At 41.7% G+C, this 110987-nt stretch overlaps 3 protein-coding genes across 3 annotated transcripts; all 3 read right to left on the bottom strand.

Moving 5' to 3' along the window:
* Positions 1-5084: 5084 nt before the first annotated feature.
* Positions 5085-65083, bottom strand: slc16a10 (solute carrier family 16 member 10). Its single transcript, XM_078275294.1, has 6 exons — positions 64400-65083; positions 25190-25334; positions 21766-22195; positions 15851-15994; positions 13403-13631; positions 5085-9045 (listed from the first exon to the last, which is right to left on the bottom strand). Exons 1-6 carry the CDS (start codon positions 64725-64727, stop codon positions 8810-8812), a joined length of 1512 nt encoding a protein of 503 aa, XP_078131420.1. The 5' UTR covers positions 64728-65083; the 3' UTR covers positions 5085-8809.
* A 2838-nt stretch (positions 65084-67921) lies between these two features.
* On the bottom strand, positions 67922-82043 carry rpf2 (ribosome production factor 2 homolog). Its single transcript, XM_078275295.1, has 10 exons — positions 81929-82043; positions 79031-79163; positions 75784-75821; positions 73989-74028; positions 72964-73045; positions 72434-72510; positions 70134-70233; positions 69917-70019; positions 68667-68811; positions 67922-68308 (listed from the first exon to the last, which is right to left on the bottom strand). The coding sequence occupies exons 1-10, from the start codon at positions 81949-81951 to the stop codon at positions 68123-68125; spliced, it is 927 nt and encodes a 308-aa protein (XP_078131421.1). The 5' UTR covers positions 81952-82043; the 3' UTR covers positions 67922-68122.
* Positions 82044-96468: 14425 nt separating this feature from the next.
* amd1 (adenosylmethionine decarboxylase 1) lies at positions 96469-110090 on the bottom strand. The gene is made up of 9 exons (XM_078274987.1): positions 109760-110090; positions 105731-105817; positions 103138-103264; positions 102908-103010; positions 101784-101826; positions 99951-100095; positions 97923-98015; positions 97687-97842; positions 96469-97583 (listed from the first exon to the last, which is right to left on the bottom strand). Exons 1-9 carry the CDS (start codon positions 109870-109872, stop codon positions 97440-97442), a joined length of 1011 nt encoding a protein of 336 aa, XP_078131113.1. The 5' UTR covers positions 109873-110090; the 3' UTR covers positions 96469-97439.
* Positions 110091-110987: the final 897 nt, after the last annotated feature.

Raw genomic sequence — 110987 nt, 5'->3', positions numbered from 1 at the left:
TGCGTGCGCACATTTGAATAATGTCGGGCTGTAAACGGGTTGGGGCTTTTTTGTTGCAGGACTAAAACTACTTTTGAACGTACACATGTTCCACCAAAACAAGTTCCTTCCAGAGGCTATTCTGCAGAGGCACCGTGGCTCCGTCCAGCGCTTAGTGCCGCCCACGATGATTGTGATTGGTTTAAAGAAATGCCAATAAACCAGAGCACGTTTTTCTCCCATCCAGGAATGCTGTGTGGACTAGCAGGATCTTCCTACACAGCGCTGTGGAGGAAGGTCTGGCAATGCAAAACTACTTCTGTTGTGACGCTACAGTAATAAAGTTGAAATTGAAAACCTAGCTCTTGATGTAATGTAATGAACCATAAAATCAAACATATTTTTGGTGGCATCCCTGTAGAGGCCCCCCTCAAGGAACCTTGGATATCCACATGTCGGCGGGGCATTCTTTACCTCCTGGGCCGCCACACACATGGAGAATATGCATTCCCTGAGTTAAGTCCCCCTAGGCAGCACTTCCTTATAAATCCTGCTTCCTTCAGAAGTACGGGCAGCCGCCACTCTATTAAAACCAGATAAAGCATGTGAATGGTACATAGCATGGGAAGGATGCCTCAGAGAGCCTGAACTCTGGGAACAAAAGTCTGTTAATCGCCCAAATGTGGGTGACGACATCATAAAAAAAAAAGCAGTTCATTCATAATAGACTGTAAGGAAGAGGCAGTTCAATGTTATCATGTTTGAAGTTGTAAAAGATCTGTTTATGTTCAACTATTATTTCTAGTAGGGATGCACCATGCAGCTGGGAGGAGGCCTCGTGGGGAGACCCAGGACTAGGTGGAGGGATTATATCTCCAACCTGGCCTGGGAACGCCTCGGGATCCCCCAGTCGGAGCTGGTTAATGTGGCCCGGGAAAGGGAAGTTTGGGGTCCCCTGCTGGAGCTGCTACCCCCGCGACCCGATACCGGATAAGCGGATGAAGATGGATGGATGGGATGCACCGAATCCAGATTGTTGGGGTTTGGCCAAATACCGAATCCACTGGTTAAGATTCTGCCGAATCCGAAACCGAATACCGAATCCTACCCCCATCCCATAAAGTCTTTAGCTGTGACTGTCCTTCCTTTGCCGTACCTGAAGTTGCTGCATTCTGGCTGCTGTCTGTAGATTCCTTCATGCTCAGCTCGTATTCTTCCAGATGTTTCATACCAGATGTTGTAACAGCGGTGATGCTGTGTATTGTTTACGGTCCTCGCCACCACCAGACTAATCAGCATTGCAGATTGAACATGTAGCTGGACTTGAATGGTCTTCTTTTGACTGAAAGTACTGCCAAACAACCCTTTTTCTGCTCACCAGTTCATTTTCATTCTCACAGCTTACTGCATTGAACGCTCCACCTACGTAAACGTTCCCGTAATCAACGGCGCCGTCATTACGTCGACCAGCGTAGCGTGCGTAGTGCTAGCGTAGGGTTCGGTGGCAAAAAATTTGAAGGTTTGGCAAAAACCGAACCCCGTCAAAGAACCCAATATTCAGTCGAATCTGGATCCAAATCCTGGATTCGGTGCGTCCCTAATTTCTAGTCATAGTTCTATTATCTTTGTTACTATTACTATAATTGCCAACTGCTATAATTATTATGAATCATATTTCTGTATATCTGTATCAGTGTCTCTGTGTCTCAACCGGCAGCATCAGACGCCCCCCCACCAAGAGCCTGGGTCTGTCCCAGGTTTCTGCCTGTTTAAAGGAAGTTATCAATTCTTTGTCAAATTCTATAAAATGAAATGAAGCACCTAAAGTCAATGAAAGTAGTGAACTGGTGATTTATTTGACTTGTTAAGAGAACACTGTACAGGGGTGCCTGGGTAGCTCATCTGGTAGAGCATGTGCCCATATACGGAGACACAGTCCTCAACGCAGTGGTCAGGGGTTCAATTCCAACCTGTGGCTGCATGTCATTCCCTCTTTCATGTCTAAAGCTGTCCTATCTAATAAAGGCCTAAAATGCCAGAAAAAAAGAGAGAGAGCATTGTATAGAACCATCCACATTACATTTTTTTTTTTTTTTTGAGAATTTGGTTGAAATAAACCCAAATTTCTGATATAGAAACTTTTAGAAAATGGGTCAGATTTGACCCGAGGACAACGGGAGGGTTAAAGGTCCAGACATACCGAGCCGATAATCGGCCATCGGACAGTCTGGTGAGGTCAGTGACTCGAGTCTGTTCCGTGTGTTCCGTGCCGTCGTCCGTCTGAGGGGCCGTCGGCCTTCATTTTGGCTGATTTGACATGTATAATCGGCGGGGCGGGCACTGCCGGCAGTCAGACTCAATGACCCATCTGATTGGTGGAGAGCTAACCTGGAAACGGGGAGCGAGATGAGCGTGACTGGAGCCTCTCAAAATCTGACGAAAATCTTTTAAACTGACCTTTGTCGATCTGAAATGAAGACAGATTCAGCAAAACGGCCTATTTCTCTCTGAAAATGTTTTCAGAAACACGTTTCGGTGAACTATTTTAGTAAAATATGAGATCGTATTCTGAACAAGCCGCCATGACAGTCTGGCTTTGAATTTCCGGAGAAACCAGACCCACGTGACGCGTTCGTCCAATCAGCTGCTGGTTTTCATTTTTGGCCGACAATACAGATTAGCGCCGCCTGCTGTTATGGAGACGTATTACGTCTGGTCTCTTCGGTGTGTTCCGAGGGAATTTTTGACCAACTCGGGGACACTGGCTTTTCTGCCGAGGGTCGGCCGGTGTCTCGACCTTAAAAGACAATAACAGCCTGTTCCCCACTAGGGGTGGGAATCAGCAGGGGTCTCACGATACGATATCATCACGATACTTACGTCACGATATGATATTATTGCGATTTTAAACATATTGCAATATTCTGCGATATATTGCAATATGTATGTATTACCTTTTTCCCAACTTTACATTTTTCCCAATTTCAAATGATGTCCCCAAAAGGAAACTTTATCAACATGTTTTATCTAAAAAGATACATTTCTCTGTTTGTTCATCTCACTTCAATTTTATTGCTGCAAAATGGGATTGTCAAGCAGACAGACTGACCAACACATATATAACAATAGATCGATACTCGGCGTCTGTGTATCGATACAGTATTGCCACAGAAAATATCACGATACTATGCTGTATCGACTTTTTCCCCCACCCGTATTCCCCACAAGTATCTGCTGTCGTACCACCAGACTCCTCAACCCATCCATCATACCTCACCACCACTCTCTTGTTCAGCTTAAAGAAGTCTCTTTATAACCTGAAGTTGGTTGTGCAACCTTAAATCATGTTCACTTTTATTGCACTTGCCCTGAGCTGACACCACGTCGACAGCAATATTCTGGGCTGTTGTTTGTCGTCACTAAAGTAAACGGAACTGTGTTATGTGGCTTTATAGCTGTGCTCAGTGGCAAATCTAGACCATTTCAAATCATGTCACATGTCAAGTCATCGGACGCCACAATCTTCTGAACATCGTCATACTGAGAAATCCAGAGAGAGTTGTGTGGAGCTGGTAGTCTTAATTAGCTTTGTAGTAACTCATTTGCCAATGGCTTGAATGTAACAGACGTTCATTAATATCAAAAAGTTACGCACTAATGCTTTAAGACTGGGCTCGCTACAGCCTTGTAAGGACAGTAATGCGGCCGAGATAAAAAATATTTGCCACAGTTATGGGGGGGCCATAGGGGGGCCAGGTTTAACATTACAGGGGGCCACTGGCTGTGCTTTACATACACAGTCACAGGAGTTGATTCAATGACCTTTAGTGCTTGTGTATGGAATAAATGAAGAGATGACATACTGGAAAGATACATTAAAGATAAACATCTTTTTTTTTTACTGTCTTGTACATTCTGAAATCTGATTGTGTTTACATCATATTACATTGCATATCCTGTAGTTCACCACAAATCCTGCAGCAGATAGGAAAAATAGAAAAAAATCATATTTTATAACATTTGGGTAATTCATGACTCAAAACTAAGTAATGCATGAAACTAAGACAGAAATCAAGACAGAAATTATGCTTAAGTAGGATAAAAGAAGCAGAGATGCATTTCTGGCAGCAAAAACAAAAATCATACACATATAGACATTCTGAATAAAGCCAGTTATTTGATTAGACGTGAGAGGCAAAATAATGACTGCAAATTCACAATAAAATGTTATAAACATTGAGGAAGTAGTATGACAGAAAATAAAAATAAACTAAAGTCATGCATGTCATTTAAAAAAAAGGTCTGAATTATAAGGCAACAGATGTGATTTAATTGTAATAAAAATATACATTTAGGGGGGACAGACGATGTAAACGCTGTTGAAGTTTCTCATGTTTAAAAAAAGAAAAGAAAAAAAGAAGGCATTTCTGGTTGTGAGCAGCGAGTGTTGGACAGTTAGGATGCTTTCCTAACACTTTGCAGTCTATTTGCGTTTCTCGAGTCACCCTGCTCTGATGGGGGAACAGAGACACATTTACAACATCTGAGGTAGAGAGCGTCACAGGTCTGCAGAGGAAAAACCATCGACCCGCAGGGAAAAAAAGCCAGTGTCGGTGCACTAGTTTTTCAAAAAAAGGTCTCTGAGTTTTTCCAAAAGCAGTAGATCGCTGTGGGACACTGATTGACTTCTTAACATGTTCAGATGGTTCACTGACACTACCAGTGGTGTAGTCTACGTGATACGCAGGTATACGCAGGTATACGCAGTATACCCACTAAGAAAGCTCCAGGATTTCCATATACCCACTTAAAAATGCCCAATGACACGCAACAAACATACTCCATTATATTTTTGATATATTTTGAATTGTCATCTGTGTTTTCCTTCTTCACATAGGCTACATAAAGGTATCTCCACCGTAAATTGGTACATACAAGTGTATCAAATTACAGGAAATGAAGTCGTTGATGCTCAAAACTTCCCCCCACTATGATGTATGTCCTCCCTCTCCCCTAAGGCAGATTGTGGCCAATATATATATATATATATATATATATATATATATATATATATATATATATATATATATATATCTGTATATATATATATATATATATATATATATATATATATATGTATATACATATATATACTGTATATACAGTACAGTATACCCACTACAATACGTTAGACTACACCACTGGACACTACGTGGAGGCTTCAGGGAGACGGATGACAGCAAGTTAAAAACAGCATTTTTTTTGGTCTTCAGCAAATGAAATCGAGACTTCAGGCAAACGCCTGTCAATTACAGCATGACATTCTCCACAAAAACGGCAAAAATAAATACAATATGAAAACATAAAACAAACACCTTTCATTTCATCAAAGGTTAATGAACTGGGGGCAGAGTTAACGATTGACCGGATTTCACTGTCTAATGGTCACATAGTCAATGATTAGTACAACTCATGTCCTAGCTTCCATTTCAAATAGCTCTCCAATGAAAATAAAGTGGTGAGGAGTTACATATGCAGTATGTTTTTTTTTTTGGTCCTTTTTAAGAGGTCATTCAGCCGAGCAAGGGATGTCTTGTTGACACGGCGACGCTTATCACCTGGACCGCGACAGCTGCTGGGCAAACTTTATTTCCTTTTATATACCTTTTTTTGGCGTTGTACATTTTTATGTCACACAATGAAAGTCTATGCGGAAAATATTGGACCAAATTACAGAGAAAAAAAAAGAAACAACATGAAAATCAAAGTCTCACCTCTGGTTCGTTTTAAAAGAAATACTGCTCAGTGTCAATACTGCAGATGATTAACAGACATATACACAATGTCAACACGTTCGTATGAATCAATATTTAGGTTCATAACTGAAAGCCGGTGTACTTTGCTGTGCTGGTTAAGAGTTTTTGTTGTTACTGGAATCATTTTGACATTTTGGGAAATATGCTTACGAGACTTACAAGGAAGTCTTTTGCACCACGCGAAGAAATAGTCTGGCACATAACCATGCCATAACATCATTTATTTTGTACAGATTATACAAATGAGATCACACACACTCAGGGTTTTCCCTACCATTATTATTAAGTCTTAGGTGCAGCACCCGAGCAAGTGCCAAAAACATTGAAAAAAAAGCATCAAACTAACTAAAATACTTTTCTCAGATCTAATAACTGGTTGGACTTCTTCAGCGAGCTTTGTCTTGAAGCTTTTTGAGTGTTATTTATTTATTATCTGCTCTAGCGTTACCTACGTTTTAGACACAGGTATGGTGATTCTATGAACATCACATTTTCTTGAGGAAAGTACATACATTTTTACATTGTAGCAAAGTGTAATTTCTTCAGTGTTGTCCCATTAAAAGATATAATGAAATATTTACTAAAATGTGAGGGGTGTACTCACTTTTGTGAGATACTGTCATTCAATTGTCGGTATACATTTTCTCATCTTACTGTTGGCAAGAAAGCGAATAAGCGTATTTCCCGTAATGTCAAACTGTTCCTTTTAAAAATATTAATCACAAACACTAAACACTTCTCAGGCACACGGTTCGATTATAAGCAAGCCTCTTTGTACGAATCAATCACAGCACAGTCAGTGGCCCATTCCTCCCACTCTCTGTGGGTTGGGTTTGTATTAGTTAAGCACTCATAATAGGTGTGTGGTACTTCGATAAACCACAATTGCATGTACAAACATGCTAGGGCTGCACAATATATCGCTCTTCTAATCCTCATCGCAATATCAACAGACACATCTCGGGAAAGACACGCAGAGATTCTTTTGTGTTAGTTGATAGAAAATATCAGCAGAAATCTGCACTTTAAAATGTAGCTGTCATTCTTTTTTTCAGTGCTGCCTTTTATATTCAGTTCAGTATTCAATGTGTTCAATAAAAGAATGTTGGAAATGATTTGTCTTTCATTTGTTTTAAATTCAACAAGCAATTTGTTGTATTTTACCAGAATACTGAAAGCAAAAGAAAGGAAGAACTGAGTACTGTCCATTTATCGCAGGTAATATCGTTATATATATATTTTCCATATATCGCGCAGCCCTAGAATACACACCATGTAAGCTTAGTATAAACTTAAATAATTGAAATGAAGATGTTACCTGGGGCCCCCTGCCCACAGTTGGACCTTCAAGATGATGTAATAATGCAGAGGTCTCCTTAAGGCAGTGTTGTAATCGAGACCACCTAAACCAAGACCAAGTCATCGCCAAGACCAGATTGTATGGAGACCAAGACAAGACCAAGACAAAGGGAGGGTGAGACCGAGTCAAGACCAAGACCAATGCAGGGTGAGACCGAGTCAAGACCCAGACCAAGGCAGGTTGAGACAGAGTCAAGACCCAGACCAAGGCAGGGTGAGACAGAGTCAAGACCAAGGCAGGGTGAGACAGAGTCAAGACCAAGACCAAGGCAGGGTGAGACCGAGTCAAGACCCAGACCAAGGCAGGGCGAGACCGAGTCAAGACCAAGACCAGATTTGTGTTAGACAGCCAGAGCTTCTTCTCCTGTCTCCCGCATTCACTTTCTTGGGATTGTGAGTAAAGGGGGCAGGAAGACGTGGGTTTACAGTAACAAATTTCAAATTAGATGTAAGTCAAGTCATTGGTTGCATTTGTACATTTTAACACATAGGCCTAAATCAGACATGGAATGCACAGGCAGTTCAGCGAAATCCCTGCAGTTGTGGTCTTGACTGGTCTTGAAATAAAATCCTGAGTCCTCTTTATCTGAGACCGAGGTAAAATGCGGTCGATTCCGAGACGAGACCTTCTTGAGACCAAGACCGAGCTCGAGTACTACAACACTGCCTTAAGGTCTCAATCATTTCAGTCTACACTATGTTCATACAGAATTACCAAACTAATATGCAATTTATTACCACAAGCTATTTGCGACATGATGAAGGTTGGAGCCTTTTGGCCCCTGAGGGCCTTTTTTTGGTAATCCAGTCTTGAGTACAGCTCTTTGTATAAAAGATGTGATTTCCTGGATCCAGCCTGGAGGACAGAGCAGAACCATTGTGCTTAAAAGCTGCTTCGCTTCAAGTGTCTGAGCACCCTTACAGCTCAGACGATCCCAGAGCTTCAGGGCTAACACTAATGAGGACCTCCGGATGTCCCTTTGAAACACTATCAACACATTACCCCCAGTATTTACAATTTTTGGCTTTAAGAAGCGTCCTGTCTGAGGGACACTGGACACAATAAAGATGGCAGGTTTAAAGGAGAAATGTTTAGCAGACCAGTTTGCTTTTGACGCAAAAACAAAAGATGTCGATTGAGGCTAAATCAAGTTATGTTCCCACACATGACTGGGTTCCTGTCGTGTACAATTCACTCTTTTTTATGCTATATTTCTACATCTAAAAAAAAAAACATATGGTAGTGTTGAAAACTGATTGTAAAGAAAGTCCATCTGAAAGTGTTTTTTTGGTTGAGACACTGGCTCAAGCTATGAATACACTGCATTTATGGTACAGCACAGCACCTCTTCTTTTCCCTTGTGACAAATGAAATGAAATGTGTCTTTGTGTCTGTTGTTTTTGAGATTAGTTCAGTCAAAACAATCTAATGCATAGTTCTTCGGGATCACATTCATGTAGAACTGTACTTCAACCCTTTGACTCTTATCTGATATGTTTCATCACTTTGGCATTTTCTTCTACTGAAGGCAGTTGTTACAATCTTACTCCTACTGTATCGCAGTACTCAGCAGTGTCAGCCTGAACCCCGTTGTGTGTGTGTGTGTGTGTGTGTGTGTGTGTGTGTGTCTCTTTCAGTCGGTTCAGCGGGACACTTAGAGGACAGACTCTCCAGTTTTGCTCAGCGCGTCCTCCTGAGCCTTCTCGTGATCGCGCTTCTGGCCGGCCAGCAGTTGACCCTGCTCTTTGTTCAGGGCGTCCTCCTTCTCCTTCCTCTTGCGCCGGGCCTCCACCCAGGGTATCAGACACAGCACGGCACCTCCAAAGATCGGGGGGATACCTGCCAAGTAGAAGGCCACGTCGTAGCTACCCAGTCTGTCCCTCAGGAAGCCTGTACGCCGAGAACAGGGACAGAAAGAAATAGGGATGTTATTGTCATTCCAACAGGTCAAAGTTTGACTTCAGTTTTTTTTACTGAAGTTTGAAATGTATTGAAACTTTCTGGCACAGGACATAAAATCAACACTGTGTACAACAAAACCAGTGTTGTAAGGTAACAATGTAAAAATACTTGGTTACAGAGTAGATCAGATAAGAGTACAGTACAGTTCTACATGAATGTGTTGTTATAGAGTAACAAAGTATCCACATAATATATAGATACAGCGTAACAAAGTATACTCTGTACAAATACTTTATTACTGTACTTACTTACTGAAATCCAGCGCAAAATGAACCTAGAAGTTAATAACACGTGTGTACCGAGGCGACCGTTCTCTGGGATCTGTTTTCATGCTAATCGAATGAGACCAGTTTTAGCGCAAACCGCTAATTAGCTTATAACGCTAGTCGTCGGGGCATGCGGAAGTAAAAAGAAATCTCTATTTCTACACCACTAACAAGGCTCAAAATATCACCAGACTTCAACGGTAGCATAATGAGGGTCCCTACATGTAAACAGAAGCATTGAGAATTTTGTAAGTGTACAGACAGTTTATTAAAAAGATAGATTATAAAGACAGTACCGTTTACATATACAGGCAGACGCCATCTTGTGAAAACAGTCACGACCAGTTGAACGACGAACGTCGTGCTTGAGCCATGTTACTGGGTGCACGGCGTTCGTCATTCAACTGGTCGTGATTTCTTTTTACTTTACCCGTGCCCTGACGACTAGCTTCATAAGCTAATTAGCGGTTTGCGCTAAAACTGGTCTCATTCGATTAGCATGAAAACAGATCCCAGAGAACGGTCGCCTCGGTACACACGTGTTATTAACCTCTAGGTTCATTTTGCGCCGGATTTCTCCTTTAAGTAGAATTTTCACTAGTGCTGCCGCGATTAGTCGACTTAGTCAACGTAATCAACCATTAAAATAAGTCGACGGCAATTTTTTTAGTCAACTTGTCGTTTTACTATTGACTGCCTATTTATTTTTGGTCTCGCTGTAATTCACCTCCATGTTGAGTTCAAAATAGAATGGACGAAATAACAAACACTTGATTTTTTTTAAATTAGTCGTTAAGATTAGTCGACTAATCGATCGATCGTCGTTAGTGGCAGCACTAATGAATGTATAGTTTTAAAGACAGTACATCCAGAGTAAATTCTATGTTTATATATCCATCTGTGTAAATAGTATCTTGTGAATGTATTTGTAACGTTTACAGTATTTGATCCTGTACCGTTGATCGATTGTCAGTTAGTAGTTGTTTCATAGTTATATTTTATAGTGTGGCAACAGAAAGTTTCCTTACTTAGCGCCGCCCCAGACGATTGTGATTGGTTTAAAGAAATACCAATAAACCAGAGCACGTTTTTCTCCCATCCCAGAATGCTGTGTGGACTAGCCAGACCCTCCTCCGCAGCGCTGTGGAGGAAGGTCTGGCAATGCAAGACTAGCTTTGTATCAACTCATTTGGTAATGGTTTTAATGTAACGGACGTTCATTGATATAAAATAGTGGCGCACTATAGCTTTAACATATTTCTCCCAGTAACGTGGTTTGTCTTATGCACGTTAATAGAGCTACTTGTTCAGTTTGAGGGAAGTTCAAGCCCTGTGTCTGCAAGCATTCACTTCACTAAAGTTTCTCCTGGCTGACCCTGACCTCTGAACTTTTCTGAGGGGGAAAGTCACACAGACTGTAAAATGAAGTCCTTGTCTTTCAGCACTTTGCACATGAAGCTCACATAAGCTGACGTACATGTTACTAAAACTGATTTATATCATGGAACCCCTCGAGCCCACACAATGCAGGTTTAGTCACTTGCACTCCAGTGTTAAAGATCTCATGCATTTCCCATGGAATATAGGCAGGACACAGCTGTTAGAATACAGTATGTGCTGGCTTCTTCAGCAACTACATGGTGCCAAAATAACCACTAGGTGGAGCAAGAGCCCTACTGTATGAATATCAGTATGATATTCTTTTTTTAGATTCTTTTTGGGGCATTTTAGGCTTATATTTTTTATATATAGGACAGCTGAAGACATGAAAGGGGAGAGAGAGGGGGAATGACATGCAGCAAAGGGCCGCAGCGTTGAGGAGTAAACCTCTGTATATGGGCGCCTGCTCTACCAGGTGAGCTACCCCGAGCCCATCAGTATGATATTCTTCTTTATCTCAGGACAGTCAATTATAAATGCTACATTTTAACAGGAATGCATTTTATCTCAGAGGATGACAACTGTGATTGTTGCAAATGTTCCATTTTAAAATGGCATCTTAAGCATAGTAATACAATTTGTTAATTCCTTTGTGAGACCTACGGAAAGAAATAGCAGAGAATTGACTGAAGATATTTTCATTCAATTAAATTTGGTTTCTGTAGAACAATAATCAACTCGAAAACAGTTCAATATTGTTACTAAATGTATTCAATTATTACTAGATTATTTTCATAATCAACTAGTTGTTTGGTATATGCAGTAAAATGCCAGAAAATGGTGAAAAATGTGGATCAGTGTTTCCCAAAGCCCAACGTGACGTCCTCAAATGTCTTGTTTTGTCCACAACTCAAAGACATTCAGTTTACTGTCACAGAGGAGAGAAGGAACTAGAACATATTCACATTTAACAAGCTGGAATCAGAGGATTTTTACTTTTTCTCATGAAAAACGACTCGACGAATCGATTATCAAAATAGTTGGCGATTAATTTATTGGTTGCAATCATTGCAGTCCTAGTAAATTATTAATGAGATTCACAATAATTATGGAAAGACTACTTTACTTTACTAGCAGTAGCTAGGTAAGGACTACTAGCCAGTCAGAAGCAGAGTATGAGGGCGTGCCCTGACAGTACCTAGGTAAGGACTACTAGCCAGTCAGAAGCAGAGTATGAGGGCGTGCCCTGACAGTACCTAGGTAAGGACTACTAGCCAGTCAGAAGCAGAGTATGAGGGCGTGCCCTGACAGTACCTAGGTAAGGACTACTAGCCAGTCAGAAGCAGAGTATGAGGGCGTGCCCTGACAGTAGCTAGGTAAGGACTACTAGCCAGTCAGAAGCAGAGTATGAGGGCGTGCCATGCTAGCAGCTAGGTGAGCATTATAACGTGTGTTCCAAAGTGACCACGTTTGTCTCTGAAGTAAAGGCTGGACTACAATAGAGCTGTTTGGAGCAGTTTGTGAACAGTGTTTTCTGTTGGAGATGGTAAGTCCCTTTGGGGGGGACTTTGGGCTTTTTCACTTTGTGAAAAAAGGTATATAACACAATAAAAAAAAGGGGAAAAAGCCAAAAAGCATATGAGCACTTTAATACCTTTTTAAGACCCCGCGGAAACCCTGAAGAGCTCATAATAAGTCTGCATATATATACAGTATATATATATATATATCAGGACGAGGGTCTGGCTAGTCCACACAGCATTCCGGGATGGGAGAAAAACCTGCTCTGGTTTATTGGCGTTTCTTTAAACCAATCACAATCGTCTTGGGCAGAGCTAAGCGCCGGACGGAGCCACAGTGCCTCTGCAAAATATCTTCAGGAAGGAACTTATTTTGGTGGAACGTGGGACGTTCAAAAGTAGTTTTAGTGGTGCAACAGAAAACTGAGATTGGACAGATAGCCTAGCTAGCTGTCTGGATTTACCCTGCAGAGATCTGAGGAGCAGTTAACCATAGTCCTCAGAAATCCACCGGAGGTTAGAACACCAACACAGAGACAGAGGAAGGAGACGGACATCCAGCCGAAAATGAGGAACATCTGGCGGAACTTCCGGCGAATGAATCGTTGTCGATATAGACTACTTAATCACAATGCTTTACTAGAATATGAACATGGTCGATATTCAGTATGACGTGAGTAGGGGTGTAAATCACAAGTTTCATCACGATAAAATATTATATTGATTCTTTGAACAACGATACGATGTTTGCTGATTTAATCCAGAGGCCTGCGATCGATACAAGACGATATCATTCGCCCATTTAACACAGTTACATTCATAGCAACTCAAAAAAAGCAACTAAAATAGAATTTGACAATACTAGTACTGAGCTCTTCCAGACATTTAAATTAAAAACAAACTATGCTCTTTAGTAATAAGTAGTAGTGATAATAAAGTGGGAATCTGAAATAAAGAGGCATCTTACAGACCACATGTATCGATTTTTCACTTTGCATCAAATATATTGAATCATGGATCCAGATTGATGTATATGTACACCCCTAGACGTGAGCATGTATGATGTACCCAGTGGCTTCTTGAGAGCATTAATTAGTGTTTAGACTGTTCCTGTATTACCTGCGATGGGGGGCCCCACAGTCATGGGCACGGACATCAGGCCCAGCAGGAAGCCGATGGCCTGGGACACATCTTTGTCCCCGACCAGCTCAAAGGCGATAGGGCCCATGATGCAGATGAAGCAGCCGTCGAAAAGCCCCATCAGCAGGCACACGGCGATCAGCGCGCCAAAGATGTTGCACAGAGGGATCATCATGGACATGAGGCCGATGACGAAGAAGGAGGTCACCTAGAGGGACAGGAGACAGGCGTGGATTCCAATTATTCTCTTACTCCTTCATTTGATGGTTTCATAATCGTAAAAATGTTTAGCCCGGTGGCAAGTGTCTTTTTTCAACGAGGGCGCGGCTGGGGCCAGTCACAGAGCATTGATGTAGATTGCAATAGTTTCTGTGATAACAGAATCATGGAAGGAATCACTAAACTGAGAATTACAAAAAGCTATAAAACAGATTTCATAAGACCCTACATTAAGTCAGTGCTAAAAGCTAACTGGAGATTTGAAAATATGACTACGTCTAAGTTTCCCACCGAGCCGCCCACTGAAACTGTAGTTTTATAAATACAATATATAATACAAAAATAATTCCCAGTGGCTTAGGCCTAGTGGGGGGCAACTTAGGCCTGCTCACTCACTCACACACTCACTGGGGGAAACCCTGATATATGAGGCCAGATATCGTCTTTAATTTTGGATATCGTAATATCGTGATATGACACAGGTCTTTTCCCTGTATTACAGTAAAGTGATGTCATTTTCTGAACTTTCCAGACTTATTAGTTGTTCTGTTATTTGCCTTTATCCACTTAGTCATTACAATCACATTATTGGTGATTATTTATCAAAACTCTCTTAATATACTTAATATTTTGTGAAAGCACCAATAGTCACTGTACCTCCAGTTTCTAGCTTTATTGTCATTATATTAAGGGGTCAGACAACAATATAACAGAATTTGGGTGGCAGTTCCCTGAGGCATGAAAACATAAAAACATAAGACATTTAAAAAAGACAATTACCACAATAAAAGACATAAAATGACTAAGAACACAAACAATAAAGTGTGATGTAATGTGCAAGCAGAGCGAGCAGCAGCAGTACTGTTTAATAACAGGGGAAATGTAAACAATAAAAACAATTCAATGTTGTGTTACTGCACGATAGAAATAGTTTAGGTCCTCCAGTGTTTGTGTGTGTGTGTGTGTGTGTGTGTGTGTGTGTGTGTGTGTGTGTGTGTGTGTGTGTGTGATTAAGGTAGTTTGGATTTTGCGTAAGTTTTAGTGTCACATGAGCTTCATGTGATCATCTAAATGCTGTTTCACGGCTTTTTCATGTAAATAGAGGAATTATAGTAATTTAGTCTCTTTTTGCAGTATACCATAATTCAATGTACTTTTTAATTTAATTTCAGTTGGACTTTGAATGGACATTTCAGTTGGATATTTTGAATAAAAGCATACATTGGGGACTATGGCTACATTTACACTGCTACATTTTGGTTTTTAAGCGGAGTTTTGAGCCAAAAGCGATCCCTGTGCACAAAAGTGTTTTTAGCTCCAGTGGAAGAACTAATCTAGGTTTAAACTAACGCGCTCAAACCACATATCTCATTAAAATGCTCGTATACTGGGCATGCACGTGCCTGGCTAAACAGGAGGCAGCATGTATACTCTGCCATTTCTTGTAGTTGCCATGGTAACGTTAGGAGCTTAGTCTCAGAGACCGAGACGTCATGACCCAATCAGGGGGCGAAGCATTGGCGTCAGTGTCTCCGTTTGCGGCCGTTGAGACTGCAACACAACCCCGCAGATTCCAAACCAAAACGGGTCAGGACATGTTTCCAAATGTCTCCGGTTTAGGGGCTCAGAAACGCCAGAGCAGGGGGAATGAGAGGGGGAAACGCCAGAGCAGGGGGAATGAGAGGGAATGAGAGGGGGAAACACCAGAGCAGGGGGGAATGAGAGGGAATGAGAGGGGGAAACACCAGAGCAGGGGGGAATGAGAGGGGGAAACACCAGAGCAGGGGGGAATGAGAGGGGGAAACACCAGAGCAGGGGGAATGAGAGGGGGAAACACCAGAGCAGGGGGAATGAGAGGGGGAAACAACAGAGCAGGGGGAATGAGAGGGAGAAACACCAGAGCAGGGGGAATGAGAGGGGGAAACAACAGAGCAGGGGGAATGAGAGGGGGAAACAACAGAGCAGGGGGAATGAGAGGTGTAAACGTAGCAAAAGATATTTGTTTTAAACCAAAACGTAGCAATTTAAATGTAGAATCAGAATCAGAAAAGCGTTTATTGCCACAGTAAGTTATAGGCATCTTTAATGTAAAAAAAAGAGCTTTCAAAGGCTTCAAAAATACGTTGCTAGCACACTGGTTGTACCAGTGAGGTACACGCTGGAAGGTACAGAGGTGACGACTGATCTTCTCAGTCTGTTCAAACTCACCTGCAGGTAGACTTTGTTGACTCCATTAACATAGTCTGCCACCCTGCCGAAGATGAGACGGCCCACACAGGACGTGATGCCGATGCACATGAGCAGAACTTCTTTACTGGCCTCTTTTCCAAAACGCTCCTCCACATGCTTCATCTGGGGACAATGAAGGAAAGCAATGAACACAGATGTCTCCTGGCTCTTATCCAGTTAACACCCGGGGAAAAAAGAATGTTAAAAATGCAGAAGAGGGAACAGCAAGTCTAACTGCAGTGGTGGTAGTTCAGCTTTATATATTCAACAAGTCTCATTGAGATTGAGAGAGACCTTGTGTCTGTTCAGTTTAAACTGACATATCTCAGCAAGTAAGGCATCAGAAATAAAAACACAGGTATGATGATTAGAGCTGCAAAGATTAATCGATTAGTTGTCAACTGAACCGCCAACTATTATATTGGTTTTAGTCATTTGTTATGAAAAACGTAAAATGTCTCTGATTTCAGCTTGTTAAATGTGAATATGTTCTAGTTCCTTCTCTCCTCTGTGACAGTAAACTGAATATCTTCGAGTTGTGGACAAAAAAAGACATTTGAGGACGTCATATTGGGCTTTGGAAAACTCCAAATGAAATCCCCCCCCCCCCCCGCATTTTATAGACCGAACAACTTATCGATTAATCGAGAAAGAAATCAACAGATTAATCAACTATGACAATCAGAATCAGAAAAGAGTTAATTGCATAACACCTACGTGGAATTTGCCTTGGTGAATGGTGCATACATAAACAAACATATTAAACATTAATATAAAGTGAATAACAAATACAGAAACAAATAGCATGCTATTATGCTATTTGTTTAGCATAAGAAAAAAAATGGTTAGTTGCAGCCCTAATGATGATGTCTTCTAGACATCAGTGATGACATTTTCATAGAACTCTCAGTGATGAGTTTGACAGCTGTCTTGTCTTGGGTTAACGGCATCCAGTGGTTTATGGGTAATGGCAGCAGTATGAGCATACTGTATGTCTCCATAATCCAGTGTAGATGGTACAGGGGATTGTATAATGTTTCTGTCCGTTCCTCTATCCAATTTGAATTCTGTGCTTCTAGAGCGAGGCGCTTAACATTAGGGGTTAAATCGATACGTCATAGTATTGCGATATTTTCTGTGGCAATTATTTTCTGTGGCAATACTGTATCGATACACAGTCTGTCTGCTTGACAATCCCATTTTGCAGCAATAAAATTGAAGTGAGATGAACAAACAGAGAAATGTATCTTTTTAGATAAAACAGATGTTGACAAAGTTTCCTTTTGGGGACATCATTTGAAATTGGGAAAAATTTAAAGTTGGGAAAAAGGTAATACATTGCAATATATCGCAGAATATTGCAATATGTTTAAAATCGCAATAATATCATATCGTGACGTATCGTGATGATATCGTATCGTGAAGCCCCTGCTGATTCCCACCCCTACTTAACGTGTTTTGTAGGACAATCTGCTATGTAACCAAATTCCTCACTAATAATATTGCTGTTCTGTATGAATCAGATTTGCATTAGGCACATGGGTCAGAGTAGCAAGACCAAAAGCTTTGTGTTTTTATAAAATGCTTTAAATGACTAAAATTAATTTTATTAAAATAGCCCAATATCACAAATCACAGGGGGATTTAACATACTGTAGGTCTGTAGCCTGCAGAAGGTTTGAGGTAAAGTAAAAATGGACATTTCAGTGCTCGGTTGGAAAGTAAACAATATTTTTTTTTTTTTTATTATATAGAAAGTCAGAGACAATATGTATATGAGAATCATCCCCTGACCCACTCAACCCTGGCGGAAATTATTTTCCTACAAATTTATTTTATACAATGGTTTACAACGGCAGAGGGCCTAATACTGCTCTGTGCGGGACACCTTCATCAGTCATCTGGACACTAAACTATCTAAACTCAAACCACAACAACATGATTTGTTCCAACTGCCATTTAGCCATTTATTTTACAAAACCTCATGATTACCAGTATCATAAGCTGCGAAGAGATTTACAAGGAGTGCAGCACAATGTTTTTTTATCAAGTGAGTTAATAATGTCATCCACAAAAGCAGTTTACAGTATTTCCTCCAGGAGCACATAGTTGTGTCTTAGGACGTGACGCTTCATTTGCTCATTGTTTTGCATTCTTTAAGCAGAAAACAGGTTGTATATGTATGTGAGGTCTGGCAGTGTTTCCACCGCTCTGTACTGTATTAGCCATTTTCCACAGTTTCTTGTTGCTTCTATCTTACCCCTTATCTAACTGCTCCGTATTTCAACATTCCTCTTTTAACTTCTGTTTCTGCTGTCGGTGAATGTTAGATTCCACTTCAGACTGTTAGAAAAGCAGCCCAGATGTTCTTTTTCCACATTACTTGCTTTATGTACACAGATCTGTGAGGCCCAGAGTTGGAGAGCCAGTGAGAAAAGAGGGGCCTCCTGTCGGGAGCCCTGGCAGCTACTTTTACCTCCAGGCAGTTCAGCAGCAGTCCTGCTCAAAGGGCCTGTGTGTCTGCTGCCGGCGGGTCACACATCCGTATGCAAAGACCTCTGGATGACTTATCGTCTTTGTCACTACGCCACAACAGCATGCTGTGTGTTCGAGAGTGTCCTGCTCAGTGGGGATTCCCACAACCAAGAAGCAATGCTGCAGGCAACAACTGGAAAATCATATTGCAAATCATATCGCAGCTGCAAAATCATTCAACAAAACCACAATTAGATATTTTTCAAAAACATTTTGCCCTACAACCCCCACACACACACACACACACACACACACACACACACACACACACACACACACACACACAGACACACAGGTCCTGCCTGTGCACTTTTGCTCCACTCATGCTCCTAATAATGCCTACAGAACATGCCTGAACATGACAGTATGTGTTGGTAGGATGTATTCCCTGTTGGTTTTGGTATTTTAATGGGATTTCTTGACAATAAGGAAAAATATAGAATATCACCAGGCTTTTTCAAACTCCACAGTAGAGCTTTCTCACAGCAGTCAAACACAGGTGCAATTAATAACATAAGAGCAATAATAAATGTTATTAGTAAAATCTGTGCTCCTCCTGCTGTGAAATAAACAGCCACTTTTCTATGTGGAAGTGATTTTTGTGTTAGCAGTCACAGATTCACTCAATGGTTGCTAGAAATAACGTGGCATTGTACATTCAGTTAAACACAAATAAGAAAAACTAAATTAGAAAACGGCACACACACCACCGATATGCTATTTGAAGCTGCTTTTGTAGTGTGTTTTGGGGTGAATTCCCCCCTTCAGAGCCCCACTGTGCACCATCCCACATGCTCTCTCTAACAGCCAGCCCTACTCCAGCCCACAGCAGGTGCTCCTCATTAAACACACTGAAACAAGCTTATTTTTCAAGTAAAGGCAGATTTTTTAAAGAAAAATACCATTCTGTATGCCGCTAATGTGAATCTGCAATGATCAGCCATACTGATTAAAAAAAAGAGCACGTCCATTATCTGTCTTGCTGATATGTTTAACTTTCTCACGTGCTGTTCTTCAATGTTATTTTTGCTAAGTAAGCATGACCACACCTTCTACCAGCCCACGCACAGAGCAAACAGCCGTACCTGAAGGCCGACATCTTATCTCAAATCTATGTGTGTGTGTGTGCGTGTGTGTGTGTGTGTGTGTGTGTGTGTGTGTGTGTGTGGACTTTACACTTTTACAGTCTTCAGATAAGTACAGCTTGTTTTTGAAAGAGGAAAAACACACATGGAACTGTTGCAGTGTGGCTGTAAAAAGCATTTGCACGTATGCAAAGAAACACCTATGCATGAGAAAGAAAAGTGTGGAGAGGTTGTGAGGGCCCCTTCCTGAAAACCTGAACAATATGCAGTTTGACCCATTTCCTTCTTCTTCTTCCCATGCAGTGTCACAAGGCCGGGGCTTGGCCGGCTTAAGTGCACGGGGGGAGCTCTGTGTCTAGGGAAGGGCGGTTGCTGGGGCTCTGAGGGCAGGGGTGCCGCGGAGGCTGCAGCCGGGCCCCAGTCTGAGTAGCAGACATAGGAGAAGTGTTGGGAAAACACATTACACACTGACAGACTGATCTTCCTCCAATAACAGAGTCATCGTGTCCAAATAAACAGTCACCCCCTGAGTCCGTCCAACACATCCAGGCTCTGCTCTCCAGCCCTCCCGAGAAGATGTTTTCTCCAATATCATATGTTCCCATCTTATAGCTGAAATAAATAGAGAGTAAGGGAAAGTGACACCTGTTTACAGAACTGTCTCCTGACTGAAGGGAGAGCTGCAGATTGAGCCTCCCTGTCATATTTGGTTACTTTCATCAGGACCACACAGCTGAAGTATCTCATGTGGACACATGCTGCTGTGACGTGCAGTCACATTACAGCTGCGGGCTTTATTATCTAAACAGTGAGACTAAGAATGGGAGTCTCCGCGCAGGCTATTCGGCTATTAGGTCAACATCTTCAAAATGAAAACTTTTAAAGGGTGGGTTCACCAGATAACTAAATCGCTTGCCTCTCGTGGTATCTAGCCATGCGGAAGGTTTTGCTTTCATTTGTCCAGATTTTGAGACATTCTTCAAGATGTTGGCATAATTGTCTCAATCAAAGATCACATACATACCATTTGTGAGATATAATCTTTAGGTTAAAATCAGATGTTAAATAAAGTTTTTTTTCCTGACCATCTATACTCTACAACAGGGGTGTCAAACTCATTTTAGTTCATGGGCCACATCACCCTAATTTGATTTCAAGTGGGCCAGACCAGTAAACCTCTCCAGAAAGAGTTTCTTGTCAGCTTGATGTTGGCAAGCGCAAGTTGCTTCTGCTACGACAGCGTTCTAAGACCATTGTAGGAAGAAAAAAATAATGTTACAGAACTCGGATATTCGCTGATACTAAGTGGTAAATTTGGAATTGAAATTAATTACTTTCACACTTTGCAAAGTCTTCCAGTGGTCCTGATTGGACCCTTTTGCGGGCTAAAGCAAATGAAATAAGGAACAGGGCTCTCATGTTGCATTCTTCCTTGCACATAAGATTTGAAAGTGTTCTTAGGAGTGCCTTTTTCGTACTTAGACAACCATATACAGTAGACTGTATGTTCCTAAATACTGAAGTACACTTTAAGAGTCATAAACCATATCATGGTAACAGTCGGTACCGTTGCTGACTGCCTGGAAGACTCTGGCTGGGGTTCACTTCCCTCTCATCTTTCACATTAATAAACCTCACGTTGCTAGTATGTGTTTTGATATCTGTGTTGTTGAAGCTCACTTGTTGACTTCGCCCTTCCTCCTTCCTCGTGCCAACAACCACATCCAACACATGGAATTAGGATACTGAGAAATCACACCATGGCATCTGTTGGCGTTCACGTGTGGTTATTCGTCATCAGACCTTTAGCCCTGAGAGTGGGTGATGACACCCAACAACACAAACAACACATACTGTAAGTAAACGGTTAGGATTGGGCACCCAGAACCAGTTCCATCTTGGAATCGTTTCAAAAATTACGATTCCAATCGAATCGTTTCTTTATTGGAATCGTTTGGAATCTGATCATCGGTTTCCAAATTTAACACGTGCAAGTTTTGGTTTCCGTGCAGAGCACAGTAAGCGGCGTTTTAAAGTGTGGCTTTATTTTACGTTGAAAAAGCCCGGCAAAAACGTGTCCTCTTATCTGTGAAATAACCCGTTTCAACTCCACCCCTCAAAAATCAGAATCGAAAGGAAGAATTGGAATTGGAATCAGAATTGTTAAAATCAAAACAATGCCCACCCTATACACGGTATGTGTGAAAGTCAGTGACATCAAATTTGATTTATAGAGCAGATGAATGAAAAAGTATGTAGAAAACACAAACTTACCAGGTGAACATAAGGAACAAAGTAGCCATAGAGGGCTGCGGGAATACCGAAGGCCCAAATGCGATATCCCAAAGACTTCCAGATATTGATGTTGAAGATCTGGCTCATGGGTGGGCACCGGCTGCCTGTGCGGGTGTTACTGGATTTGACGGGCAGCAGGGGCTTGTAGGTTAAGCCGGCCAGCATTAGAATAAACATGAGGATGCAGAGGACGCGCATGGTGTTCTGGAGGCCCACTTTTTCCAGCAGGCCCGACAGCACGAAGGGCAACGTGATGGTGAAGATGCTGCTGCCGGCCGTCACAATGCCGTTCACCAGACCCAGGCGCTTTTTGAAGTAGTGGCCCAGGATGACCAGGCTGGGCTGGTAGGCGAAAGAGCAGCCGCAGGCAAACACAATGCCATAGGTGAAGTACATGGGGCCCAGGGACCTGAGAGGGGATCAAACAATAAGATACATCACTGTACTGCTGACATTAAAGATTTCCAGGACAAAAGGCCAACAATTCATCCACAGGACGTCTCCCAGCAAAGAGCCCAGGCCCCCTACGATTTACTCTATACATAATTAAAATGTATTTTCCAACTGAGCACTGCAATGTTCAATTTTATGCTGACGACACCATCTTTTATGGTTACAATCTGCTTTGAGAATGGGATTCAAGCTCTTAATTCAAATCTAATCAATACAGTACAGCCTTATAAGCACATTGTCCTACAAAACTCATGTTGAACACCTCGTTCAAAAAAATGTAAATTCTAATTAGATACTACTGATATTTTAATAGTATTTGTATGCAGGGTGTGATTTGTGAAGAAAGCATGCAACATGCAAGAATTATATTATATACCATATTCAATACCATAGAGATAGTGCCACTCGGCCAGCCACGCCAAAACACATATTCATGCACTTAAAATAATCTCAAAATGAAATAGCACAACGTGGTGTCAACATGAAACACAGCGCTTTCAAGCCGGAGGGCGGAGTTCACTTCGCGACAAAAACAAAATACTTTCACCCAGGATCCGCTTGTTCGTTCCTCTGGAGTGTTTTAATCCAAACCACAATCGTTTTGGTGCCTGAACTTAACTGTCATTGCCGCATGACTCTCTCTTTTTCTGGCTAAACTCCTCTACCACGGCCCCTGAAAGCACCGTCATCTGGCGGTGCCTGTAGCTGGCTCACGGTCACCTATTGGCGGCTAAACAACTGCCGCTGGTAGTCGGCGTCCCGGAGCTCTGTAGCGACTAAATACAACCAGCAACTGCTGCTCGGATTTTATCATTCTATCGCACTATAGACTTTTACAGCACTCTTCTTAGTTTAAAATACTTATATTTTAGGTATATAATGGTCTATTGGTGAAGTATCATTGATCACTTTGAGGAGGGGATACATTTCAGACTCAATGAGACTTAAAACGCTTCGATTAGATCAGTCCACATGCTGCTGAAACTCTAGAGAAACAGACATATCTTTAATTATTACCAGGTGCAATGTTCTGACAAGGGTTTGACTTTGACACTAAGCCTTTCAACCACAGCACATTGCATCAATCAGCACATTCAACAAGGTAAAGGGATGAATGTGTAGTGGTGAAGGTCCAGATAGATACAATAGGATGGTGCTTCCAAGTGGTTTCAAAGTCCCGTTTGGGGTAAATAATAACAGTCAAATCATGACTAAGAAATGTTGCACCTTGCACAGTCCGCAGCAGAACTTGGCTGTCAGCCCGCCCTGTGAAATGCTGTTTCACAGCTACTCGATAAGCGTCAATTATTTATTGCACTTGAGAGCGATAAAGTGAAGAGCTGAACACCGTTTGGATCACACATTCTGTATGTTTGTGTGAGTGTTTCCTCAAGTGTAGTGTAGACGTATAGAATTCCAGGAAATTATTTACAACTGAGTGCTACATGCAGAGCCTCTTACCCACAGAGTCTTGATCAACGCTAAAAAGGAGTATGAACACTACCTGCTCAGCAACAAACAGCAAACAGACACAGTTAGAGACTAGCTAGTGAACACAGTGATGCATTCAACAGCTAAAGAGACAGATATTAACATTTATATTCCAAAAAGAAATTGGGGGTGTATGAGAAATAATACAAAAAAGGAGACATAGGGCTTCTACAGAGGGTAAATGTGGGACAAGATACATACAATTCAATAAGAGGTGAACCCCAGAAGGGGAAAGGACCAAGACATGTCTTGGAGGGTGACAGCAGAGGTGCAATTTGTGTTTGATTTTGTATTTGTGCGTATCATGGCTTTGCTGGAGGTGCCGTTGTTTTATTCTGTACAAGTGATACTGTAATATAATTCTCTTTTAGTTGTCTAGCTGTTATAGTACAACAGAGGTTAGAAGAGAGTTTTTGTTGTTGACTGGGACGGAGGGTGGGAGTTAAAAGTTGCAATTGTAATTGCAATAAAGAAAATCAATAGAAATATTGCAAAAAAAAAGAAAAGAAAAAAGACATAGATATTTCCCTGAGGAGTTGGTGGAGACTATTAGATTTACATTCATCAGGTGGACACTAATCTCGCATTGCCAGACCTTCCTCCACAGCACTGTGAAGGAGGGTCTGGCGCTCCACACAGCATTCCTGGATGGGCGAAAAAACGTGCTCTGGTTTATTGGCATTTCTTTAAACCAATCACAATCGTCTTGGGCGGTGCTAAGCGACGGACGGAGCCACGGTGCCTCTGCAAAATAGTCTCAGGAAGGTTTTGGTGGAACGTGTGTACGCTCAAAAGTAGTTGTGCAACAGAAAACTCAGATTGAACAGATATTCTAGCTCAGTGGTTCTCAAACTTTTTTCAGTTATGTACCACCTTTGAATTGTGTTTTTAAGCCAAGTTCCCCCTGACCAGCACAAAACATTTTATAGGTGTATTTATAAGTCTATATAAAGAGGTACAATACTCCAAAGTTCCCCTAGGGGTACGCGTACCCCTTTTTGAGAAACACTGGTCTAGCTAGCTGTCTGGATTTACCCAGCAGAGATCTGAGGAGCAGTTAACCATAGTCCTCAGAGTTAATGCAGGGGGGCCACTAAATAATTGTTAATTTAAAAAAAAAAAATGTCAGTACACAAAAATACTTTGCACATCTATAACGTGAGACAGGTGCGTCGGAGGGGGATAAGTAAGTCAAAAGTTGCAGAGAAACTCACTGCACACTGTCTAACTTGCAAAAAATAATTATATTAGTAGGCAACGTTTTCGGTACTAGACCATCATCTGGCAAAAAGAATGGAGTTCCTTTGCAATGTCTTAACATGAATCCAACATATTATTAGCAAATATAAATCAGCCTATTTGTGGAGCTCAGTACCCAATAACCTTGTAGGAGCAGGTGCCATGTATGCTGTATGGAGTAATGACACAAGTTGATTTGAATGCTTATTTTGTTCCTTACGTGACAAAGGAGCTGGCCAGTAGGCCGACCAGGCCGACAGCAGCGCCGCCCACTGCGGTAACTCTGCAGCCGAGGATGTCGGTGAAGACGCTGACGATGGGAGAGCAGAAGAAGATCATCCCCATGGAGAGGGAGCCCACCAATGCTGCAGAAAGAACACAGAGAGAATGATGCAATTCACCAATCCAAAACAGGAAACTGTTAAGGACACAACCAAAACTGTTTTCAGGAAGGTGTTGGTTAATATTAATATTCCAGATGCTGACTACAAAACAAATACAATGCAAAATAATACAATGCTGTTGCTCTTGTATCCACGCGCGCGCACACACACACACACACACACACGCACACACACACACACACACACACACACACACACACACACACACACAGTCAATTTGCTCAGATGTTTTACAGGTCACGAGTTTCCTTTTTTTTTTTAGATCCTGTTCATTAATCATATTGTGCATTGTTCTCATCATCACTTTCCTTTCCTAGACCGAGCGTACAATTACTTAGACGTGTAACAGCAGGAACCCCCAGGGACAAAAGTGACAGTACACAAACAGCATGGAGATATCATCCATCCATAACATCTCACTTCCTCGGCACACTCAGAAATGACAACAAACTCAACTCTAATAATGTTGCTAGTATTCATCACATTCAATCCAATACTACGCTGTAGCAGTCCTGCTCGTTGGTCTAGTCTATGAGATGCTAAAAGGGACAGCTACCTCAGTATAATCTGTGCAGTATAAGCTCTACTGGTTGACAAATCTCTGTTGTCTGATGGTTAAAGGTGCAGTAGGTAAGCCTTATAAAACTAACTTTCTGTCATATCTGCTGAAACTGACCCTATATTCCAGTAGAACTACATGAAGCAGGTCATTTAAAAAAGAAATCCAGCCCTACTGCCTATGGCCCCCCAGTGGCTAGAAATGGTGATAGGTGTAAACCGAGCCCTGGGTATCCTGCTCTGCCTTTGAGAAAATGAAAGCTCAGATGGGCCGATCTGAAATCTTGCTTCCTTAGCAAGGTTACCTCCCCTTTCTCTGCTTTGCCCGCCCAGAGAATTTGGCCCACCCATGAGAAAGAGAGAGACATCATGGCTTTCAAACGTGCAAAGTGGCAGTTGGTCAAGGCCCACCCCCCCCCCAGTCTCTATCTCCACCTCAATAGCTACAGACACAGAAATTTGTGTGATTGCAGTGTTTTTGAACCATTCATTTTACCTCTGCTTACTATCTTGCCATCACATCTCGTAACTAATTATGGATGTATGCGCACTCCGTTCATGAACGTAACTATGTAGCAAGCTGATATCGAAACAAAAAAATATCTCTACACTTGTATTTGTATTTGTATTTGTATTTATTAAGGATCCCCATTAGCTGATGCCTAGACAACCAGCTAGTCTTCCTGGGGTCCAACACTACATTTAGTCAAACAATATTAAAACATTTCATAACATATACAGAAAAGAAATAGAAGAAAATAAAATAAAATACATGCAACAATATCTGCCAACAAAACTAAGTAACAAAAAACAAAAAAAATTACAAATAAAATTAAATGAAAACAATAACCAAGCAAATACAGAAATATCTTGAAAACGAAGTTATATATTACAATATATTACATGGCTAACATTAAGGTGGCTTACATTGACAAAGACACACAATCAGAAACCTCATAATAAATAATTTAAATGAAGGTAAGATCTTTTTAAAATGGTCCTTTCCTGTGATTTTATTCCACAAAGAACTTGCTCTGTAAATAAAAGTTTTTTTGTTATTGGATTTTGGTAATGGTAACATCATCTGCCCCCTACTGGCTCCTCTTGTTAAATAAGTGTGGATATTTGAACTGTAAGTTATGTTATCAAAAATAAATGATGGTGTCTGACTTTGAATAACATGCAACAAAGTAAGCACATTGGCTAATAATCTTTTTTCAACACTCAACCATTTAAGACATTCATGCATTTTAACTACATTGGACCCAAAATTGCACTTTAGAACAAGTCTTACAGCTTTATTTTGTGTTACTTGAAGTTTTCTAAGTAGGGTTTTTGAGGCAGATGACCAGATTACTGACCAATAATCTAAATGGCATAGAACTAAAGAGCAAACAATTTGCCTTAGTAAAGAAGATGGTAGAAATGGTGAGCATTTCCTTGTAGTAGCAACTGCTCTTCCCATCTTAGTAACCATATAGTCAATGTGATCGGACCACAACAACGCACTATCAAGCCGTAGTCCTAAAAGCTTAACTTTATTTACTTGTTTTATAGATTGGCCTGCAACTTCAAGATTCAATTTAGGCCCATGTGCTAATTTATATTTAGAGCCAAATACCATGCAGACTGTTTTTGATGCATTTAGCACAAGTTTGTTTGATTTTATCCAATTAAGTACGATGTTGAGCTCCCTAGATAGAACCTGATTCAGAACATGTAGATGCGGCATAATAGAGGGTCATCTGCATACATTGTTAAACTTGGAAACTGCAAAAAGAAGAGGCCCTAGGCAACACTACAGTCTAACCCTTTGCTGTTTGAGAAAGTGCCATTGTAATATACTCTCTGTAATCTACCGGACAGGAAACTTCTTAACCACAAAATAGCTGAGTGTTTAAAACCATAACAAATTAAGAAATCATGATCAATCACATCAAAAGCAGCACTGAAATCTAGCATAACTGTGCCCACAAGCATCGACCGGTCAATTGATGTCAGCCAGCTATCAGACATTTGTAACACAGCGGTACCAGTAGAGTGACCAGCTCTGTATGCATGTTGGAACATAGATGTTAAACCATTTATGGAAAGATAATCTTGAATTTGCACAGCCAGTTTTTTCTAAAAGTTTACTAAGTACAGGCAAGATGCTAATAGGCCTGCTGTTTGGACCATTAAAAGTTGACTTTTTGTCTTTTGGAATTGGAAAAATCTTTCCTTCTTTCCATAATGTTGGACAAACACCGCTGATTAAGCTTCTATTAAAAATATGACAGATAGATTTGGAAATGTATGAAGCAGATATTTTGAACAGTTTACAGTCTAGATGGTCTATACCTGCAGGCTTATCAGCTTCCAGAGAGTTCAACAATTTCTCTACTTCATCAACATTAATCTCATGAAATTCCCATCATGAAACCATTTCTTATAAGCTCTTCTGAATTGTATTTAACAGTAGTGTCCATGTTTTCTCTGAGCTTGGAGGTCTTGTCAATAAAATAATCATTAAAATAACTCGCAATATGAAGAGGTTTGGTTAAATACGCACCATCTAGTTCCACAAAGGAAGAAGTCTGAGCTGTTTTGTTACCCATGATTTCATTCAGAACTTTCCATATTTTTTGACTATCTTGACCACTTTCAGAAATTCTCTGTTGATAATAAGTTCTCTTTTTTTCTCTATTCATTTTGCAGACCTGATTTCTTAATTTGCGATAATCTTTTATATAGGGCTGTCAAACGATTAAAATGTTTTAATCGCGATTAATCGCTGAAGTTCTATAGTTAATCGCGATTAATCGCTGAAGTTCTATAGTTAATCGCGATTAATCGCATGTTTTATCACAATTAAAATTCTATTATTTTGCATTTCAGAACTGTTTTAATAATAACAATGGAAAGCAATTCTTACCAGTGTATCTTGATTGGGAATCAAATGAATGCAAAGAAAGTGACTTTATGAACTTGACTATTATTTATTTCCTGTAAACAAATGTGTGAATCTGTCATTATTGCACAATTCCTACAAGTACCTAACCTAACTGAGATGTTAGGTTACACTAACACGTTGCTTATACAGTACAAACAAAATGGTCCAAAAACCAGATGCCACAGCAGGACATTTAACCTTTACATTTTTAACAAGGATTGAGAACAATTGACTGAGATGTAACACTAACAACCACCGTTAAGGCAAACGAGTGCAAAGTCCAGCCAGAGTCAATCTAGTGTTTAGTAACTCCTAAATAATGTAGATTCCTCACTGACGTCCACTGATCACCGGTTAATGAGACAGCATTTGCACTTGGCAGCAGTTCCAGTTTAGCTGCTTTCTCCGTGTCATACAGGCTGCGTGTGGTGAAACTACTGTCCCCCTCGATGGCAGTGTATAAGACGGGTCAGAACATGCCAACCGTAGCATTGTGTATAATGAAGGCTTTCGCGTAATCCACTTACTTCTTTCGTAATTTCATCCAATCTCTTGTTATTTGTTTCAATCGTTATCTTTAAAAAGTTCTGATAGTTCTGCTCCTGTTGGTCCAACAGATCTTTATAAAACAATTTCTGTTGTTCCATAAGCTCATGGACTTGAGATAGAGAAACATAGTCCTCCTCTCCTCTACCTTTCGGTGCCATTGTAGACAACACGTCAGGGTGGAGCGTTCACAAGCGAAGTTCTTTCAAAATCAAAAATAAGAGCTACTACTACTTTGCAATCACCTTTTGTTTACTAAACATACACTTTCATAGAGTCAGTAGACCCAAAAAAAGCATTTAAGAGATGTAAAACAAGGCCAAATATCCGAAAGCTTTTCAAATGTTTGGAAATCACGCACCATGCAGCGACACTTAAACACTTATTTTAAATTCCTTTTAACTGATCATAGTTTAAGGGCCCTATTTTAAAGATCTGAGCGCACGGCGGGAAGTGGATGGCGCAGGTGCGTTTAGGGCGTGTCCAAATCCATTTTGCTAGTTTGACAGCGGAAAAAAGGGTCCATGCACTGGGTGCATGGTTCTAAAGGGTTGTACTTAGTGTCTTCATTAATCAGAGGTGTGTTTTGGGCGTAACATGCAATCAACCAATCAGAGAAAACCTCCCATTCCCTTTAAAAGCCAGGTGCGTTTGGACCTTGGCGCATTGCTATTATGATGGAGGATTTGCACCGTAATATTATTATTTGTAATCTTCTGCATGTGTGTGTGCTGCTGTGCGTCCCTGTGTGTGTAACAAGCATAGTGTGCTTGCTGTGCACGAGCCTAGGAGCATTTTACTAATGCTCTGTTAAAATAACAATGAAATGCTGCATTATTGACTTTAGACCAGGTTTTTGTTGGTTAATGGTGCCAACATATCCTGCTGCCTCAAGATAGCAATACACCCAGAATGCACCTGAACACACCTCCCTGTAAGACCAGCACGCCCATGGGAGCAAAGATGGGCGCAGGTGCACTTGCTATTTAAACGATGTGGGCGCTGGACGGGAAATTGACAACTGGGTCGGTCTTAAACTAGTAAAGAGACTTGGGTCGGGCTTTGTGCTGTGTTGCGCCGGGTGCAAGATAGGACCCTAAGTATCATTACTGGAATTGTTGCAGTATTTCTATAATGAACTATTATGTTTTTATATATATATATATATATATATATATATATATATATATATATATATTAGGGCTGTCAATCGATTAAAAAATGTAATCTAATTAATTACATACTCTGTGATTAATTAATCGCATACATAATTAGCGGTGCCTGAACCGATACTTTTTAAGAAAGTAGAAAAAGAAAAGAAAAAAAAAGGGTACTAAACAACAGTTGGTGACATTAAAGAACGGCTTGTTTATTGCTAAGGCCATATGGTCAAAATTAAATGATTTAATAATAATGTTTAACAATAACAATAACTAATTTCACTAGTAAATTGCTGTTGAACGACAAAAACAACAACCAGATAGGAAAAGGACATTTACAATAACTGTAGTTTACCAGTTTCATTGAACGCACCGTCTGTGTTGTTTCTCCGACGGCAGCTGCAGATTGTTACATCCCGGTGTTGAATCCTCTACAGTAAAACACAGTCACACTTTACACCATTTAGCGTTAGCTGTCAGCATTTTAACCGTGTTTAATCCAGCTACTAGCTAGCGGTAGGCTAACGTTAGCTGCTGTTGAGTATAGTGTTAACTAGCTAGCGGTAGGCTAACGTTAGCTGCTGTTGAGTATAGTGTTAACTAGCTAGCGGAAGGCTAACGTTAGCTACTGTTGAGTATAGTGTTAACTAGCGTCACATGCAGCGGTGTTTGTGTTTCCTGTAACGTCTGTTTCAGAGCAGCAGAGAGAAGAGCAGACATATCAGTGGAACCAGATTTTCATCTGTATGCAAACGTCAATATGGAATGGATTAATCTGCGTTAATTTTTTTAACGTGTTATTTTTTCTCAGATTAATTAATCGAAATTAACGCGTTCTTTTGACAGCCCAAATATATATATATATATATATATAGGGAGCTCACATAACACAGTTTGAGAATCAGTGCATTAGGGAAATGTTGGTTAAAATGATTAATGAAAGCTATACTAAGGACTAACATTCAGGATATCTCTGCTGCTTCAATTGTGACCATTAATTTTTTTTAAATGTGTTTCTTGTAAGTTTCCCCTGTCTATGAATGTATTACAGTAATAAATATCTACCCTTTAATATTGTCATATTGTCAAACCCTAGGTTCAGGTTTGCTAGGTTTTGTTTGGCGGGGGTTTTCGAAGTCCACTCCAAAGACGATGTTACATATTTCAGTAAAAGAAATATGCAATTGTATGTTGTTTTGGACCATTATTATTACTACCATATATGTTTAAAAAGTTAGAGCAGATAATACATAAATAACACTTGCTTAAACACATTGATATTACATTCATTTGGCTTAGGTGATGCCCAAAACGGCTAGGGTAGGGAAAACCCTGTCTTGATACAGCTTGACCTCTGCTTACTGACCAATCTCTCCCAATGGAAATGTATTGTATTTTTCATATTAAGCCAGGGCTCTCACAGGAAACATCCGCAGTGTTTGGTCAATGCTTGGCCAGCAGTCTTCTGTGAGTCTAAGGTTAAATACCACAGTCACATGCTTTAGCAGACTCTGTGATATGTCAAAATACATTTACAGCAATGCAGACATTCTGGGATAGCAACAGCAGGGGAGGGCTTGATCATTGTGTGATGTATCAAAGAAAAGTAGCTGTAGGCTGTAGAACAAGTTGTTTCCATTTACTTTAAGTACAGACAAATGGGCAGCCATATCTACTGTATGTGCTGACATATGCTGGGAACAACTGATGTTGCTCTAAAAATGCTTCATAAATGTCAATTTTTTTGATTGATTGTTTCCTGCTTTTCATCTTGTCAAGGAAAAATGCAAACATGGAGATGGAGAGTGGGGAAACATGTAACAACGCTGATGAAACGCACAAGTAACAAACTGCGCAAGCCCTTGTCTTTGACCCTGAAGAGGAGTGAGTTTTGGCAGGAGTGACTGCCTGGGTCTCCAATGGAATAACACATCCTTTACTAGATACTGTAACAGCATAGGTAGGGTTGAAATGTGACATAAAAGTTGTTTTTCTCAATTCTGAAGCAAGGTCAGAGGAAACTAGTGGGAAAACATAGAGCCGCAGGAGCTCGAGTGTTTTTGTTGTCTGTATTTAACGCGAGTAACAGGAGTACACTGTGTCCAGTTTCAGGGTTAGTACTGGTTTCACTGCTATGTCTTTATTTCCCCTGAAGTCTCATCTCACCCCATGCTGTCACAGCCTGTCAGAGAATCACACATTGTCAGGTTACCCCATAAAATAGAGGTTATTTAAAGCAGTACAGACGCACAGATTAAAAACAGGATTGATCACAACTTATTACAGTAAGACTAGAGAGAACACCTGTGTTTTACAGTCAGGCCATAATGCTAAAGCCGCCTACACATTAAAGGCGGCCAAACAGCTTTGCGCCGGCATCGCGCACCGCTCGGATTCAAAATTCATATTATTTCAACTTTGACCTAGTTGCCGATGACCTTTCGAATACGCAACCAATGAGATAACCGCATGTCGTTACCTAGCAACAGGAAATAGCTTCCTTGCCACCCTCGATGACAAATAACAGGCTGCATTTGAGCATTAAATATTCGAATATTATTTGAATATTAATAAAACAAACAAATAAACTTTGAATGGTATTATAGAGGAAGATTGACAGCTCCAGTGTGGAGGAGCCTATTTTCCCATGCATTGGTGTCTAGATGACTAATGTAAACAGATATCTTTGAAAATGGTCCAGTATTGAGCAAGCACGCTGTAACCGGCAGCCGTGAACTGGGCTTAATGTAATCATATAGGGCGTTGCACATCATCAATTTCTGTCCACTAAAAGTGCTGTTTTTTGCCACTGACAGACTCAGATTAATATTCTAAGTGTCTGACAACATCATGGAAAGGATCCCTACAGAGATAGACCTTTTTGTGAAAGAGTAAGATCCTTTGACTTTAAATGAAGTGTGTTTTACGATGATAACATTACTGTTTCTTTAAATAAAGTCTGGTGGATTTGGAGATTTCGGGGCTGTTTCATGTTCATACAAAGGATCTTACTCTTTAACAAAAATGTCTATCTCTGTAGGGATCCTTTCCATAATGTTGTCACACATTAATGATCTGAGCCTCTCAGTGGCAAAACCACGGTTAGTGGACATAAATTGAAGGTTTTTGCCCGTTAACGTCACATTGTAGCTTGTTTCGAACAGTTATTTTTTCAAAGATATCTGTTTACATTAGTCATCTAGACACCAATGCATGGGAAAATAGGCTCCTCCACACTGGAGCTGTCAATCTTCCTCTATAATACCATTCAAAGTTCATTTGTTTGTTTTATTAATATTCAAATAATATTCGAATATTTAATGCTCAAATGCAGCCTGTTATAAATATGTACTACACTACTCAGGCTTATGCATTGTCAATGCCACTATTATCATGTGTTCGCTGTTACACGTTCTGTCCACTAGAGGGACTTCCAACACTCTGTTTACGCTATTTTCCACCACGAGCACACACCGACAAACATAAATCAACAGAGAACTCTGTAATGAAACATTATCTAACAAGTGTAGAGACTGAGATCTGTTGTAGAGGCTAACATTGCTCGGTTAGCACAATGACGTCATGTTAGAAAGCCCAGCGAAATGATTTGTCATAAACTAAGTAACAATAGTGTGCTAACGGCATTGATAACTACGATAAGCAACCAGTTTCCTGCAGATTGTCACGTGACTGAGAATACAGCTATTAGAAGGTAATATATGAAGCCGAAGCTAACTCTGACAGCTGTAGGGCAGCTAACATTAACTTTAGTCTCCAGTAAGCTCCCAGCTAGGCTAAGCTCCTATAACTCGCGACGCAGTTAGAAAACCAGAACGAGCTAACTATTGATAACATAAGCATTTTGGCTCAGTGGATGTCGATTTTAAAGTCATGTTAAAACTATTTCCCATCCTTCTTCTGATTTCCAGCCGCAGCCTGTCACTTCCCCTGCACTAACGTTAGGTGCTCCGTGATGTTAAGACCTCACAATGCTTTGTGTTTCTCACTCCCGCTAACGTATTGTTCACCAGTTGTGACATGACAAAAGCATTTCGTTTTCACATGTGGGTAGGCCAAGGTGAGAAGAGGGGGATTAGCTAACGTTAGCCAACATATTTATAAAAAAAAAAATCACATTTGAATAGTAATTTCAGCATTGGAATAGTATCGATTTTTTTACTATTCGAATTATATTCGACTTTCGGAATTCGTTCCAACAGCCCTACTCCACACATACATTCCAGGATAAAAGAAAACAAACGCTCTGGGTTGTATTTCTTCAAACCAATCACAATTGCCCTGGGCGGCGCTAAGCTGTGGACGCAGCACTGGTGGCTCTGCAAAAATAATCTCGGGAAGGAACTTGTTTTGGTGGAACATTTGCCCCCAGCAAAAGAAAAAGCCACATACAATATTAAATGACTGTTAACTGTTCAAACAACACAGTGACATGAGCTATGTGTTATCTGTCCATAGCAAATCCCCACCAATCGGTCCCAAAAGCCCAGTTAGAGAGTAAATGCCGTAAATATATTCTTTGTAAATCTTTACAATCATTCCCCGAAAGAACCAAGCAGGCCTGCCTTGTTGCACCATCCACATTTTTCTTCAAAACTTGCCATTTTCAGCGTGTAGCTCGAAGTTTGTTGGCGTTTCCCTGTGTGTGTTCCTGATGTTCCGGCGATTCTCCTGGAAGTGAACAGTCGCTGATCCAGACTATACCATTAGCTAACATCATCTAACATGCAAATAAGTCCAGCTGAGGCAGATGGGAATGTCATTAGTTTTGCTCATAATTGAATTATTGGTCAAAATCAATTTTGACCCGATGATGGCAATAAATCAAAAGTCAGAGGATCACCAACGATATTACAATACATCCTGAGGGTAACATGAATGTCCAACTACCATGGCATATCTTAAAAGTTAATAGTTTTTACGACATTTCAGCCTGAACCAAATTGGTGGATGGACATTAGCGTTCCTCGGGCCATGAGTGGTCCCAGTTTGTCTCAGGTAACATTTTAGACAGAATGTGTTTGCAGTTTTGCAGATGTAAATCCAAAGCAAGTAAAAGCTTTAAGTATTCATAAATGTGCTCCAATTCACTGACATGAGTTGTATACAATGTGCGTCAAAATGTGGGTCAAAAACAACTTGCTTCTTCTCAGTGAGTGAGTTAAAATAAACCTGGCAAGATCAGCAGATGTTTACTGGACACAGAGCAGCAATAGCCCTTAGTCAAAAGCTGTACACATTTATATTTCCACCTATATTTAGTTATCATCTTTTCGCTCAGTGCCCTTCTCTGGTTTCCCAGTGTGAGCCAGCGCACAATCAAAGCGTCTGAGGATCTATTCCAGACACTGCAGTCAGAAAAATGCCCCAAATTCAATGAGGTCCACTTTGCCTGGTCTCATATTTGTGGGGATATCAGCCTGCTTTAAGCTACATAATGTAATAAATGGCAGTGAACAAGAAGGGCAAAGAATCCCTCAAGGACAACAGGAAATTGCTGCTGTGGTTTCATCTGCTAGCTCTCTCGGTTTAAAAGCATTTACGCTTCAGACAAAGAGGAATTCCAGATAGAAAAATGTAATATCAGGATTCTCTCTATCCCAGTGACATCCACTGTTAGCCGCGGCCCCCGCTTGGACACTGACAGACGAGGCAGAGTTGCCCTAAGTCGTCTGTCTGCTTTGTTAAAAGACTTCTTGCTGGAAACCCCTCTGCTCTGAACCCAGTCACCCCACAATGACTGAACCTGCAGTCATAAAAAAAAAAAAAAAAAAAATCTGCCTCTTGTAAACCAGACAAAATGGATTCAAAAGCCAATACTGACACCTCTGAGCATTCTTGAACTAGAGAACTCAAATCTTTGTTTGTTTTATTGGTGTCAAGGTTTGCATGCACAAGTCTAATCATGCTGTTTGACCTGCTGCCTAGAACACTTCCCAACATTGTTTTGTCTGACTTATCCCATAAGCACTATCAACTATTCAATACTGTAGTCACTGGCCGAGAACATGTGTAAGGCACAGAATGGCCCTTTATGGATCCTATGGACTTCACTTCAATTTGTGAATAAAAGAAAGCCGGCATTAAAGCAGCTGGGTGAAGAGTTATCTATTAACCAAAGTTAATGGAAAAGGAACTAATGGACAGGCATACTTGACTATTGCAGTGGTGTGACATAACATTTTCCTGGCTTGGTCAAATAAACAGCTTGTCTCTGTAGCACGTTCTAGGGATCTGTTGACTAAAGATGCTCAGGCTAAAATCCAGTTCCAACCTGGAGAATGAAGACAGGCTTCATTTAACACCAGAGACCACTTAAACGCTGGCTGTCTCCGGCTGTTGCATTAGAATAAACACAAACTGAGGAAAGGTGTTAATAAATCAACTGCTCTCATTGCCAACACACGAGGAACAGACCAGATGTCCCTCTGGATCAGCACATTACATGGAACCATGCAGTAGGGCGTATCATTTCTCTCTGGGGGGTTTTGCCTTGGTCTAGCAATAATATGAATGAAACTCAAATGAAGCCTTTGCTCTGTAAATACTGGTAAAAGATATCTGTAGCTTATAATAGTCCATGTCAATGCTTAGCCTTACACTGAACATTCATTAGTTTGCACATTTCACCATCTTAAAAAATGGTGAAATGATTTCTTTTTCTTACAAACAAAAAATGAATGATTCAAGCACACACAGCAAAGTAATGCTGTGTTGTCCCAACAATCAATTAGCACTTTCTAAAGTATTTAACCATGATGAGGATCTTTTCCTAACCATGACCAAATGTCAGCAAGTGTAGCAAACTAATAAATGTTTAGGCTGGACCATAGGCACTTTATATATAATCAGACATTTTAAAAGAGTTGGCAGCCAATCAAGTATCCTATAAAACACTTGCTTTTGTTTATATGACATCTTAATTTAGTTTATATTATTATATTTTTTGTAAAGGTGTGGACACACAGAGCCGAGAGGCTCCAGTCAGGCTCATCTCGCTCCCCGTTTCCGGGTTAGCTCTCCACCAATCAGATGGGTCATTGAGTCCGACTGCCGGCAGTGCCCGCCCCGCCGATTATACATGTCAAATCGGCCAAAATGAAGGCCGACGGCCCCTCAGACGGACGACGGCACGGAACACACGGAACAGACTCGAGTCACTGACCTCGCCAGACTGTCCAACAGCCGATTATTGGCTCTGTGTGTCCACACCTTAACAAGAATGTCAAATCTTTCGCCACTTAACTATTTGCCATACTTCACTATCTGATTTAACTGCTGATCAGTTACATAAAAGACCAGTGTTCAACCTTAAAAAGAGACTACCCAACAGGGAGACAGAGATGTATGAATAGGCATTTTATGTCTGTACCGATTTCTCCTCTTTCTTCTCTAAATTGACCCACTTACCTGTTTTTTCCCAATGATGTGAAATTTAATACATGAACCTTAAGCTAAGGCATTTTGTATTTTTTCTTTTAGAAATGTCTCTAACAAAGAAACTGCCTCACAGTGTTTTTATTTTGTATCTTCATTGCACTGTAAAACAAAATAAATATAATTACACCTCTAAGGGCATTGGGGCTAAACCTAAGCACAGTGATTTTATAAAGGCTTGGCGGTAATACGGTTTTCTTCATTTGTTCTGATATTTAGAATCATTTTTAAATACTGCAATGACCATTTCTTTTTGTTTTCATATATTTGAGTGGTGTAACCGAGGCCAATAGTGTCATGTGTCTGGGGTTTTCTGTCAAAATGTAAGTTTCTGTATGTGGTGCTCTTTTCTTTGTCTATTCAGTCAGTGTGGCTATTACTGGGAATCCATTTCCTCTGTTTATCTCATACAAACCTCTGTTGCTGCAAATATATATAACACAACACTTTCTGCATTTGACAGGACAGTTTCTCTTTGTGTCCATTTGACTTTCCAAGTAGCCCTAACAACAATAAATACTACAACATAATAAATCCCTTTAAGGTCCCAAATACTAAAAAGTGAGATTTTGATATCTTTCCTTTATTAGAAATCCGGTCGAGGTACTATATAAATACTGTAAAAACTATAACATGATCAGTCCTTGTGATGTCACAACTATACTATCTAGGTAGAAAGTGACGCTACAGTGCCGTTACAGTCATTCCCCAGCTGCAATGACGGTGCAGAGACTTCGAAAGCGCAGATGCGGAAGACCCGGAAACGCTGACCAATCAGTGCATACTGGACTTTTTCGGGAGGGGGGGCTTAAAGACATAGGCGCTAAAACGGAGCGTTTCAGACAGAGGGTGATTACAGGTATATTCAGACAGACAGTATGAGAAAAATAAAAAATAATACATTTTTTGAACATTAATCACATTAAAACATGTGTTCTAGAAGAACCCTAAATAAAAATATGAACCTGACAATGAGCATGATATGGGACCTTTAATAAATCTTTCTGTCAAACTGTCGCCTGTATGGTGATGTACTGTGACAGAGCAGCTGCAAAGACACAGCTGTGACTGTCTTAGGGCCCTGACACACCAGCCCGATAATCGGCCGTTGGACAGTCTGGCGAGGTCGGTTACTCGAGTCTGTTCGGTGTGTTCCATGCCGTCGTCCGTCGGAGGAGCCGTCGGCCTTCATTTTGGCCGACCCGATATGCTCGGTCAGAGACAGGACAGTCGGGACTCATGGTGAGCGGATGAGCCTCTCAAAATCTGACGAAAATCTTTTAAACTGACCTTTGTTGATCTGAAATGAAGACAGATTCAGCAACTGCACGGCGTATTTCTCTCTTAAAATGTTTTCAGAAACACGTTTCGGTGAACTATTTCAGTACGATATGAGATCGTATTCTGAACGAGCCGCCATGACAGTCTGGCTGTGAATTTCCGGAGAAAAAAGACCCACGTGACGTGTTCGTCCAATCAGCTGCCGGTTTTCATTTTCTGGGAAACAATACAGAGAAGCGCCGCCTGCTGCTATGGAGACGTATTACGTTTTCACACACGCAGAGCGTACGCTCAAGTCGGCGTCGCCTCAGTGTGTTTTGAGGCATTTTTTTGGACCTCGGGGACCCGACTGATCAGTCCGACTGACTTTTCTGCTGACGGTCGGCCGTCTGGTTGGTGTGTAACAGCTTTTACAGAATTTACAGAGCATCCTGTCATCTAGTGTCACCTCTGGCCTGTCCTGCACTGGATGGAAACACATTCGGACCGGCACAGGTAAAGACAGAGCAGCTCAACTGCTGCTGCTCCACTGCAGGCAAAAGTGGCCCAAATCAGATTTTTTGGGGTCAAGTGACCAGGTCGGACTTCTTCAGAAGTAGTGTGAACACTCAAATCTTGCCCAGTAGGGATCGACCGATATGGATTTCTTAGTGCCGATGGCGGGGTTTTTCATCACCCTTAGCCGATGACCGATACGGGCTGCCAATTTTCTTGAGCCGATATTTGGAGCCGATACTGCATCATCATAAAAATGTAAACCATGCCACACTGGATTTGTTTTCGATATCTGCTCTGCCATTTCTTTAAAAATAATAAACAAAAACACAGATCAGTGTCACTTCTGCAATCGTCTTACATTCATATCACCCAAATGATGTGTGCAATGTGCATCATATGGATGGGTGCCCTGCATATGGTTAACTGTGCAAGGGTGAAAGGCTTTCATCAACATCTACAACACAGCCTTGATGATGCATTGCTTGCTGACATATTATAAGACAGATATAATCAGGTCATCCCAAAATGTCTTTTGTCAACACATTTAAATAATTTAAGTAAAACAATAAACCTGAAAAGTAGCCATTGAAATAAAGTGCTTGAGTTGTAATTTAAGACTGCCATGGGACTAGTGGAGGAGGGGCAGAGCATGGTCTGCAGCGTCTCCAGCAGCACAGAGCTGCCTGTGGACGCCTGTCTGTAAATAATGCCAGGAAAAACTATCGGTGAATGCAGCAGCCGCGTATCGGCCGATGCTGATACACGTAAAAACGCAAATATCGGCCCGATATATCGGCCGACCGATAAAATCGGTCTATCACTATTGCCCACATCAGATTTTTTCAAATCAGATTTAGACCACTTCCATATGTGTTCCTGAATCAGACCCAGGTCTGATTTTTTTCAATCTACATCGACATTTGTCACAATTACAGGTGCTGGTCATATAATTAGAATATCATGAAAAAGTTGATTTATTTCAGTAATTCCATTCAAAAAGTGAAACTTGTATAATGTATACATTCATTCCACACAGACTGATATATTTCAAGTGTTTATTTCTTTTAATTTTGATGATTAGAACTGACAACTAATGAAAACCCCAAATTCAGTATCTCAGAAAATTAGAATATTGTGACAAGGTTCAATATTGAAGACACCTGGTGCCACACTCTAATCAGCTGATTAACTCAAAACACCTGCAAAGGCCTTTAAATGGTCCCTCAGTCTAGTTCTGTAGGCTACACAATCAAGACAGACGCAAGACATGGGTTTCAGCTGTCCCAGTCCTTGTGTCGAGCCACTCCTGAACAAGACACAGCATCAGAAGCATCTCGCCTGGGCTAAAGACAAAAAGGACTGGACTGCTGCTGACTGGTCCAAAGTTATGTTCTCTGATGATCATCTCATCATCATCATCATCATTTTGCATTTCCTTTGGAAATCAAGGTCCCAGAGTCTGGAGGAAGAGAGGAGAGGCATAGAATCCACGTTGCTTGAAGTCCAGTGTAAAGTTTCCACAGTCAGTGATGGTTTGGGGTGCCATGTCATCTGCTGGTGTTGGTCCACTGTGTTTTCTGAGGTCCAGGGTCAACGCAGCCGTCTACCAGGAAGTTTTAGAGCACTTCATGCTTCCTGCTGCTGACCAACTTTATGGAGATGCAGATTTCATTTTCCAACAGGACTTGGCACCTGCACACAGTGCCAAAGCTACCAGTACCTGGTTTAAGGACCATGGTATCCCTGTTCTTAATTGGCCAGCAAACTCGCCTGACCTTAACCCCATAGAAAATCTATGGGGTATTGTGAAGAGGATGATGCGATGCTCCAGACCAACAATGCAGAAGAGCTGAAGGCCACCATCAGAGCAACCTGGGCTCTCCTAACACCTGAGCAGTGCCACAGACTGATGGACTCCATGCCACGCCACATTGCTGCAGTAATTCAGGCAAAAGGAACCCCAACTAAGTATTGAGTAAAAATCCTTTTTTGTATTGGTCTTAAGTAATATTCTAATTTTCATTAGTTGTCAGTTACAATCAGCACAATTAAAAGAAATGAACATTTGAAATATATCACTGTGTGATGAATGAATATAATATACAAATTTCACTTTTTGAATGGAATTACTGACATAAATCAACTTTTTCATGATATTCTAATTATATGACCAGCACCTGTATGCGTTGGCGGGAGTTAATTTTACTGTCTACACAAACAGTCAAATTAAAATCTTGACTAGGCCTACAAAATGGAGAACAGTGATGGAGCGAGTCAATGGAGGGAGAGGGAGGTGATAGACGTCATTAGTGTATGGGGAGATACTTCAATTAAATCCAAATGGCTGCCATTACACAAACATTTTGAAATAAAAGTGAAAATGCTTCCTTCCTCCATAACCGCCCTAACTTAAGTGCAACAGCGTGCTGCGTCTGATGTCATTGTTCTTTTGCACATGCGGGTCAGTTTGAAACCGCAAACAGTTCACACTGGATTCTGATATAGCCCACATTTTAAAAGGTCATGTAAACAGCCAAACAAAATCGGATCTGAGCAAAAAATCTAAATTAAGCATTAAGACTTTGAACGTAGCCGATTTAACAATTCTGATTCCAATTCTTCCTTTCGATTCCGGGTTCTTATCAATTCTTGATTCCGATTCGTTGAGGGGTGGAGTTGAAATGGGTCACATGCCTATTTTCACAAATAAGAGGAACGTTTTATTTTGATTCAATGATGGGTTGAAGTTTTTCCAGACTTTTTCAACGTAAAATAAATGGCTGCAACACAACGAGCGCCTGGCCGCTTCGGAAACCAAGACTTGCGCGTATTAAATTGGGAAGCGGTGATCGGATTTCAAACCAAATCCTCCAAACGATTCCAAACAATTCCAGTAAAGAAACGATTCCACTGGAATTGTAATTTTTGAAACGATTCCAAGTAGGAATCGTTTCTCGATGCCCAATCCTACTGGCGAGTGAAGCAAATCTACCAGCCACTTTCATATTTTACCAGCATTTGACTGGTAGATGGTGCTAGTTGTTTTGTTTTTATTCTCAGAGAGAGAGAGAGAGAGAGAGAGAGATTAAGAAAAGCAAAGTAAAGGTGTAGAATTCGAAGCCCCTTGTGTTTCCCAGGTGGCCTGGATTACATCCGTACAGAGCTTGGTTTCCCACTGCTCATCTCATTAGAACAAAATGGAAAGCCCACTCCACTTCTAAAAAAAAAAAAAAAGAAAAACCCAAAGCAGAGCAAGCAGCAGGGTTAATGGGTTTACAAGCTGTAGCCTATGATAAGCTGAACATGTTTGGCACATAGCTGAGACTCATTACTTGTGCCCCTCCTGAGGGGAACTGCGGAAAGAGAAGAACAGCCACAAGAACTGAAATGTCTCCACGACTCACTTATGTCTGCTCTGAAATCTGCTAACTTGCCAAAATAGATGTGTTCTTTGGAAATGTATAGTCTGGAGATGAATGGGACTGAACAGGAACATTTTTAAAAGCAAAAGAAGTGCTGAAGATGATGTTGCACTGAATTGGAAGTCGATGCATGTGTTGCCAGGGCAACAACTCTCTTTATTACTAGTGACTGGAGTGTCAGAGAGTACGTGGTATATGTTTTATCTTAAAGGATTTCCCCTTTTTAATGAAAGCCTGTGCACCTTGGAGTTACACTGACCCAGTCATGTCTTAATTAAGAAAGCCCCAGTTATTCATTTACTACAGCTCCTGGAACCAACAGATTACGATTCATAATTAATCCCTATTTGGACAGGATTAGCTCAACAATAGGAGGTACACTGCAAAAAAAAAAAAATCCACCTGGACTGAGTTTGAGTCTTCAAATTTGAACTAATTTAAGTGATGTCTTATGTTTGCAATGCAAATAAACTAAAATCATGTTATTTTTTAAATATCAGTGGAATGGTCTGCCTTGTTTGGAGATATTGACACAGGATTTATTGAATATAAATGGAATTCTCCCACTGCACTGGAAGAAGACAAAATCTTCTAGTGAAGAATAGACATTATACAGTACAACAGTATACGCTGGCTAAGTAGTACTCCTCTTGACTATTAAACTAATGTTCATGTTTACAATTCCCCTTTAAGACTGAATCAAATTCAAACTGACATTTTTACAGTGTAGGGTGGTATAATTGTTACGGGCACAGGTCCACGGTTTCAGTCCCGCCCATGTCTGTCAAGTCTGATTAGATTTAGGCATCTTTGAGTCGATAAAGGAAGACCAGATGCAGTCTGAATTCCTGCAGGTGAAACCTGACTTCTTCTCAGCATGGAAGCACCTGAAGACATTCTTGCTATTATTCTCAGCTTAAACTTCAGCCCCTCGAAAAACTGTAGACTTGATGTGGCCTTACTGTACAACAACCTTGCAAAAGTATGACGTTGCAGCTGTTCATTCACAAAGAGCCCAGTCATTACCCTGATCAGGGCCTCACAGTGCTGCAGATACACATCTGGACATGTGCGGACCATAAAGAACCAAAACCATGCCTCCATCTCCGCCTACAACAGCTGGAAGCCATTCATACTGGGTTGCTCCACTGCAGGCTCTGAAGAGGGGGAAGCAGTGAGAAATGCCAATGTTTGTGTTTGCATCCCAAATTCTAACTCATGTCCCTCTTGTGTTTTCTGGCCCCAAAGCACAGGATGTGGAACCTTATGCCTGAGGTAGGCCTGATTTGTTGCTGTGCATAAAGCAGAGGAAACACATCACATGCATGTTTGGAATGACTTCTCTCTGCAGTGGATACAAGAAGTCCATATGAAAAATGTTAAATGGGAGTTGTGGTCCGTGTCAGAGGAAAGGGAACGGGGTGGTGTGTCAGGGCTGGTTAGTGATTGGGCGAGCTTTTCATCCACCCCCCTTTTTTAAGTACACGAAAAAGAGAGAGTTCCAGGCCACAGTTTGGATGCACCTTACATTTAGTCTTTAGTCCATATCATATAACGACTGGTGATACATAAACAACCGAGTTGCCTGCCATTCCTTGAATTTGTCTGATGATTTCCTCATCAACACGCCCACTCGCTTGCTGTGAATTCTTGCTTTTTGGGCTCAATCGGACGGCTCTTTGCAGTAGGGAGCTGGCAGGGTAAAGACCGTTTAATGTCCGGATACATTGCTGGGATAAAGCATCCCCTTTGGCTATCTCTGCCATCGGGGCTTAACTATGACGGTCAATATGGCGCAAAATGTGAGAGCTTGTACAATACGATGTGAGAACTTGCAGAACAAAAAATCTGAACTTGTATGTTAAAATTAGCACTTAAATAAAATGCAACCAAAAAAAGTGTAACCAAAAAATATTCGGTTACACTTTTCTTGAAGGTATCTACATACGAGTGACATGATACTGTCATGAACGTGTCATAAACATTATAAACAAGTCATAAACATTTATGACACAACGCTTCTGTCAGTAAGTGCCATTCGGTTTTTGTCATGACAAGTTAGGGTTAGGGTTAGCGTTCATGCGTTCATGACACTGTATTCTGAATGTGAAGTCACCAAAAAAATATTCACAAATGTGTAGATTGAGATTTACATGAACACAATGACAGCTGCAAACTTGTAATGCAACATTTACTCGTATACTTTTTTTTACTCGGGTTCATTTTCAATCACAACCACGACTCAGTGTTTACAACCTCTCAAATCTGTCACTGCAACTTCACACGTGTGCTCTCTCGCGTCACAAAGTAGCCAATCTGCGCGCCTCGACTTTTGCAACACTTTTGGCGATACATTTGGTGCAAAACTAATTTGTACCTGTGGACTTAGGCTGTGGAGCTCTGAGCCAACAGAACGGGATCGACAGATGAGGGACTACTCTGTCCGGCTTATTTATGTAGCATTGAAGCGGGTCAGCCCTATGTTCCCACAGCCCAATAGTCCCACAGCCCTATGGTCCCACAGCCCTATGTTCCCACAGCCCAATGGTCCCACAGCCCAATGGTCCCACAGCCCTATGGTCCCACAGCCCTATGTTCCCACAGCCCAATAGTCCCACAGCCCTATGGTCCCACAGCCCTATGTTCCCACAGCCCAATGGTCCCACAGCCCAATGGTCCCACAGCCCTATGGTCCCACAGCCCAATGTTCCCTCATTTCTAAGATTTTAGGGTCAGGGTTACATTCCATCTGTAGTCCCAATAGGTTGGGTGTAATTGGCTACCAGATTGGGAGAAATGGGGATAAAATCTGATACAAATTTATGAAAAAGTAAATGTGGGAACATAAACATAATAAATAATTCTTAGAAATGTGGGAACATAGGGCTGTGGGAACATAGGCCCGCTCCCATTGAAGCTTAGTGGAATAGCAACCTAGCGTTAGCCCGCTTCTAAATAAATACCTTTTAATTATCTAAACACGTTTTAACAGTCAAACTGAAACACTGGTGGTGAGCTGCAGGTCCTGCAGACGCAGACGGACCATCATCAGTGGGGATACTTAATCCTTAACACCACCCAGGACAGTTGTGACTAGTGTAAAGAAATACAAACAAGCCAGAACGTTTTTCCCTCTATCCCAGAAAAGATAGGCGGTGTAGCCAGACCACCCTCCAGCATTGACACAGCGCTGTGGAGAATGCGAGACTGTGTCCAGTCCAATTGATTTGGACATCTGCATTCTCACATACAGCTCCGCAGGGTAATGTCGAGACCATTTCAGGTTTGCAGTGTATGTGTGAAAGGGCCTTTAGTGTGCTATACCACCTCTCCGTGGGTTCTTCACTATGAGTGGCATCGTCATATTATACATTATTTAATCCTTTGTTACTATAAGAAAATATCAATTAGAGCAGCTTTAAAAACACTACAAAGTATCCATTTTTAACTTTTTATAATGCCTTTATTACATCTACCTAAATACATTGTAACTAAGGTAAACAGCACACGGACACTAGTACTAGTACAAAAAATAAACGCGTTTATCTATAATTAAACTGGATATATAATCAGTCCCTCCAAAAAACGTGATTATGCGATCGCATAATTCAATGCATAATCAGCCAAAGTCTGCATATTTATGCGGGGGCCGCACTTTCGCCACATAAATTGCTGATTTCCGCGCAAAATGTGCGGGGCTTGCATGATTTCATAATCCCCGCATTTTCGTTGCAAAAAAGTCACATACATCTTAGCAAAAAGTTGAAAAATGTTGCGTTTACTTCACACAAGAGCAGCCATTTTCCCCTGTTGCCATGGGAACGTTATACAGAGAAATAATAATAGTAATGTTGTAGTCTATGGCTCACTGTAGTTAACAGATCCTCTGTGAAACTCTGTGGACATAAAAAAAAAAAGGATCGGACTGATCATATTGCTCAGAATCTTGTTATCTTATCAGTGAGGTTTCACATGCTGGCTATGATGAACGATGAGCTCTGAGCTGTCTTTTACTAACTTAATTACCTCCAGGCAGAGAGGCTCACAAGTCTCTGAGCTAGAGTCCAGGTCAAGTCTCATGTCTTTGAGCTAGAACCAAAACAATTACTGACCAAATATTGAGGTACTACAGAAGAAAGGACTTGCTTGTCTTTTGCTGAATGATAATGACAGATCTTGCCTCCTATTTTGCAGGCCTTGTGTGAACTTTTTAAAAGCCAAAGCAAAGCTTATGATGAATGGCACAGCAGCTGCCGGTGCGGTCGACATGTTTGTTGTCCTCTGTCACGTGAGGCCGTGTGCAGCAGATACGTTCCGTGTATAACGCAGGTAGGTTATAGGTTACGCAGAGAGGGGAATAACATTCACCTCATCAGACGTTTCCTAGAAATAAAAGATGAGTCCAAATCTTTTGAGGACGAGTCTCAAGTCAGGTCCAAAGTCATTCTGTGTGCAGTCTATATCAACGATGTTTCATTTCGGGATTGTTCAGGTGCCACAGGAGATTCCGCCAGATGTCCCTCATTTTAGGCCGGATGTCCGTCCCCTTCCTCTTTCTTTGTGTTGGCGTTCTAACCTCTGGTGGATTTGTGAGGACTATGGTTAACTGCTCCTCAGATCTCTGCAGGGTAAATCCAGACAGCTAGCTAGACTATCTGTCCAATCTGAGTTTTGTCGACTAAAACTACTTTTGAACGTACACATGTTCCACCAAAACAAGTTCATGCCGAGGCTATTTTGCAGAGGCATTGCAATTGTGTCCGGCTCTTTACGCCGCCCCGTGATTGGTTTAAAGAAATGCCAATTAACCAGAGCACGTTTTTCTTCTATCCAGGAATGTTGTGTGGACTAGCCAGACCCTCATCCGGAGCGCTATTGTGTGTGTGACTTAAGTCCGGGTCTCAAACTCGAGTCCACATCTCTGCCTCCAGGACAATATCTTGTTTTGTCAAGTGCTACATCCTAGGATGCAGAAGAGGGTAACAATACATACTGAATCAGTATCCGCAAAAGATACACACCTTTACTTCCTCCCTGGTTGTTTCCTGAGTTTGAGGCCTCCCCAACCATTTGCTCATGTGTTGTCCAGCCCCTCAGGCTGTGGCCTGATGATATATGTCATGTGCAGAAGGCCAAACAATTGGTCCTTTGCTGCCACTGAAGTGCTGCTCTGCTTCAACATGTTTACCTGCTATTGGCTTTATCTCTTGACAACCTTCACCTAAAGCCCAAGCTTAAATCCACCCAGGATCAAACGACCCTGTCATATATTAACCTGCAAATGCTTTTTTTTAAACTTAGGTTGGCCATGCAGGCCAGCTGTTAGAGCTCCTGACTCCAGTCTTTTAAAATATTTAGGATATACATAAATGTAATTCCATGACCATACTTTAATAAGAGACATACATGAACATCTACTTTGAAAACAGGGTGGGATGATCCCTGGGTGGGATTCTGCTGGGAAAGTGATGCTACTTTAAGTTCCATCTCAATTTCAAAAACTTGAAATGAAAACTCAAAGCCCGACTACTTAGCTTTTGAAATAAGAAATAAAACATTCCTCCTTCTAGAAAAAAGCTATAACAGTAAAACACACTCCTGATCAATCCAATGCACTCAGAGTTGTTTGCTATACTAAACTTTATATTTTATATTGTTGTGTAACTGTCATTACTGAGTCTGTTCACTGACTTTATGACTACCCCTATTGTGCTATTGTTACACTACATGTTGACATCTACCATTATTCTGTAGTTGCCACTTTTGCCACAGTGGCCAATCAGCTATGTTGTTTTGATGCAGGACTTAACTATTCATGTTTTTTTTGCTGTCAATTGATGAACAAAAATGATATATGGGGCTACATTTACATCCACAATTTCTTGGCTGGGAGTGGTGGCAGGCAACTGGTGGACACCTCCAGTAAACGGAAAATCATTGTTTTTACACTTTTAGTTTTTGTACAGATTAAACAAACGAGAAGCAAAGTGTTAATTGGTGAGCTCCAGAGGTGCTAGCAGGCAAGTCCGTTACCTTCAGACAAAGCCAGGCTAGCTGTTAGCTATTGCAGTGGCAACAGTATACAGTGGGAGGGTCTAATTACTGAACACCTCCATATAAACAGGTTCTTTAGATCAGCTGAGCTGACAATGGCACTTTTCATTGAGCTGGACGAGGCAGTAGAAATCCAAAGTGAGAAAAACTAGACGGCAAAAATAGAAAGGAAGGCCTCCCACACAGATCATGTGATCAAGCTTCAATGGTTTCTGCCTCACAGCTACAAGTCCGGCTGGGGACTGTATGGGGCTGTTGCATTATCACAAAATGTGATTTATAATCCTTGGTGACAGGAAAAGAGTGTAGCACCAGCAGCACCATGGGGGAATGTTAAGCGGCCATCTCCCGTGCCAAAAACTGCAGTTCATCGAGTGGCCAACTGAGGCTGGCTCGGAAAGGTAATCAATCCCTATAGACCCCCATGTTAAAATGCCCAACTTTACAGCAGAATTAAACATGTTTACAGTCTGGTACAAAAAAAACATTTTTGGTCCCTATAGCTAATTTCCCCCCTTATGACTTCAACTGTACAGGGGTGAATTTATTTATAACTCACCCATTTATATTATATTCAGGGTTAAAGTTTTGCATAATTAAGGGCGTGCTGCTTCGAGTGACAGGTGGCTGCTGTCCCAGGAGACTGTAGGCTTCATTCGGCCCGCCTCAGCTCCACCCATGCTCCACCTCTATGCTCATTTTTGCATTAGCCGGCAGTTAGGCGACTTCAGGCACTGCCAAGATGGCAACTGCCTGAGCCACCAAGAGCCACCCACTTTGAGCTTCATTTTTGCTCTTCAGAAACCTATGGGTGACATCACGGAGACTACATCGATATGTTATACAGTCTATGGGAAACATTCTCTCTTGTTAAAAGGTATAGTGAGTGATGTTTAGGGCAGGGTATCGGTCAAAAATGTTCGATACCGGTACCGATACCGTGACTTTGATACAGGTTCCAATTTTATAAAAACAAAAAGAAATTCCAACATTACACATACAATTTTAGTCTCAGTTGCGTAACGTAGAGTTTTTCCTGCCTGCCTCTACGACGTGTAGTGTTAAGCCGATAATCGGCCGTTGGACAGTCTGGCGAGGTCAGTGACTCGAGTCTGTTCGGTGTGTTCCGTGCCGTAGTCCGTCCCAGGGGCTGTCGGCCTTCATTTTGGCTGATTGGACATGTATAATCGGCGGGGCGGGCACTGCCGGCAGTCAAACTCAATGACCAATCTGATTGGTGGAGAGCTAACCCGGAAATGACAAGCGAAAATCTCTTAAACTGACCTTTGTCGATCTGAAATGAAGACAGATTCAGCAACTGCACGGCCTATTTCTCTCTGAAAATGTTTTCAGAAACACGTTTCGGTGAACTATTTTAGTAAAATATGAGATCGTATTCTGAACAAGCCGCCATGACAGTCTGGCGAGACATTTTTCGATGCTCCTTTAGAGGCAATTCGGTCGGTGCCTAAAAAGTATTGGCCTACTTACAGCACCTTTGATATGTAGAAGAGTTAACATCCAGTCTGCGTTGCACAAGCCTACCTGGGTCAGGGTCATAGTTCTTAAACTACATTTCATCTAATGTTGGCATAGGCTGGTCAAACTCTGTTGCTGTGTGTGTAAGTGATTGTGAAACACATACCCGGGCTACCTCACACTCAGCACGACAGGCCTTCACAGACAGACAGTGATACTAAAACAATATTTTCAACTGAACCTTACAGTCAGCGTGTCAGTTTCACATGCAGGGTCAAAACATCGGCTTCATGTGTCAGGTTTTCCTTTCACACCGGGTGAGAATAATATTCAGCCAAAATATGGTCGGATGACTTTTTGTTATTGACAGGAACGTCAGTCAACCTCATGAGTTCAGGTTACTTAACCCTTGTGTTTGTTTTTTTTCCAAGCGAAGTGCCCCAAGATAAGATGTATGTTTTATGGAACCCATACACTTCGCAGGCAAAAAAAATGGTTACGTCCAGTGAATTTGTGTTTTTTATTCAATTTTAAAGCATTTGAAAAAGAAATTGTTGAAATGGTTTTAAAACGGCATCCTGACTAAACTTAGACATAAACCAGTCTGTGATCCACTCAACATCCTCTGATCTGAACTATTAGTCAAAATAATTCATAATATTTTCTTTTTTTTTTTATTCAAAAATTAGGTTTAATGTCATTTAAATTAGGTGTATTGACCACGAATTAAAAAAAAGGGTTGAGAAAAGTGACAAAAACATTTTTAAAAAGCATCAAAAGCATTGGAAAAAAAGCGCAAATGTTAAGAAATTCTCTAAATTCCAGCTTCTTAAATGTGAGTATTTTCTAGTTTCTTCTTTCCTCTCTGACAGGAAACTGAATATCTTTGAGTTGTGGACAAAACAAGACATTTGAGGACGTCATGTTGGAAAACACCGATCGACATTTTTCACCATTTGCTGACATTTTATAGACGGAACAATGGATTAATCGAGAAAATAATCGACAGATTAATGGACAATGAAAATAAAATCGTTAGGTGCAGCCCTACTTTGACTGCTCTAACACTGGACAACAGGCGAGTGGCTTTTATGGCACCAGACCCAGGAATAACCCCATCTGGCATTCCCACAGTGAGGGAACCAGAGCCTGGAACACAGATGTGAAGGCCACTGACCTGACAGTTCAGGCCAGTCTATGGACTGGACTTGCCCACCCCAGCATTACACACTGTGATTGGTTGATTGAGTCTCTCTTTGGCACTGGAAAAAGACAACAGCTTCCATGTGAGAGCTGAGGACGTCAGTCAGCCTGTCATGATAAACTCGTCTAAAACAGAATATGTCCCACCTGGTCCTTTCAAATGTCTTCATGCCACAAGACCATAGAAATGAAATGCCATTGACATTTTGTCTCCTCAAACCGTAAGCAAGCTTTTATTGTGACAATCATTTAGTGTTGATAATGTGACAGAACAGGTTTGGATGTTGTCTTTGGTTTGAGCGATGTGACCACAGATACCAAAGTTCTGCCACTTCAGGGAAAAGTGCAGCTAACACTGTGGAGATCCCGCTGAGACAAAAACAGCACAGGTCAGCAATGTTTTTAACGTTTAAATCTCCTCATGGTTAATCATAAAGAACCCTTCTGCAGCCTCAACCAGCGACCGAGTTAATGAATAACAGGGCGCTCTGTGGGGCTGTGAAGTTATTTACTGCCTTATCAGAACTGGAAACTAGGATTAAACCATACAAACCACAGGCACTAATTAAGCTAAATGATTAAAACAATAAATGTAGCAGTCTGCACAGCATCTATCAAGCAACCTGTGTTACCTGAAATGAGACATAGTGCAGTTAGGCGCCACGTTGGTTGAGATAAGCCTACTACACACAGAGCCGATAATCGGCCATCGGACAGTCTGGCGAGGTCAGTGACTCGAGTCTGTTCCGTGCCGTCGTCCGTCTGAGGGGCCGTCGGCCTTCATTTTGGCCGATTTGACATGTATAATCGGCGTGGCGGGCACTGCCGGCAGTCGGACTCAAATGACCCATCTGATTGGTGGAGAGCTAACCCGGAAACGGGGAGCAGGATGAGCGTGACTAGAGTCTCTCAAAATCTGACGAAAATCTTTTAAACTGACCTTTGTCGATCTGAAATGAAGACAGATTCAGCAACACGGCCTATTTCTCTCTGAAAATGTTTTCAGAAACACGTTTCGGTGAACTATTTTAGTAAAATATGAGATCGTATTCTGAACAAGCCGCCATGACAGTCTGGCTTTGAATTTCCAGAGAAACCAGACCCACGTGACGCGTTCGTCCAATCAGCTGCCGGTTTTCATTTTTGGCCGACAATACAGATTAGCGCCGCCTGCTGTTATGGAGACGTATTATGTCTGGTCTCTTTGGTGTGTTCCGAGGGACTTTTTTGACCAACTCGGGGAGACTGATCAGTCACACTGGCTTTTCTGCCGACGGTTGGCCGTCGGCTCTGTGTGTCTGGGCCTTAAAAGGCATCAAACTGCTTATTTGTTTTCAAATTCAATGAGCAATTTGTTGTATTTTAGCAGAAGACTGAAAGCAGCAGAAATGCAGAACTGAGTACACTTTAATATCTGTTTATTTATCGCAAGTAATATCTTTACCGCGATATTCAACAACGTTATTGCATATTTTCCTCACATCCTGCAGCCCTACCAGGTTCATATTCAAATTAAAATTTCCCAGACAAGCAAGCTGAACAAGCAGCAAACGGTTTTCATTCTGTTTCCAGCAGGAGTCCTTTAAAGGAACACGCCGACTTTTTGGGACTTTGTCTTATTCCCCGTCTCCCCCAGAGTTAGATAAGTCCATACCCTTCTCATCTCCGTGCGTGTTGTAACTCTGACACACCCACCGCTAGCCTAGCTTAGCACAGATCCTGGAGGTAACTGGCTCCATCTAGCCTACTGCTCCCAAGAAGTGACAAAATAACGCCAACATGTTCCTATTTACATGTTGTGATTTGTATAGTCACAGCGTGTACAAATAACAAGGTCACATGAGACACAGCCATCTTCTAACCGTATATAAACTGGGAACTATATTCTCAGAAGGCGAAGCACCGCTCCTCACCACAGCGCTTCTCAGGTGCTGCTAGCAAATCACTCCGCCCAAGTGGCATGAAAATGTCACTTTATGAGGTTTTTTAACATTAATATGAGTTCTCCCAGCCTGCCTATGGTCCCCCAGTGGCTAGAAATGGTGATAGGTGTAAACCGAGCCCTGGGTATCCTGCTCTGCCTTTGAGAAAATGAAAGCTCAGATAGATGGGCCGATCTGGAATCTTCCCTTTATGACGTCATAAGGGGAAAGGTTACCTCCCCTTTCTCTGGTTTGCCCGCCCAGAGAATTTGGCCCGCCCATGAGAAAGAGACATCATTCCTAAAACAAGAGGCAACATGTTCCAGTCTAGGAGTGACTATTTGGAAAGCTCTGTCCCCTCTAGTTCTCAGCTTAGTGCAGGGAACAGCCAGTAAGTCCTGATCAGTGGACCATCAGTGATGGCTCTGTAGGTAATGACAACAATCTTGAACTGGATCCTGAATTTAACAGGCAGCCAGTGCAAAGAGGCCAGGATAGGGGTTATGTGACAGGACCTCCCTGACCTTGTCAGCAACCTAGCAGCAGCATTCTGAACCAATTGTAAACAATCTACAGATGATTTAGTGAGGCAAGTAAAAAGAGAATGACTGTAATCCAAACAAGAGGAAACAAGGCATTTCTAACTCAGCATAGGATACAACACGCCTGAGTTTAGCGATGTTTCTATGAAAATATTATGTTTTTGAATTTAACCCTCATGTTGTCCTCAAGTCAAATTTGAAAGTTTTTTTATATCAGAAATATTGGACGTCGAAAAAAGCGTCAAAAACACATACAAAAGACAAAAAAATGTCTTCCCGTCATGTTTGACGGGAAGACATCACAAGGGTAAAAAGTGCACTTTAGAAATCCCACTCTCTGCCAGTGTGCAATGTGTTTAAAAATGAATAGGGTCCGTTTCAGCAAATATGACAGAAAGTTAGTTTTAGAAGTCTTACCTACTGCACCTTTAAAGGCAAAACTTGCTAAAGAAGTCCTCTGAGGGACCAACTACAATCATTAGATTTGAGAAAAATCATTAAATTAGTTTTGATGCTCACATTGATTCGGTTTAGGTGTTTCCCAAAACAGCTTGGGTGCTGCACCTTAGTCTTATAATGGTCACATGTTTTCATGTGAGCAGGTTCCAAAATGAACTGTTTTATCCCACCAGCCAAATGGCTAGAGATTGTTCAAATTTCACCAGCCACTTTTTTGGCTGGTGAGTGAAGCAAAAACCTACCAGCACATTTGACCAGCATTTGGCTGGTAAATGGTGCTAATTTTGAACCCTGTGCGGAGGCAGTTTCTTAGCATATTCTGATTCAACGGCACGTGAGTTTGAGTCTGAGGAAGAAGCGTGTTGCAACATGTCCCTTGGTATATCCTTTGTTGGTACTCACGACGCAGGGAGCTCAGACACACATAAAGGAGCGTTGGTTTCTACAGCGAGCATGCAGTCTCCATGAAGAACAACATATTACAATAAATCACAGCCATTCAAACTGCAAATAAAGCCGACCTTTAAACCTGATGGAATTGTCCCCAAAGAAACTCAATCATCATAACATGACAACATAACACAAATTGTATCATTATCTACTAGGATATTACATCCCACTGAATCACACACTGTTCCATGTCTGTTTTCCCTGCCATTATAAGGTTGAGGTGCAGCACCCGAGCCGATTTGGGCAGCACCTAAACCAAATAAATGCAACTAAAAGACTTCTCAGATCTAAGGATTGTAGGTGAACTTCTTTAGCTCTAAGTTTTGCCTTGAAGTTTTTTGAGTGTCATTTATTTATTATCTGCTCTAGCTTTTCAAACGTTTCACACACAGATATGGGCATCACTGGGTGCTAGATAAGACTCTTAGAAACCACATCTGCACTAAGTGCAACTTGCACAATAGGTTTATCTACATCTTTATCATTACAAGTTAAGCAGTTGTACATTTTGTATTCCCAACTTGTATATATTTTAAATATTTGTTCATGTATTCTATCCTATTATTATTTCATGTATATTGTATGTATGTACAGTGGGGAGAACAAGTATTTGATACACACTGCCGATTTTGCAGGTTTTCCTACTTACAAAGCATGTAGAGGTCTGTAATTTTTATCATAGGTACACTTCAACTGTGAGAGACGGAATCTAAAACAAAAATCCAGAAAATCACATTGTATGATTTTTAAATAATTAATTTGCATTTTATTGCATGACATAAGTATTTGATCACCTATCAACCAGTAAGAACCCGAAACACACAGCCAGGGCAACTAAGAAGTGGCTCCGTAAGAAGCATCTCAAGGTCCTGGAGTGGCCTAGCCAGTCTCCAGACCTGAACCCAATAGAAATCTTAGGAGGGAGCTGAAAGTCCGTATTGCCCAGCGACAGCCCCGAAAACTGAAGGATCTGGAGAAGGTCTGTATGGAGGAGTGGGCCAAAATCCCTGCTGCAGTGTGTGCAAACCTGGTCAAGAACTACAGGAAACGTATGATCTCTGTAATTGCAAACAAAGGTTTCTGATTTTCTGGATTTTTGTTTTAGATTCCGTCACTCACAGTTGAAGAGTACCTATGATAAAAATTACAGACTTCTACATGCTTTGTAAGTAGGAAAACCTGCAAAATCGAGTGTATCAAATACTTGTTCTCCCCACTGTATATTGTATCCTATTATTTCATGTATATTGTATCCTAGTATTTCATGTATATTCTGACGCATGTCCGTCAAAATATCATTTTCAAAATAAAAGACAAGTCCAAAATCAGATGTATTGACAAGCTGTCCGCGACCCACCCAGAACGGGTCCGCGACCCACACCAGTTGAGAATCACTGCACTGTGTGATGAGAAACATGTTCAAATGTCTGCTAAAGTAAAAGCTGTATCCATTAACCTTCAGTTGGTCTTCATTAACAGCAGTGCCTGCATACTGACCCCACAGAGACATATGTGCAGTAAGAGATGGAGGGGACTGGCCGAGGTCTGCCGTGTAAATGTGGAGGGTGTCTTAAGATAAACTGAATGTGCAGAATGCAGATAGGCGAGTTCATGTCTAAGACAGGATACGGTGGGAAGTTCCTCTTTCGAAACAGTGTGTGTGAGTGCTGTCTGTCTGAAAAGTGTAGGATTAAAATGATGTTTCAAGTTACTTTGTTGTTGACATGTGATATGAAAACTTAGATGTAGTCATATTTTTCAAATCTCCAGTTAGCTTTTAGCACCGACTCAATGTAGGGCCCTATGGAGTCGGTCTTATAGCTTTTATAAATTCTCAATCTAGCAATTCCGTCTATTATTCTATTACAAATATTATTGGGCCCTACATGCTGCCATCAGTGTGGGACTGGCCTCAGCCGGGCCCTCGTTGAAAAAAGACAGGGCTAAACAACCTTTCTGGAGGAAACACTGACTGTTGTTGACTAAGTTTAACCTGTCAATCAACTGGAAGAATAGGTTCTTTAAGGTCCAATTCTGTGGCTGGTTCAGATAAGTTTTATTCAGTGTGCAGTGGAGACCAAAGTTCCCAAGAAGCTGTAGAATCCTCTGTGACCAGAATGAGTTTCTGGCCAGTTTTTTTTTTTTTTTTTTTACAGGAAACAAATGGCTAAACAAAAGCCGTGAAGACATTCAACTCACAAGTCTGTCTAGAGTTGCACAGACTCAATACCATCTGCTTTTTATTAGTAAAGGTGTAAAACTCTGTCAGAGCCAACCTGGGCTCTTAACAAAAGGTCTCACTCAGTGATCAAAGGGAAATGCATCCTCTCAACACTGAGCTAGAGAAAGGCAGGCAGACGTAAACAAGGTCAAATAGTTTCAAGACAGTCGAAAAGTCATCCAGAATAGATAAGGACATAAGAAGCTGGGTCCAAACTGGTTTAATGATGGCCAGACCGATAATATTGAGTATGTTCTTTTCCGTCTTTAACAAAAACAAAAAGGTGAATAATCCACTTCTAGAGACAATATATCATGAGACATTTCTAAAAAACGGATAGTTTTCTAAGAAGAATGCACATCACATGTCAGTCTGACATTTATTGACTTTGTAAAGAAGACCATAAGATGGACTTTCTGCATTTTCTGCTTTCTCTGTTTTGCTGGAAAAATCTATAATGTAGTCGCTGTCCGTGGTACCATATAAACAGTTCAATCATTGGTTTAAAATAGAAGAAAAATAACGATTCTAGGGAAAAGAATCAATTCAAAAATCGTCGCAAAAAAACACACAATACATACGATTTTTGATTCCCCCCCCCCCACCCCTAGAGATCACTATTGTCTTATTCAGTTCTGTCACATAACCTCTCCTCCTTTCTCTCCTGATCACACTGAGACAAAAATACCATAAGGAAAGGGATCCCATTGAATGATTCATGATGTTTATCAAGTCTTTCTGGCCTCTCATCCTGCCTGTCCAGTTGACATGTCCCTCCTGCCGCCTCCTGCTATCCTCTCTGCACTTCCTCTACACCGGTGTTCCAACTTCAAAACCACTCGAGAAGCTGATTAACGCCCATCACCCCTCCTCTCACGACAGGAAGACCTGCTGGAGAGCGTGGACATCTCGGTTCAAGCAGCACTTCATGTTCTCTCCGGGAACAAACAAGGTTTCGGGGAAAGCACACGAATGAATGCGCGCTCACGTCAGGAGGCGGACCAGTGTAGGAAAAACAGGTCTTGGCAGGAAATGCGCTGTTATTGTCATCAGAAAAGCAACACAGACTCAATTTGAAGCTAACCCTTGACATTTCATGATAGAAAATGGAAAAGACATTGGGAGAAGCAATGTCTTTTACATTTTCTATCATGAAATAGCCAGTAAAATAAAGGCTTTTTAAGTCATTTTGAAGAAGGGTGCCTTGGATTTTTCTCTTTCTCTACATTCAATTGAATTCCCGACCCCAAAGAGCACCTTCAAGCATTTGATTGAACACCCTGAGCACCCTGGACTTTTTTGTCTAACCCTTGAAATGTTTTCTTACATCTTCAGTGTCAGGCATCAACATTGAAGCTGCAGATCTAAACTAGGGGTCTTGGTGTAGTTCTGGATCATATTATTGGGTATTATATATTATATATATTTAATGCTGGTCTCTAGACTTTATCCTTGCACCATTGTACTTATTTGCACTACCACGATGACACACACTCTCATAGAGCACCTTACCGTGCATACTGAATCACAGGGTCAGTCCCTGCCCTGTCACTGCAAGCGTGTCATGCTTATACATCCCATAGTACATTCATGTGGATTTTTTTTATTTAGTATCTTTTCTTTTATTGTCCATATTATTCATGTGGATTTGTCATTTTATCATCCTGTTGATGATGTACGTGTATGTTGTGTGTGATGTCTTTAAGCTACTGGGACCTTGAATTTCCCCTTGGGGATCAGTAAAGTATCTATCTCTATCTATTTCAGCGGCTACAATACACACAGACAACTGCGGAAATCCTGGTGTCCCAACAAAAGCCAAGGTTCATACTGAGGAGGCAATGTTGTTCTACACAAGAAGAGCTTTTTATCTTCTGCTGGCATGTCTAAAGGAAAACAAAGCACGGCACGTTCCAAAGGTATGCAGTAACTGAAACATACCCCATGACACAGCAAGTACAACGGTCTGGGAAACTGCAATGCTACAACCCCATTGACTAGAAAGCCTTGGCATTCGGCCTTGATGAATACCATTTCTGACTAAATGAAGCACTGAGGACAGGGCCGTGAGAGGGGGTGGCTGCGGGATGACAGCTGGATGACAGCTGGAGATGACGCAACTCTCCCATCGGATTACAGAGCAAGAGCACAAAGGAAAGGAAAACATACAGCATGGTATTCACGGAGCTGTGGACTCCTTATTACAAAGCTAACAAGGTGGCTTCACACGTGGCCAGTGAGAGGTGAGAAACCACATTCCCACACTGTGGCAGGATGGGAGGTGAAGCTAACTAAACATGTGGGGAATCAAGAGAATGACATCACTTTATATGTACAATAATAATTAGGGCTACACAATATGAGGAAAATATGCGATAACGTTGTTGAATATCGCGATGACGATATTACTTGCGATAAATAAACAGATATTATAATGTGCTCAGTACTGCATTTCTGCTGCTTTCAGATGCTGCTTGAATACAACAAACTGCTCGTTGAATTTAAAACAAAGGTACAAAAAAGAATACCAGTTTCTTTTTAAAGTGCAGTTTTCTACTGATATTTTCTTTCAACTAACACAAAAAACCTCTGAGAGTCTACCGCGATATGTCACAGCCTTTCGCGATATGTAAATTGCACCAGTTGCTATTGCGATAAAGATTTTAAAAAAAAACGATATACTGTGCAGCCCTAATAATAATGACAGCACTGGGGCTAGAATCACTTACTCTAGATTAAAAGTCCAGCTCTCTCAACTTCTTTAAGTCACTTTTCACACTTAAAGGTGCTCGGCGGTCTTTTCTTGTAAACGTTTACATTCATACATTTGCAGTTTGTGTTAATGTGTGACTCTCCGATCAGTACTTACGTCCACAGCAGTACATTGCTTAGCTATCGTGCAGGTAACGTTACTCTTGTCTGCTTCTCCAAGAATATGGAAGGGTCACTACTGTAAAGCTATAGAATGATATATTAAAAATAAATAATGGACTCACCTTTTAAGGTATGGTTATGGTTAAAGCTATAGGGCGTAGTTTCTGTCGCCCCCGTGAGGAATTCCGTTGTATTACAACAACAACACTGGCGGCGCTTCCACATGATACAAGCTGCTACGAGCTGATAGTCTTAATTAACTTTGTAGCAACTCATTTGGCAATGGCTTGAATGTAACGGACGTTCATTAATATCAAAACGTTACACACTAAAGCTTTAAGCAACTAAAACCCTTGGCTAAAGATAGGGTTAGAAAAAGGTCGTAGTAATGGTTAATACAAAGGTGAACGTTAATTGCAGGTCTGCAGGGCATAAACTCTCTCCTACATGAAAGTTGCACTGGCTACACACACCCATCTAGCACCGAAGCCGATATTATCGACCGATATTAGGCATTTTCCAAACTAACGGTATCGGCATTTATAATGGCTGATGAAACCCCCTTCAACCGTGTTCTGAGTGTTGGCGTTGCATAGTCTTTTATTTATCAGAACTTTAATATATGTTCAAGATGCAGAGCTCCATCCACACCCTGAAGACCTCATGGAGAGGGAACCCAGAACCAGAGGCAGCAAAGCAAGATGAGTAGGGTTGGGTACCGTTTGGATTTTAACGATTCTGATGCCGAACCGGTACTTTTAAAACGATTCCGATTCCTAAACAGATTCTTGAAAAACAGAAAAATGACATCAAAGATGTAATATGTTTACTAGCGATCACGTGCAGTGAATGGTTAATATGCTTTTACGTCCGTTTTGGTGAGCCCAGAGGGAAAATATGGCATTTTAAAAGTAGGCTACATTTACGCTAGCTAGCTAACGGTAGACTACAGAGAAAGTGTGACATTTTTACGTCCGTTTCGGAGCGACAGAGGGAAAATATTTCAGTCGGCACATTAAGTGGAACCGAAATGAGGAACTTTGCGAACTTTGCGTTCTAATCCGGTCCGATTCCTACCGGTTCCATAGTGGAACCGGGTTTCGGTACCCAACCCTAAAGATGAGACGGCAAAATGTCCGGTAAGATGAATAATTCAAGTTGAAATAAGCAAGAACATGTGCCGTTCTTTTTTGTTTCGGAACCAATCTGTTGGACTCCCACCTAACTGGGCCTTGATCATGAAGCACATCTGTAATTGTCAAGAGTTCTGACTAATTCCAATTACTTAAAAACCCAAAACAGAGCTGCAGTAAAAACCCAGCACCGTCAAATTCAAATCCAAAGGAACCAGGTTCAAAGGTTTGGAGGAATCTAAATGATTACACAACCAGCTGACTTTGAACCAACTCCAAAAGGCACAGTGTAAAACCCCTACTCTGCAGACTAACTTACCTGATAAGTTATTAGATTATATATATATTGTTATTACAACTTTTTTACTTAACTTTTTGTTTCTCTCGTATTTAATTGTTCATGATCACTATGATCATTCTAGGTTCACAGGATTCAAGCAGTTCTATCAAGGCATAAGAAAGTATAAATATCCTCTCGTTCAAGAGTTCTGTCATACTAACGAGTGAAACCCTTGGTGGAAGTTGCATAAACGAGCCTCCAGTGAGTCCAACTGTCGTCCCCTCCTCCTCACATTCCCATCGTCCCAGCAATAATCAGTCCCTCCAGGATTTCGCACCAATTCACGCAAATTCACCCAATCACCGCGAATTTGGTGCGACTCGCAATTTTGACCAATCACCGCAACTTGACGTTTCCCGCGAATTCAACCAATCCCAGCAGTCCCACGTGCCGTCAGTATGTGACTCTGAGAGCCAATGACCAAGCGGGAGTGAGAACGGCCACGGCTTGATAATTTCCTGGTTTCTGATGAAGACGAGACGTGTGTGACTGACTCCAACATCTCACATTTACCAACAAAACGTACAGCGAAAGACCGTGCTAAACATTTCAGACCGTCCTGCCAACCTGTATACATTTTAACATCAATGTACGCTGTGACGTTTTTTTCACTCTGAAATCGCTGAAAGCTGCTGCTGTTTCAATCCTGTCGGCTGTCTGCAGCGGGCGGGGCTGCTGCTCAGTTCCCCCCTGCGACTGACGCTAGCACACACACACAAACACACACGGTGGATGCAGGAAAAACCGGAGATGAGACGACACGATGACCTAAGTTGAGGACAGCTACTCTCGTTATTGTAAGTGCAATGATAAGTTAAAGTCCAGTAAGTAACGTTACTTTATCAAACCGTATGAATGTGTGTCCCAGGCCAGGCCAGGTTAGGAAATGAACTAACAATGTAAAGATCAACAAGCCAACGACACATATGTTCAGATTTGAATCATTCAATAAATTATTATTTTTTGTCTTAAATCCACCTTAAATACCAACATTTGCAGCATCCTGAGCCTTTTTGGTAAGGTTCCTAGGAAATCTCAGCCCAGAGTAGTTTTATTCTCCCCAAAACACGTTTCTTTTACTATAAAAAAAAAATAAAAAAATATCGCAACTTCATAGCAACAAACGCTCCCGCGAAATCAGGGATTTTGGGCCGCAACAATCTCAAAAAAAGGCCTCGAAATCCTGGAGGGACTGAATAATAAAATAGTTGCATTTGTTAGTATGGAATCTTTTGTTAGATGTTGACTGTGACTGTGAATGAAGTTCACAAAAAGGGGCCATGAGTTACATTCTTACTGCTTCATAGCACAATGTATCCATAAAGTAATTATGATGTATGTGTGAAGTTGAGGGGGTTTCAGCAGCAGCAGCAGCTACTTTGTCTTCAAATTCAAGTTCTCACCTATAGGAATTTCAAGATCCGTCAAATCCCAACACATTTTGCTCTCAAGACAAGTCAAAGGAAATGACACAATGGCATTATCATCGTAGTTATTGAAACATTACCTCTTATTACACATTTCTGTAAAAATGTGACTTCATTACATGTGTCAACTACAGGCCACCATAGATCAAGGGGATGAATAAGCAACTTCTGTCAGCGTTGCTGGCAGACTAGGGCCAATATCAATATCAACTCTGGGCAACTCACACACACACAAAATCTAGACTGCCAAATTGCAAGAGGAATTGGGAGTGAACTGTCTCTATAAATCAGAAAGACGTAGATCGACAAAACCTTTGAACATCCTGTGTACACCACATATCATTTACTAGATTGCCCCTCAAGAACCATAATGACATGATGTCTGTTAAATGGTTTATTCGCCGATATACTCAATGAGAAGGTGACTTTACTTTTTTAAGAGCAGCATCTGGAGCAAACCAGTTCATTCATCATTTAAGCGCCACATGTCTCTTGTGTTTCCACACAGTCACAGAAAACTGCAACTACAAACTGCTAACAACTTTCACCCAGGACAGAAACCAACAACGTTACAACCACAACAACGTTAGTGCCAGTACCAGACTATTTAACGTTAAACCACTTATATGCCTACAGCTTTATGTAAACATAGTTAGTTTGAGTGTCATTTTTCCAGTCTGCCGCCAGGAAACGACATATCGTATTACTTGCTAGCAGACGTTAGCTAACATAACGTAAATCCTTCGTATATACTGTCTATGCGTAAATCAAAGTATAGCTAGTAGGCTGGTTCAATTAAACTGCCACAAACGGTTGTTTCCATGAGCAACACACCATTTTAACGTTTATTCACTTTAAGAGAAGTTAGCTTTCTCTGAACACGTTTAACGACCTTCCTCATAACTATAACTAAATTTGAAATAACTACATAAACCGTTACATACTGACTTAAGGGCCATTTAAGGTAAAACCAGACCCTGAAGTTAAGGTAAACTGAAGTTAAGGTCTGTAGCTGCGTTATTACCCTAAGTGTGCCCCCCGCCCCGCCTCGCCATCAATCCCTCCCTCACCTGTCTTGAAGCGGAGGTCTTCGTCGTGCTCGGAGCCGAACTCCCGGAGGAGGGAGAGGAAGAGGATCCCGAAGGCGTTCTGGATCCCAAACACCGAGCCGTTACACCACATGGCAGCCAGCATGACCAGCCACCCCCAGCCGCCCTCTGGGTGTACAAACTCGACCTCCTCCGCTCCCGGAGCCGCGGGTTGCTCCGGAACGGACAAGCTGCTCTCCCCGTTCTCCTTCTTCTCCTCCTCAGACCGCTTCTCCTCCGCGGGCACGCCGACTGGCACCTCATCTTTACCCGCTGTATCACCTTCTGGTATATTGTTCCCTTCTGTCATTGTTTTTATATCAGGCTTGTATCAATGATGAGAAAAAACAACAACAGCACGTTGACGTGACGGGAGTAAGGAAATAAAAGTCAAAATACAGGTTATCTCTGAACAATGACGTCTGTCGGGTTAGAGTGAAGTTCCACCAATTAATGTGAAGCTGTATTTAGAGGGTGGTGCTGTTTATGCAGCATCTGGCCCTACTGTAGCTGTCAAAAAGCGGCTGTTGCAGTATTATAAATAGAAACCGCGAAGGGGCGGGGCTCCGGGGAATCCTGCGACTGATTGGACAGCGTCATTCAACCGTGACGACCAAGTATTGAAATTCGGACGAAATATTGCTTTAGAATTATAAGCCGAGGTTTTTTCACGACTGCGGTGATGAAGGCGAATGTATATACTCAGCCTAATGTGTCTCCCTTTAGCAGCTCCCTCACTGCGGTTATGAAAGCTCGCACTTCCCCTTTCCAGCTGTTAAAAATAGACAAACTGCAAAGCAAGCAGATGGACAGACGTGCAGAACAGAAGGATGTGTGGCGTGCAGTGAGCAGGAAAATGACTGAAAAAGTAGGTAAAATGTGAGTGAACTGTGGTTTGGAGATCATAAGACAAAGAAACCATAAAAAACATATGACACCCCCCATTGAAATAAACCCACTTTATTCAATATAATCACTTTAAGTTACTAGGCAGATTGACATAACACGTTTTATAGGGGAAACCATTTTGTAAAATGTTGTAGGCCTAGATGCAAAAAAAAAATATATAATAATAATACTAATAAAGCAACTCAAATGTATTATTAGTAACTGGTGACTATAAAACAATTACTGAAGGAGGATGCATACTTAATACACCAACATGTTCCCTATTGGGGATACCTTAGTTAGGTTGTGTTCAGCTGTCAAACAGCAAACTCTGGTGGTGTTACTGTGGTATGAATAAGATCTGGTTGAGAAAAGTCTTGCACAGCGTTAAAGCTGTAGGTAACTTGCAGGACATGGCAACATATATTTATATGATAATGTGTCTTCTATCAGAATCAGAATCATTTTATTTGTCATTGTAAAACATTGTAGAACATTGTCACAACGAAATGTAAGTGCTACTCCCTCTGGTGCCTAGAAGTATACATTCATATGCAAACGCCATACCCTTCCACAAACCATACCCACATACACATAATTGGCCCTCATTTATGAAACGTGCGTAGGCCTACGACCTAAAAACAGGCGTAGGACGGGCGTACGCCGATTCCTACGCAAAGCAAGGACATTTATTAATTTATTTATTAACAATTTGAACGTGAGCGTAGGCTGCGATACAATCTCACGTCTGGTCTGAACTCGTGTACGCAAGTTTTGGAGTCAGTGTGGACTTGCGGTGCAGCATATGATCAGTTTGACAGGAGAAGGAGAAGTCATCAGTTGATCACTTATCAGCAATGGCAGATCTGGCTCTTTTAGAGGACCTCTATGCGCCGGTACAAGTTGTACCGGCGCATAGAGGTCCACATACAGTGGGGCAAAAAAGTATTTAGTCAGCCATCAATTGTGCAAGTTCTCCCACTTAAAAAGATGAGAGAGGCCTGTAATTTTCATCATAGGTACACTTCAACTATGAGAGACAAAATGAGAAAAAAAAATCCAGAAAATCACATTGTAGGATTTTTAATGAATTTATTTGCAAATTCCTCAGGAAAATAAGTATTTGGTCACCTACAAACAAGCAAGATTTCTGGCTCTCACAGACCTGTAACTTCTTCTTTAAGAGGCTCCTCTGTCCTCCACTCGTTACCTGTATTAATGGCACCTGTTTGAACTTGTTATCAGTATAAAAGACACCTGTCCACAACCTGGAAACAATACAGAGCAGCGCCGCCTGCTGCTATGGAGACGTATTACGTTTCGCGCACGCGCAGAGCGTATGCTCAAGTCGGCGTCTCTTCGGTGTGTTCTGAGGCACTTTTTGGACCTCGGGGACCCGACTGATCAGTCCGACTGACTTTTCTGCCGACGGTCAGCCGTCTTTTTGGTGTGTCAGCACCTTTAGGTTGTTTCTCTCATTTCAAGAAACAGAGCTGGGCTTTATTTAAGACTTCCCCCAAGTTCAAGGATAGTGTTTTTAAAGCTTTAATTATCAAGCCTCGACATTATGAGTATGGCTTTTTTCTACCGATCCCAAAATAAAAAAATGCTTTTAAAAGATTCCACATAAATACATTTAAAAATGAACTTAAAATAGCACAGCAATCTGATCTACTCCGAGTGTCAAAGGTAGTATTCGTAGTGATTTTTTATCTTAGAAACATGGCACATTACTAATGCAAAACAGTGAACCTTGTTATTTGAATAATTGTTTAATAAAAATGTAGCTAGAGACTTTGTGAAGTTTCACATAATTTGGGAAAAACAGAATGATGGCAATTATAGTCTGACATTATGGCATGAACATAAGCAAAATCAGAAGTCATGAGGGACACAGGAAAACATTTTCTAAAAAGTAAAACTAAACAACCAGACAGTTTAGAGACTATTTATTTCCTTTAAAAAAAAGGGAGTGCAGTGAAATTAAATTTTTACAAACTCCAATTTATAGAAGAAAATTCTGTTGATTTCCTCAACAACTGCCAAGGGATTACATTTTTTTTATTTTATTTCTGATGCTCATGTGGTTTTACCAGAGATCTGAGTACATTAAAGGTCCAATGTGTGGGAATTTCTCCCATCTAGCGTTGAGATCATATATCAATCAACTCTCTCACACCACGCAGTTCAAAGTACGTATTACAGCTACGGTAGCCTTCACGCTTCAAAAAGACGCTCTCTTGCTCTTTTCAGTATCCTAAAGAACTCCCGTTTCTGAAATTTGGATTTTGAATACGTGTGGTCCTCCATGTTTCCTTCTTCAAACTTGCCGGGGCCGGGAAGCTACGATACCCGTTAGCAGCATTAGCAGCAGCTGTGAGTTTATCATGTGACAGAGAAAACGTGAAAGGCGGAGCAATATGTCCTGTATGTCCCTTACCAGCTAACGTATTTCAAGATGGAGCATGAATATAGAGCGTCTACCCCAGGTCATGCAAACGCAAATGTAAAATTTCAAGCCAATAGGAATACTTGGAATTGATGGTGGAGGTAAATATTCATGAAAAAGGACAAGTTTGTGAAGGGCAACACAGATTTAGATAATGAACAACTAAACACGTTACACACTGGGCCTTTAATGATGCTCAAGACAAAGAAGTATCTGAAAGTCACATGGAAAAGGGGGAAAAAACAATAGGGGGGGGGGGGGCAGGAATAATAGATCAGCATCCTCTGCCTGGGAGCTGGTCACAAGCCCAAGCATGTAGTCAGTCTTATAAACTAGACAATGTGAATCCACAGGTGGGCGGAGCACTCTCAGCTCTCCACTTTGGCCACTTTGGGTGCCTGTGTGTCCTTGTCTTCAGTGTCCACCGGTCCCCTCCTCTTCCTCAGGCCCTTCATCTTACGGGTCTGCAGCTTGGACAGATCCTGCTTCTGCATGTGCACCCGGCCGAACTTTGTACCAAAGGCATCATGGGAAATGTTCTTCTTCTTCTTGGGCTGTATCGGTGATAAAGAGAAGCATCAACGACATGTTAGTTTGAGAAATAAACTTGCTTATATTCAGAGAACTTTTTGTGCCAGATGTTTGAAAAATGGGCAAAGTTACCCTTTAAAAAAGGTGCAGTAAGTGATGCTGCACAAAGACTGCTGATCTTTGAACTCAACTGCCAAACAACTACAACCCCCGCCCCCCCTTTTTTATACTTTTAGTTTTAATAGCTTGGTCATATGCACAGATGGATGAGCATAGTGGAAAGAAAGCTCCCGTTAAGGTCAGTTAGCCAACATTTTCCCAGTACGTAGATGTCTCGTTTAAATTTCATGCCCATTTCTCACCAAAGGAAAGATTTCTTACCTTTAGGGCTTTGGGCTGTCTGTGAGCTAACTTGTACAAGTCATCTGAAGCCATGTGTGTTCTTCTTAAGACCAAGTCAAACGATGGCCCGATCTCCTCAAGCTCTATCCGCGGCGTGCGGCACCCAGACTTCTTCAGCAGACACCTGCAATGACAACATAACATCCAGATCTCTGTTGTGGGGGATGTAAACAGAGCACGTGTGGCTGGAGGATACTGCGGGGGGGTACGGTTCATGAAAAAACATCCGAACCGCTCGCTTGTCTCTGTTCGGAGCGTGTGTGCGTCTCACGGTTCGTCAGTCCACTGTTAACGTGCACTAACCTCTTACTGCCGTAGTGCCCACTTTACACACCTTTGTTAAAACACTTACTGGAAACCACGAGGGGGGTGAGCGTGACGAACGCAACACGTGGCAGCTGATTGGACGAACGCGTCACGTCGTTCTTGCTGCTCCCGAATTTCAAAACAGACTAATAGCGTTTCCTTCTGAACGCCTTGCAGTTACTGAATCTGGTTTTTTGATCGACAAAGGTCAGTTTAAAAGATTTTGAGAGGCGGTGAGACGACCTCTCCTCAGGTGGAGTGTGGAGTGCTGCAGGTCACGTCACATGCAGAAATGTCAGGTGGGAGAGATGAGGAAGGCTGCCCGGAGCTGGAAGATGCTCCAGCGTCGTATATAGAAGGCAAAGCACTGCTACTTCTGCGGAGTGATTTGCTCGCAGCACCTGTGAAGCCCCGTGGTGAGGAGCAGAGAGTAACAACGGTGCTTTTCAGGTGGTGCGAGCTAATCACTCCGCCCAAGTAGCAGTGCTTCGCCTTCTGAGAATATAGTTCCCAGTATGTTATTTGTACACGCTGTGACTATACAAATCACAACATGTAAATAGGAAAAAAAACATGATGCCGTTATTTTGTCACTTATTGGGAGCAGTAGGCTAGTTGGAACCCGTTACCTCCAGGATCTGTGCTAGGCTAAGCTACCGGTGGGGGCGTCAGACAGAGTTAGGACACGCACGGAGATGAGAAGGGTATGTCTGGACTTATCTAACTCTGGGGGAGACGGGGAATAAGACAAAGTCCCAAAAAGTCGGCGTGTTCCTTTAATGCAAACCTTTCTTAAGATGCAAACTTTGTTTAACCCTCTAGGGTTTAAGCCATTTCCCCCCCCCAATCTCTGGGTCACCTGGTTTCCCTGTGTAATAATGCTAGTTATAGATATTTGGGGGGGATTAAACCAAATAATTTACCTGTAGCTGCGCATGTAGATTTTCCCTTCCACGGCTGTGAAGTGTAGAACATGTTCTAAACCTGCCAGGCGCACCGCAGACACAGTGGGACCTCTGAAGAAGTCTGAAAGGTGGGTCAAAGAAATGGACAGGGACATATAATAATGGAACAAAAACACATTTCCACTTAAATGAAATCTTAGAGACACATTCACAGAGTGTAATAACAAGTGTGTACCTATGAGCAGACTCTTCAGGCGTTTGTATTCAATGTCTGAATCAAAAGCCTCCCCTGCAAACACCAGCATTGGTTTGGTCCCCTCAGGACATTTGCTGTTCTGCAACAGAAAAGATACAAAAACTAGGTTTCATTACCAGTTCTCTTTCAATCATAGGTAAAAGCAGCAAAAAGATTGCTCATGTGTGGTATGCAACTACGACAACAGAAAGAAAACGTAGACAAAAACTTCTGACGAAGTCACTTTAGTTCTCCTGTCTGAACACTCTTTTCTGGCAAACGGAGCTGCACGTTCAGCGCACACTGAACATCTGGTCAGGCCGGTTTGGTTGTCGTGGTGATATGACAGTTCACTCCGATATGTTGGTTTATGCGTCTGATCTTGTGTTATCAGCGTTATGGATTTCCTGGTTTACTACATTCTGTGTGGTTTATAAAGCTGTAATAACTTTATTCCGTTAACTATTCATGGTCCACACACACACACACACTTCAACTTAGATCAACACTGGTGGCTGTAGCAAACCATTCTGTATAATATCACATCAAAACAAAAGTTGAAATAGTTTTTGGAAGTATTCTTATTTGCCTTCTTCCTGGGAGTGAGAGGAGACAAACAATATTACGGTTATGTCTCACGACAGGATGTGGTTAGCCTAGCTTAGCATAAAAAACGTAAGCAAAGTGTCCAGAGAAAAAAATTTCTATCGATCTACCAATCCCCTTTGTTTAAACAGTGCACAAGCAACAAAAACTAAACTTTGTGGTTTGATGAGGAGAGCCGTGCTGAAACTATTTCCTGTTGAACAGCAGCTTGGCTTCACAGTGAGGATGCCAGGTTTGGCACCACCTTATCTGTACGAACCCAAAACCACACTATCCACATTGACCATATCTGGCAACCCACACTACAGCCACAGATACTCATGTACAGGAAAAAAAGGTCCCAACACAGAACTCACACAATTACAGGTTATTAACAACGGCAGATAAAGCCATCGCTAATTATCTGAAATGAGGTGTGAGAGGCACTGGAGTTCAACGTAACGTTGCAGAGTTTTTGGAGTATTTCATTGGTCAGAGACAGTATAAAGTGAATCCTTTATTTCTTCACAACATTAACTTGAGAAGTATCTGATCAAATACATAGACTGTTTGCACTGCAAGGCAACAGATTTGGTCCACGTTTACTTCCCCCTCAGCTGATGTCATTTCTGGCAGATTTGTGTCCGTTTTGAAAAACTATAATAATTTCCTTGGCTGCAGTGTGTAACTGTGTCTCAGCCTCAGTTTATGTGTATAGCTTCCTTGGCTGCAACAGGAAATAAACTGGGATATATTTGGAATGTTTCGGATTTAGGGCCCTATCATGCACCCGGCACAGCGCAAAGCCCGACCCAAGTGTCTTTTCTAGTTTAAGACCGACCCAGTTGTCAATTTCCCGTCCAGCGCCCACGTTGTTTAAATAGCAAATGCACCTGAGACCATCTTTGCTCCCATGTGCGTGCTGGTCTTACAGGGAGGTGTGTTCAGGTGCATTCTGGGCGTGCTGGTCTTACAGGGAGGTGTGTTCAGGTGCATTCTGGGCATATTGCTATCTTGAGGCAGCGGGAAGTGATGGCACCATTAACCAACAAAAACCTGGTCTAAAGTCAATAACGCAGCATTTCATTGTTATTTTAACAGAGCATTAGTAAAATGCTCCTAGGCTCGTGCACAGCGCGTGCACACTATGCTTGTTACACACACAGGGACGCACAGCAGCACACACACATGCAGAAGATTAAAAATAAAAATATTACGGTGCAAATCCTCCATCATAATAGCAATGCGCCAAGGTCCAAACGCGCCTGGCTTTTAAAGGGAATGGGAGATGATCTCCGATTGGTTTATTACATGTTACGCCCAAAACACAGGGTTGTACTTAGTGTCTTCATTAATCAGAGGATTAATGAAGACACTAAGTACAACCCTTTGGAACCATACGCCCGGCGCACGGACCCTTTTGCCCGCCATCAAACTAGCAAAAGTGGCTTTGGACACGCCCTAAACGCACCTGCGCCAGGCGCTTCACGCCGTGCGCTCAGATCTTTAAAATAGGGCCCCAAAACTGTAAAAATGGTCTATATTCGTTGACCTTACATTTCCCTTTTATTCCCAGTGCAAAGCTGACATAGCATATATCAAACTGCAGGTAACCATAGCATTTTGTACTGACCCTTCATCCCAGTTTGACTACAAGACGGAAAATCCATTTTCCCTTAACGGAAAAAAACGCCGACGCTGGCTGCAACCGTTACCTTGATATCACTCAGAGAGACGTACTTCTCAATTCCAACTTCAATCATATCCAGCACGTGAAAGTCAAACAGACGACCTGCAAACACACAAAGGGAAACGATGACACGCACATCACTTGGCCTGCACTTGAGAAGTAAACAGTCAGGAGGATTTTTCCATCTCTAATATTACATATTTTCATACATTACATACTAACAGATTATTATTATTATTACGATAATGGTGGGAACCATTAACCACTGGGCAACATGAGAGCTGACTGGACCCTGTACAATCAGCAGGTGAGGATTCTTCATTACTACATAAATATATAAAGGGACACACTTGGCAGCTGAAAATGCAGCACATGCGTAGAATTGTGGGTAAAAGAAAAGTCTTCGCTACAATTAGAAAACAAGTAATGTGTAAAAGACTCAAGAAATCAGAAATGATCTACTGTACATTTTATTAGGATATAGAAATGACATAACTGGTGTCTCAATGTGTGTTTTAAACTGAGTGAGTGATACAGAGACAGAAAAGAATTTACCAAATACGAGGTTGTTGGGCCGTTTCTTGTTGTGGGAGCCAAACAGAAACAGAGAGCAGTCTGTCTTCTTGGAGAAGAACTCCTGATTAAGAGATAACAGGATAAGTAAGGACACTGAAAACATGTTAACAGATTTAAATAGTAGGGCTGCACGATTCAGAAAATGTCACGATTCGATATCTATTTTTAGGCTCAAGATTCAAAATCGATTTTCGATTAAAAAAAAAAAACGATCCACAGTATGTAACGGTAATGTTACTTTTTTACCATGTGAGTAGATATACAATTTAAAAGAAAAGAAACAACAAATTAAATGTAGTTTGATATTACTTTATACGTCTTCATACAAAAATAAACACTTTTGCAACTAAAAACTAAAAAGTGCCAGCTCTCAAATACTATATACTACTATATATATATTTAATTCAAGAGAGTTTGTTGACTGGCATGTTAGGTACTTTAGCTTGTTGTTCATCCACGTGTTTAATGTTAATCTCTGGGTGATGGCGTACTATGGGAGTTCTCACGTTTGTGGGGTTTCCAAAATACTTAACTTTGGCTTTGCAAAGCCTGCATATGGCACGATTCCTACCAAGTTCAGTCTTCCCCTCGAGGTTATAAAAGCTGAACTGTGCCCAGACTCTCGCCTTCAATGAGGATGGAGCGTTCTCTTAATACATCCATGGGATGGAGCAGGTTGAATCATTCTCTCTGAGGTTGGCGCCGACTAAACTACTTCTGCTGCACTCGGTCTTCTTTTGATAATAACAAGAGGGCCAAGGCGTCAGTGTGAATTCGACGCAGCGCCATCTATGGGAATGGCGAGCTAAACTCATTTCAGGACAATAGTATACACGCCATTACAAAACGAAAATAAAAAATATGAATCGATTTTTGGAATTATATGAATGGATTTTAAATCGATAGAGCTTGAATCGTGATACGAATGTGAATCGATTTTTTTGCACACCCCTATTAAATAGTATTTAAGCATTTGGGGAGTACCCTGTGTCTTGTACACTTACCAGTGATGTTGAGTCCTCAAATGGCCGTGTTATGTTCTTCCTGAAAAGCAAAAAAACCCCACGATTTTATAGGGTTAGGAATGATTCTGCTGGATTATGTATGGTTTAACAGAGTCCCTTGCTGTGGGTCACAACATATTTAAATGCTTTTTCATCAGACAGGGTTAATATTCCTATTGGTTCTATCTCAAGGAGGACCGGATGCCTCATTTCCACTGCATGGTTCAACTCAACTCACTGTTGGTACCAGCACTTTTATCTTTTTGTTTTCCACTGCACACGCTATCTCCTTCAGTGGCTTGCAAAAGCATTCCTACCCCTTGAACTTTTCCACATTTTGTCACATTACAACCACAAAAGTAAAATGTATTTTATTGGGATTTTATGTAATAGACCAACACAAAGTGGCGCATACTTGTGAAGTGGAAGGAAAATGATACATGGTTTTCAAATTGTTTTTACAAATAAAAAACTGAAACGTGTGGCATGCTAAAGTATTCAGCCCCCGTGAATCAATACTTTGTAGAACCACCTTTCCCTGCAATTACAGCTGCAAGTCTTTTGGGGTATGTCTCTACCAGCTTTGGACATCTAGAGACTGAAATGTTTGCCCAGTCTTCTTTGCAAAATAGCTCAAGATCAGTCAGATTGGATGGAAAGTGTCTCAACAGCAATTGTCAAGGCTTGCCAGAGATTCTCAACTGGATCTAGGTCTGGGCCGTTCTAACACATGAATATGCTTTGATCTAAACCATTCCATTGTAGCTCTGGCAGTTATGTTTAGGGTCGTTGTCCTGCTGGAAGGTGAACCTCCGCCCCAGTCTCAAGCCTCCTCCTTCCACTTCACAATTACGCGCTGCTTTGTGTTGGTCTATCAAATAAAATCCCAATAAAATACATTTACGTTTGTGGTTGTTAATGTGACAAAACGTGGACAAGTTAAAGGGGTATGAATACTTTTGCAAGCCTCTGTAGGTGCGATCTTCAGCCGATTACCATAGCAACGGCGAGGTGGTACTAAAGAAAACTAGGTACCAGGTATTATCCACAACTTTTTCTAATGAAAAGAACTAAAAACGAGTGAGTTGAGACGTGCTATGCAGTGGAAAAGAGTCATAACACCAGAAATCCTGCCAAGTTCAGAAAGGAAACAAAGTCTCAGTGGAAAAACAGCACATGAAATATTGATTGTGAGCCAATGAAATTAAATTACAAACAAATATATAAAAAAAAAAAAAAGTTATTTAAAATGCTCAGCTTTGATTTAAAAATGAAATCATTTAACCCCTGCGTTGTCTTCCATTCGACCATGTCGTCCTGAAAATCCACACCTTTGACCTTTTCATCTCTTTTGACACTTTTTTCCAATGTTTTTGGTGCTTTTGACATTTAACGCCTCTTTTCACTACCATGTATAAACACCACTAACACCAACTTAATACCAGTTTTACATATACATTTTGGAATTCATGGTCAATAAACTTAATTTATAGGAAATTATACCTAGTTAAAAAACAAATTATGAATTATTTAGACTCATTAAATGGAAGGATAATTACAGAACGTTCAGTCTGTTTTTTTTTCAAATGTAATTTATTTTTATAAAACACCCAAAAGTCAATGAAAGTAGAGATCCTATCTGTTGTTGTACGATGTGTGGAATCATCCATGTTATTTTTGGGTAATTAAAATTAGGTAGTTAAAGGGAAACCCATATTTCTGATATAGACAACACAAGGGTTAACTGGTAGATTATTTGAAATGGAAAACAAAACAGTTACGTGTATCCACGTACTTCTTGTACAGCACAGCATTGGGCTTCTTCAGGGAGTACTGCAGAAAGAAAAGATTTGTTTGAATTCATAATTCTGCTAGTGAGTCAGCAGTTTTCATTTAAACTCAGTCCCAAATATGGTTGCAATCCTCTGCAGCCCTCTGATAATCTGTGGTAAAAACCCAGACAGTTGCCCCCTGCTCTCATCAAAGCAGGCTGTCCTCAAAAGTAATGCACTGTAAATCGTATGTAATCCACGTATTTATTACTGTAAAACCCACATTGACGTTTGTTGTGCTTATGACCGGAGCAAAGAAGGAAATAAGGTGATGTAGTATAAGGCCTCCTGCACACTGGCTACGTGGCGTGAGCGTGTCAGCTGCGTGGCGTGTCCGTTTTTATTTCGGCTCCCATGGTAACAGGTTAGAGCTTGCACACTGCCTGCACACGTCTCAGGCGCGGCCCGAGCCGCGCCGAAAACACGTGCATGCTAGAAATAGAACAGACGCCTATTTTTCACGCAAACGCCTGTTGGAAGCGTTTCTAGGCAACATAGAATATGAAAAGTTGTTTATCAGTTTGACACAAATACATTTAATAAATGATATTTTGATGTGTGAATGTCTCTAGGTTTTGACAAATTTCTTTTTAAATTGTATTTCAATTGGATTCTGATAAAACAATAACAAGGACTTTATTATCTCAGGAAAGGGAATTGAAATATAAAAGAAAACATCTCAAAATATGTGCAAATAAATGTACAAACAAAAATATTGACAAAATAAAGTTGAAGAACACGCCATTTCATTTTATCAATGGGAAACATCCATGTGTACAGACAAGGCTAGCAGCAGCGTCGCGTCAGACACGTTTCTGGTGTGCAAAGACATAGAAAACGCCACGCAGCCGACACGCAGCTGACACGCCACGCAGCCAGTGTGCAGGAGGCCGAAGAGCGCCGAAAGGTAGGAAGGAGGTTGGGGTAGTGGAAGGGGGACCGGTGTTCGTGTCCCAGTACTTACTTACCCAAACCACAAACTCTTCTCTTAACCAGGCCATCCTGGTGCTACCTCGGTTTTGAAGTCACGGTTTGGTTCATTTTCGTTACAGTAAAAATGCAAAACTCCCAACAAGTAAAGAAGCACCACAATATGCTTGTTGTTTATTATAACTTTTGTAAATAATCAGTTTACAATTTTTTAAATAAACTTTAAAATGAATTGTAAACAATATAGGGGGGTATGACTTTCTGGCCGAAATGTGGACGAGAAGGAACGTCATACCGGGGGTTAAAACCTGCGTTTTCAACAACTGAATATGGTCGTAGATCCGCTGCTATAAAAACACCAATGGGATTTGTTATTGCTTCGGCCTGATCTGAATTACCAGCAAAAGTCTGTTTAAATGCCGAGGGGCACAGCGTTTGCACTATGCTCGTTTCCCCCCCCTTGTAGCAGTGATATTCACATTCACGTGGTGCCGTTTCAAGTGAGTCAGCAAGTTTGACGTGTTGCCAGAAACATACCCGATCACTAATGACCATTGTCGGTAAACTACTTGCGTCATATCCACTTGCTTTTGTCCGTTTTTTTGTATTTCCCCGGGAAACCGAAGTGTTCCCAGACAGGAGAACGTAATGATAGTCTTAATGGGGGTCTTCAAGCTCTGGCTTCTCTACATTGGCCATGACGCTAGCTAGTGAGAGGCTCGGCTAGGATAAGCCTACTGTGTGCAAAGTGTGTGTGAACTGAAGCGCTCAAAGTGCAGGGCGAAGACTAAAACTTCTGGTCCACCACTTAACATGTTCACATGGGAACTCGGAATTAGGCCTGTCACGATAACACATTTTGCTGGACGATAAATTGCCCCAGAAATGATTGCGATAAACGATAATATTGTCGTTCCGAGACCATTTTCATCCAATATAATGATAATGGCATAATAATGCAGGTAAACCCATTTCAAAGATCAATACACTTTTATTTCTAAAGAATATTTAATACTGGAACTGGAAGACATTTTAGATCTCCTTCAGTATGTCGTCTTTCACGCTGTTAGCAAGTCCTACTGGCTGTCAAATGTTTGCAGCATTCCTCGAGTGTTTGTGCGATAGACTACAGACTCTGTACTACATTTAACAATTATTTAACACTAAATATTAAATAATATATAATTAATAAATTAAATCTATCTATATGGCTGCCACATGGCAAGTAAATGTTTGTACCAAAACAGGTCTCACACACACAGTCCGCGGACATCTGTAGGCTTGTAGCGTTAATGTTCTGTGCATTGTCTGACACATGCAGCCACTTTCCTGAAACCGCTTGCGAGACTGACAAGTCCACAGCGGCGTGTATGTCCGAGCCTGTCTCCACCGCCTCCACCTGCAGGTTGTCAACTGTGGTTTGGAATGAAAGGGAGAAAACGGGACGCCGAGTAACACGGCGAATATCGCTCATATACCATTTTGTTTTTTTGACGGCGTCTTAACTGCAAAGTGCTGCAGGAAACCCAACTGCTCCAACTCTCAACTAGCGTTTTCTCTCTCTCCGCCAGGAGTCCCGCCCACACAAAGACCATGCAACTGACAAGAGGGTTCACTCCTCGTTACGCTAAGGAACCGAGAGTGGTCCTCCAGTCTCTTTGGTAGAGACAGAGAGAGAGACAAGGAAAACAAACAAGCACGCAAATGGAAATTATCGCGGCCGGAAAAATTATCGAGCGATTAATTGATTTATTGACTATCGTGACAGGCCAACTCGGAATTGAAGTATGTTCCACACGCAAAACAAGTCTAATCATTTTTGTTAATTGTGATTGCATTCAGTGTACGTTAGCACCGTTCCGACATTCCTGTACCTGGCGTCAAATATAACTGTCATACACAGGCTAGGTAAACGTAGCTTCAGTGCCTAAACTTAACCGTCATGTAAAGATGACGGTCACATAACGGTCGCCATTTCACAGCGTTAAATAATGTCATATTTCGTAAGATGTCATCAGTGTCCAACATAAAATTTTTCCCCCACTGGTCCCCAGTAGATCAGTTTTACTGGCCCGATCTACTGAGGATAGAGTTGATAATGAGCTACGAAAAGAACTCTAACGGAAGAAGGCACAGTGTGATGTTGCCATGTCTACACTTATCTCAACATCTGGAGAGTGATAAATATGACTAGTAAAGCTTTGTACAGCCCATGTATTTGTGTGAAATAAGTCGTGGCTTGGAGGTCTTTCTTACAGAGTGCATCATCAGGCTACTTACTATGTCCTTGAGGGCCTTGGTGACTGTTTGATTGGTGTTGCCCCCTTTCATAATCATGGCCGTCTTCACATCCTCGGCCAGCTTGGGCGCTCTGTTCTCCAAGAAGCGCTTGGAGCGCTTTGTCTTGGGTTTTCTGAGGATAGACACAAATGATTAGTTGATTTGTTTTAGAGTCCGACCGATAAAGGATTTTTAAGGCCGATAGCGATAAATATTTGGTGATCTAAAAATCCGATAATCCAATATATCGGCCGATATAGATAGAGAGATATTAAATCCAGAAACGCATAACAAAACAAACAGATTTCCCTAACATTAGTTATTTGTAGTTATTTATGAGTCCTCACTAAAATAATATGATAACGCAGCTTTACAATAAACTTGTTTTTGCAATTGGTGCTTTAACAAAATATCTTCACACTTAGATTTTAGATAAATAATCATTAGTAATGTGGACATAATGTCTAAGTGGGGAAAAGGCAAATAATAGAACAGCTAGAACAGTCTGGTCAGTTCAGAAGAGTACATCACTTTACTGTAATGCAGCCTTTAAAACCAGTAAAAGACAACACTTATGTCATATCACGATATTACGATATCCAAAATCTAAGACGATATCTAGTCTCATATCACGATATCGATATATTGCCCAGCCCTAGTTCAATGTGTTATATGTCACTATTTCTGGTAGCCTGCTGTACTTAAATGGCCAGTATGTACTTTATTTGCTGTATTCATTGAAGCCTCTGTGTTGACAGGCTTGTGGTGATGCACAATGTGCTATAGGTGCAAAAAAGAAATCTATGTTTGGTACTGCCAATTTGTTTTGTTTTGTCATGGTTCATGTGTGCAATAAACATTACACTTTGTGAGAAAAAAATCGTGGCAGAGAATCGTGATATCAATTCTAAGCTAAAAAAATCGTGATTCATATTTTTCCCCAAATTGTGCAGGCCTACTCCTATGGTTATGCAGTTCGGCAGTAATCAGATTACAATTTTACAGGTGTGACAGCTCCTTCCATAGTGTAGCAGTTGTTGTAGTTGCTTGGAAATTATTTAGAGCCTTCATCTATCTTGGTCCTGTATTTTTCTATCACAGATAATTGGGCTTTGAACGTTGTGTTGTGAGCCTCTTCTCGGTGTTGTAAGTTACTAGTTCATTTACTTTAAATACAGATTATATCCATCTTTATTCCATCCTTATTATAACATTGCTGTACTTCTTCCCCTGGTATGCCAGTCTGACCATCGTTTTGGTGCAACGTAAGGCTAGCTCCCCCCAGCAAACTCTGAATAAATAACCTCAGTGTTCTCTCCTTGTTGGTGCATCTGAATCATATTTATTACTAGGGTTGGGTGTCGTTTGGATTTCAACGATTCCGAACCGGTACTTTTAAAACGATTCTGATTCCTAAACTGATTCTTGAAAAACTGAAAAAGTGTAATATGTTTACTAGCGATCACGTGCAGTGAATGGTTAATATTCTTTTACGTCCGTTTTGGTGAGCCCAGAGGGAAAATATAGCATCTTAAAAGTAGGCTACATTTACGATAGCTAGCTAACGGTAGACTACAGAGAAAGTGTGACATTTTTACGTCCGTTTCGGAGCGACAGAGGGAAAATATTTCAGTCAACACATTAAGTGGAACCGAAATGAGGAACCGAAATTTGCGTTCTAATCCGTAGGAACCGGTTCCATAGTGGAACCAGGTTTCGGTACCCAACCCTATTTATTACCAAAACAAGTTGCAGGAATTAGCCTTGGTGCATACAAGAAAGAAATATTAAAAACGGAATAACAATAAGGCAAAATACTGCTACAGTCAAGAACAGAATAGCTATATTACAATAAAAACGTATGTAAAAACACACTATAACAAAATAAATATGTAAAATATAACTTTTAGAAAGGGAAAGGAAGAAAGTTGCACGGTTCAGTGCAGGTTGTGCAAAAATAGTGATCAGGGGATGTGCAAAACTTCAGTATGTATAGTTGCAATAGATCTTTTTCACAGCAGACATGTTGACATGTCATAGTAGGAAAAGCACAGCTGAAATTGATAACCTTAACGAAGGCTGCATTCCACTTAGGAGAGGCCCTGGTATTGTACATGCTGACTCACTGAAATAGATTACTGGGGAAACTGGATGGAACTGAGCCATCGTTAAGGTTATCAACTTCAGCTGTGCTTTTCCTACTATGACAAGTCAACATGTCTGCTGTGAAAAAAGGTCCATGGTCAGGGATAATAGTCCAGGACGTGTGTTAATATAACGTGTAGTGACTGAGGGTGGGGGGGGGTAAGAGTCTGCCAGTCTGTCAGTGGGGGTCCCGGGCCTTGTTGATGAGACCCACTGCAGTCGGATATAAACTGTTCTTGTGGTGGGTATACGTGCAGTTTAGTGTCCAAAATTCCCCATACAATGTCCTTAATTAATTATGAACCTGCTAAACCACCTGTACGACCCTAACACTAACCTGTCTCACATAAGACCCTCATCATTTGGGACACTCAGGTTTTGGAAAATAATTTGGGACGTGATGGACCGCAGCCTCCTGCCAGAGTTCGCTAACAGTTTGTGTCCGGGGTGGATGGGAGGGACCACCGAACTAACCTATGTACATACATTTAATTTACACCATGTGGTTTCACTGAATGTAACGTTAGATAACGAGCGATTTGAATTGACCGCAAACACCCAGATAATAATTCAACCTCACGTCACGTTACAGAAAGCTGTGTAAGTAAAACAAGAACTTGTTAGCTAATGTTAGCTGACAGGCGCCATGCTCGGCTAACGTTAGCGGTCTTAATAAAGTCAGTTTCACGAGCACTGAACAACATACAGACGCTTAAACACAGTGAGTTCTCAGGAATGCATGGTCAAACTTACATTACTCCGTCTAACTGCGTCATTTTTGTGTCTTTTCTCGTGTCCCCGTCAGCTACACGAGCGATTCTTCCTCCACGTGAATGAAGGCGGCGGAAGACAACATTGGTGGATGACTTCCTCTTTGGTGGAACTGTGGTTGATTTCCTGCTTCAAATGAATTACCGCCATCTGGTGTCAAAACTCCACTCCACAGCACAGTCTCCACCATGATTGCATGTACGCCCGCGAATTGTTTTTTGTTGCAGGATGGTAGGGGAAGAACCCGCCCTACTCTCCCTCTGAATGGCTAGTACTCGTTGCCTGCTCTGGTTGGGTTGGTTAGGTTTAGGCAAGAGGAGGGTTATGTTTAGGCAAGAGGAGTGGGATTGGTTATGGTTAGGGTAAGGATGTCAGGGCGAGCCAATCAGGGATGAGTCTTCCCCTACCATCCTGCAACAAAAAAAAACTCGCCACCACAGTGTAGGAAGCCATGGCAGCACATTCACAAACACCACTGCATTAAGTACTTAAGTACTAATGAACACTGCAGCCTATGAAAACATATTCATAATAATAATAATTAATAAATATAATTAAAGGAAATTACAATGTTTTCACTCTGTTATTATTATACACATTACACACAGGCCTGGATTACACACACATGCTCAGTACCCATACATGCGCTAATGGAGCGATGTCAGAGTGAGGGAGCTGCCCATGGAAAGGAGCCCCGAGCTGTTGGTGGTTCGGTGCCTTGCTCAAGAGCACCTTGGAAGTGCCCAGGAGGTGAACTGGCACCTCTCCAGCTACCAGTCCACCACCATACTTTGGTCCATAGGAAAACTAGGTTTCTTCTTCTGTGGTTATTGGCGCTTGGCCGCCACCAACTTATTCCCCACCCCTCTGCCTATTCTCTAATAAACTAATCATGTCTCTAATAAACTAATCTTATCTCAAATAAACTGATGTTATCAATCTGGGCTCTGAACAGCCCTTGCACTCCCTTTCCAGTAATTCCCAAGATACTTATCTCCGGGGAGCTTATTCCCCAGAGTCCTTATGTCTTCTCGCCTCGCAGTTTTCCTTGGATTGAGGTTGCACCTAAATCATGGTGGCAGCTGCCGCCGTGGTCACGCCCGGCACCCTGCTACGCCCTACTACGTCCTGCTATGTCTTGTTACGCCCTGAACTGCTACAACTATTATTTCTAGTCATAGTTTCACTATGTTTATTGTTACTATAACTGCCACTGTTCATTCCAACTGCTATAATTATGAATCATATTTCTCTCTATCTGTATATCTGTATCAGTGTCTCTGTGTCCCAACCGGCAGCGACAGATGCTCGCCCACCAAGAGCCTGGGTCTGTCTGAGGTTTCTCCCTAAAAGAGAGTTTTTCCTCACCACTGTTGCACTAAATGCTTGCTCTTGGGGGAATTACTGGAATTGTTGGGTCTTTGTAAATTATCGAGTGTGGTCTAGACCTACTCTATCTGTAAAGTGTCTTGAGATAACTCGTTTCCCAACGCATCCAGTTTAAAGTCCTCCTCCTCACCCACAAAGCCCTCCATAACCAGGCTCCTTCCTACCTCACAGAACTGCTCCACCGCTCCTCTGACGCAAACCCACTGGTGGATCTAGAAAACGTTACATGGGGTGGCAAAGGGGTAGCGAGAGATCTTGGCAAGGGAAGACGGTACATGGGAACCCCCATATGTAAACGCACTGCTATGCCCTATAACACCCTGCTACGCCCTGAACTGCTACAACTATTATTTCTAGTCATTGGTCCATTATCTTCGTTGTTACTATAATTGCCACCGTTCATCATACCAACTGCTATAATAATTATTAATCATAATTCTCTATATCTGTATCTGTCGCTGTGTCCCAACCGGCAGCAATAGATGGCTGCCCACCAAGAGCCTGAGTCTGTCTGAGGTGAAAATGTTGGGAACATTATGAAGTCTATGTTGGCTTGGCTAGTGTTCCTGTTCTATACAGACCACATCTCAATAACTCTTTGTATGGCCCAAACCACAGTTTGATGCAATGGATTGTTTTTACCCATCTGGGCAGATGCTCTGTCAGCATCAGACTCTTGAATGTTGTGCTGTACCACTGTATAGATTACTGCAAGGTGATGTATGTATGTAAAGCTGTTCTTGCCTCAAAAAAGAACCAAGTGTGGTCAAAATATCTGCAATAAAATAAATACATTGGAGCTTCATGTGAACTCCCTCCAAACATGTGCGTAGACAGACTACAAGTTGTTTGTGCAGTTACAAAAACCAGATCCAGTTGTGTTCAAGATAATCTTGAGGCTCTGACTGGGGGTTGAACCCGGATGGGTGTTGTTGGGCGAGCTCTTTTTAAACTGCATGACCCTGTTCCCCTGCCCTAACTACTCATAATTCTGACTCAACTGGTTACAGTAAGTGGAATTCATTTCAATGGAACTGAACGGCATAAATGATTAGTTTAGAGATACATTTCTCACCTGGTCGTTACTTTCCGAGGTTTCTTCCTAAAAGTAAGTTTTTCCTTGCCGCTGTTGCACTAAATGCCTGCTCTTGGGGCAATTGTTGAGTCTTTGTAAATTATAGAGTGTGGTCTAGACCTACTCTCTGTAAAGTGTCTTGAGATAACTTGTGATTTGATCCTATATATAAAATTGAATATCCCAAAAACGTTCTTGCAGCAACAGCAGTTACATCACCATGGCCAGAAATGCCAAGAACCCAACCCTTGTCCCTATACAAAACAATATTCATCATGCTACCTGATTAGTTTAGTTAATTATGCTACTTAATTCCTGAATCTTTCCTTCCCTATCTGCTTCCTCGTGGCTCAGCCTTCTCTTGGACCTGATCTTCATGACTTACATCAGTTTCTTTCTCTATGGACGTCTACTTACCATGCCTCATGATCAGTGGTGGAATGTTACTAAGTACATTTACTCAAGTACTGTACTTAAGTACAAATTTGAGGTACTTGTACTTTATTCAAGTCTTCTTTTAATGCTACTTTCTACTTCTACTCCAGGGATATATTGTCCTTTTTACTCCACTATATTAATCTGACAGCTTTTAGGTACTTTACAAAGTAAGATTTTTGCAAGTACAATGTTTTATTATAAATTAAACTACCCAACAATATGACGGCCTACAAGTCCAGCTGAAATTATTAGACCATTAATCACTTTGTAGAGTCTTTGGATTGGTTTTAGGAGTTTCAGCATCGGCATGGTACGTCAGCAAGAATGAATGAAGGACAACAGGTGTTCCAGTTTAAGCCATTTAGTCTGCACTTCAGGGCGAAAGCAGATGAGGCTTGACGGTTATGCGTTTTTTCTATAAATGATAAGCAGAAAAGACAAATTACAATACAGTTAATCAACATACAACAAACTTCAAGATTAGATACCTAAACAAACACGTCTAAGTACTCTTACCCGAGGGGGTGAGGGGTAGGCCTACCACTGCTAAAATTATAGAGTACTATATAACAAACAATTTGACAATTGCATTCAAAATTGAACTAATCAGGTTATAAAGATACTGGTATTTCCTGAAGACTACAATTAAATCATGTGCACTGTGCACTTACACACAATATTATTCCTGTAGTCTCAATGCAAACAGGCAATATGACAATTCAGCATTTACCAATATATATACTGGCCAAGTCCACTTGCAAATAACCATTAGAGTAACACAACATATGAGGAAGGCAGTAAACTCAATTTTTCACACACGACCACATTATTTGCATCTGACTCTTTGGGACAGAGGGCCATCACATGCTGCTTCATGTTGCTGCCAGCCAGAACAAAGGAAATGGGTGGCACTTATGGAGTAGGCCATGATTAGTAGTGAGTGAAGTCAGGTGAGTTTGGACCATGATTGGGAATGAATGAAGTCAGGTGAGAATGGTTGAGTCCATGCCATGAAAGTGGGCCACTGAATAGTATGGCTCTATTCTACCCACTTAGTTGATTGACTGTTTTGATCATTTCCAGTTTCTACAACGTGAGCATTTCTCTGCATTGAGTACTTTACTTGTAATAAACGTAGCACAAAAAGTAAGGACATTTGTGTTTGGTAGATTGTTTCTCTGTGGTAACAATGCTTTTTGGCAATAAATCTTATATCGTTGGAAAGCCTGTTTAGTTCCCTTTCAAATGGTGCCCAATTTGTAAGGAACATGCATTTGTGGGATGAGCAGCAGCGGTGAGTATGTGGGTTGCGCCCATGAAAAATTTGCCAGATCTTCTCTGCCAATGCCAAATAGCTTATTCTGCCATTGACTCGTTTGGTGGATTGGATGATTGAAGTTTGAAGAAACAAGACATATTGGCAATTTAACAATTTATTCATTTCACAAACAGGAGCCTCAGTAGCGAGTGGAAGAACCATACACAGCCACAACAGCCTGGCACCTCCTCCTCATGCTGGTCACCAGCCTGGTCACACACTGCTGTGGGATGGCATCCCATGCTTCAACCAGCATTTGTCGCTAGTCAGCCAACGTGGTTGTGTTGGTCACTCTGGCACGAACAGCTGATCCCACAAGTGTTCAATGGGGTTGAGGTCAGGACTGCTGGTTGAAGAATGGGATGCCATCCCACAGCAGTGTGTGACCAGGCAGGTGACCAGCATGAGGAGGAGGTGCCAGGCTGTTGTGGCTGTGTATGGTTCTTCCACATGCTACTGAGGCTCCAGTTTGTGAAATGAATATGTCTTGTTTCTTCAAACTTCAACCATCCAATCCATCAAACGAGTCAGAATAAGCTATTTGGCATTGGCAGAGAAGATTTGGCAAATTTTTCATGGGCGCAACCCACATACTCAGCGCTGCTGCTCATCCCACAAATGCATGTTCCTTACAAATGGGGCACCATTTGAAAGGGAACAAAACAGGCTTTCCAACAGTATAAGATGTATTGCCAAAAAGCATTGTTACCACAGAGAAATAATCTACCAAACACAAATGTCCTTACTTTTTGTGCTCAGTTTACTTTAAGTACATTTTCCTGACAATACTTACATACTTTTACTGAAGTAACATTTTCATTGCATGACTTTTACTTGTAACAGAGTACTTTTACAGTGTGGTATTAATACCTTTACTTAAGTAAAGGATCTGAATACTTCTTCCACAACTACCCTAAGTGCCTTTATGTCAGAATCATCTTCTATTACAGACATTTCTTACCAGAAGCTCTTTGAAGATGGATGCTTCTATGTCCAGATCATGTGCACTGCGTTCCAAAGAGCTCCTTGTGGTGTCTAAACCGTGTTCCCATCACTAAAACAGTTTTACAGACATTTCTTACCAGAAGCTCTAGTAAAGATGTTTCTATATCATAATCATGTGTAATGAGCTCCAAAAAGCTCCTTGTGGTGTGCAAACATTGATGACATTTATTCCCACGTGGGATTTATGTCTTTGTACTTTCTCTCAGATTGTATTGTTTCTTTTTTCTTTCTTTTGGTGGACCCCATCTTGTCCCTGTGTGTCTGAGGAAAACTGAGAAAGTCATGATTTTGGACTGACAGCCACATGTTTTGTAATGAGCGTCTGACACTACATGTACTGTACATTTCATTCAAAGCTGATCAGTTCACTCACTGTCCACCAGGTGGTAGACTGTCCTACCACATGAAAGGGTAATGTAACAGTAATGTTAGGATTCACTCTGTGGAGGAAACTTGGGGACAGTGTATAGCAGTGGTGGAAGAAGTATTCAGATCCTTTACTTATGTAAAAGTACTAATACCACACTGTAAAAATACTCTGGTACAAGTAAAAGTCCTGCATTGAAAATTTTACTTAAGTAAAAGTATGTAAGTACCATCAGGAAAATGTACTTAAAGTATTAAAATTAAAAGTACTCAATGCAGAGAAATCCTCCCATTTTAGAAAGTGTAAAGGATCTAAACAGTTGTGTTTAATGGTCTAATCATTTCAGCTGGACTTGTAGGCAGTTATATTGCTGGCTAGTTTCATTTGTAATAAAACATATTTTTTTAATCTTCATTTCAATCTGGATTCCACTCACAACACAGCACTGAAACAGCCCTCTTCAAAGTCACCAATGACCTCATCCTCTCCTCTTACTCTGGCCACCTCACCATTCTTATCATGCTCGACCTCACTGCAGCCTTCGACACCATCAACCACTCCAGCCTCCTGTCCCAACTGGAAACCTACTGCAACATCACTGGCAACGCACTCTCCTGGCTCCGTTCCTATCTCACCAACAGACAACAGTTCATACACATCAACAACTGCACCTCCTCCGTTGCTCCTCTGTCACAAGGCGTCCCCCAAGGTTCGGTGCTTGGTCCTCTCCTTTTCATCCTTTACATCCTGCCACTCGGAAATATCATACGGAAACATGGCCTTCACTTCCACTGCTACGCCGATGATGTCCAGATCTACATTTCTACCAAATCCATCACCACAGCTACATCCTCCTAACCTGACTGCGCCAGATGGATTGCTTCGCATTTGCTCGGCATATCCATCTGGGAACTTTCCGTTGGAGAACTTTTGGGAAGGGGCGAAAATACTGGTTAGCTGATTGGATAAACCATCTGTCTATCACCACCTCTGTTGGTGATAGACGGGCCAAATCAACCAATCAGATCAACATCTTCTTTCAATGAAGGAATACTTTCTAATTCGGATAAGACTTGCGCGATAGCTACGCTCAGCTCATCCGTGGAAGCCGCCATGTTGTTTAGACTGAACAGTTGCTTCTTGTTGCGTCACACCTAAACCCGCCTCAAAACCAACGCTAATTGGTCAGTCGTTTGGCGAACGGCTCCAAATCTCTCAAGATGCCGAGATCGCGAGATCAGGACGGTCTCACGAGGCTAACATCCTCCACCTTGACCAACTGCCTCACTGATATTCAAACCTGGATGCAAACCAATTTCCTCCAACTCAACTACAATAAATCCGACTTGATCATCATCGGTCCGAAATCCCTCACAAAGAACACCCATAGCTTCGGTCTCCCTGTCTACAACTCCACCCTGTCTCCATCCCCACACATCTGTAACCTGGGAGTCATCTTCAGCAGCAACCTCACTTTTAAAAAACCACATCAACCAATTAACCAGAACTGCCTTCTTTCACCTCAAAAACATTGCCCGTCTCTGCCCATCACTTACCTTCTCTGCTGCCGAAACTTTGATTCACGCCTTCATCACTTCCAGAATTGACTACTGCAACAGCATCCTCTATGGTTCACCTGCAAAAGCCTTAAATAAACTCCAATACATCCGAAACTCTGCTGCCTGTCTCCTCACCCACACCCGTTCCCGTGATCACATCACTCCCATCCTTCAGAACCTCCACTGGCTCCCTGTTTCCCAATGCATCCAGTTTAAAGTCCTCCTCCTCACCCACAAAGCCCTCCATAACCAGGCTCCTTCCTACTTCACATACCTGCTCCACCGCCACAATCCCCCCGTAAGCTCCGCTCCTCTGACGCAAACCTCCTCTTCCCACCGCTCAGGACCACGCACCATACCTGGGGTGACAGAGCTTTCATCATTGCAGCGCCCTCCCTCTGGAACTCCCTACCCATACGCTGTTCTCACCTGGACACATTCAAAACACTCATCAAAACACACCTCTTCAGATTAGCCTTCCACATACAATACTATTACATTTCTCACCTGGTAGTTACTGGTTTTAGTGTTTTTAATTGCTTTTAATATGCTTGTTTTATGTGTTGGTTTTATTGCATATCTGTTTTTAATGTTCTATATGTGCTGGTTTTACTGTAAGTGTCTTTGAGTACCATGTAAAGCGCTATATAAATAAAATGTATTATTATTATTATTTGTAAAGTAACTAGTAACTAAAGCTGCCAGATGAATGTAGTGGAGTAAAATGTACAAAATTTCTCTCTGAATGTAGTGGAGTAGAAGTAGAAAGTGGCATGAAAAGAAAAGACTCAAGTACAAGTACTTCACATTTTGTGCTTAAGTACAGTACTGGAGTTAATGTACTTAGTTACATTCCACCACTTGTGTATTGTAAGAAGGTGAAAGGCAGGGGTATACAAACTCATTTGATGTCACATGAAAATGACCTGACAACTGTTGGCACCATTGGTGTTTTGATGGGAATACAGCATAGAAAATCTTCTTAGAAATATAGGAAATATTGGATAGGATAGAACAACACAATATAATTTTGCTAAGTAAAACACATCTATTATTAATTTCACTTGTTTTTATTTTCAACAAATTGTGTATTCAGATACAATACACATTTTCTATGGGCTCTTAAGGCAAAAACTTGGATAGTCATCATGGAATCATTAATTGGTCATGTGACAAGGGCTGGGAAGATATTTTTTCACAGAATATAAAGTGCAGTACACTTACAATAAACTTGCCTCAAACTTAACATTGAAAACCTTGCTGTGCACAGTTTTCAGATAATAGGAAACAGAAGGGTCCAGGTTGAAAAAAACAGTAGTTATCTTTGAAGTTATGGTGCAAATGACTTTATTTATGTAAAGAAAATTATAATAGGTTTTTGGGGGTGGGTTGTAACACCCCCATCCCCCCTGCATGCCTATGGGTGTATTTATTTGGCTGTTGTTTGGTTTAGTTTAGTTTGTTTTTCCCTGTTTTTTCTGTTTTAACCTGTATTTCATGTATTTCAATTTGTGTTTCAACTTGTTTCTATTTAAATCCCCTTATATTCCCACCACATCTACGTATATAGGCTTATTTCATGCCTGTATACATATGTTTTTTTGTCGTTCTGAAGCATTTTGTTGCAAACTTGTTTGCTTTTAAAGTGCTACATAAATGCATTTTTTTGACACAGTGAAAAGGGAACTGGATTCATTTGCTAAAGTGCTGTACTGCAGTGCTATTTTAAAGTACTTCTTCTATTTCGAAGCTACTTTGTACTTTTTCTCCACTACATTTCAGTAGCAACAGTATAGTCCTATACATTTTAGTGTTATTTAACACAAAAAGTAATATATTGTATGATGTTATTTCCCTTCGATGATTTTTTGTGAGGACTCTTGTTGTGTTTATTGTAATATTTTTCCTCTATTTATCTATTAATGGATAAGGTACCAGCAGGTTTTGGAAATATGCCTGAATATGAATGCTCTACATATTTGTTTTGTGTGAATTCATTATACAGAAATCAACATCCATCTACTATAGATTGCTCTGGTATGATATATATTTATACTGTACATATTATCATGGTTACTATAGAGGGGTTGTATTGAAGTTTAAGCTTTATCTATAGTATGGATATGTTAATGAATGTTATGTATTTATGTGGTTGTTGATTGGTGCACAAAAAACACCTCCTACACCGCCTACAAAAGATGGCTTCTCAGGATGTAACACTATTTGCCTGAAGATAGTCTAGTATCGAAATGTTACCTACTATTAAACTTTATATATTTTTTGCAAGTTAGACAGTGTGCGGGAGTTTTCTTTGCAAGTAGAAACAGTATAAAAAGTAATTAAAATTTTCATTTTGACCAGCTACAACAGTAGCTGCTTTCTGCTCCTTATGCTTAGTCTATATCCACGACATTCCTCTTCTGGGATTGCGATTCGAACGGTGCTGCTGGAAATTCCGCCAGATGTCCCTCTTTACGACGTATGTCCGTTACCTCCCGCTTTCTTTGTGTTGTAGGCACCATCATATCTTGAAGAGCTCATAGTACCTTATTGTCCCACTAGAGCACTGCACTCCCAGAATTCAAAGCTACTTGTGGTTCCTAGAGTCTCTAGAAGTAGAATGGGAGCCAGAGCCTTCAGCTATCCTCTCCTGTGGAACCAGCTCCCAGTCTGGGTCCAGGAGGCAGACATCGTCTCCACATTTAAGAGTAAACGTAAAACTCTCCGCTTTGATAAAGCTTATAGTTAGGAAGTGAGGAGTTGCAGCGTGCGCCTAGACCAGCGGGGGAGGGTGTATTGCTACAGACACTGCACCCCTTCTCTTCGATTAGCACCGCCCAAGACAATTGTGATTGGTTTAAAGAAATGCCAATAAACCAGAGAACGTTTGTCTCCCATCCCGGAATGCTGTGTGGACTAGCCAGACCCTCTGGCAATGCGAGACTATCTTATGCCCGACACACCCCTCCTGAAGGATGTCGCCAAGCAACCACCAGAGTTCTCAGCTGTTAGCTTTCTTTTCCATCTGATACCAGGTGTATCCTGGAGACCCTGTCGCCAGGTGCTCTTTGTTTGGCATCTTTTCCTCTTCCCTGGAGGGTTCCATGTCCAAGCTTGTCTGGTGGTGTTTGACACTGGTTTTCGTAGTATGTGCCTAATCCACACATAATAATCAAATAATATAATATGACTGACAGGGGGCATTCAGCTGCCTTATATGCACTTTTACTTTTGATACTTTAAGTACATTTTACTGCTAATACTTCTCTGTACTTCTACTTAGCCCCTTGTGTTGTCTTTGGGTCAAATTTGCCCCTTTTTTTTGTGGGTTATGGGTTTCTTACAACCAACTGTCCCCAGAATAACTTGGATGCATGCATGTACGTCGTATGGAAGCCATACAACATTTAATTTTTGATGGTCTATACCAGTGATCTTCAACAGGGGGTCGGTCTGGGACCCCTAGGGGATCCTCAGAGTCACTGCAGGGGGGCCTCTAAATTATTGTTAAGGCCCTGGACTCCCACACAGGTGTTTTCAGTTAATCTAGCTGATTAGACCTCTTCCCAGGACTGTGTGGGTAAGTATAGACTGATTGAGTGACACCTTCCTGAGCCTCCTGTTAGCTTTTTTTCATAGGACGGGACAAATGACACCTTTATCATTCTTATTGGTAGATGAAATTTGTGACGTAATAAATTCCCGTCAAAGCTCCGACCCACCTTCAACCTGAGCAGAGGTCTAATCAGCCAAAATAATTTTTGAAAGTTTAAATTTTTTTTTTTTTTTTAGCAAATATAAATCTCCACTGATGAGTCTTACTGGCCCATAGGTAAGGTCACTAAGGTAGCCATCCACCGATGGACATTGTGTCCAGACATGTGTAACATTAAAAGATGATGTATAAAATCATGCAGACAATTATTTTAATAGCTTAGTGTTCTATGCACTAAAAGGTATGTAAAGGCTTTAGGCCACCCTATACTTTATTGTAGGCCGTTTAATATGCAATTTCATTTTATACATTAGTAGTACGGGGTCCCCTGCTCCGTCTCTATTTCTGTTAAGGGGTCCTGGGTTTAAAAACCTTGAAGACCCCTGGTCTAGACCATATGTCAAACTCAAGGCCCGTGGGCCAAATCAACACTTAGGTTCACGATACATTTTGGCCCGCCTTGTTGTGCGCCAAACCAAAAAGACAGGAAACAGTTTATCAAACTGTAATTATGGGACACTGAGCAGAAGTTGGCAGATTTGCCAGACTCTTTGACAAATTCCCACTGAACCAGTTTTCATATTCAGGATGTGAACAAATGTAATCTTTGTTTTGCGGGGCCAAACCGTAAGTGAGAAAGCTATACGAGACATGCAATAATACAACCCAGTCTCACGGCAGTTCGTGAAATGGTCACGTAATTTAATCTATTTGATTCATGTACACGAACACGTTTCTCGTTTATTATATGATGGTCAGCACGTTTGTTTTTATTATTTTTGGGCATTTCTGCTTTTATTATAGAGAGGAAAGCAGAGATATGAAAGAGGAGAGAGAGGGGGGAAAGACATGCAGGAAAACCGTCAGGTTGGTCTCGAACCCTGGACCTTCTACCCGCTCTACCAACTGAGCTAACCGGCCACGGCACGTTTTTTTTTAAAAAATACCAATTGCATAGCTGTATACAGTGGGACAGGTTGGGTTTAGGAAAAGAAGAACAGGACAGGTTGGGTTTAGGAAACGTGACCTGCGGGACAGGATCCCCAGTCTCCGGGGTGAAAGTCCTGTGTTGTTCGACCCATCAACCACCCCAACCAGGGCTTAAATACTACTCGCTACCGTAGTCGCTCTTAAAGCCATCTTCTCATTGAGAATTGTGCTGTGATCATGAAAGATGCTTCCCATTGAAATACATTTGTTTTATAAAAAAAAACAAAAAAAAACAAACCCGTGCTGACCATCACGAAAAAAAACGAGATAACGTGTTCGTTTACACAAATCAATAGATTAAATTACGTGACCATTTCACGAACTGCCGTGAGACTGGGTTGAATAATACTGTCAAAGATATTCGACTTTTTCCCGATAAAATAAAAGCATGTCAGTAAACTTTACATGTCTGGCCCCTTGATGGGATTCTCATTTCCCAGTGCGACACCCCTGGGTCTACACTGCTTGTATGTTTTACGTGTTGAGGATCCTCTGAAATGACAAGCTTTGTTCCTGAATGCTCTGGCCTAAAAGCCTTTAAATAGTGAACACAACAGTTGCACAGATAAGTATCTTTTATTGAAGCATCAAGCTTGTAGCACAGATATATTTAGCACATCTTGACCATCCAAAGAACAGCAAAAGAAAGAACTAGAACAGCAAAGTTTCTCCTTCAGTACATCCTGCAACTGCACCCTCTGACCCGGGGGAAGGCTTTCACTTTCTCTTCCTCTGGAGAGAAGATTCAGAGGAAGGGACAGTGAAAACTTAAAAAAAAAAACCACATGATTTTAGTCAGCTTTGAAAAAGGTCATCCCATAACGTCAGAACAAACTGGTTTCACAACAAAATAAAACATTGACAAAAAAAAAAGGGGAAGAGGAAAAGAAATAGATTGGTCCGCAGCAAAAATACAAAATATTTTTGTATAAAATTCTATAACCATTCAACTGCAAAAATGCATTGTGAGTTCACTGTATATTAAAAAAAAAAAAAAAAGCATAATGATTCACACCAACAAGGTTAAAATGTACTTAATCCAAGAACAGTTGGTGTTAAAAACGTCTTCAGTATTTCTGAACAGTTTAAATGTGTGAGTTTATATATTATATAAAAAAAATAAAATAAAAAAAAGGACCTATAACAGTCATAGATCACTTCAGTTCTTTTGACAGCAAGTTGAGTAGTTCATGTAAGAGCAGAGATTGGTCCTCAGGGAAAGAATGAAACCACTCCAAAAAAAAAAAAAAAGCTGTGATAGACAAAGCTAGGCATGTCAACGTCACTGCTAGTTCTCATATTAACTAATCCCAACTTGATCTACTGGGCCAACTGGCAGAAAAGAGAGCCTGAAGTGAGGCATGCGCTGCTATAGGTGCCGATTGCACACATTTCCAAAGAAGTACTGCAACACACAGCGCTGAAAGCAGGCCGCACCTCCCGCCGCGTCTTCTCCGCTTCTAAATTCAAAACCGCGTTCTCTGGCAGGAGAAGCATTGTGAACACCACGGAAACTCAACGGCAGGCGGAGAGAAGTTTAAAAGAAATAATGCATCATAGACGCCCCAACCTGCTTTCAGCACTTGTCCACAACTTGAAATACAAGATCAATACAAGTTAACCCGACCCCTAAAAAGGAAGAAGAAAAAAAAAGAAACAGTCCCCGCCAAACCAAAACACACCAGGTATACGCTTTCAGCTGGTAAAACAGGAAGGTGAAGCACACAGACCTACTGACCAAAAAAAAAAAAAAAGGAGGAAGAGACAGCGCTACACTACACTGTCAAGCAACACGGCACTAGTAGTCACATGCACCATAGTGTCACAGGATTCTCTCCCCCCCCCCCCCACAATGAACAAAAGGGCATTGATCCAAAACAAAGAAAAGGAAAAAAAGAAAAGAAAAGAAAACTGCTAGGGGAGTCACATTTTCGACCGATTCACTGCAAAAAACGTCTGGGCACAATAAATTTAATAAAATGGCAGTTTATGCAGCGGTGACATGTGGAATGATCCGGGATCACCCTGGCATGCTCAGACTGGTGGGCCTCTATTGTGTGCTTACAGATTTCTGTATGGGGGCGGAAAGAGACAGAGAGAGGATGGATATTATGTGGGAAAAAGAAAAACGCTTTGCTGGGCAACTAAGCAAAAAGTGTCCGATTCATTATTTCCCATTCAGAGCGGGCGCGGCCAGGAGGGCCGGGCTTTCGCCGTGTCACGGTTCTGGGGCCAGCGGACAGTCCGACTCTGGCAGGGAGAGACCTGCTAAGAGCCGGACAATGGCTGGTCGGCAGAGGGCATTGTGAGCTGGGTATGTGTGTGTGAGGGAGGAGGAGTGGGGGGGGGGTTTGCGTTATCTACTGGAGTGGTACATTCAGCTCAAACCTGGTCCAGGCTTTTCTCTAGAGACGTGTACATTCGAAAGACAGGGGACAGACCACCGCTTTACACAGCCTGAGCTACATTCAGTTTATACATTTTAACCACTTCATGTACTGTAATTTTTTATAAAATATATATATATATATATATATATATATATATATATATATATATATATATATATATATATATATATATATATATATATATATATATATATATATATATATATATATATATATATATATATATATATATATATATATACACACATATACATACATATATACTGGGTGAAACAAAGTGCACATGTTCAAATGTCTTAAATGATTCATACACATTTTCCAGCCATACAACTTTAAAAAGGCTGTCTATTTGGGAAATGCGCAGACTACCCGATTGTCGAGGTGGAGGAGCACGAATGAATGAATGCTGATGGGAGTGAGCGTCGGAGCCCAGCAAAGCCAAAAGTTTGTTTTAGAGCACTTTACATTGACCAATAAGCTGCAAACCTTTATCCAATAGTGCAACATTAAATAGCATCAAGTATTAAGTATAAGGAACTCAAATAGGACAACGATTAGAGCGGCCAAAAAGCTTTACGGGACTTGTACATTAAATCAAGACTTTAGACGAAAGTCGTTTTCGTACCATGAGTAACCAATTTTTTTTTTTTTTTTTTTTAAAGTGCACTCAAATTGGTAGCAATTCATAAATACCAAATGTGGAATTGGACAGTAGATTAGGCAGAGAGGGGGGTCCGGTCAAATTTGAAATGGCAGAGTTGGGATGGTTAAGAGGCAGACTGGTCTGAGCATGTCAGGGCCCTGGCCTAGTGCGGGCGGAAGCCTTGTCTGTGGGGGATGAGGGGGGAGACCTGCAGGAAGGGAACGTTGTACTGGGCACAGGTGGACAGCCTCAAACAGAGCGCGTCTAATTCCTCTACATGCACTTCAAGATCACAGCAAGAGTGAGCTAGGATATCGAAACGGAGAAAAGAGCTTCCATGCAAGAGATCTAAGTCACGGGTACAACAGTGCGAACAACTCAAAGAGGAGGATAAACTAGGGCTCGCCACCGCGCCAGCACCGGGTGCTTCGGACCGGCGATAGCAGCAGCAGCAGGCGGGGAGGGAGGGGAAGAGGAGGGGGGAGGAAGAGGACAAGCTCTCTATGGGGGGGTGAAGCCGGCTGCCGGGGGGGAGCCCCGGGCAGCCGCCTCGCTTTTTACGCCTCTTCTTCATCCTCAACCCTCAGCTCTGCTGGTTCTGCTGGCGGCTCTTGGCGTAACTAGTGAAGACGAAATTGTAATCGTTGAATTGAGCCAACTGGCGGTCGAGGCGCTTGTAGCCCTCCATCGACTGGGCAGGAGTAAAGACACTGCGACATTTAGAGCTCTGCAGGGGGGGGGGCAAGGACAAAAAGAGAACTTACTCAGTGACAACTTCCATTAAAAATCCCTCTGAATGAAAGCAAGCTTGTACATTCCTAAAAACATACCTGGTTGACAAAAAGCGTGGTCACAAATTTCCCTGGCTTGAACACCTCCACCACCTTACTGACCAGATCATCGTACGAGGTCTCGGAGAGGTTGGTTTCGAAGCTGACGTAGGAGAACTCGGGCTCCGGGGTGATGTGGATGGTCCAGTACGTTCCCTGGAGAACAAACAGAGCCACATTCCAGAAATGTTTCAAGTAGGAGGCGAGACAGATAAGAGGAAAAGAGAGACACTCACGTCAGTCTTCATTCCGTTCATTGAGTATCCACAAGGGTTGAACATTGTGGCGTCGATCACAGAACCTGGTATCAGGTCACGAATTCCACTCATCTGCAACAAGAGACAGAAAAAATGGTCAACATCTAATCAATTAACCATCAGTCCCAATTCTTTAACCTTCCGCGTGTGCTCATGTCTGAAAGGCTCGGGCCTGTGTAAACACGTTGAAACCGGTTTGGTCCATAATGGAGAGCGCGGTGGTGGCAGTGTTCACACGTTGCCTCATCTCTCTCAGCTCACCTATTTTATCAGATTCAAATCCAAAATGTTACCATATTAGCAGCACAGTCTTGTTATATTGTTTGGGGCTTTTACTTGACAGGACAGCTGTAGACAGGAAATTGGGGGGGGGGGGGACTTCATCCTGGGAAATGTCCAGGATGATGCTGGATATCAGGTTTGCCCATTCACGTCGGCTCTGTGTGTGTGTTGCCGTTCTTAAAAAGGAACACACCGACTTATTGGGACTTTTTCCCAGTATCCCCCAGAGTTAGATAAGTCCATACATACCCTTCTCATCTCCGTGCGTGTCGTAACCCTGTCTGACGCACCCACCGCTAGCCTAGCTTAGCACAGACCCTGGAGGTTAGCGCAACACCTGAAAAGCACCGTTGCTACTTTGTTACTCTCTGCTCCTCACCACGGGGCTTCTCAGGTGCTGCGGGCAAATCACTCCGCAGAAGTAGCAGTGCTTCGCCTTCTGAGAATATAGTTCCCAGTTTATATACGGTTAGAAGATGGCTGTGTCTCATGTGACCTTGTTATTTGTACACGCTGTGACTATACAAATCACAACATGTAAATAGGAACATGTTGGTGTTATTTTGTCACTTATTGGGAGCAGTAGGCTAGATGGAGCCGATTACCTCCAGGATCTATGCTAAGCTAGGCTAGCGGTGGGGGGCGTCAGACAGAGTTACGACACGCATGGAGATGAGAAGGGTATGGACTTAACTCTGGGGGAGACGGGGAATAAGACAAAGTCCCAAGAAGTTGGCGCGTTCCTTTAAAGCGCTGTGGAGATAGAGCTGGCTGGCAACGCAAGACTAACTGCCATATAACGTCTCATCACCCCCCCCCAAAAAAAAAAAAAAGCACATTAACTTTCTGGTAAAGAAACAAGAGTGCGCCGGTGCCCCCTCCCACTGCTACTAAAATGTGAGCAAACTGCTGACAAACATAACCTTATGTTAATGGCGTTGTCATATTAGCAGTGTTGGCCAAGCTATTTGGAAAGTTTAGTGAGCTAAGCTACCAGTTACTACATTAAATGAAGCTTCAGCTAATGTTAGCATGGCAAAAGGAGTTTACTACATTGAAGCCATTTCTTATTACATCCACGTCCATGCATGGCCGGGGTGAAGGAAATGTAGCTTGTGTGGACGCTACGGCACTACTTGATTTATAAAAGACTAAGAAAGGCATTTCATTGAAAAAGTTAAAAATTGCACCGCTTGCAATACAAGTTGGATTTAGCGCTGTGACGGCGTCGACACAGGTTGCTAATGTAAGCTACTTTTTAAAAAGGTTTTTTCTTTTGCCTTTATTGATCCAGCAAGGAGAACATTTACACTCTGTTGGTAGTTTCTCCCCCCCCACACATTATGCACAGGCTTCAAATACATACACGCTCACGCACTTAACGGGGATTCTCAGGAGGTGAACTGGCACCCCTTCAGCTACTAATCCACAAGTACTTTGGTCTGTATAGGAACTTGAACTGCAGACCCTCCAGTTCCCAACCTAACCCCCCTCCGTCAAACTGAGCTACTGCCACTCCCAGAAGGTGTCATCGGTTTACATACAAGCAAACTGGTTTAGCCTCTCTCACCAAACCGAAACTGGAAATCGATCCGACTCCAATGTCCAGCCACTAGCCTAACCAGACCTAAACTTAATCCCACCACAACACTGGAGAGCTGTGTGTGCAGATGCCTGTTGAGACAAATAAAACAAAAACACACACAATGGTAAGAGTCTACTTACACGAGTGACATCACTTGCAGAAACACCATCTTTCATATAGAACTGGTCCATAATGGCTGGATCGAGGTCACTCATCAGAACTTCCAGCGTCTGATCCGCATGCTTGTTCTGCCAGTACTCTGGTAAGTCCAGGGTAAACAGGTACCTGTCGGAGGTCATTTATTACATCACTGAGTAGAACTACGACAAGACAGTAGGGGTGTGATGAGACACTTGGCTCACGAGGCGAGACACTAGATTGGGTTCACCAGAACAACACTAGATTTAAAAGAAAATGTCACTTAAGAATATGACTGGAAAAATATAGTCTTTACTCAGAGAACCAAGGTTACAACGTAACCAAGTGTTGCATTGCAGCAGTAAACAAGGAAGTAGGCTGCTCTTGTATTGATTTATGACCATTTTAGGACGAGGGGAGAACATCTTTGTTTAATATCATTTAAAAAAGGTCCAATGGCATGAAAATGTCACTTCATGGAGGTTTTTTAACATTAATATGAGTTCCCCCAGCCTGCCTATGGCCCCCCCAGTGGCTAGAAATGGCGATAGGTGTAAACCGAGCCCTGGGTATCCTGCTCTGCCTTTGAGAAAATGAAAGCTCAGATGGGCCGATCTGGAATCTTCCCTTTATGACGTCATAAGGGGAAAGGTTACCTCCCCTTTCTCTGGTTTGCGCCACCCACCACCCACAGCAGCCCAGAGAATTTGGCGCACCCATGAGGAAATAGAGCTACAACCGTGGTCACAAACTGGTCAAGGCCACACCCCCACCTTGCCCCCCTCTCCTCCTTAATAGCATTTAAAGCTACAGACACAGAAATGGCACATCCTAAGGAAAGCTCATTGTGGGACTGGCTCTAGTGGCTGTAATTCTGCACCAAGGCTGAATTTCAGGAAAGAGACTTCAGATACAGTATTAGGGGACCACTAAGACCTATATAAAAGAGACTTCAGATACAGTATTAGGGGACCACTAAGGCCTATATGAAAGCATCCAAAAAGCAGCATGTCATAGGACCTTTAAAAGTAAAGTTAGTTTTGCTTTCTGCTTCCAGACTAGGTGAGTCAACTTACGCGAACAGGCGGGGATCTCCTATGCCAATTTAGAGGTCCAAACCAGACTCCTATTTCAAAGCCAGATGAATTATAAGACCAACCAGGTTAGCCTCTACTGGTGGCTGCTCTGTACTTGTGACAGATATCGCGATTTTTACCTCTACGAGAAGTCTCGTCACATTTTAATCTCGCGAGACCTCGTCACACCTCTACAAGACCGCAAAGGAGGTCCGCAAAGAGCTTTCATACAAGCAGAAATCCCTGAAGAACAGACCTGACCTTTTTACCTCCCAACTCATGATTGTCATGATCTGAGCTAAAAACATGTCATGTAGCAGTATCTTGCTGTGGCTGAAATGCTGCCACGCAAAAGACTTTTACAAGGCGTGACAGCATTCCCGTTATTGTTTTCACCTTGTGAGTCAGTGCGTGTGTGTGTGTGGCAGGTTTGACTACTTTGCCAGGTGTTTTATGTCGGCCACAATTTGTCACCACGACAGCGTTGCAACCGTGCAGGATGCAGTCAGAAACTTTACAGGTGTGTAGTTGAGGTTTATGCCCACACGTTATGCCCCTGGCTGATTTGGCGTTGCAGGTGGTGTGATCTCTAGTCTCCGTTATTTATTTGCCACTTCATTCAGAGAGAAACGAGAACATTGCTGCAACATCTTTCAAGGATAAAAAATCAGTGGCGAGTGCAATCCAGTACTACTTTATACTAGAGTATTTAGCAACACATGAAGTTTCAACCGGTACGGGACATTGTGTGATGCTTACCAGCAGTCAGAGTTCAAACGTCCCATACAGTAGGCTGCACCATCTGGAAGATGCAAAAAGAAAGTTTGTTGAAGGTTTAGTTTTATGGTTACCGTTCACCTAGTCTGGCATTGCCAGACCTTCCTCCACAGCGCTGCGGAGGAAGGTCTGACTAGTCCACACAGCATTTCGGACGGGAGAAAAACATGCTCCGGTTTATTGGCATTTCTTTAAATCAAATCACAATCGTCTTGGGCGGTGCTAAGCGCCGGACGGAGCCACGATGCCTCTGCAAAGTGGTCTCAGGAAGGAACTTGTTTTGGTGGAATGTACACGTTCATAAGTTGTTTTAGTCGTGCAACAGAAAACTCAGATAGTCTAGCTAGCTGTCTGGATTTACCCTGCGGAGCAGTTAGCCATAGTCCTCATAAAGCCACCATCCTCATGAAGCCACCGGAGTTTAGAACTCCGGCACAAAGAAAGCGGAAGGTAACGGACATCCGGCCGAAAAGAGGGACATCTGGCGGAATTTCCAGGGGCACTGGAGCAATCCCGGAAGGGGAAAGTCGTGGCTATAGACTAGAGGTGTTGAAATTAATCAAATAATCGATGCATGAAATCGTGGACATGGACGATGCTGCATCGATTATCGGCCGGGCCATAATTGATTATTTCGGTTTACAATTTCATGTAGGCCTAACGACATTTCTGTTTACATATTCGGTTATGTTTTGCACATTCAGGTGCCATGTGCTCAGTGCTGTAGTTTTAGTATTCGAGCACTGCAGAATGTTTGGTTTTTGAAGCTTGAAAAGCTACGAATTAAAGATCCTATATGGCTTTAATAGAAAAATGTATTTGACGCATCGTGATATTGAATCGCTGACATGATATCGTAATCGAATCGGGAGGTCATTGAAGATTCACACCTCTACTGTAGACTACCATTCACCCGACACAATCTCAAATATGGAGTTGCATGCATCGTCTATTGGATTTGTAGAGCACTAGTTAACGTCGCCAGCCTTCCTAGTCACACAGCAGACATTCTGGAGGTGTTGAACCATTTCGATTTCTTTCAAATGCTTTTTCAGAGCATTTTGTAAAAAAGGATAACAGTGCCAAGAGTCTGGAATGTAACGTACTTGGGAAAATCTGGCTGAGGAAGTCCACTTCCTCCTGGAAGTTTCGATGAGGGAACTCTTGATGGGTTGGCTTCATAAAGTTCTTGCGGGAGTAGAAGAAATTCTGCAAAAGAAAGGAGATGAACAGCCATAGGCATCTGGTAATAGCTACAGACATTTCTCTTTTGTTTAAGTTTATTTCAGTCTCTGAAGGAGTGTTTCCATATATTCAAACGCTGCATGCGCCCTACCTCGATGGCATCGAAGCCGCAGTACTCCCTGGCGAGTTCCAGCAGAGGCACCAGTGCTTGCAGTAAGAGGGTGGTTCCGCATGTCTTCAAAATGAAACGTCTCTTGGAGACAAACATGCTACTCTCACTGTGGAAAGCAAAGAAGTACGAGAGGTGTAAAACATCTGTGCTCACACTACTCACCCAGTGTTCTCCTTCCACTCATGCACTGCATTTGTCCCTGTGGGTCCACTGAGCTTACATAATAGGTCTAATCTAAGATGGGCGCAAATATATATTTGGAGCCGGGGTGCGAAATAGCACCTGCCAAGCGCCAAATGCATGTGTCCCGTTTGGAGAGTAGATCTCGGAAGGCTAGCCGTCACACTGGCGGCTAAATGTTTGTACCAAAAAAGGCATGCAATAAAAAAATAAAAAAAACCTATGCTGAGAGTCTCTCTCTGACTGTCCTGTGCTGTCGAGTTTGACACGCACGCAAAATATATAGCTATTAAGAAATAGAAAACTTGAGATTTACAGTTGAAATAATGTCCTTTAATCATGTACAGTTCAAGTAATGTTTTGGTGTAGTATACTGTAGACCCAGCACCATTCACTTCAGTTGTAGCATACAGAGTTGCAACATTACCAGTCTGAGAAAAATCCCAAAGCAGACAAGAGTTTTTAAAAGTTGTTTGAAAGCCAAACAGGATCATCAACCTGGCGGCCGAGGTGATGCAGACTCACAGAAGCTCAGAAGATCCAGCCTGTATCCCACCTCTGTGGTCGAACCAGCTACAGCTAAAGTTGGAATTTACTTTATTCTTTGAGCTTGAGTTGCAGGAATAATACATCCCAACGGCTGATCTTAGCTGTAGAGGTTTATCCTGGAAATCCAGAGTTCTCGCGAGAGTCACTCTGACATTGAGGAATGATGCTCATTAACTATGCCCTTGTAGCCGAGCTGCACCAATCACGTCGCTGTATCTGATATAGGTGGGCCAGAGGCGAACTAAACAGATGACGACAGTTTAATCTACCAGTTAGCTCCGCTGGTAGCTAAGCATACGGGGCTCTGGATACGTCACCCAGTGTATTGTTGTGATTGGTCGTAGCGTTATCCAATTGCATGCAGTGAGATTTTTAAATGCATGCTTGGTGTTGGTGTTGAGTCGGGCCATTTTCATTACTCAATGCCAGACCCTTAATCTTTTGGATTTGGGTCTGGATTCCCAGGCTAGTAGAGGCTTGGCCGGTGGATTTTTCATCCACCAGTCACACGACTCAAAGTCATTTTCCAGACACTGTTTGGAACTCAACCGGCAAAATTGCCATGTTATTGGACCCTTTTCCCTTTCTTCCGGCGCAGCTGAATTTGTCAAGCATGGTGCCACCATTTCCAAGATTAGAAGTTAAATCCCCATTTGCAGCACACATTAAACATGTATGCACTTGTGGAACTCCTGAATCCCGCATTAACACTTGATGTCAGCAGGAGGAGCTAATAAGATTTTTATTTTATATAGTGTAGATAATGCAAAAAGTCAGTGCACTGAAAGTACCCAATCAAAAAAAAAGAAAAATTTCAGCAACTGTATGGCCCATTTCTCGCTTAAAATGTTTTCATAAACATGTTTTGGTGAACTATTTTCGTAAAATACGAGATTGTATTGCAAACGAGTCGTCATTATGGTCGGTTTTGAAATTCGGGAGCAGCCAGACCCACGTGACATGTTCGTCCAATCAGCTGCCGTGTGTTGCGTTCGTCACGCTCATCATTTCCGGTAAGTGGTTTAACATTAGGTGTTCCTTTTGGGACAACACTAACCGTCGAAAGTGGGAACTACGGCAGTAAGTGGTCAGTGCACATTAGCAGTGTACTGACGGAAGTATGCCGAATGAGACACAGCCACACACATCCCTAGTGCCCAATGGGATGGCTGCTGCTGGATCTAAGCAATGCCATAGAAAGAACAAGTAGATGTGCATACCAGAAAGCGCCAGCTAAAAAAGGATTTTAATGATCTTCCTCAGACCTACGATGAGACAGAGTCACTATCTTAAATACCCAGAGTGCATCAAGAATGTGTCATACAACATTTGTCAAAATATTAGTGGGAACATATATCATGCATGTTGATTGCATACATGATTGATTGCAAATGCAATGATAAAACGTTTGTTGACGCCATGGTTATGGGTCATTCGTAGCATACTGCTTGCAGTCTGCATTAGACTCGACATGCAGCTGCAGTTGTTTGACTGTGAAAAAGAGTGAAATCACTTCCCGGTTGCCATGACAACTTGTTTCATCTGCCAGAGTGGTTCGATTCTTTTACATCAGTACAGCGAATTCATTTTGTTTTCCTGTCCGGTAACTGTGGCCACTAACTGAGCTTGTGAACCTTTCATAGCGTTGAGACAGGGTTTCCTTGCTACAGCCCTCTTGGATAGAATGCATCCAATCAAAGCTATGCAGCATGTTAATGTATGTGCCCAGGAGGAGACGTGCTCTGAGTGGCAAGCGGCTTACAGGTGACCGCTGTCTAATCCTGTCTGCCTTCTAAAATCAGTAGGAAAACAGGGGAGACAGACTGCAAGTACAGACACTCACCTGAGTATATAAGCTTCCTGCTTGTCAGACTTTGTCACACTTATGATCAAACAATGCACATTCTCCAGAAGTTTGTCCCACTCAAACCTGAAATAAAAAGAGAAATGAAAAGCAACAATTAGCACTTTGACGTTCGTTTAGGGCTGCTCGATTATGGGGAGAAAAAATAAAGCATAGTCATGATTCATTTTGGCCAATATCGAAATCCCGATTAACACGATTACTGGGTAAAAAAGTTAAACACCTTGAACTGTGAAATTTCCCCAGATACTTTTCCCATTTGAACACATTTTTCTCATTCAATACACAGGACAAAATGAGTTTACTTAACTAAACTCAAAAACAAACTTGACTATTCGGTTTGTTTTTGTGATCATTAGGACATTAAAATGTGGATCAATTGCACAGCCCTACCTTCGTTTAAAATAGTGTATAGAATGGTTTCCAATGTGGAAGTGAATCCACTTCAAAAAAGGAGAAAACCTTAATTTTTCCATGCACACTGGAAAGTAAGTGGAGTTGTTTGGACTATATCTCTGAATAAGGAAAGCACACTCCTCTACAGTCATAACAGGGAGGGAGGGATTCCCTTAATGGAAAGTAATGGTGCTATGGGGAATCTCAGGGAAACAAACAATGATCTCAAATGGATATGGAATAGACCCATCTTTGGGTTGTTTGTCTACCCCACAAGCTGGGGCAGACAACACATCCAGCGCTCTCCTCGGCGACAGGAGGGCTGATTCTGCGTGTCCAGGAGGAAGCACAGCCTGGGGAGACTGGGATCCTGACACTAACCTAAAAAGGTGCGCTAAGCGATGTTTCACTTCTTGTTGACGTTCAAAGTATTGTCAAACAAAACGGAGGCTATCTCGCCCCTCCCCCTCCTCATCCCCTCCCTTCCGCGCACTAACCCCCCCAAACCCCCACATCCTTCTTGTCGGTTATTGGCTGGAAGACTTATGTTTCATGGTGCAGGTTGGCAGTTTGTTTTTGTTGCCGCTTGTGGAGCCTGGGTTGTCTACAGAGACCACGTTTTTTTTTAGTGTGTTCAGGGGACAGGCAGCTAACAGATAGTGAGGAGGTGTTTGCTGTATGTGAGCAGTCGGAATTGACGATGAGGAATCTTACGCAATACAAGTCAACCGAGAGCAGAGGCTCGTTTTCCCCTCCAGAGGGTGTGGCTTTCCGGGTATGATGCGGGGCGCTCCTTGACTAGAGAGCTGTTTCAACATGCCGGACGCCCAGCTTCATACCAGAAGGACGTTACCGGAGACCAGGGTCAGCTCCCGTTTCAGTGTGAAATGTACACCACAGGCTATTTCTGGTCGCTCAGCAGGATCAGATTTTCCTCAAAGAGGAAGAGTAGTCTCTAGGAAAGGACCACTTTACTAAACGCTACCAGAGCTTTCATCCATACCCAAAAGACAGGGATCCATGGCTTACCAACATGACACATTTATGGAAGTTTGGCTACTTTTGTTGCCGTTTGAAGATGTCATCACTAACATTTAGCGGCAGAGCCATGGGGACAGTGAAGGGAACACAGGTAAATCATTACCGGGCCTTCCGGAGTAGTTGCTTGACAATCACTAGAAGCAGACTAATCTGCAGCAGAGTCTCGAGGAAGGACAGCGGAGGCAACGTAAGCGAGCTGCACATTTGTGAATCAGATAACCCTCGTGGACTTATTTGGACATTGGCTGACGTCCAGTGAGCCTGATCCACTGACAGTGTCCCTCTGAGCTTTTAATCTGCCCTCTGGCTGTAAATTAATGCCAGTCCTCTTTTTACCCAGCCACAAACAGCGCAAGCAGATTTAGCCTTGAACCTTGCCACAGGTTTGATATTAAGCCAACCACTGGACCGGTATACTGAATTTTACTACTAGGTGTTGTACTTGACGCAGTAGCCTTAAGCACATGAACACCAACTGTTATGATTGGCTCGTGGGTTACAGGAATGCCCTTCTGTAGAAAAAAAAAAAGAGAGCTATATGGAGTAGTGAATTTGATAAATTTACTGTTTATCAGACCACCATACATACATAAAATATAATATAGAGAGATAAATAGATATAAGTCAAATGTAACACCTTAACACTACATGTTGCAGGGTGTGTGAAAACTAGTTAGCTCAAATGATTAGCTAAAAGTAAATGGAGAAACTTAAAATAGTTAGCTAAAAAAGTACAGTAATGTTAATGGACAAACTGTTGAAGCATTCAGCTTCACCCCAAGTAGTACGATTGCAGACCAAACCAAGCTTAATATTGACAGTTCAACTAAATGAAAGAATTAACAATATCCACTTTTCTGTAATTAATAGGGTCATACATTTGGAATCAATAATGGGGTACGTGAGTTCTTTGGACAAGGCTCTGGGGGGGGGGGTACCTCAGACAAAAAGGTTGGGAAGCAGTGAGCTAGCGCACCCTATGATCCTTCTGCCTCACCCCAACGCTGGGGGACTACTGCGCCGGGAGGAAAGCAAATGGCAGCTCCAAAGAGACGGCCCTCCAGTTAGTGCTGTAGCAACTTGAATTCAGCCAGGCAGACCCCAGAGCCGGGGGACACAGTGGGCTGCCCACTTTGTTGTTGTAGACTTTGTTCTACTTGGCACAAGCGCCTCATTGTTTGAGGTACAATAACAAATTGATTGTGTTGAGCTGAATAAAAGAACAGCAGCCTGTTTAGCCATTCACCTTCATTTCTCTGAATGTCCTATCACCCAGACATAGCCTATTCTTTGAATGCAGCCAAGTGCCTCTAAGCAAATCACAGTAGGGAGACCCTCTAACCAATCAGAGGGAAGGGAGGAGGATGCATACATGGCTGGGAACGTGACCAGAACATGGACTGCATGCCATTTCAGTCGAGCGTGGTCTTGGGGCTGCCATGCAGTGGGTGACCGTGTGCGGAGCGAGCTGAACCGTAACCGAAAAGCATCACCTTCCCTTCACATCAGTCAAGGAGTCTCAACCCACAACACCCACTGGCGACTTAGTGTCTCTGTAATTATAGGGATATAAAATGTGCAGCAACCACTCGTCTCTTTATAATACATATACTATCTGGTTGACGAGAAACTAACGTGTCCGTGTTGGCAGCCAGCGTCGCTGCAACTGAGGCAACACGCGGTGACGACGGGCCACATGCTTGACATCTTCAGAGACCCCCACCCCCTTATTTGTTGAATGACGCAGAAAAAAATAATATCCTCCCCATTTACAGCACAACAAACATACAACGCAAATTAATCAATACCCGGTGGGCTTCGTAAAAACAGTAGCGTGGTGTAGCTAGCACTGTGATGTAATCAAACGACGTCCCAACACCAATGCGGGGGCAATAAAGCGCGTGTGCACAGATAGGGATAAAAGGATCCAGACCGCCTAATGTCGGCACCAAAGCAAGCTAACAAATAACACTAATGAAGTTAGAGCCTTAAAATTAAAACGCTACCGTGGTACGAGTAAGAAAACCGCAGAAGACTGCTGAATAACGTCACATTTTTCTCCGAGGAACTAGCTAGAGTCAGCTAGCCGTTAGCTGTAAACGGGTTGCCAACATGCTTTTAAGATACAGAGGAAGTTATAGGTTTTAACATCCACGTCGTATCATTGATATATCGCTCTCCATAACAGACGAGGGCTCATGCCAAGATTGTATTTATAATATAACGTTATTTGCTCGGTAAAGAATGAATGACTCAGCTTGGAAGTACCACTGTTAAAGGGGGAGGTGGCCATTTTCGAGTGACGGTGTTAGTTAGTAGTCCATGGTAGTGAGCTCTGTTGTCAGATTTTGGCTCCCTTCCCTTAGCTAGCTAACTGAGGCTGATCTAATGAATACAGAGAAGAAAGTACCTCTGGGAAACAAATTCCATTCACGTAACATTTACATCCCGTTAAACTGTTTACATGTCAAACGAACAGCGGGAATAACGCCAAGCATGTGCCCTGCGTTTTAGTCCACGTTTCCTTTTGCTGCTAAGGGGCTGACACCGGAGACATTAAAAGACACAAACCTCGGGATGGTACGGAGGTCCCCGGTTCCTTTGGTCTCATCCTGTCGAGAGAACCACACCTCCAACAGCTTCTCGGTCCCCTCGAAGAAATGTGCACCGTTATCTTCCATCATGAGACAACAGACACCCAGCAACAAATATTAAACTTCGGTTGTAATGTTTACAACTTGATTAATCCTTCTTAGATCAGTTATAATTTATTGAGGTACAGTCCTTTAAGCAATCCAGGTGGTGATTTTCTTGAGTTACCGTCTTCCCTTTTGCAGAGAATACCGTTAGCGAGTGCTAGCTAATATCGCCGGCCATACTGTGTAGAGCACTGAATGGAGACGGCGCGGTGAATTTATGTGCGAGCCACACTTACGTCAGTCTTTTATCAGCCAATCACATCGCAGGGCTCTGGCTTGTGATATATGATTGGTTCAGGGCCCGATCACTCATTGAAAAAACAAAGATTTTATCCAGTGACTTCCGGAGTGCCATACTGTAGCTCTGTACAAACCAACACATTAGATCACAGTACAGACTACAATACATTTTAGAAGTATATTATGATTATAAGCCAGTAAGTGATGTTCATGTAAGTCCCTATTTAAAAAAACGTGGGACTATTTTACCCATGTATCGCATAAAAACTGTATTTTAGAGCTCCAATATGCTTAAGCAAATTTCTATGTAAACAAATACTTCTACGTTTTGCTTGTGTACATATGAATTACATGTGTGAATATTTTATTCCTGCCATGTACCATTGTCCGGTCGTAATGTATGTATTAATAATGTATAATGTATTCATTTAGTCTTTGTACTCCATGTTGACATTAACAAAAACACAATTTTCACTTCGAATTATAGGTGAAAATAATATTAGCCTAATACACATAGAATATAAATATTTGTTATAAAATGAGCATGTTAGGCCCATTGCAGTTGAAGAAAACATATAACGATCATTTGCTTTTTATCAGCATTATCATTGTAAATGCACACGTTTATATAAGTAACTCCATTTAGCAACCAAATAAAAAAACATATGTGTTAGATCCTGCTTTGGAAATTGCATTGAAAAATGAAGGTGCCAATAGGGCGTTGGCAATTTGGCTGTCAATTTAGCATACACCTTAAATAAATTAAACACAACAGTATTTTCAGAGGAATAATTTATTTTCTGTAAAGATGCAATGTATTTGTTGTATTACCTTGATAATAAGTGGTATATATGCTTTGA

The sequence above is a fragment of the Sander vitreus genome, chromosome 18 (genome assembly GCF_031162955.1).
Source record: "Sander vitreus isolate 19-12246 chromosome 18, sanVit1, whole genome shotgun sequence".
NCBI lineage: Eukaryota > Metazoa > Chordata > Actinopteri > Perciformes > Percidae > Sander > Sander vitreus.
The sequence above is the reverse complement of the archived record's forward strand: the minus strand, read 5'-3'. Positions and strand labels throughout refer to the sequence as shown.

Bases quoted from the DNA above. Each gene is read 5' to 3' on its own strand.
- rpf2 (XM_078275295.1), bottom strand. From the start codon at position 81,951: ATGACGCAGTTAGACGGAGTAAT. The intron at 79,164-81,928 runs GTAAGTTTGACC...GTCTATCCTCAG, and splicing joins ACGCAGTTAGACGGAGTAAT to AAAACCCAAGACAAAGCGCT. The intron at 68,812-69,916 runs GTAAATTATTTG...TTGTCATTGCAG, and splicing joins ATCTACATGCGCAGCTACAG to GTGTCTGCTGAAGAAGTCTG.
- amd1 (XM_078274987.1), bottom strand. From the start codon at position 109,872: ATGATGGAAGATAACGGTGCACATTTCTTCGAGGGGACCGAGAAGCTG. The intron at 98,016-99,950 runs GTAAGTAGACTC...CTCTTGTTGCAG, and splicing joins CTGCAAGTGATGTCACTCGT to ATGAGTGGAATTCGTGACCT. The intron at 97,843-97,922 runs GTGAGTGTCTCT...TTTGTTCTCCAG, and splicing joins TGAACGGAATGAAGACTGAC to GGAACGTACTGGACCATCCA.
- slc16a10 (XM_078275294.1), bottom strand. From the start codon at position 64,727: ATGACAGAAGGGAACAATATACCAGAAGGTGATACAGCGGGTAAAGAT. The intron at 15,995-21,765 runs GTAAGTTTGTGT...CATTGTCCCCAG, and splicing joins TTGTTCCTTATGTTCACCTG to ATGAAGCATGTGGAGGAGCG. The intron at 13,632-15,850 runs GTGAGTTTGAAC...CTGTCCCTCTAG, and splicing joins TCAACAAAGTCTACCTGCAG to GTGACCTCCTTCTTCGTCAT.